Consider the following 144179-nt stretch of genomic DNA (forward strand, 5'->3'; position numbering starts at 1 on the left):
AGGCAGTCTTTGGCACATTGACGTTGGTGGCCTAGGAGAGGTCAATAGTTGGCTCTATCATTCCGTCAAGGTTTTGCATAGTTTCGATAGTTGTGACGCTAGACAGGAACCAAACACCAACACACGGGAAAACACAAGTCCAACCTGTCATGAGCAATCCTGACAGTAGCCCCCTCAATAAAATGAATACCAGACATTAAAACAGTCTCAAAACATAAAAGCAAAAGTCCAAACTCAAGGTAAACTGTTAGGAGAACTCGGCGGAGGGTCGCCAGACTGCACTTCTGCTGCTAAGGAGCAGAAAAATGGCAACTACAGTCCAGGCTGTGTCCCCGAAGCCAGCGGGGGATAGTTTGGTGGCGACGGCTACTGGAACACTGCCGCAGCTGGTGGCAACGAAGACGACAAACGCGGTACAACTGCTCCAGCAGCAGCGGAGGTCCACTATCAGGTTCTGAGCATTGCTGCTGTTGGCACGCAGAGCGACCATGAAATGGTCACAGCCCCGGCCGACAAGATGGAGGAAGACAAGCGCGAGATGGGCGCTTCTTTGGCTGGCGTGGTCGTAGAGCACAGGAGCTGGCATCTGGAGAGGACCCACCGAAGGCAAAGATGGAGGTGATGTCTGGTGAGGATGCACCCGAGCTGGAACCACACAAACCTGGCCTTCAATTATTCCAGGCAGTGTTTCGCACATTGCCGTTGGTGGCCTAGGAGAGGTCACTAGTTGGCTGGATCATTCTGTCAAGGTTTTGCATAGTTACGATTGTTGTGATGCTAGACAGGAACCAAACACCAACACACGGGAAAACACAAGTCCAACATGTCATTAGCAATCCTGATAGCATCATGTATAGATTTGGACTGTCAAAGTTAATGCGACAATACCGATTTAACTTTAATTTATCACCACTCTCCACTGTGACTATATATAGTATACTTTGTCTATAAAATGGTTTTAACTATAACTCTGCATAACAAAATATAACAAGTATATTTTTCTGAAGTCGCAGGTCACGTTTTTTGGGGCTTGTTTTTGATCGTGTGATTGCTTATTTGGCCTTGCTTATGTGTCCCCACAATTAAGCAAAACACTACTACGCCCGGTGGGCAATTTGTCCTTTTCTACTCAACTGTTTGCTTTCAGGAACAGCATGTTACGCGAAGCCCCTTTAATTATACCATAATTTTATCGCTCGGGTGAAAATCCCGACTTTTCCAGGATGTACCCTGCCTTCCGCCCAAATGGGTTAGCCCCCTTCCACTCACACACACCCCCAAAAACATTTAAGTCCCATCTTAAAACTCATTTGTATACTCTAGCCTTTAAATAGACCCCCTTTTTAGACCAGTTGATCTGCCGTTTCTTTTATTTTCTCCTCTGCCCCCCTCTCCCTTGTTGAGGGGGGGGCACAGGTCCGGTAGCCATGGATGACGTGCTAGCTGTCCAGAGCTCGCCTGTGCATCGGTTGGGGACATCTCTGCGGTGCTGACCCGTCTCCGCTCGGGATGGTCTCCTGCTGGCCCCACTATGGACTGGACTCTCACTATTATGTTAGATCCACTATGGACTGGACTTTCACAATATTATGCTAGACCCACTCGACGTCCATTGCATCCGGTCTCCCCTAGAGGTGGGTGGGTCACCCACATCTGCGGTCCTCTCCAAGGTTTCTCATAGTCATTCACATTGACATCCCACTGGGTTGTGAGTTTTTCTTGCCCTTTTGTGGGCTCTGAACCGAGGATGTCGTTGTGGCTTGTGCAGCCCTTTGAGACACTTGTGATTTAGGGCTATATAAATAAACATTGATTGAAAAGGGACAAGCGGTCGAAAATGTATAGATGGATGGGTGAAAATCCTTTGCAAAAAATGACTGCCGGAAGTTTGCATGCATATCTTCACATAGTTTGAGAGGCCCTGGAAATGGAAGTATTCTGCTTCACACAGCTGGAATTGCCAAACCTCTGAAATTACTGTGGTCGTCACTTTGATTGAACATAATAACATATTCTTTTATAAAGATAGGTTTCTCCTTGAATGCCATCAGTGTTTTGCTTTTTTGGGTGTCATATATGGCACTAACTGATACATTTAACAAATTACACATTTCCTTTATGCACTGTTGTCAAGTAAAGTAACACTTTGACTGTCACAAGGAATGTGAAAATAATCTTTGTTAATTTTTTTTTCCACATTGTATGAGTACCAAAACCTAATGGAATTTGGCAAACAACTTCTGTGCAGAAAAAAATTGCCCTCTCTTCATTTAACTGCTCAAAAAAGACTCCCAGCAGGAAAGGAGAATCATAGCTAGATTGTTGTATGGAAAAAACTTGCGGCGACACACGTTGCATTTGGCCTCAGGAAGTGACCCGAGCTCGTCTTTCAAAGAGAGCTTTGAACTTTGTTTATGATGTGGCCCTGTGTCCTCCTGTCTTACAAGCTCGGGACCAGTCTTGCAATTAATTGTGTAGGAGCTGGAGTGTGAGCGTGCTGAAGCCTCTGGAGCAAGTCAATAAAACATACAAACAACAGGACTGAGCTTTGATTATTGCTCTTCTGGCTTTAGCGACACACTGTACAGCATGCTGAACAAACACTTGGGTAAACATTGACCGCACAACTTTACACACTCTATTTACTTTAGGATTTGAGAAGATCAACAGCATGTATTGAACAGCTGCAATAGGTCTGGATTTTTTTCTATTGTGTGTTGTCATTTCCAAATCTTTAATAACATGGCATGCATGATTATTTCAACCAACTAGTGCTGCCATATTTTCAACTGGTTTGAAGAACAAATTGTGTGATTATTTGTTCTTCATATGTATATACATACACATATTAGGGCTGTGAATCGATTAAAATATTGAATCATGATTAATCGCATTTTGTTCAGCGTTAACTCCAAAATAATTGCGGTTAATCACATAACTAAATCATTTTTCCTCCATAAGTGCAACCCTAGTCAGGTCATATTTAGGTTTTTAATACCCTGACTGGACAAATAATTTGATTTAATGATATAATTTTAAACATTATGCTTTTTGAAACAGCTCAACACAAAAAAGGATATAAACATGCTTTTTAAAGACAATAAAAAAATACCTGCAGTGCATTGATGTCTTGACATAATTTGTATTCCTGCTTTAGGAGCACTTGCATTCAGATGAGAGGAGCAACACTTTCATATTTAAACAGCAGTTTCACGCATTAATAACACAAAATGTGGGTTGTTACGATCATGCTTTAATCGTCAAAGGTGTTAGGTGACTTTTTCCTTCCTGAATAAATGTTTCTGATATTCTGTACTTTGCATGTTGTACAAGTTAATGGCATTCATCGCTCTGCATGACAATAATTTAACATTCCCTACTTACTTATTAATAAAATGTAATAATCAACCGGTTAAACGTTCTGTAATTGCGGACTATCAATCAGAATACGTTTTAAATGAATAAACCATAGCGATGGTAAAATTGTATAGTGAACTGTAATTACTCATTGTGTGCTGCAGAGGGCAGTGGCAGGCATGCCTGCAGTATTAAACCTAGTCTCAGTGGTAGAGAAGAAGACGATAAGATTTTCCAAAGACTTTCTTCCTGCTTCATATCGTCGCTGCCATGACAATACATTTAATTTTAATCTGCCAGAAAACATTTAGTTAGGAAGAAATATTACATAATAACATGTTTGTATTTTAAGACAAGTTTTCGTTGTTTTGTTGATTAGACTGGAGTATTATGCTGAAGCCTCCAAACGGACGTGTGTGATTAGTATGAGAAAAGACTAGACATATTTTAACGAAAATCTCCGATAAAAGTGACTTAAGACTTCCTCTCTACCATCTATTTCTCTGCTGAGTTCGTATTCCATCTTCCTACAGGAGTTCGAGTAACAATCTAAATTTTATGTTAGTTATCATATTATTATCGGCGGTCACTCGAACGAGTGTGACGATCCTCCTGATAGGGGTGTATCCCTCTATGGAGGATGCCTGTGCCTGACTTTGTTTTACGTGGGGAGACTGGTGCACAGACAGTCATCACACGATCCTTGACATAACCGGGTCAGGGTCCAGTGGCATGGAGTCCAAGACGACTGGGAACCCTTTTCTGCTGCAGCCTTCATCCGCCATCGCAGCCATTGTGGTAGTTCTTAAATCTACCGTCTTCCGCCTGCCCCGCCGTTGAGGTCTTCACCGTATCCCTGGCTAGGGGGCAGTCAAGTACTAGGCCTTTGCCAAGGGCCACCTGGGGTAACAGTAGTAAAGGGGTTAAGCTCATACTGCCCCAAGACCCCATAGAGGAGCCTTCACTGCCGGATGCACTTTAACGTCATGCCCAGGACACTTTATGTTAGTAATGCACTCAACTCTATTCCAAACATGGACGTGAAGTTCCTCCTTTCTATAAGCAGCAATGCGCGCCAGCAGAATTCGCTCCAATGATGTCTTCCAACGGCGAATGATGGTATGATTGTCGTCTTGTCCGGAGACCGACTAGCCATGGCTTTGGACCTGACATTTTCAAAAAGTCCCCTTTTCTTTGTGCAGTTCTTCCAGCTATTTTCGAGCTTGTGGCTCAACAGTAACTAGACACCATTACACATTCCACAAGCTACGGTACGTGCCGAGGGTCAAAAAAGTTTATCGCGCATAAAAAATGATAAAAAATGATTGCCTTTAAAGGAAGTAATTTAACGTGTTATTGTCGTGTTAACTTTGCCAGCCCTAATAAATGTATATATATATATATATATATATATATATATATATATATATATATATATATATATATATATATATATATATATAATGGGTTATACTTGTATAGCGCTTTTCTACCTTCGAGGTACTCAAAGCGCTTTGACAGTATTTCCACATTCACCCATTCACACACACATTCACACACTGATAGCGGGAGCTGCTATGCAAGGCGTTAACCAGCACCCATCAAGAGCAAGGGTGAAGTGTCTTGCCGAAGGACACAACGGACGTGACTAGGATGGTAGAAGGTGGGGATTGAACCCCAGTAACCAGCAACCCTCCGATTGCTGGCACAGCCACTCTACCAACTTCGCCATATATATACACTACCGTTCAAAAGTTTGGGGTCACATTGAAATGTCCTTATTTTTGAAAGAAAAGCACTGTACTTTTCAATGAAGATAACTTTAAACTAGTCTTAACTTTAAAGAAATACACTCTATACATTGCTAATGTGGTAAATGACTATTCCAGCTGCAAATGTCTGGTTGTTGGTGCAATATCTACATAGGTGTATAGAGGCCCAATTCCAGCAACTATCACTCCAGTGTTCTAATGGTACAATGTGTTTGCTCATTGGCTCAGAAGGGTAATTGATGATTAGAAAACCCTTGTGCAATCATGTTCACACATCTAAAAACAGTTTAGCTTGTTACAGAAGCTACAAAACTGACTTTCCTTTGAGCACATTGAGTTTCTGGAGCATCGCATTTGAGGGGTCAATTAAATGCTCAAAATGGCCAGAAAAAGAGAACTTTAATCTGAAACTCGACAGTCTATTCTTGTTCTTAGAAATGAAGGCTATTCCACCAAATTGTTTGGGTGACCTGCCTCACCTGTATATATATATATATATATATATATATATATATATATATATATATATATATATACCGTAATTTCCGGACTATAAGCCGCACCTGACTATAAGCCGCACCAGCTAAATTTAGGGGAAAATACAGATTGCTCCATATATAAGCCGCACCCGACTATAAGCCGCAGGGTTTTGATGTGTAATTACCGTAGTATATAGGGGTTCCTGCTACCACGGAGGGGATTGTCGGGACAGAGATGACTGTTTGGGAACGCAAAGCGTCCCATTTATTAACAATAAATCTTTCAATCATTCAATCAAACTTTCACATCTTTGACATGGCGAACAGCATTCGTGCAGAGTACAAATAATACAACGGTGCAAAGTAATACAAAGTGCTCGCCTGTACGTTATCAAAATAACCAGCCTACCGGTATATGAAAAGTCAGTCTTTAATCATTGTGTCATCGTCTTCCTCCTGCGTACTAAAACCACCGAAATCCTCTTTGTCGGTGTCGGAGAAGAACAGGCCGTAAATAAGCCGCACCCTTGTATAAGCCGCAGGGACCAGAACGAGGGGAAAAAGTAGCGGCTTATAGTCCGGAAATTACGGTGTATATATATATATATATATACACTACCGTTTAAAAGTTTGGGGTCACCCAGTGTATATATATATAAATATATATATATATATATATATATATATATATATATATATATATATATATATATATATATATATATATATATATATATATATAAATATATATATATATATATAAATATATATATATATATATATATATATATATATATATATATATATATATATATATATATATATATATATATATATATATATATACACAAAGTCATTCAGGCTGCCATTTATTTACTTTGGAAAATGAAAGGGGAATGTACTTTTTCGGAATGTTGCCTATTGTCTACAATCATTATGAGAGACAAGAAGAGAACATTTTTAATTTTTGCATTCTAAGTTGTAATAGTTGGCTCGTTCTAAATGGCTGGCAATGGGATCAATACATTCTGCCTCTAAATCACTTTAAAAATGCATCCAAAAGCTTTGCAAGCTGGGTAACGTTTGCTGTGGTCTGGAACAACATGGCACACAAACAATTATCAGAAATGCAGCCAATATTACATACAGATAGTGTCATAAGACATGCAAATATAAATAAAATACACAGAGGACATAAGTAAAGGAAATTAAATGAGCTCAAATATACCTACAAATGAGGTAAAAATGATGCTAGCCTAAATAGCATTTTAGCATTGATCAGTTTGCAGTCATGGATTGACCAAATATGCCTGATTAGCACTCCAACAAATCAATGAAATCAACAAATTTCACCTTTGTGCATTCACGCACAGCATAAAACATTTGGTGGACAAAATGAGAAAAAGAGGGATTGGGATAAAACACGTATTTCTGTGGCAGCATTGGAGAAAGTTGTACATGTAAACAAACTATGATGAGTTCAGGGATCGCTGGAATTAGTAGGACAAAACGGTGCTTGCCAAATACTCTCATCAGTGAAGTATGTATAAAATAAACAGTGGGATTTCTAACCATTAGGAAGGTTTGTCTCATGTTTGTGCTCCTACTGAAAATATATTAAAACCAAAACTTTTTTTTTCCATAATCTTTTTCCATTTTCACACATCTCTGAAAGAGTTTCAGGGAGCCACTAGTGCGGCGCTGAAGAAGCCGCAGGTTGCTGAACCCCGGTATATACTGCAGTTGTAATAACAAGTGTTTTACATATCCATCAATCCATCCATTTTCTACCCCTTGTCCCTCTGGGGGTCACGGGGGCACTCGAGCCCATACCAGCTGCACTAGGGCGGAAGGTAAAGCACACAACGGACAAGTTGGCACCTCATCGCAGTGCCGTGTTTTAAATATCGAAAATAAAATCATGATATGATCCCTTTATGGAAAATGTGTTGGTATCCCAGACCTTTGTTTTGAAATTGCTGGCTGTTGCTTTGCAATATAACGGTCTGCATTTCTTTGGAAAACACACACTCCACACTCTTACTTGTTTTTTAAATCACACCACAATGAAAATGCACCGGCATTATCTCTGTTTAGCATACCTATGGTTTCCAAACTAAAGCTAAAACAAATGTGCTATTGATGTAAAAATACACTTTGAAGCTTAAACAATTTAGCACTCCTTGGAATGTTAAGCTCAGACAAGCTTTTTGAGATTTCAATAGGATGCACGGACTGTCTTCCCAGATATATCTCAAGGACCTATCGACAGTGCCAGAATCTAAAGCAGCTCATGAATATGGAACGGTCCAGTTCGAATTTCCGCCTAGTAAAACAGCTTGTCACTCACAACTTCTGCCCTCACAAGCCTTAAACACAAGAAATTCAGAGCCCCTGATAAATCTGGCAGGCCCGGTTCACTGACAACCATGTAGGGCTGCACAAGACTGACCTGCTAAGTGCGGAGTGTATGTTAAAGGAAGGGTTCTGATCCACTGCCTTGAAGACAGAAGACAGAGACACACTCAGACAAGGGAATTGGGAAGGTCTACATGTGAATTCAACAAACCAAGCATGCGTTCAAGTGCGTCCCGTGGGCTTTGCGGCGTTGTCAGTGGCCTCGTTTTCTACTTCTTTTGGACTCCAGTTTACTTTTGCAAAATGAGGGGAATGGAATGATGTCGAAAGTTCTCACAAACCTGCTGTTTCAAATCAAAGTTTAACAATTTGTTGTGGGAAATGACTGATTTGCAAATTCAAAACAACGCTGACTTTCGCTTGTCTGCTTCTAAAAGTCAAGAGCTGACATAGTATCGTAGAGCAACGCTGTACTGCTGTCATCTGATGCAGATTACTGTGTTTCTGGTTTAGACCGCCATATCTCATGTCAATGAGATTACATAATGCAGCTGATCCCACTTGATCCACAAATCCTAATCCGGATGACCAAGGTTTCTTACACCCTCAATCTCTTTAGAAGAATTTCATATTCAGGTTTTTAAAAAGGCCAGCGTCTTACTTGTGGGAAATCCACATGACCTCACTGCAAAACCCTGTCTCGCATTATGTATTCTGGACTGATTGGTACCCCAATAATTAGACATTATCCCCACCCCCCTGAATTTACTGTGACTTTTTATTTTTTTATTTGAAAGAGAATTGATGCAGTAAGTTTTTCTTGGGATGTATCCAATCCAATTGAGTGGATTGAAGTGACACGGGCATAAAAGCCCAGAGAGTCGTGCTGCAGATGCTGAACACATAATTAGTCTTGTCCCGGGAGAACGTGAGGCAGGTCTGCTTAGTGACGAACAAACATTAACAATGACATCCTTTGCAGAATAATGAAATAAAAAAAAAAATAAAAAAACTTAAAAATACAGAAAACTATCATAAATAACAACAATGATGGAATCACTTCTTGAAACCCTTCCTAAATAGCACATTTGGTTTGTTTGAGTAACATGATAAAACCTATTTGCCATAGATTTGCCCAACATTTTTGTCACACTCTAACTGTCAAACAAAGCGTAATCATTCCACGACATGGAAATACAACAAAGAGTGTGGATTATTACAAATATTGTAATTTACCTATTTATTTCTTTTTTTCTTCAATAAAACAATTTTCCAAATTAAAATGAAAACTTAGGAAACTAACCGTTTCTCATTGGACTAACTTTGAACTTAATAGAAATGCCATTTAATTTGAAGCATTTTTCCTCAATGTTTAAAAAGTAGCTTTAAAAACACATGATTAACCTGTCATGCTGTGATAAGGCACTTTTATTTTAGTTTACTTAAAGGGGATCAATGAGGATTTTCCTATTTTCTGACTTACAAATGCTGTTACAATGTTGGATACTCTAGTTCAGGGGTCGGCAACCCAAAACGTTGAAAGAGCCATGTTGGACCAAAAATACCAAAAACTAATCTGTTTGGAGCCCAGTGTTGGGTTAGTTACTGAAAACCAGTAACTAGTTACAATTACTAGTTACTTAATTTCAAAAGTAACTCAGTTACTAACTCAGTTACTTACATCAAAAAGTAATGCGTTACTGTGAAAAGTAACTATTTAGTTACGTCTTTTTTTCTTCTTTTTTTAAAGCTCCCATTAATGGCCTTTTAGCCTTCATTTCAGTACTGTTATTGCACTGGAGAATAATACAATTTGTTGATCAACTTGACATGCATTTTTATTTGCATTTTAACATAATTAATGAAAAACAGTGCAACATAAAAAGGCATTTCTCCTTTCTTTAAACTTGGACCAATGACCATTAATAAAAAACAACTGAAAGTGCAACATAAGAAGGCACATCATCTTCCTTGAAACATAGATAGTGAAATAAAGCCTGACATCTGGAGTGATGCTGCTGTCTTCCACACTTGGAGTCATGGATTGTAGAGTCCTTGTTTTCAGTGGCAGGATCATTGACACAGATGGTGAAGTTTCAGATGTAACACTTTTGAGGGGTTTAAGCACCTGGAGGACCTCCTCTGCCACTCTCACATCATCATCAGACAGGTTGATGATGTATTTGACATTTTTCTTCAGGGTCTTGTGGGTCGATGCAGAGTATATAGCTGCCTGCTGCTGCAACATATCATAAGTGGAGTTCCACTTCGTTGGGACATCATGTATGAGCTTTATGAGTAGGCAGCTTTAGCATTTCTTGCTTTGTCTTAAGCACATGAGCAGCTGTTGTGCTAGGAAACCTCCTTCCTGATCCATCCTATTGACTGAGATGTAATGCCAAATTCACTACATGTGCAAAGCACCTATGTGTGGTCCCAGTCCTGCCTCATTCACTGCAATTATTTGATTTTTGGCACTATCACGTGTGACTGGGAAATCTTTATCTTCCATTCCTCCACTGCTTGTGTCAGTACCTGTGCAAGGTGACTCTCGTAGAGGGGGCGTGTCTGCTCATCTGCCAGTCTGCTGTGATTAAGTGAGCGCTTATCGTCACATAGTTTCCCTGGACGTGCGCCAGTCTGTCGTGAGCGCAACTGGTGATGCTCGGGATAGTTTATCCACAACTTTTTTCTTCTCATGCTCATAAAGATCTGGCACAATCTTAGCGCTGAAGTGGGTGCGCGACAGGTTGTCGTAACGTGGCTCATGCACGTTCAGCATGTGTTTAAAACCCTCGTCTTGCACAACAGAGTCTGCTCCTATAAACACACCGATTGAATGGCGCGGGGCGTTCAGGCTCCTCCGTTACTCCGCTCGCCATGACCACGCTGTGTGTGGACTGAACGTGCATGCGAACAACCTTTTTGTTTTGTTTTATATATCAAACCGCGGATCACGTGTATGCCTCCCCTCCCCACACCCAGACACACGCCTCTTTTCTTCTCTCCGGCGTGTGACAGGGGAAGATTTAGAAGAAATACACCGCAGCGCATCTGTTTCTAGCCGATACTACATAAAAAAATAACGTAAAATAACGCAGTAACGCATCATGTAGTAACGGTAACTGAGTTACTGAATATAAAAAAATAACGCGTTAGATTACTAGTTACCGCCGAAACTAACGGCGTTACAGTAACGCATTACTTTGTAACGCGTTAGTCCCAACACTGATGGAGCCGCAAAAAATGAAGAGCTGTATATAAGTCTTATAATGAAGGCAACACATGACGTAAGTGTCTATATTAGCTATAATAGCCTACTATCAAAATGACTGTGTGTCGCAGGCTGAAGCAAATCTTCGTTGACAGAAATGTTGAAATGTAATATTTATTCTACACATTTTTACAACATTAGAAACCATTAGTAAATCAGAGGCTACTCAGAAGGTGAGATAACTCCTGGAAATTACTGGCTTTTAATGGCCAAAGGTATATACTGTATGTGTGTGTCCAAGTTAAAGGAAACAACAGGCTGTCTTCTTTTAATAGATTTGTTACAATCTTTGGCCAGCTAGGTAACGTTTGCTGTGGTCTGGAAGAACATTGCACAAAAAATAAAAAATGCAGCCAATATTACATACAGATAATGTATCATAAGACATGCAAAACTAAATTATATACAAAGAGGATACAAGTAAACGATATTAAATTAGCTCAAATATACCTACAAATGAGGCATAATGATGCAATATGTACATACAGCTAGCCTAAATAGCATGTTAGCATTGATTAGCTTGCAGTCATGCACTGACCAAATATGCCTAATTAGCGCTGCAACAAGTCAATACGATCAACAAAGCTCACCTTTGTGCATTCACGCCCAGCATAAAACTTTTGTGACGTCACAGACGTACATCTGTGGTCATTCTCGGACATGCTGAGAGACTGTTGCTGCCTACAGCTTTCGTGTCATTCCTTCTCAGTTTATGCCTTGCCTCCTCTGTTGTCTGTAAAATAATTATTTCCGTGTTTGTTTGTCCACAATATTTAACACTGTACTGTTTTGTCAAGATGGGCTTCTCTCAAATGAAATAGTTGCTAAACTCTGACAGGAAAGACAACGACATTACGACTTGGTTTGTGAAACACAAGCTAAAGTCGGATATGATATTATTTCTATCTCGCCCTCACAAAAGAACCGTTTGCAGACATAATCAGAAAACGGATTTTAAATGTGACTGTGGGGGAAAGATCCCGCATAATTTACACTAAAGCATTTACGATATACAAAACCCAAAACCAGTGAAGTAAATCGTAAATAAAAACAGAACACAATGATTTGCAAATCCTTTCCAACTTATATCCAATTGAATAGACTGCAAAGACAACATAGTTAACGTTCAAACTGAGAAAACTTCTTTTTTTTTTTTTGCAAATAATTATAACTTTGAATTTAATGGCAGCAACACGTTGCATCAAAGTCGGCACAGGGGCTTTTCCACTTTGCATCAGTCCATCTTAGATGAGCTCGAGCCCAGCCAGCATAGCCGGCGGCGTTACTGGGTGTTGTTGATACATTTATTTCGCTTTGCATAGTACAGTTTTAACTTGCACTTACAGATGTAGTGATGAACTATAGTTACAGACAGTGGTTTCTGAAGAGTTCCTAAGCCCATGTGGCGATGATGTCGCTTTTTGATGCAGTACCGCCTGAGGGATCAAAGGTCACGGCCTTGCCGCGTACATGCAGTGATTTCTCCAGATTCTCTGAACCTTTTGATGATATTACGGACCGTAGATTGTGAAATCCCTAAATTCCTTGCAATAGCCCGTTGAGAAATGTTGTTCTTGAACTGTTCGACAATTTGCTCAAGCATTTGTTCACAAAGTGGTGACCTTCGCCCCATCCTTGTTTGTGAATGACTGAGCATTTCATGGAAGCTGCTCTTATACCCAATCATGGCACCCACCTGTTCCCAATTAGCCTGTTCACCTGTGGGAAGTTTCAAACAAGTGTTTGATGAGCCTTACTCAACTTTCCCAGTCTTTTTGGCCACTTGTGCCAGCTTTTTTGAAACATGTTGCTGGCATTAAATTCCAAATGAGCTAATAATTGCAAAAAATAGCGTTTACCAGTTCAGACGCTAAGTAACATTAAGTCTTTGCCATACTTGCCAACCCTCCCGTTTTTAGCGGGAGAATCCCGATATTCAGCCCCTCTCCCGACAACCTCCCGACAGAGATTTTCTCCCGACAAACTCCCGGTATTCAGCCGGAGCTGGAGGCCACGCCCCCCCAAAAAAAAAGTCTGCCGCAGCTGCGATTGGACCTGACCAGCCTCCGGGTACAAGTACTGGAGTACCAATTGCTTGCCAGGGAAGATCTTCCCCAGGAAGCAAGGATTGACCGGTTTTGGGCCATGCTAGGGAGAGATGGAAGATTCCACACTCCCGTGCATTTGATGAAAGCACTTTTGTGCGTGCCACACAGCAATGCATCATCAGAGAGGGTGTTCAGCATGGTTAGAAAAATAGTGACAGAGAATAGAAAGAGGATGGACAATTCAACCCTTAACAAAGCATTGTACTTTCAAGTACAACAATGAGTAGATGAGTGTTGTGTGTGTGTGTGTATATATGTGTAAATAAATGAACACTAAAATTCAAGTATTTCTTTTATTTATATATATAATAAAATAAATAAATATATATATATATATATATATATATATATATATATATATATATATATATATATATATATATATATATATATATATATATATATATATATATATATATATATAGCTAGAATTCACGGAAAGTCAAGTATTTATATATATACTGTATATATATATATATATATATATATATATATATATATGAAATACATGAGTTGGTGAATTCTAGCTGTAAATATACTCTCCTCTTAACCCCCCCCCCCCACACACACACACACACCTCCCGATATTGGAGGTCTCAAGGTTGGCAAGTATGTTCTTTGCAGTCTATTCAATTGAATATAGGTTGAAAAGGATTTGCAAATCATTGTATTGTTTTTATTTACAATTTACACAATGTGCCAACTTCACTGGTTTTGGGTTTTGTTTACTATCTAGACCACAAGGAATTGTATTAAATGTTGATTAGAATCATCATAGGTCCCCCTTTAAGCAAATCAGGAATCAACTATTTTGGTTGGATATGCTCATGGTCTCCGACAAGGCCTTTACAACCGGAACTTATCGGCTTGAGTAACTAAGATTTCCATTGATCTACTGTCCCATCCCGTACAGTGAAAATTAGGAAAGACCATCGGTTGGTTAAATGTTTTTCTTTATATGTATGTGATAAATGTTCATTCTATTCAGCATATACACTCCATGGAATAGAGTGTAAGAATCCATAGTTTTCAGCTGAAATCAAAGCGCTCAGAATGTATGAACGATAGCTCGTGTTCATGCTTGTTTGGTTCAGTGCCATGGAGAGTTCCAGGCTTCCTGCCAATTCGCTGCAAGGAGAAATCCGTGTGAGTGAAAGCAAGAATATCAATGTGATCGGCAAGCTATGCCGCTGTACTTCACAATAAGCTCTTTCGCACTCTGAACAAGTAGTCTTTTAATAAAGCCATAATCCAACGTCAAATATTATTCAACTGTCAGTACACTGTACAGAAGAAGAATGTCTTACGGATCGAGTAGTACATGGTATTCCATTTGGTGTTTGTGGTCGTCGTGGTAAAAGGTATTGGAAAAACATACACATAACTATTTCATTAACGAGATTACTCAATTTTTAATAGATAGCAAGAACCTAACTGACTTTATTCAAAATAAGACCGTACGCCGGATATGTTTATGTATGGGTAGGGCTAAGCATTGTTTGGATTTAGACGATTCAGGTTCCGATTCCAGTTCCTGGCTTCAAATCCGGTTCCTGACAATTGTTGATTTTGATTATTTTAAGAGGCAGGGTGAAACATTTACACTATACTGCGTTTCTCATAGGACTGTTTTCAAAATGTATACAAATATCAATCCTTTGAACTTGAATGTAAATGTTATGAAGTATATTTCCATAGGAGTACACTTTCACAAACGTTTCACATTATTTTTGAAAACTTAATTAAAAAACATTACCGTGTTTTTCGGACCATAGGGCACACCGGATTATAAGGCACACTGTGGATGAGCGGGTCTATTCAGGTCTATTTTCATACAAGAGGCGCAATAAAGGGGTCACATTATGATTTATTTCTAAATTGAAAACATTTCCTTGTGGTCTACATAACATGTGATGGTGGTTCCTTGGTCAAAATGTTGCATAGATTATGTTTTACAGACTTATCTTCAAGTTGCTTTCTGACCGTCGCTTCAGGATGTGCCGTTTTGTGGGCGGTTTTACCTACGTGGCTCACCTTCGACAGCGTCTTCTCCCCGTCATCTTTGTTGTAGCGGTGTAGCGTGCAAGGATGGGAGTGGAAGAAGTGTCAAAAGATGGAACTAACTGTTTTAATGACATTCAGAGTTTACTTGAGTCAATAACGGAGCAGCATCTTTTCATCCGTGGCTCACTCATGCAACAACACCGTAATGTGTCCTGTGAAAAACCGTCCGACCGGAACTCTCTAACAACTAATGTTCCATGGGTGAATAATGTAAATTTACTAGACTGGTAGTTTTTAGTGCTTTCATAGTGAGTCTACTGACAGACATAAGATAGAAATGTACGCTACTTTATATTAGAAATGGAAACAGCGAAGGATGAATGTTCCATAACAAGAAGATAGTGAAAAAGAAGATGCTTGTCGACTATGGTGTTTCCACAGACTACAATGGCGGACGTGCGCAAATTGTTTATGATTTATACAGATCAGCAGGCACCAGAAAGTAAGAAAAGTTGTTTTTGCATAATATTACAAGACAAATCGCCAGGTAATATGTCTGCTAATGGGTGCCATTTTGCGGTCCTTATACACACACCATAATAATACTTGTATGTTGAAGGACAATTCGTCTGTCTACAGTAGCAGTTATGCTCCCACAATCCATCAAGCCGTGTTACTTCATAGCTTACCAAAGTCGTACTAAAACATTTTGACATATTGACATATTGAGCGCCGTGTGTAAGGTTTTATATTCTCAATGGAACATTTAAAATTTTGGTGTTGTTTACTGGTGTTATCTTGCAGTCTACACATATCTCTTATGTGTGACTGCCATCTACTGGTCACACTTATGATTACACCATGTACAAAATGAAATAGCTTTGAGGTTGGTATGCACAACGAGAATTATTCCGAACATCACATTAGTTTGTAAGGCGCACTGTCAATTTTTGAGAAAATGAAAGGATTGTAAGCAACGTTCCCTCTAAGGTGCACGCCTGTGCAATTGTGCACTGCTCAAGCGTCCTCTGCGCACAGCAAATATATGCCGCGCACCAAATCAAACCCATTTGAATTCTAAACAAAATAAACACATTTATTCTGTGTAATTATGCAATGCAATTCTGAGTGACAGTGACAACAAGCGGCCCCGACGATGTTTGTCAACACCGTTCAATTATTGTAACGTCTATCGAGATGCTTCGAGGACAGGAATTATATCGATCACTTTATTGAGCAAAACTGTTTATAATCGGCCATAACCACACCAAAAACATGAGTAAAAAACTTCTTTTTCGAAAAACTAGTCATTTTGTGCCGTACAAACCAGGCCAAAACCAACTTGTCATCTGTCACCAATATGCATACCACTAAGCCACTGGTGCGTTTATGGCCACACAAAAAGTCGGACAACTCAAACACCACACAAAGTTACACTATGACTCATTCTACTGTCATTTATTATTAATGTTAATGTATTTATATTAATCATGGAATGCTGTTACTAGAGAAAGTTACAGGAATGCACACTTCATCCTATGCTTACATTTCATTGTGCAACATGAGGATGTTTAAGGGGAACTAAATGTGATCTCTGAAGGGGGTACACATGATTTCCAAGGCAGGACCCCCACCCAGACATATTGTACAATACTAATCCATAGCTTATGAAAAACAATATTTTTTTCATTTTCATTACAAGTGGGCCAAATCACTAATAAAACAAAATAATCTCATGAAAATGACTTCTGTCATTTGAGTGTTATTATAAAAGATTGGTTTGAGACATGTGTGCTGCTGGTATTGCCACGTGTGATGTTGCTCACATGTGCTCCACTGAATGTTAAGGAAGTTTTTGTGTTTGCTCAGACACATGAACAATTAGAGGGAACATCTATTGTAAGTGTGCCTTATAGTCCGAAAAATACGGTACACATACTGTATTATGGTGTTTGTCTGTTTAAAAATAAGGATGTTTCGATCAGGGTTTTATGCTACTTATTCTGATACCGATTATCTCCGAGTGGAATTGGCTGTTACCAAATAAACTTGTTAACTGTAATTTTCTTAATGTGTTTACTGTCAGTGCTGTTAACAGTGTAACAATGTCAAAACCATATTTATTAGTTCCTTATTTTCTTTTATTACATACAACTGCTTGTCCTAGAGTCCTCCAGTGATGATAGTACATGAGTACTGCAGTTTATAAAGGATTATTGACTTAGGAGAGCTCCTCAAGGTGTACGGAGATGCATAACTGCTAGCCACTTCTGTGGCAGCTAATTCAGCATCAAAAATAGGAATCAACGTATAAAAATTCAGATGGTTCCAGAATAAGCAATAGCCGATTCACAATGCCCTCACCCTATGTGTTAGTTATCTGTGCATCAAGACATGTCGTCCCTGTCCAATCGTTTTACTAGAAAGCACTGACATGTTTTGAATATTCCTTTCTCCAGATTTGGAGACCATCATAAAAGACTGTCAATAGACAACTGTGTCCTTACGGAGTGTCTTACTTGTTAATCTTGGGACATTGTAGTAATGTTATTTTCAAAGCTGAGACATCCAAGGGCATAACGGTAAAATTATCCTCTGATTAACTGGGTTTTCACACAACGGGGAGCTACAGATGCAAGACCATGTACAGCCATACAAAGAAAATGCAACATCGGTGCATGAGCTCCATGCTTCCAAAGCCATTTTTAATGTACATCAATCCATGCAAACTCCAGAAAAGTCCGTCTCATTGAGCGAGAGGAGATGAATAAATGAGCGAGTCTGACGGAGCAGTCGTAGTGGAGATCAAAAGGAGAAGGAGATAATTAACAGCAGACTAATTGGTAACCACCTCAAGTTTTCATCAGATACAACAAAGACTGCAGCTTTGCAGGATATTAATTGGACCAGAATGTGCATGAAATATGTTCGGGTGAGGCATCACTGTAATAGATGGCGTGACACAATCACACTGCACTCTAAGTATCAGCAATAATGGATGAATACAAATTAAGGGGGGAAAAGTGCATGGAATGTACAATAGCTGTACTTAGCTGGTTCAAAAAGAAATACATGTGACATTTGATGTCCAGTTTTATTCATTGTATTAACTTGGGCTACGTGAATACCAAAATATCCTGCGGTATTCTTCAGGTGGTTCCTGACAGCGGAATATAATATGTTTGATGCGTATTGACTTTCACAATACCAATTTACACATAAAGTTAGCACTTCACAGCCATTGATCAATGTTTATAAACACTTTGGAATGTGCCTAAATTTGACTTCAGCCCACTGTATATATTGTTTTAATCATAAAACAGATTGTCTTTCAGGTCACTGCAGAGAGAACACTAGATGAATATACATTTGCATCCAGGTTTTATGAGGACACCAAATACATACAGTAAGTACCGTATTTTCCGGACTATAAGGCTCACTTATACACTCGACAGTGCGCCTTATAACCCGGTGTGCCTAATGTACGGAATAATTCTGGTTTTGCTTACCGACCTCAAAACTATTTTATTTGGTACATGGTGAAATGATAAGTGTGACCAGTAGATGTCAGTCAAACATGAGAGACATGTGTAGACTGCAATATAATGGCAGTCACACATAAGAGATACCTGTAGACTGCAATATGACTCAAGTAAACAACACCAACATTTTATATGTTCCATTGAAAATATATAGAATTATACACAGCGCTCAAAAATCTATCAAAATGTTTTAGTATGACTTTGGTAAGCTATGAAGCCGCACCACTTGATGGATTGTACTGTGCTTTAACATACAAGTATTATTATGGTGTGTGTATGAGGAAAGACATATTATCTGGCGTTTTGTTTTGCAATATTATGCAAAAACTACTTTTCTTACCTTCTGGTACCTGCTGATCTGTATTTGGGATCTGTATAAGTCCTGAAAAATTGTGCGTGTCCATAGTGGATAAACTTCTTATTTTTCCCTATCTTCTTGTTATGGGACATTCATCCTCAGCTGTTGCCATTTCTAGTACAAAGAAGTGTAAAGTTCTTACTTATATCTGTCAGTAAACTCACCATGAAAGCACTAAAACATACCGGTGTAGTGGGTTTACATTATTCACCCAAGGAACTTTAGTTATTAGAGTTCCGGTCGGACGGTTTTTCACGGGACACAATTCCGGTGTTGTTGTTTCCGGATGAGGAGATGCTGCTCCGTTATTGATTTAAGTAAAGTCTGAATGTCATTAAAACAGTTAGCTCCATCTTTTGACACTTCTTCCACCCCCGTCCTTGCACGCTACACCGCTACAAAAAAGATGACGGGGAGAAGACGCTGCCGAAGGTGAGCCACGTAAATAAGACCGCCCACAAAACGGTGCAGCAGGAAGCGACTGTCAGAAAGCGGCTTGAAGATGATCTGTAAAACATAATGTATGCAACATTTTGACCAAATAACCGCCATTACATGTTATGTAGACCACAAGGAAATGTTTTAAATTTAGAAAAAAATAATAATAATATGACTCTTTTAATGCGCCCTATAATGCGGTGCGCCTTACAGGTATATATGAAAAAAAGATCAAAAATAGACCATTCATCGGCAGTGAGCGTTATAATTTGGTGTGCCCTATCCTATAAGATTTTAATCTACAATTCAACTTCAAGGCTACAACCTATTCATGGTAACATCGAGTATTGCATGGTAAAATAGCAAAATGAGAAAAGGTTTTGTTATCAAAGACATACAATTCATGTTAGACTTGTCAGGGCATTGAATCGATCCCAACTTCATTGTTTGGATTGTCTTTGAAGTCTTTTTCATCATCAATTCATGCTCACAGACTTATATAGGACAGCTCCAGTCTGGGCTGCTAGTGCCAAATCCAAAGTATTTATCTTCCACAAGAGGAGACATGCCGCGACAATCCAGAACAACAACTAGTTGTGCTGCCAGAGGTGTCTATACTTTGTATCTTTACATCTGTGATTTTACACCAGATTTGAGCAAAACCATTCTTGTTGGGACATGGCCCCTCTTGTAAAGGATACATAATTTGGATCCGGCTCCAGGCTCTCACACTAGAGCTGTTTTATCGAAGTCTGTGAGCATGAACTGATAAAGCCTGCTCTAATGAGAGGCGAAGCGTCTTCTGAGAAAATCTAAACAGTCCAGTTGTGATGGATTCAATGCTGAGAGATTACAATGACCTGGCGGAACAAGAATATTTACAGGCCTGTTTAGACTTGGTTTACATTTCTGAATTGTGCAGAATACTGTTATTTCTGTATATGTACCATATTTTCCGGACCATAGGGTGTACCGGATTATAAGGCGCATTGCCGATGAATGGTCTATTTTCGATCTTGTTTCATATATAAGGCGCACCACATTAAAGGAGTCATATCATTATTATTTTTTCTAAATTTAAAACACTTCCTTGTGGTCTACATAACATGTGATGGTGGTTCTTTGGTCAAAATGTTGCATGGATTATGTTTTACAGATCATCTTCAAGTTGCTTTCTGACAGTTGCTTCCGGATGCGCCGTTTTGTGGGCGGTCTTATTTACGTGGCTCACCTTCGGCAGCGTCTTCTCCCCGTCATCTTTGTTGTAGCGGTGTAGCGTGCAAGGACGGGTGTAGAAGAAGTGTCAAAAGATGGAGCTAACTGTTTTAATGACATTTAGACTTTACTTAAATCAATAACGTAACAGCATCTCCTCATCCGGAAAAAACAACAACGCCGGAAATGTGTCCCGTGAAAAAATGTGTGACCGGAACTCTCGAATAACTATAGTTTCTTGGGTGAATAATGTAAACTCTGGTATGTTTTAATGCTTTCATGGCGAGTTTACTGACGGATAAAAGAAATAATTTTAAATGATAAATAATACATTTTATACTACTTTATATTAGAAATGGCAACAGCGTAGGGGGAATGTCCCATAACAAGAAGATAGAGAAAAAGAAGAAGCTTATCGACTACGGACTACAATGGCGGACGCATGTAATTTTTCAGGACTTATGCAGAACCCAAATACAGATCAGCAGGCACCAGAAGGTAAGAAAAGTTGCTTTTGCATAATATTGCGAAACAAAACGCCAGATAATATGTCTTACCTTATACACACACCATAATAATACTTGTATGTTGAATCACAGTGCAATCCATCAAGCGGTGCAGCTGCATAGCTTACCAAAGTCGTACTAAAACATTTTGCTAGATTTTTGAGCGCCGTCTGTAATGTTCTTTATTTTCAATTTAGCATATAAGATGTTGGTGTTCTTTACTTGAGTCATATTGCAGTCTACAGTATCTCCTATGTTTGACTCTTCACACTTATCATATCACCATGTACCAAATAAAATTTCTTCGAGGTCTGTAAACAAAACCGGAATTATTCCATACATTAGGCACATTAGGTTATACATTAGGTTATACATTAGGTTATAAGGCGCACTGTCGTGTTTTGAGAAAATAAAATGATTTTAAGTGCGCCTTATAGTCCGGAAAATACGGTACATTTTCATAGTCTGTTCGGTATTGTGGATTTTTACGATGGAAACACACTTTTGGATCTAAATGGCTAAGACGGTGCAACATATGAGTTGGGGCGGGGAGGGTATTTGTTGAAACAGCACATATAGGACAAATGCATCTTGCAAACAAATCATGGCGCTTTGTTCTCTGAACTGCCTTAATTTTCTCAGCATTTTGCGATGAGCCCCGCACTGTAACAAATCCTCGGGGAATTTCCCTTTGCCTAACTAGAGGGGTGGGAATGTTTTTTAGAAAATATATAAAATTAGATGTGAGGCTTCTGCTGTTAAAGTGTGTGTACTTGACAGTGAGTTATTTCGTTGCAGGTATACAGAAACAAAGTATAACCATGTTTACAACCCCCAATGGGAGCTGTGGGTCTAAATATAAAAGGCTTAGCAGCACATATCCAAATCTCGGAGGGGCGCAGATGTCTCAAGTCTTTGTTGAACTGCACTGAGCCTTGTTACATCTTCCTGTGTAATGGCACAAGTCGTAGTTTGTATATTAATGCTTATGGAACTGTGTGACTTGCCTGAGCTGTGGTTCCTGAAAGTCCCTGTGACATTGCGGAGATGAGGGCCTGAGGGACCTCATGAACCGATACAAGAAAAATTGCTTGTTTGTACGTTTTCATAAGCCAGCACACCTTTTCTCTATGTGTTCTTTAAGATTGTCCTAGAAGTTCACCATGAAAAGGAAGAGGGACTGTGCAGCGCAATAGAATATTATCTCATTTGGGCTTCTCATCTCCAATGCAATTACTGCATACCGTAGGTGGCAATTATTAAGAACACGTTCTTAACAAAGTCCCTCATCAAGGACTGTGTTAACTCACATGGCTTGAGAACCTTCCCTGACTGGAAAATGTCAATTTGCTATGATTCTAAATTGGTTACAAAGCCCATTGTTTGCAGGTTAATTGGGGCTGATTTGGGTTTCACTTTTTGACATAGATTTCCTGTCTCTAAAAAGGCCCTTGATCCTGTTTCGCTTTTTTGTTGTTCTTCAGTTATCCTTAGTATTGCACGAGCTGGCCCTGAATCATCCGATTGCTTTCCTCCTACAGGTCTAGACTACCCCATGATGCATAGACGTCCTCCTTCCTCTCCATCACCATCTGTTCACATACAGATCCTGTTAATGTGTGCTAATGGCCTGGCAGTTTCTGTAGGAGGTCTACACATATACCTCTGGAGTTGCAGTTGAGTCACTGCTATGGTCAATTATTCTTCTTCAAGCTGCATCCTGCCATGATCTGTTAACTAATACCAACACATGCACGCTGTTGAATTGATTCTCTTGACCCAACTGGTCAAGGCAGATGAGCCTTGTTCTGTTTCAAGGTTTCTTACCAGTGTGCTACAAATCCCTGAATCAGATTTGTAGTCCCAGATACACAGTGTAGGTGTTGTTGTGTATTTATAAAACTAGATACAGTATAACTGAAATAGACCTTCCGCGATTTCGCAAAGTTGCGATCGCACCGATTTACGCACACTTGTTATGTGCGTCCTCCCAAATTTGTTCAAATCCCTGCAGCGTCCTTGCTTATTTTTGTCAATCAATGTCCTTTTTGCCAATAAAATTTTAAGAAATGTTGTCTAATACATGAAGCTTAAAGGCCTACTGAAATGACTTTTTTTTATTTAAACGGGAATAGCAGATCCATTCTATGTGTCATACTTGATCATTTCGCGATATTGCCATATTTTTGCTGAAAGGATTTAGTAGAAAAAATCGACGATAAAGTTCGCAACTTTTGCTCGCTGATAAAAAAAAGCCTTGCCTGTACCGGAAGTAGCGTGACGTCACAGGAGCTAGTATTCCTCACAATTCCCCATTGTTTACAATGGAGCGAGAGAGATTTGGACCGAGAAAGTGATGATTACCCCATTAATTTGAGCGAGGATGAAAGATTCGTAGATGAGGAACGTTACAGTGAAGGACTTGAGAGGCAGTGATGGACGTATCTTTTTTCGCTCTGACCGTAACTTAGGTACAAGCTGGCTCATTGGATTCCACACTCTCCTTTTTTTATTGTGGATCACGGATTTGTATTTTAAACCACCTCAGATACTATATCCTGTTGAAAATGAGAGTCGAGAACGCGAAATGGACATTCAGTGCCTTTTATCTCCACGACAATACATCGGCGAAATGCTTTAGCTATGAGCTAACGTGATAGCATCGTGCTTTAACTGCATATAGAAACAAAAAAATAAACCCCTGACTGGAAGGATAGATAGAAAATCAACAATACTATTAAACCGTGGACATGTAAATACACGGTTAATGCTTTCCAGGCTGGCGAAGGTTAACAATGCTGTGCTAACGACGCCATTGAAGCTAACTTAGCAACTTAGCAACGGGACCTCACAGAGCTATGCTAAAAACATTAGCTCTCCACCTACGCCAGCCAGCCCTCATCTACTCATCAACACCCGTGCTCACCTGCGTTCCAGCGATCGGCAGAAGGACGAAAGACTTCACCCGATGCGTTTGGCGGCCCGGAGACGTAGGAAGTCAAGGTGAGGTCGGCGGCTAGCGCGGCTAGCGCGGCTAGCGCGGCTAGCGCGGCTAGCGCGGCTAGCGCGGCTAGCGCGGCTAGCGCTCCAACAAAGTCCTCCTGGTTGTGTTGCTGTAGTCCGCTGCTAATACACCGATCCCACCTACAACTGTCTTCTTTGCAGCCTTCATTGTTCATTAAACAAATTGCAAAAGATGTCCAGAATACTGTGGAATTATGAAATGAAAGCAGAGCTTTTTGTATAGGATTCTACGGGGTACCATAACTTCCGTTACTCTGACTTCGTCACGCGCATACGTCATCATACCGCGACGTTTCAGCCGGATATTTCCCGGGAAGTTTTAAATGTCACTTTATAAGTTAACCCGGCCGTATTGGCATGTGTTGCAATGTTAAGATTTCATCATTGATATATAAACTATCAGACTGCGTGGTCGGTAGTAGTGGGTTTCAGTAGGCCTTTAAGTGTATACTTTATAGCAGACCTAGGCAAATTAAGGCCCGTTAAGCTTTTCAATCTGGCCCGCCGGACATTCCCAAATAATTTTTTTATATCTTTAAGATGTAAACTGTAACCGCAATTATGATGTGCAGTGATGTTTTCATATGTCTTGAACTATACAAAGTAGAAATGCCGATAAATGCTGTAAAATGTAATATCGGAAATTATCCGTATCGGTATCAAAAAGTAAAATGTATGACTTTTTAAAACGCTGCTGTACGGAGTGGTACATGGACGTAGGGAGAAGTACAGAGCAGTTGCGTCTCCCAGTCATACTTGCCAACCCTCCCGATTTTCTCAGGAGACTCCCGAATTTCAGTGCCCCTCCCGAAAATCTCCCGGGGCAACCATTCTCCCGATTTCCACCCAGACAACAAAATTGCCTTAAAGGCACTGCCTTTGCGTGCTGGCCCAATCACATAATATCTTCGGCTTTTCACACAAGTGAATGCAACGCATACTTGGTCAACAGCCATACAGGTCACACTGAGGGTGGCCGTATAAACAACTTTAACACTGATAAAAATATGCGACACACTGTGAACCCACACCATACAAGAATGACAAACACATTTCGGGAGAACATCCGCACCGTAACACAACATAAACACAACAGAACAAATACCCAGAACCCCTTGCAGCACTTACTCTTCCGGGATGCAAACCTATACCCCCCACCTCAACCTCCTCATGCTCTCTCAGGGAGCGCATGTCCCAAATTCCAAGCTGCTGTTTTGAGGCATGTTAAAAAAAAGAATGCACTTTGTGATTTCAATAATAAATATGGCGGTGCCATGTTGGCATTTTTTTTCCATAACTTGAGTTGTATTTATTTTGGAAAACCTTGTTACATTGTTTAATACATCCAGCGGGTTATCACAACAAAATTAGGCATAATAATGTGTTAATTCCATGACTGTATATATCCGTATCGGTTGATATCGGAATCGGTAATTAAGAGTTGGACAATATCGGAATATCGGATACCGGCAAAAAATCCATTATCGGACATCTCTAATACAAAGTATTTCAAAGGTTGGAATCTGTGCTTTTGCATGATATACTAGTTACTATGGTAATCTAAGTCACAGCAGCTCAGACGAGGCACCAAGCAGTGTGGGTGGGGAGCGTTTCCAGAGCGGCCTGCCTGAATTGCGGGTGTCAGGGACAGACGCGGTAGGACATTTTTACAAAAAAATTCTAAAGCTTAGTGATGTATCAGATTGTACGTGTTTTTTTATGTATTTTTATTTCGCTGTGTTTGTTGCATTTTTGTTGTGTTTCGCTTGATTGTAAAATATGTCGATAGAGAGGAGAGGGTGTGTGACGTTCATATGTTGTCAATATTCAGTGTTTTATCGTTCATAGTTAATATTGTAAATCCCACATTCATCAAATACCATTCCGTTTTTTAAGGCGGTCTGTCATAACGTTTTTAGCATTTGATCAGACATTATTGTTAGGTTTTGTATTAGTGTTCCTAAAAATAGATATACCGGCCCCCAGGCACATTTGTATCTCTAAATTCAGCTCCCCTAGTCAAAATAATTTCCCAGGCCTACTTTATAGGTATGTAACTATATTGCAAATATCACTGTATTTCAGTTTCAAAATCCTAGCAAAAATGCTGTTGTATGTGATGTTTTCCAACAAGAACTTGGATTACTCACCTCAATCAATATCGCCCATGATCCCTTGCGCAATGCCGGCGAACCGCCTAAGAAAGTTTAAATCAAATGTATGTGTCATGATCCGTGGTCTGGATCATGTTTTGTGTTTTCGGTTTGTTTTGGACTCCCTCAGTTCCTGGTTGTGCATTTCGTTGTTTGAGTTTGTTACCATGGTTATGTATTATTTTCACCTGCCTCTGTTATTCGGGAAGCACACCTGTGCCTAATCAAGAGACACTATTTAAGCCTGCTTTTCTGTTCAATCGTCCTGGCTTCCTTGTTTGCGGTAAGCAACAGTCACGTTTCTGTATTCTTGTTCTTGACTCTGTGCCTAGTTGTCAGACTCTGTGCTAAAGTTGTTGTCTTAGCTTCCCGTGCGTTCGGCACGCATTTATTTTGCTTGTTTTCTGTTTGGCTATGATTTATGTTAAATAAACCATCTCTTACCTTCACGTTTTCGTCCGGAGTGTCCATTTGCATCTTGGGAGGACAAAATCTGCATCATCATGCGACCCAATCGTGACAGTATGGACACATTTTGGTTTTGCGGTGAACACAGAAACGATAGTCGGTCTAAGGCAGGGGTCAGCAATCCGTGGCTCTTTAGCACCGCCCTAGTGGCTCCCTGGACGTCTTACAGAGATATCTGAAAATTGTAAAATATGAAGAAAAATATATATTTTTTGTTTTAATACATTTTCTGTAGGAGAACAAACATGACACAAACCTTCCTATTGTTAGAAATCCCACTGTTTATGTTATACATGCTTCACTGATGAGAGTATTTGGCAAGCACTGTTTTGTCCTACTAATTTCATCGATCCATGAACTTTCTCCGATGCTGCCACAGAAAGACGTGTTTTATGCCACTCCTTCTTTGTCTAATTTTGTCCACCAAACATTTGCACAAATGAATGCACAAAAGTGAGCTTTGTTGATTCTATTCATTTGCTGGAGTGCTTATCAGCCATATTTGGTCAATTCATTACTGCAAGCTGATCGATGCTAACATGCTATTTAGGCTAGCTGTTTGTACATATTGCATCATTATACCTCTTTTGTAGGAATATTTGAGCTCATTTAATTTTCTTTACTTATGTCCTTTGTGTATTTAATATATATTTGCATGTCTCATGACACATTATCTGTATGTAATATTGGCTGCATTTTAGACGGTTGTTTGTGTGCCATGTTGTTCCAGACCACAGCAAACTTTACCCAGCTCGCAAAGATTGCAATAAATTCATTAGAAAGAAGACAGCCTGCCGTTTCCTTAAACTTGGACACACACATCTATACCTTTGGCCATTATGAGCTAGTAATTTCCAAGAGTTATCTCATCCTGGGAGAAGCCTCCATTTGACTAATGATTTCCAATGTTGCAAAAATGTGTAAAATTAAAATTAAAATAGAACATTTCTGTCAACAAAGTTTTGCGTCAGCCTTTGATAGTAGGCTAATATAGCTAATATAGACACGAGTTCAAATCCCAGCCGAGTCATACCAAAGACTATAAAAATGGGACCCATTACCTCCCTGCTTGGCACTCAGCATCAAGGGTTGGAGTTGGGGGTTAAATCACCAAAATGATTCCCGGGCGCGGCGCCGCTGCTGCCCACTGCTCCCCAAGGGGATGGGTCAAATGCAGAGGACAAATTTCACCACATCTAGTGTGTGTGTGACAATCATTGGTACTTTAATCTAATTAATCTAATCTTATATCATGTGTTGCCTTCATTTTAACACTAATATAAGGCTTTTAATTTTTTGCAGCTCCAGACAGATCTTTTTTTTTGTATTTTTGGTCCAACATTTGGGTTGCCGACCACTGGTCTAAGGAATTAGCAGACACACATTTTTTGTTTTCCTTTTGGCATAAATCCTCAAGTTAGAGCGTGGACGTGCAAAAAAAAAACACTGCACACCGCAAACTCTACAACGAGCAATACGAGTAATAGGCCACATGATCAACAGTTACCTGGAAAATGTCCTTGATATGAAACCAAGAAGCATGTGAGGCCAAACATCAAATTGTGAGTTATTTACATTTTTAAAAGTTAAATTGCCAGTCAACTTCCTGAGAATCATTATTCTCCAAACAATACAAAACAAATGTCCACTCCAGATACAATGTTTCTCAGGAAGTTAAAAGTTGAAAGAAACTGAACTTAAATTATTGTTTTACACTTGTTTTAATGAATGTTTACATTGTCAGTTTAGACAATCGATTATAGATACTTGAAACATTTTATGTCCCTGCACTATTTCCCATTTGTTTGTCTTCAATAACGTTAATCGTCTTTATCCCTGACATTCCTGCCACTTCATTTTACACCCTATGGTATTTTTTTTTACCAAGTCTTTGTTTTGTGTTGACAATACTATAATGATATCGAATAGTAGCCTTAACACTGTGGCAATATCTTACTGTGAGATTTTGATATTGTTACATACTTAATACTTTATAAATCAATAATACACAATATTGCAAATGACCTTGATAGTGTGCATGTGCCCCCTCCACTTTTATTAAAGGCAGTTTTTGTCCCCTGTACTTCTAAAACTTCCAAAATAATCTTAAACTATTTAATGGAGGCAAGTCAAACACTAGCGCCAGGGGGAAAACGGACACTCAGGATGAAGCTCGTCCCTTTAGCTCATTGTCTCTGTTTTTGTCTTTGTGTTTATCTCGTGTCTTGTTGTCAGTAGCTCTGTAGTGGCAACTCCTCCACAATTTTGTTGTAGCACCCCAGTATAATGAGAATAAAGGTGAATGTAAATCTGAATTCAGTGGGTTTTCTGGGAATGCCTTTTTGCCAACGTGATAAAGATTGACATCTTGCAGCAGCTGACCAATCAGATGTGAGATAAGAACAAGTAGGCCTCTACACAGCACTATGAATCATGAACAATTGTTCCACTCGAAAGGATATTATGTTGTTGACTAAGACCTGCGCCAAGGGAAAAGGAATGCACGTTTCAGCTGAAGTGTTTGTGATTCCTTGTAGCGCAATTGCTTGAATATCAGTAATTTGTTCCAGCGATCATGGTTCGATTCCCATAAAGCGATCTTCAAAAAGTAAAGTTATTTATTTCATCCTGTTTATTTTATTATGTCGTAATAAATATATATATTGTACAAAAAAAAATCATATTTATAATTCTAATACATGCATCCTGTCCACACTTCTAAAATCCAAATTCATAATGAAAAAGGCTGCAGTTTCAGAGCTCAAGGGCTCAGGGGCCAAATATCGAAATGTGGATGTTTCGTCAGAAAGTACCTCTGCAGGTTATATTCCTTTGAGACTGTGTTTACCTAATTGCAATGTAAACACGTCGGCTTTCACACTGCACTGTCAATAAATTAATCATTCTGCCCTCGCTACTTGTTTCCAGCGGATGCAGCTAGTTAACAGAATGAAGAAAAGGAGGCTCCAGTTTTTTTGGAGGATGGATGTTCCTTCTTATGAATTATTGTCATTCCTTAGTTTTATTTCTTGCCACTTCTTCCTTCATTTAGGTTTGCAAGGCTGAACATGTAAACATGAAATACACAAAACTAAAGTATTTGGTATTAGTAACGTTTAATGTGTATTTTACATAAATAATGTCCATGGTGTATTTAGTGTTAATATATTTAAAAAATAAACTACAAATGTTTACACATAAAGAAATTACACAACATTGCACACACTATGTGAATTATCACGATTAGCGTTGGTCAGATTTAGCGCTACATGTATCAAACGAGGTTGGATTGGCAGTTACCCTCAGACAAAAAACAGCAAGACCACAAATACAAAAAAAAAATCACAAAGTCAGCAATTTCAATACAAAACACACTAAATATCTTTATGTACAATATCTACTTTGATTGACCATGTTTCCTGATGAAGCTTACACGCTGGGATTTCTACCATTGTTGCTGCATGGTCGATGTGTTTGTCGGTTAAAAGGTCCACCAGAAAACAATGATTTCATCACTTCATCGGATAGAACATTCATACTTTTGTTGTCCAGTCGTTGTTAAAAGTCAGTGGTGTGCCGTCAGGGCCAGCAAAGCCTTCTCTGCTGGCCTAACATAACCAGAAATCATGATCACAATTAAAGATAAAAGTATTTTTTAATTTACTTTCCCTAAATATCTAAAAGTATTCATATTCTCTTGCCCTCCAGTGGGTCCTCCAGACCACCAAGCATCGACATGAGAGGCCGGGATTCAGGGTGCACTGCCGTTTTATTTTCCTTGTTTGCCATTCTGTTGCTTTTCAGCACCAAGTCTATGTCGCTCTCGCTCTCGCTCTCGCTCGCGCCCTCGCTCCAGCTCCACCAACCTCTACCCTCCCGGCTGCTGCTTATACAGAGCGACAGGTGATTAGATAACAAGGCCCCCCTGGGCCATCTACGCACCTGTCGCTGACTTCGAGGCCAGTCCTGGCACACCCCGTTCCTCTGCAAGCCCGCAGGCCACGCCCCCCTCCACAACAACACATATATTTGCAAAGCCATTTTCAAGAAGGATATTTAAAAAGAAACTACACCTTGTGAGACGATGTCGGCGATGAAATGGGGAAATGCCCGCCATTTCCACTTGAGTTGGTGGGCGGTTGAGGGTGGAGTCGGCTCGCTTGGTTGCTTTGTTGGGTCTGCTCCTGTCTCTGGCCATACTCCCCCCACCCCAACAGATGATGGCGTGGAACAACCACAGAGGCCAGCACAGTGTATATGTTTTTGTTGTTGTTGTTGTTGATGTTGTTTTACTTTTGTCGCTGTGTGTAGAAGTGGCTGGTTGCATCAGCTCTGCTCTTTTAATGTCTTGAATGTCCTTTGTGTTCTTTGATGTTTCCCTCTTACACACACGTTTATGTGTACTATGGCTATCAGTTTTTTCCCCCTTGGCCTCAGTCTGGACCCCCTCTCTAGAGGTCCAGGCTTAGACTGATTTTTTTTTTCTCACCCTCCCCAGCGTTTGCCTGTTTCTCACCTTTTTTGTAAGGGGCGCCGGAAGTTGGCAGACCCGTCAGCGATCCTGTTCTGTCTCCCTGTAATGTTTGTCTCCTCTTGAATAGCTGAAAATCTTAATTTCCCCTCGGGGATTATTAAAGTATTTCTGATTCTTATTCTGAATTAGGGGGTACCACTGGCTTATACGGCATCGAATGGGTGCTACAAATTGTGAGTTCAAATATTTTTTTTCTTTAGTTTTTCACGTTTGATATGTTTTTTTGCAATTTTAATTTTGACTGTACCACATAAGCTATGTTTTAATTGCTGATGCGGGTTTATTGACTTTTAAATGCGCCAGAAAATAACCCGTTTTGTACACTGTTGATGTGTTTCAATGGCCTGTAGTGCGTACATGTTTTTCTGTATCGTATTTCTCCAGCAATGGTCATGTGGTGACATCACTGATGGTATTTTGAGAGGTAATCATTGAAGTCATGGGTCCTTGCCCTGATGTGGGATCTGAGCCGAGGAGGTCGTTGTGGCTTGTGCAGCCCTTTGAGACACTCGTTATTTAGGGCTATGTAAATCAACTTTGATTGATTGGTGAGAAACGCACGGCCTGCCACTGTTAAAAGTCAGATTTTTGCAATTTATTTAGATTTTTTTCTAGGGTTAAATGTGTAGTCGTCTTCTACTCACCCCACTGGGACTACTGAGTACACGATCAACCCTCGTTTTAATGGTTTCATCAAGCCTATCTGGGTGATGTACGGCGGGCCAAGTGAAAACATTTGGAGGGCCGGATGTGGCATGCGGGCCTCTGGTTGACTAGACCCGCTGTAGAGCCTTTTATATTTTGTATATTTATCTTGAATCCAGCAAATACAAGAGGAAATTGCACTCGCAGCTGTAATAGAACGTACTGTATCTAAAATGCTTTATGATCTAAAGAAAGATAGTTTTAATGGGAACCATGCTTGCAGGTCCTCTCTGAAGCCAAGCGTGAAAGGGTTAAATGTTTGTACAGCGAGATTAAACGTGCCAGTGTCCACAGATAGAAGACAAACAGACCACCAAGGCATTGTTGTCAACAAAACGGCAGCAAACACTTTATCTTTCCCTACGCCGGTGCCAGGGTGAGGACGGGGGGCAAAATATGGAATTATAGCACAATAATACAGATTGGCTGGTAACAAGGTTAAAAGCTGATAGGATTTGAGGAGAACCTTGTGCCGCGTTCCTGCACAAGGGTGACAGGAGTATCAAGCCCTGGTTAAGAATAATGGTTTCCCTTCAGGAGGATGTGAAATTGGATTGCTCATACAAAGTGCTTGCTGGGGATAAACCTATGTTATCCAATTATCCACCTTAACGACATTAAAGAGGCGGAAGGTGTGGAGTCCTTGCAACATTAGATGCTTTCAACAGAAACTACACCAAATATGCACAGTTTATGCTTACGGCTCTCTTCTTCCCCGACCCAAACAGCAGAAATATTACCCTTCAGTGTTTGACAAAGGTTATTCGGAGTCTGTCTCGGCTGATAACCTCAGCAGCAAGACCAATGCAGAGAGCAGCAGTGCCCAACAGAGGGCAATAGTTTATTGCTGTTCCCTTTCTACACATTAGCACGGATACTGCATAATACACATTGTCTTTTTTATCATGTTCTTTTGGCTGCAGCTGTGACATTCACACATTGGGAGCCGTGCCTCTGCAGAGCAAACATAGTCCTCCAGTATTCTAACTTTTGAATTTCTCCTTGACAATCATGTCAATACATATGAAACTGCTCTCATGTGAAACGGGGGCACCGTCTATCGCTCTAATTATGCTTTGACTCCAAATAGGTTATTCCTGCAAAAGAGGCTTGTGTGTATTGGCGGTCGACCCCGATCAAAATTCTCAACCGACCTTCCGTAGTTACTACAGGGGTGTAATAGAACGCCTTAATCAGGGTTGGGTACGTATCTCGGTTTTAAGGTCGCAGAACGCTTAATATTCGGTACAGTCAGTGAAAAACTGCTTTAATGATTTCATAATGAAAGCAAAAAAAAAAAAAGGAAGCTGCTGACAGTTAGAGCCGGATATCTTTCAAAATTGAACCGATATGATACCAATTCCAGGTCCCTGGGAATCGATAACGGTACTCAACAGTTTATAATTTAACAGTGAGCTGGTAATGACTAATAATGATAACTGTGCTGTCCAGATGTTTTTTTACACTTTTGAGTCTCATTTGCCAGTATTATATCGCAAATTTGGCATGCAGTGGCAATTCCAAGACATTAGATGGCAGTAATGTATAAGCTATGGCATGTGCCCTGGTCAGGGAGTAGTCTTTGCCATTAAATTGAGTGTTTTTACTGTAAATATACTTATTACACAAAGCTGTTTGATTGTAACATGCATTTTAGTCGTGGTTTTAATCACTGTCACGTTTGGGTCGCATCTTTATGTCGTTCTCCCAGGAATGCAGACGGACCACTCCGGACATGGCGTGCAGGTAAAAACATGATTTAATTCTCAAAATACCAAAGTAGTACAAACAAAACGGAACACAAGGTGAAGGCACAACGTGCTGATCGCACTTGGAGCTAATGCTACTTCTTAGCATGGACTAGGGACAAGCAATACTCAGCTAACTGTGGCATGAAACAAACAAGACTTGCGTAGCATGGCATGAGGCAAACACTTAGCATAAACTAGAGACAAGGCAAAACTCACGTAACAGGTGCATGTAGCAAACAATGACGCCAGGCCGACTGACCGGCAAAGGCAGGCTTAAATAATGCCGAAGACTAATCAGAGACAGGTGAACACAATTAGCAACCATGGCAACCAAAACAAACTCAAAGGTGCAAAAACAGGAACTAAATGAGTCCAAAACTAACAGAAAATACAAAACATGATCCGGACCACAGATCATGACAATCACCAAATTGGAGGTGTTGAAATCACCATGTAAAATCGCAAATGCTAATCGCAAATGCAGACGGACCACTCCGGACATGGTGTGCAGGTAAAAACATGATTTAATTCTCAAAATACCTAAGTAGTACAAACAAAACGGAACTCTAGGCAAAGGCACAACGTGCTGATCGCACTTGGAGCTAATGCTACTTCTTAGCATGGACTAGGGACAAGCAATACTCAGCTAACTGTAGCATGAAACAAACAAGACTTGCGTAGCATGGCATGAAGCAAACACTTAGCATAAACTAGAGACAAGGCAAAACTCACGTAACAGGTGCATGTAGCAAACAATGACGCCAGGCCGACTGACCGGCAAAGGCAGGCTTAAATAATGCCGAACACTAATCAGAGACAGGTGAACACAATCAGCAACCATGGCAACCAAAACAAACTCAAAGGTGCAAAAACAGGAACTAAATGAGTCCAAAACTAACAGAAAATACAAAACATGATCCGGACCACAGATCATGACAATCACCAAATTGGAGGTGTTGAAATCACCATGTAAAATCGCAAATGCTAATCAGTCGTATGTATATTGCAAATCCAATGTAATATAGTATCAAGCTAGCTCATTTTGAAAAGTGTAGCCTTGTTGTACTTTTGAGCATTTTTTAATCTGCTATCTGCATACCTGTTTTGTTGACACGTGAAACAGAAACGTTAACTGGAGACCGTCCGGCCGAGTCCACAATGAGTGCTGCTTGAGTGCCGGGTTTTATGCAACCGGGGACAAAAACAGAGTTTGCAACTGGACGTGACGTCTCGTGCGACAAAGGTATCGGAACATTTGATTTCACGGTAGTGCTGACGGAATTTGCTTGCTCAAAAAGGTTCATTATGTCTTGCTAGTCATAAACTTTTTCTAATTTTTTGTTAATCAGACCATATTTTCGGTATATTAGATGGAGTCTTTACCTGGTGGTCGGGTGACCCTTCTGAAGAAGACTGCAGACGACAGTCGGAACATTTCAGGTAAAGATTCCGTCTAATATACCGAAAATATGGTTTCATTAGAAGAAAGTTTGAAAAAGGAATTAGGTTGGTGCCTATAAAAGTAACACATTCTGTACTGTATGATTGTCAAATAAAAATAGAAACTAAAATATATATCCATAGCACACAGAACATTTCATGGATGCCAGACTTTTGACAAGAACAATAAAGTTTGATCATATTATGCCTATACTGGCTCACCTGCACTGGCTTCCTGTGCACTTAAGATGTGACTTTAAGGTTTTACTACTTACGTATAAAATACTACACGGTCTAGCTCCATCCTATCTTGCTGATTGTATTTTACCATATGTCCCGGCAAGAAATCTGCGTTCAAAGAACTCCGGATTGTTAGTGATTCCCAGAGCCCAAAAAAAGTCTGAGGGCTATAGAGCGTTTTCTATTCGGGCTCCAGTACTGTGGAATGCCCTCCCGGTAACAGTTAGAGATGCTACCTCAGTAGAAGCATTTAAGTCCCATCTTAAAACTCATTTGTATACTTTAGCCTTTAAATAGACCCCCCTTTTAGACTAGTTGATCTGCCGTTTCTTTTCTTTTCTGCTCTGCCCCCCTCTCCCTCGTGGAGGGGGGGGGGGGTGGACAGGTCCGGTGGCCATGGATGAAGTGCTGGCTGTCCAGAGTCGGGACCCGGGGTGGACCGCTAGCCTGTGCATCGGTTGGGGACATCTCTCTGCTCGGGATGGTCTCCTGCTGGCCCCACTATGGACTGGACTCTCACTATTATGTTAGATCCACTATGGACTGGACTTTCACAATATAATGCTAGACCCACTTGACGTCCATTGCACCGGTCTCCCCTAGAGGGGGGGGGTCACTCACATCTGCGGTCCTCTCCAAGGTTTCTCATTGTCATCCCACTGGGTTGAGTTTTTCCTTGCCCTGATGTGGGATCTGAACCGAGGATGTCGTTGTGGCTTGTGCAGCCCTTTGAAACACTTGTGATTTAGGGTTATATAAATCAACATTGATTGATTGATTGATGCTGGGGCCCCTTTAATAATATGTGTGCATTAAGATATTAAAGCAATCTAGTGGAAGTCAATATTATGTATTGTGCAATAGTTGACAAAACTGATTATTTATCTTATATTCATAAAGTTCCTTATTGTTGTCCTTCAGTGCAGCATTAACTGTTTCAGCTTGCAGACACGTCCTTGAGCTCTACTGTACAATGCAAATTGACTGATTTTGACTCATCTTTTTTGTATATTTATATATTTCACAAAGAAGGTGAGTGTTCAAAAAAACATGAGACTCAAAGGAAGACAGAAGGTCTCCAGGCTTTGGCTTCTCCTTAGAATTATTGTTTGCCACGACTCCCGCTAGTCATCGGCTGGGCTGCACTGTTTCCGTCCGCCTACAGCCGCACTCCTCAGGCCAGTGGAGTGGTTCAGCACGCCTGGATTTCCGCTTCCGTGCCGAATGCCTCGCCCTGTTGTCCTCTTTTAGGCACACTCCCGGGGGCTTGTGGAGTTGCATTGAAAGGCCAAATTTGACACTTCCTGTCCCTCACTTTTAATGTGCACAGTGTGGTGAATCGGTACGCCTCTGGATGGAACCGGAAAATCAGATTACGAATACATCTACCCTTATACCCCTAATATTTTTCATTATTTTATTTCATGAATGAGCAAAATACTGTATTTTGCGGACCATAGGACGCGCCGGATTAAAAGGTGTACTGCCGATGAGCGGGTCTTTTCAGGTCTTTTTTTCATACAAAAGGCACACCGGATTATAAACCGCATTGAAGAGGTCATATTATGTTTTTCAATATTCAATTTAATAGACTGCAAAGACAATATACTTAACGTTTGAAATGGAAAACTTTGTTATTTTTTGCAAATATTAGCTCATTTGGAATTTGATGCCTGCAACATGTTTCAAAAAAGCTGGCACAAGGGGCAAAAAAGACTCATCTAAGATGGACAGAGGCAAAGTGGAAAAGTGTTCTGTGGTCCGACGAGTCCACATTTCAAATTGTTTGTGGAAACTGTGGACGTCGTGTCCTCCGGAACAAAGAGGAAAGAACCATCCACACTGTTCTAGGAGCAAAGTTCAAAAGCCAGCATCTGTGATGGTATGGGGGTGTATTAGTGCCCAAGGCATGGGTAACTTACACATCTGTGAAGGCACCATTAATGCTGAAAGGTACATACATAAGCAACATTATCATGGACGCCCCTGCTTATTTCAGCAAGACAATGCCAAGCCACGTGTTACAACAGCGTGGCTTCATAGTAAAAAAGTGTGGGTACTAGACTGGCCTGCCTGTAGTCCAGACCTGTCTCCCATTGAAAATGTGTGACGCATTACGAAGCCTAAAATACGACAACAACTTGAGCTGTACATCAAGCAAGAATGGGATAGAATTCCACCTGAAAAGCTTCAAAAATTAGTCTCCTCAGTTCCCAAATGTTTACTGAGTGTTGTTAAAAGGAAAGGCCATGTAACACAGTGGTAAGAATTCCCCTGTGCCAACATTTTTGCAATGTGTTGCTGCTTTTAAATTCTAAGTGAATGATTATTTGCAAAAAAAAAAAAAGTTTCTCAGTTTGAACATTAAATATTGCGTCTTTGCAGTCTATTCAATTGAATATAAATTCATTGTATTCTGTTTTTATTTACGAATTACTCAACGTGTAATTCAACAGCTCAATTTTTATTTCATCTGACATCACATGGACAAAGATAAGACCTTCTGGAGGAAAGTTCTGTAGTCAGATGAAACAAAAATTCAGCTGTTTAGCCACAATACCCAGCAATATGTTTGGAGGAGAAAAGGTGAGGCCTTTAATCCCAGGAACACCATGCCTACCATCAAGCATGGTGGTGGTAGTATTATGCTCTGGGCCTGTTTTGCTGCCAATGGAGCTGGTGCTTTACAGAGAGTAAATGGGACAATGAAAAAGGAGGATTACCTCCAAATTCTTCAGGACAACCTAAAATCATCAGCCCGGAGGTTGGGTCTTGGGCGCAGTTGGGTGTTCCAACAGGACAATGACCCAAAACACACATCAAAAGTGATAAAGTAATGGCTAAATCAGGCTACAATTAAGGTTTTAGAATGGCTTTCCCAAAGTCCTGACTTAAAAGTGTGGACAATGTTGAAGAAACAAGTCCATGTCAGAAAACCAACAAATTTGGCTGAACTGCACCAATTTTGTCAAGAAGAGTGGTCAAAAATTCAACCAGAAGCTTGTCAGTGTCATGATCCGTGGTCCGGATCATGTTTTGTTATGTTCTGTTAGTTTTGGACTCCCTTAGTTCCTGTTTGTGCACTCCTGGGTTTATGTTGGTCACCACTGGGATTAATTGGGTTCACCTGCCTCTGGTTAGTGGTCCCACGCTCAGCTGCTGTCAACCACTAATCAGAGAGCTATTTAGTCACCTTGCTCGCCACGCTCAGTCTGGCGTCATTGTTTGTTTCATGCTCCTGTTACTTTTCTGTTTGTGGTGCTGTTTTGACTTTTCAAGATTAAATCATGTTCCTACCTGCAAGTCCTGTCCGGAGTCGACCATTTGCATCACGGGAGAACGAACCTCGCAATAAGCTGGAACCCCGCCGTGACAGCCAGAAGCTTATGGATAGCTACCAAAAGCGTCTTATTGCAGTGAATCTTGCCAAGGGACATGTAACCAAATATTAACATTGCTGTATGTATACTTTTGACCCAGCACATTTGGTCACATTTTCAGTAGACCCAATAATAAATTCATAAAAGAACCAAACTTCGTGAATGTTTTTTTGTGACAAACAAGTAAGTGAGAGTTGTAGAAATGATTGGAAACTCAAGACAGCCATGACATTATGTTCTTTACAGTGTATGTAAACTTTTGACCACGACTGTATACAACTAAGACTCTTCTAAAACTGTTACTAGTCTGCAGCTTGGAAGTGGCGCAGTGGTGATGCAGTGGGTTACATGAAGAGTCCTGTATGTTACTTTCGCAAGCTCATTTCCATCCCTTAATGAGAATGATCCTCAATAGGCCTACAACGAGAAAAGAAAAGTTCGAAAAAAAAAAAAATTGTCAGCATACATTTGCATAACAGAAGCCTTTGATTGTGATAGATAAAGTATTGCCTTCAGGTCTCGAAAGCACTGGCCTGGAGTGTCTCTCCAGTTTGTTAGCCTACAGCCATGTTTGATATTCTACTCTCATATAAGACATTCTGTACGTCATGCTTTTTACAAGATGCCATAAGATGAATAAGTGGAATATTCAACTCATATATGTTTTTTTAGGGCTTAACTTTTTAATCAGATTAATCACACTTTTGAATTTGGATTAATCGTGATTAATCACAGTATATTACTTGCTTCAATTTGTCATATCAACCTTAAAAATGCCACATATGCAATTTGTCATACACAAACATTTTTAAAAGGTTTTCTTTGAATGCACATAATGTATTCGCTCAAAACCTGATTAAGGTTTTTATCAAAAGTCTCTGGCGAAATTTGGCTGTGTGTTACGGCTGGGTTTACACAGCTTGCTGCGAGGTTGGTTCCCCCGGGATGCAAAAGGATCGCTGCGGACAGGACTTGTAGGTAGGAACATTTTTAATCTTGTGAAAACAACGAAGCACCAAAAAACAGAAAACAACAGACGAGGGAAAAAAGTGCCTGTGGCGAGGCGGAGCCGGAGGGCCGACGGCGGGGCGTGCTGCACCGAAGCCCGCTCCAAGATGGAGGCGAAGAGGCGAGAACAGCGAGCAAGCGGCGAGGCAATCATGACCAGGTGCGGGGATTGCGCACCTGGTCACAATCAGCTGATGATCCCCTCGCGGTGTTTAAGAAGGCGGCGGCCGAGGACGACGGGGCGGAAGGAGGTGGAGAGCCCGGAGTGCTGGAGGAGCGAGAGAAACCGACAGCAAGACTCAGACGAAGACGCGGCCAGCTGAAAAGCTAAAAGCAGGCGGCGGAGCGAGGAGCAGGTGGAAGTGCTGAAAAGCACGAGACAGACTTTTATTATTGAAAAATAAAGAAGTCTAAACCTGCTCACGACGATGTCGTCCTTTGATGGTCCGGCGAACCCACCCGGAAGCGAGGGTCTTCCACATTTGGCGCCCAATCGGGAAGGACCATCGGAGGCGGGGGAGGACGAGCTACTGTGGGCTCTCGTGGGGGCGCTCACGGACCTGGCGGAAGGCAGCCGCCAGCGACTTGAAGAGTCCCGCCAACAACTGAAGCTCTTGCAGGTGCTAGCGGGCCAGGCGGGGGTCGGCGGCGAGTGGCCCCCCAAAGAAGTGGTAGCAGAAGAAGATGAAGTGGTAGAAGAAGAAGATGAAGTGGTGGAAGAAGGAGATGAAGAAGAGGAAAACCACCCAGGTGCTCAGCAAGAACAAGCTGATGACGAAGGTGGGGAGGAAATTGACAACGAAGATTGGGATGAAGATGATGGCGAAGATTGGGGGGAAGAAGAAGATGAAGTGGACAAAGACAAAGAAGGAAAAGGTAAAGACAAAGGCAAACAAGGTAAAGAAGAAGAAAAAGACACAAACGTTGAGAAGACCGGGGCCACAGGAGGACCGGGCCGTCCCCACTTCCCGCTCCCTCGAAATGGGGGGAGGGGAGTAGGCTTGGCCGGGCGGAAGCCCGGCTTGCATCCGGCGATGGAGGACTGTAGCGAGGCGGAGCCGGAGGGCCGACGGCGGGGCGTGCTGCACCGAAGTCCGCTCCAAGATGGAGGCGAGGAGGCGGGAACGGCGAGCAAGCGGCGAGGCAATCGTGACCAGGTGCGGGGATCGCGCACCTGGTCACAATCAGCTGATGATCCCCTCGCGGTGTTTAAGAAGGCGGCGGCCGAGGACGACGGGGCGAAAGGAGGTGGAGAGCCCGGAGTGCTGGAGGAGCGAGAGAAACCGACAGCAAGACGCAGACGAAGACGCGGCCGGCTGAAAAGCTAAAAGCAGGCGGCGGAGCGAGGAGCAGGTGGAAGTGCTGAAAAGCACGAGACAGACTTTTATTATTGAAAAATAAAGAAGTCTAAACCTGCTCACGACGATGTCGTCCTTTGATGGTCCGGCGAACCCACCCGGAAGCGAGGATCTTCCACATTTGGCGCCCAATCGGGAAGGACCATCGGAGGCGGGGGAGGACGAGCTACTGTGGGTTCTCGTGGGGGCGCTCACGGACCTGGCGGAAGGCAGCCGCCAGCGACTTGAAGAGTCCCGCCAACAACTGAAGCTCCTGCAGGTGCTAGCGGGCCAGGCGGGGGTCGGCGGCGAGTGGCCCCCCAAAGAAGTGGTAGCAGAAGAAGATGAAGTGGTAGAAGAAGAAGATGAAGTGGTGGAAGAAGAAGATGAAGAAGAGGAAAACCATCCAGGTGCTCAGCAAGAACAAGCTGATGACGAAGGTGGGGAGGAAATTGACAACGAAGATTGGGATGAAGATGATGGCGAAGATTGGGGGGAAGAAGAAGATGAAGTGGACAAAGACAAAGAAGGAAAAGGTAAAGACAAAGGCAAACAAGGTAAAGAAGAAGAAAAAGACACAAACGTTGAGAAGACCGGGGCCACAGGAGGACCGGGCCGTCCCCACTTCCCGCTCCCTCGAAATGGGGGGAGGGGAGTAGGCTTGGCCGGGCGGAAGCCCGGCTTGCATCCGGCGATGGAGGACTGTAGCGAGGCGGAGCCGGAGGGCCGACGGCGGGGCGTGCTGCACCGAAGTCCGCTCCAAGATGGAGGCGAGGAGGCGGGAACGGCGAGCAAGCGGCGAGGCAATCGTGACCAGGTGCGGGGATCGCGCACCTGGTCACAATCAGCTGATGATCCCCTCGCGGTGTTTAAGAAGGCGGCGGCCGAGGACGACGGGGCGGAAGGAGGTGGAGAGCCCGGAGTGCTGGAGGAGCGAGAGAAACCGACAGCAAGACGCAGATGAAGACGCGGCCGGCTGAAAAGCTAAAAGCAGGCGGCGGAGCGAGGAGCAGGTGGAAGTGCTGAAAAGCACGAGACAGACTTTTATTATTGAAAAATAAAGAAGTCTAAACCTGCTCACGACGATGTCGTCCTTTGATGGTCCGGCGAACCCACCCGGAAGCGAGGGTCTTCCACAGTGCCTATCGCACTGGATGCTAGTTTAGCACTTAGCAAGGATTAGGGACAGAACTACCCACGTATCAGTAGCGTGAAGCAAACAAAGAAGCCAGGACGAGTGATCAACAAAGGCAGGCTTAAAATTGTGTCTCTTGATTACAAACAGGTGAGTGTCCCGAACAACAGAGGCAGGTGAAAATCATAAGTAACCATGGTGACTAAACTCAGGAGGTGCACAAACAGGAACTAAAGGAGTCCAAAACAAACAGAATACGCAAAACATGATCCAGACCTCGGATCATGACACTGTGAGCACACCACCAATTTTTGCACTGGCGTTGGTACACATTGGCCTGATCTTGGACCGCAAAACAACCCAAGCCACCTTTCAGGTAAAGGAGCATGTGCGCTCAAAATAAAATGCGTGATTCATCGGCGTTGATACATGATTGCGATCATATTTGGAGATTAATCACATGAGTTATTGCATTAAATTTGACAGCCCTCATTTTTGTGCTGTCAAACGATTAAAATATTAATCAGATTAATCACAGCGTTGTTGTTGACTAATTTCAAATAATCAAACTCGTATTAATGTCTCAATTTATATTAATCGTGTTTTTTTGAGCAAAGAGACAAACTGAAACTGAATCCAAAATGCTTTGCGAGGGATGTTTGAAGGCTTTTGAGTCATGCTATGCTGCATATGGGTTCATTTTGTTCACATTTGTATTTTAATTTAATGACATAAGACATACAGTACAGGCCAAAAGTTTGGACACACCTTCACATTTCAATGTGTTTTCTTTATTTCCATGACTATTTACATTGTAGATTGTCACTGAAGGCATCAAAACTCTGACACCTGTGAAGTGAAAACCCTTTCAGGTGACTACCTCTTGAAGCTCATCGAGAGAATGCCAAGAGTGTGCAAAACGGTAATCAGAGCAAAGGGTGGCTATTTTGAAGAAACTATAATATAAAACACGTTTTCAGTTATTTCACCATGTTTTGTTAAGTACATAACTCCACATGTGTTCATTCTGTTTTGATGCCTTCAGTGACAATCTACAATGTAAATAGTCATGAAAATAAAGAAAACCCATTGAATGAGAAGGTGTGTCCAAAATGTTGGCCTATACTGTACCTGATAAACCACCATATTTGTTATTATCAATCTTTTTCTGCTTTATTTTTATCAGAGCAGTTTGCACTCCCAGTTGGTGGATTTTATTTTTTTTGTTTGTGCAACACCGCTTTTATTCCTCAATGTGGTTTTAATACCCTAAAAATGTGTCATTTAATAAATACAATTGTTTTGCTTTGTATTGTCTGATAACTTTTATTTTTATTTGTATTTATTTTATTTATTTTTTCAAGAAAAAGTTTTTAAGTTTTTATGTTTGTTACAGTTGCAGACCATTTCAAATGGGAAAGGCTGAAAACAATTATGTTTTACTGAAGTCCTGTATAAACTAATAAGACTAAGGGCACCATGGCTGAGCATGTAAAGTGGGCTCTAGAAAACATTGGGGAAAATAATTAATCAAATAAAATAGATGATATATAGTAGTGGTTTTAATGTAAAAGAAAGCATACTTATAGCATAAACTGTAATCAACGTTGAGCTGCTCAGGACTTAAGTAAGTATCGTCATAATGTTGACATTGACACAATACTCTAAATATCGAAATATTACAACAAACTCAACTATTCTCAGTTCCTAAGAAATGTGTACCAAATGTTTGTGAAAAATTAGCATCTAAGAGTTGGTAAGGGTAACCTGAATCTTTACTCAACATTTACAATGTATTCATATTTGTGTTACAATGTTGTCTTTTTGTTATGTTGCACCAGTTCTATCATACACTTTTGGTTCTCAGTGTTGTATCCTGAGTTCAAGGTTTTTTTTTGGATCTCACAACATCCGACACCCTGGCCCAGGCGACCAAGCCAGGGTGTTCAAGTCCCGGCTAATGTCTAAGTAGTTTTTGTTGTCCACGGTTCGCCCCACTTCATCCACAGTTTTTTGGACCGCATACGTTTTTTTCTGATGGCTTTTTTGTTGCGCAGTCCTTTCACTACCAACATCTTGAGTGCACTGATGAGAGACTGGCTAACGAATCCTCTGCACCCGGCCTCGATGGAGTTGCATCGGAAACTCCATTCCCTGCTTCGGCATTTGCCTGCCAGATCCTCTCAAAGACCTCCTCCATCCAGTCTTCCCAGAGAACAGTCAACTCCAATGAACTTGGGCAGCAGCTCTGGATGTTCTCCAGCGACCCAGCTCTCTGGCAGAGAGTATACAGTGACCAAGCCCTAGCGAAAGAGGTTGAATGGGCTTGGGGAGGACATTGTGCACCGACTGGTTAACGAACTGGATCCAGTGTGGCTCAGATCTCCATAGCGCTGTTCATGATATGTTTTGGTCAGCTGCCCCCTCCCATGGAGTCCACACCCTCTGCTGCCACTCCTACCGTACAATGCTGCTGAGGCTTCGCGGTAAGCCCAACAACTTCCGCAGGAAACAGCTGACCTTCCTCTCAAAGCACTTGACGTTGGTCATTGGCACATCATAAACCAGCAGTGGCCAGAGAAGTCATGGAAAAATGTTTTCAGGAAGAACTCCGTCATGCACCACAATAATAAATAATATACTGCCGTTGACACTGAAGAGTGATATGATCCTGAACTGCTCGTTGGTACTTGAGCTCTTCTCCTTTGGAATCCAGACACCCTCTGTGTGTCTCCACTGCTGTGCCACGTCCCCCTTCTGCAGATGACTTTGAAGATGGTCAACAGTCGGTTCAAGAATCTGGGGCATCTCTTGTAGACAACATATGGCACTCCGCTAGGGCCTGGTGCTGAGCTTTCAAAGTTTTCTCATCAGTTTTAAATGCCAAGGTGGGTTCTGGCAAAGTTATCAAGGTTCTCCATGGTACAAGATCTTCCTCTCTTGTGTTGTCATCGTAGGTGTTCATCTCTTCAGTACAGGCAAGTTGGCCACTTCTTTTCTGCTTCTTGGTGAAGCCAAAGGGGTTTGAGATGAAGGCTGCACATTTCCAGGCTCTCACCCTATCCCTCTTTCGATGCCGCTCAGCACGACAGAGCTCTGCCAGACCGGTCTTCTCTTCCTCCTCTGCCTGCTTAAACTGCTGCCCAAGCAGTCTAAGCTCCTGCCAAACCTAGCTGTTCTGCTTCCCTAGACCTCTGGTTGGCTGTTGGTTCTTTATGCCACACTTTTTTTTGCTGATGATAATTGCAGACATTGTCTGCAGCTTCTGGTCTGCATCTCCCCTTGCAGCAGCTTAAATGACTTGGTCCAGATCTTTGACAAACTGGAGCCACTCTCTTTCCTTGTTGGTAGCAGGTGACGTGACCCGGTGATGTTCAGGATGCCTGAAGCAGGGTGGGGCTTGTGGAGCATGGAAGGTCAGGGCACTGTGGCTTGACTCCGGGTCGGTCTCCTCCTTTGTCTCACCACGTACTAGACCTGTGCTTTGCACCACCTTTTTTTCACTTCAAACATTATGTTGGCCTGGTGGATCTTCAACCATGCTGGTTCTTGCAGACTTTGACATGACTGAACTCATCATTGTTTTTCTGTTAGCATGGGTCATTTCCTCTTATCCTCCCCCCTCTTTTGGTAATATATTTCAGTAGATATTTCCGTAGCTTGCTTGTGGGTGCACCTTCACTCTCCCTCCAGTAGTGACAAAATGATTCAGTGCTCATGACATTTCAAGTAAAAAGTATCTGTTTGGTATCAACTTTTAGCATTAAAACACAGGCACACAGATCTGATTACACAAACACACACACAACATTAAGATACACATTTGCAAATTGTTATGCTACAATAATACTTCCATAAAACATAAAGGTCAGAGACGTAAGGAGGAAGCTATGTTATGCTACAGGAAATTACAGAAGCCTGGCAGGGTATGAGGAGACAGTAAGGAGTAAAGTAAAATAAGAATAACAAAAATAAAGTACCGATGATTGTCACACACACACTAGGTGTGGTGAAATGTGTCCTCTGCATTTGACCCATACCCTTGATCACCCCCTGGTGGCCGCGCCCGGGAATATGTTTTGGTGATTTAACCCCCTATTCCAACCCTTGATGCTGAGTGCCAAGCAGGGAGGTAATGGGTCCCATTTGTAGAGTCTTTGGTATGACTTGGCCGGGGTTTGAATTCACAACCTACCGATCTCAGGGCGGACACTCTAACCACTAGGCCACTGAGTAGGTTGCGGTGGGAGATGGTTATGTTTGGCGAGACGTCCAGATTAAAAGACCGCAAGCGTCGTGCAGGTGAGCCGGTCCTTTTATTAGGAACAGTAGGCAAAAATAGCACCTCAGGTACACAATGCGTTGACTGCGGCATACAAGAAACAACAAACCGGTGACGATGGCACATAAACCCTCGTGATTAGCTCTCAGGGACCGGTGAGACTCCAAATTGTCAAACGGGAACAGGTGAGGAGACGAGCATTCAGAAGCAGGGGTAAAGTCACTGCTGAACAAACCGCAAAACAGGAAGTAGTACAAAAGTAAGAGCGCTGGACAGGAAGAAATTCACAAATGCCTCACAATACGAAAGTCCTGGGTTCGATCCTGGGCTCGGGATCTTTCTGTGTGGAGTTTGCATGTTCTCCCCGTGATTGCGTGGGTTTCCTCCGGGTAGTCCGGCTTCCTTCCACCTCCAAAGACATGCACCTGGGGGTAGGTTGATTGGCAACACTAAATCGGCCCTAGTGTGTGAAAGTGAGTGTGAATGGTGTCTGTCTATCTGTGTTGGCCCTGCGATGAGGTGGCGACTTGTCCAGGGTGTACCCCGCCTTCCGACCGTGTGCAGCTGGGATAGGCTCCAGGGACAAGCGGTAAAAAATGGATGGATGGATAGCAAAATGAACACATTTCAAAATGATAATAAATTGCATTTCCATCCCATTTTCGGGTTTTGACCTTTGGTTTTTGAAACATTTACCCTTCAAGAAACAAACATTTGAAGCATTTGCATTCTAAAGCTGGGGACAGATAAATTCTGAGGCTCCATGACAGTTTTATTGTTGAATGGCTATTAAAAAAAACCATTCAACTTAGGACTCAGCATCGAGATGACATAAAAGATTAAAAGTGAAACTTCCAAAGTGGGAAATAAGATGAAAACCACTCGCTTCTGAAAAAAAAAAGCGAGCGGACCAATGAATTAGTTATTAACCATTACTGACAAACCCGGCCGACTTCACGCTTCTTAAAATGCCAAAAAAGAGCAGAGAGGGTGAAGAGTAAGAGGGAGGGGGATGATGGAATGAAATAAAAAAAAAAATACTTTGTGAGACTTTTCTGTCATGCTCCTTGAAATACATAATTAGCTACAAATGGAAAGTAGATGGTGTCGTAATGCCTCAAGTGGCAAAAAAAAGAAAGAAGTGACGCTCCCACCTCTTCCTGGATTGCTCTTAAATACAATCATTAGCATGTCAGATGTAGCGTCGGCACACGTAGGAGGCCGAAGTCACCGGGGGTGTAATAGCGCGGCCGTAGAGACCTCTGCGCCCCCACCGCGAGCGAGCGAAGAAAAGAAGGAGGCGGCCTCTCCGAAGTGTCCATAATGACCTGTCCTCGCCGCAGTGGCGCTGAACCTTGCCATCGAGACGCTGCTCTGAGATTACCGCCGCTGAGCGCCGACAATAAGGGGAGGGGTCGAAAGCTCCAGGTTCCTCTTGTCACACTGGCGCTGTGGGATAGTACTGACAGGACATCAAGGGGGTAGGGAGTCCAATTCACCCCCGCCCGCCGACGACACCGGCCACCGAGCAGGCTTGCGATTCCCCCGCAGCGGAGGGGTGATTATCTGCATGACAGCGTCTGGTGCATTTGCAGCCAGTGACTGTGATAGTCCCTGGCAGCCAGCATTTTTACTTCACTGTCTCATGCTTCCGTTAATTTGATGACAGCGAGTTCGGCACAGCTGCGGAAAGGGGGGTGTTTTTTCATAAATAATATCTCTTATGTTTAAACATCCGCCAGGATGAATGTTGCACCGAGAAAACGAGAAAGAGGAAAACAATGTGTTGTCAAGCTTACACTATTGTTCATTTTTTAAATGTTTTTATAAATGGCTGTGATGATAATGTAAATGAAGGATTTCCAATCACTGCTATGTTGGAATTCTTATTAATATTGATACAGTTGTTGATATTATTCTCTATTTATGATGTTCCACATTTACAAACAACCATATCAATCAATCAATGTTTATTTGTATAGCCCTGTCTCAAAGGGATGCACAAGCCACAACGACATCCTCGGTCCAGATCCCACATAAGGGCAAGGAAAAACTCACAACACAGTGGGATGTCAATGAATGACTATGAGAAACCTTGGAGAGGATCGCAGATGTGGGTGAACCCTCCCCCCCCTAGGGGAGACCGGATGCAATGGACGTCGAGTGGGTCTAGCATAATATTGTGAAAGTCCAGTCCATAGTGGATCTAACATAATAGTGAGAGTCCAGTCCATAGTAGGGCCAGCAGGAGACCATCCCAAGCGGAGACGGGTCAGCAGTGCAGAGATGTCCCCAACCGATGCACAGGCGAGCGGTCCACCCCGGGTCCCGACTCTGGACAGCCAGCACTTCATCCATGGCCACCGGACCTGTGCCCCCCCTTCCACAAAAAGGGGGGCAGAAAATAAAATAAACTGCAGATCAACTGGTCTAAAAATAGGGTCTATTTAAAGGCTAAAGTATACAAATGAGTTTTAAGATGGGACTTGAATGCTTCTACTGAGGTAGCATCTCTAACTGGAGCCCGAATAGAACAATAACAATCAAGACAAGTACACAAACAGTACAATACAGCACCAGGGGGTTGTAAACTCAATAAAGCAACTACAGTAGAATGCAAAATATATATATAGTACAGGCCAAAAGTTTGGACACACCTTCTCATTCAATGCATTGTCTTTATTTTCATGACTATTTACATTGTAGATTGTCACTGAAGGCATAAAAACTATGAATGAAACACATGTGGAGTTATGTACTTAACAAAAAAAGGTGAAATAACTGAAAACATGTTTTATATTCTAGTTTCTTCAAAATAGCCACCCTTTGCTCTAAATACTTTTTCGCACACTCTTGGTATTCTCTCGATGAGCTTCGAGAGGTAGTCAGCTGAAATGGGTTTCACTTCACAGGTGGCATTGTTTTGATGCCTTCGGTGACAATCTACAATGTAAATAGTCATGAAAATAAAGAAAAACGCATTGAAATGATTAGGTGTGTCCAAACTTTTGGCCTGTGCTGTATATAGCAATGTGTAAAGCCATAAGCTCACACGAGTCCCGTAAACAGTCCAAATTTGGAGCACAGCATCAGAGTTTTCAAAGCTTTTTGGTTAATAGAGGTAGAAAGTGTTTTAAAGTAAAGTTCTAATTCTTTTTTAAAGGCACAAAAAACAGGCCGGGTATTGAGAAATGTACATTTATGAATATAAAACTTAGCCAATAGTATAATGAGGTTGGAAAAGTAAAATTAATTTTCAAATGTTTTCTCATACTGTGTATATCCAAATAGCACATCTTTATACCAGATATTATTCATTTTTGTTTGACTACTTTTGGATTGTATTGTGTCGTTTGTGCGTCCTCTCAATTGCTCTAAATATTGCTATTCTGAATTGGAATTGTATTATTATTGTATTATTGTGTATTATTTTGTTGGACTCATTACCATATTTTCTGGACTATAAGGCGCACTTAATTTTTTTTTTTCTTCTCAAAACTTGACAGTGCGCCTAATAACCCGGTGCGCCTAATGTACGGAATAATTCTGGGTTGGCTCACCGACCTCGAAGCAATTTTATTTGGCACATGGTGTAATGACAAGTGTGACCAGTAAATGGCAGTCAAACACAATATATATGTGTAGACTGCAATATGATGGCAATATGACTCAAGTAAACAACACCAACATTTTATATGTTCCATTGAAAATATAGAACATTACACACGGCGCTCAAAAATCTATCAAAATATTTTAGCACGACTTTGGTAAGGTATGAAGCCGCACCGCTAGATGGACTGTACTGTGCTTTAACATATGATTACTATTATGGTGTGCGTATAAGGTAAGACATATTATCTGGTGTTTTGTTTCGCAATGCTGATGTATATTTGGGATCTGTGTAAGTCCTGAAAAATTGTGCGCCTCTGCCTTTGTAATCCGTGCGGACTCCATAGTCGATAAGCTTCTTCTTTTTCTCTATATTCTTGTTATGGAACATTCATCCTCCGCTGTTACCATTTCTAATATTAAGTAGTGTAAATTTCTTACTTATATCGGTCAGTAAACTCGCCATGAAAGCGCTAAAACATACCGGTGTAGTGAGTTTACATAATTCACCCAAGGAACTTTAGTTATTAGAGTGTTTTCGAAGGACACATTTCCGGATGAGGAGATGCTGCTCCGTTATTGATTGAAGTAAAGTCTGAATGTCATTAAAACAGTTAGATCCATCTTTTGACACTTCTTCCACTCCCGTCCTTGCACGCTACATCGCTACAACAAAGATGACGGGGAGAAGACGCTGCCGAAGGTGAGCCACGTAAATAAGACCGCCCACAAAACGGCGCAACCTGAAGCCACTGTCAGAAAGTGGCTTGAAGATGATCTATAGAACATAATATATGCAACATTTTGACCTAAGAACCACAATTACATGTTATGTAGACCACAAGGAAGTGTTTTACATTTACAAAAAAAATAAAAATATGACTCCTTTAATGCGCCTTATAATCCGGTGCGCCCTATTGGCGGAAAAATGCGGTAATAAATAACATTAAAAAAAGGAAGAGGAGAAAAGACGAAACGTAGTTTTGTGATTTATATTTAATGCTCCTCTGTAGCTTTGTGCTGTCAGATAAAGGGGACGGCTGCTATTATATACGGAGGCTATCATGAATCAAGTCCATGCAAACATGATGTGAGCTCCCTGACAATGACATTATGGCAGGCGGAAATTACAACGTAATGACTCATTATCTTCCAGCGCTGTTGTGTAAGTATGATAAACTGTGACGGAAGCGAGTAGGAACGTTGCAATAGGTTGCTTTTTCTCTCTTTTTGTATCACACAAATAAAGAGGGAACAGCTATTTTAGCTGCGGTCATACTGTACGCATCTCACCGTCTTCATCTTCTATAGCCGGATAAGACGGAATTCTTAATAGAGACTCATGGAAAGTGTAATGTAGAAGAGGCGATGTTGCATGTTCTGCGTCGTTATTCAGTCAGAATAAATTATGGCAATTAAATAATAGATAGTTGAGTTATATGGAGGGTGTTCTGCGATGACAAAAAGGAGAATGTTCCTTTACACATAATGAGGACTGTTGTCACTTTGTCTGGGTGGAATGTTCTCGGCAGGTCATTGCTGTAAAATTCATTTTCCCGTGTCGCAATTAGGGCCGACAGTGATGTGACATGGCTTCATATACGCTCCGAGGCAGCCGATAAAGAAAGCCTCCATAGTGCTTTGTGGTATTGCCCCTAAGACAATCCACAGATCTTTCGAGCAGTTCTCAGGCGACGCAGATGTTCCAGCGCTCTCCGAGCCCGCGGTGATGGTCTGAAGAAAGACGAGCCAGCCGCCACCAGGGATGTCAGCGCAACTTCACTCTCTCGAGCGTTGCCGAGCATCTTCCAGCGCAGAAGGACTAATGTTTTCACACATAAGTGCTGATGGAAGTCCTTCATCCTTTAGACCTTCCCCAGAGCCCCATATTGTTGTATTTTACATGAGGATTCAATAATGCATCCGTGCGTTTTTCTGCGGTTGAACCATAGAACCCAGTACATAAATCAATTAATAATATGTACAGTATGGGATTTTGAAGTTATTGGGAAATTATCGGGATTCCTCTTCCTTGTAATTTGTAAACACAGCTTCTTATACCGGATCATATTAACTGCTTTATAACTTTTAAAATGTCATTCATTTAGAGGTTAAAATATGTTGGTCCTGGTATTGACCCCTGGGGAACGCCACAAGACATATTTAGAACTGTAGCCCTGTGTTCGCCTTGCTTCACTTATTGCTTCATACTGGTTAAGTAGCTTCTTAACAGTGGTGGGCCGTCAGGGCCAGCAAGGCCTTCTCTGCTGGCCTAACATAACCAGAAATCATGATCATAATTAAAGATAAAAGTATTTTTTTTATTTAGTTTCCCATCCATCCATCTATTCATCTTCTTCCGCTTATCAGAGGTTGGGTCACGGGGGCAGCAGCCTAAGCAGGGAAGCCCAGACTGCCCTCTGCCCAGCCACTTCGTCCAGCTTTTCCAGGGGGATCCCGAGGCTTCCCAGGCCAGCCGGGAGACATAGTCTTCCCAATGTGTCCTGGATCTTCCCCGTGGCCTCCTACCGGTCGGACGTGCCCTAAGACGTTCGGGTGGCATCCTGATCAGATGCCCGAACCACCTCATCTGGCTCCTAACGATGTGGAGGAGCAGCGGCTTTAGTTTGAGCTCCTCCCGGATGACAGAGCTTCTCACCCTATCTCTAAGGGAGAGCCCCGCCACCCGGCGGAGGAAGCTCATTTCGGCCGCTTGTACCCGTGATCGTGTCCTTTCGGTCATAACCCAAAGCTCATGACCATAGGTGAGGATGGGAACGTAGATCGACCGGTAAATTGAGAGCTTTGCTTTCTGACTCAGCTCCTTCTTCACCACAACGGATCGCATTACTGAAGACCCGCCTGTCGACCTCACGATCCACTCTTCCCTCACTCGTGAACAAGACTCTGAGGTACTTGAACTCCTCCGCTTGGGGCAAGATCTCCTCCCCAACCCGTAAATGGTACTCCACTCTGTTCCGGGCGAGAACCATGGACTCGGACTTGGAGGTGCTGATTCCCATCCCAGTCGCTTCACACTCGGCTGGGAACCGATCCAGTGAGAGCTGAAGATCATGGCCAGATGAAGCCACCAGGACCACATCATCTGCAAAAAGCAGAGACCTAATCCTGCAGCCACCAAACCAGATACCCTCAACGCCGTGACTGCGCCTAGAAATTCTGTCCATAAAATGTATAAACAGAATTGGTGACAAAGGGCAGCCTTGGCGGAGTCCAACCCTCACTGGAAACGGGTCCGACTTACTGCCGGCAATGCGGACCAAGCTCTGACACTGATCATACAGGGAGCTTTCCCTGTATGATCAGTGTTTTTTACTTTCCCTAAATATTTAAAATTATTCATATTCTTTTCATTTCATATTATGCTCCTTCCAGTGCTGTTGTTTTTAGTTTTAGTTTGTATCCAATCAGAGTTCCGCTAGCTTATGTTGCCATGCTGTACGAAATCTGCCCGGGGCCTTCAGAATCAACAATGCGGGCGTCTGTGCACTTTAAGTGAACAGACATATATAGTTGATAGACAGTTGCAATAGCCAATCAGATCACGAGTTGTTCTGAGTAAGGCCTTCTAGTTGGCCTCACGTTGAACGTGAATTTTACGCGTCCTGTGATTGGATACTCACCGGGACCGTTGGCGGATGAATTTGAGAACACATACAGTTAATAGACAGTTGCGATAGCCAATCAGATCACAAGTTGTTGACAGTAGCGTTATTGGATACTCACTTGTCATTCCTTAGCAGGACGCAGGAAGTGTTGACCCACAAAGAAAGAGAACAACACGTTGATTAGGTGGCAGATATATACTTGCAAGGCCATTTTCAAGAAGGATATTTAAAGAGAAACTACATCTTGTGCGACGATGTCGGCGATGAAATGGGGAAATGCCCGCCATTTCCACTCGAGCCGACGAGGGGTACCACTGGCTTATGCGACATCGAATGGGTTCTACAAATTGTGAGTTCAAATATTTAATTTCTTAGTTTTTTTCACGTTTAATATGTTTTTTGATACTTTAATTTTTACAATACCACATAAGATATGTTTTAATTGCTGATGCAGGTTTATTAATTTTTAAATACGCCAGAAATTAACCCGTTTTGTACACTGTTGAGGTTTTTCAATGCCCACTAGTACCTAAATGTGTTTCTGTATAGTATTTCTCCAGCAATGGTCACGTGGTGACATAAATTATGGTATTTTGAGAGGTAATCATTGAAGTCGGACATCACTGAAGGCCTAGGTGGAAAACGCACGGCCCGCCACTGCTTCTTAACCGGTTCAAAACCAACCCTGTGATGCCATACTGTTCTAGTTTGTTAACAAATGGGTTAGGAGTATTCCACAGAAGAATGGCCATGGTTGTATTTTTTTCGGACATTTTTAATAAGGGTTGCGTTAAAGAAAATCACATACAATTAAGCATGTCCAAAATGTAGTAGAAAAAAGCTGATTTTATACAATCCTACATAAGGGTGTTCCTTATTCCATTACGGTACTGATTTCAGAGCCTTGCATATCGGACAATACCGTTATTAATCCGATACTATATCAGCACAAATCATTGTACGTATATTATTTTGTAGTTTGGAATGTTAAAAAAAGGCTTTATTATATACAATTACACTAAAAACAGTGGTATTTATAAATAACACTTGTCATCAGCACTTATATCCCGAGATGTTAGATGCAAGCCAATATCAGTATTATTTTGCTGATATCAGACCAATATGCGATACCAATATCAGATTGAGACGCCCCTGATTCTCCCCCTTGTCTGTATATCAGCAGTTACCATGGATGGACTGGCTTTCGGGAAAAACAAGAGTTTTCCTGGTAAGCTGATGAGTAATGGACTGGTAAAAAGCCCAAGACCCAAAACCCCAAACACACGTCAAAAGTGGTAAAGGAATGTCTAAATCAGGCTAGAATTAAGGTTTTATAATGGCCTTCCCAAAGTCCTTTCTTAAATGTGTGGACAATGCTGAAGAAACAAGTCCATGTCAAAAAACCAACAAATTTAGTTGAACTGCACCACTTTTTGTCAGGAGAAGTGGTCAAAAATTCAACCAGTAGCTTTCCAGAAGCTTGTGGATGGCTACCAAAAGTGCCTTATTGCAGTGAAACTTGCCAAGGGACATGTAACCAAATATTAACATTGCTGTATGTATACTTTTGACCTAGCAGGTTTGGTCACATTTTCAGTAGACCCATAATAAATTCATAAAATAACCAAACTTCATGAATGTTTTTTGGTATGTGCTCCAATATATATATACATTTTTATTCTGGAATAAAAATATGGACTGGAATAAAGATTTGGCCCAGGAGAAATGATGATATATATATATATATATATATATATATATATATATATATATATATATATATATATATATATATATATATATATATATATATATATATATATATCGTATATATATATATATATATATATATATATATATATATATATATATATATATATATATCGTATATATATATATATATATATATATATATATATATATATATATATATATATATATATATATATATATATATATATATTTATATATATATATATATATATATATATATATATATATATATATATATATATATATATATATATATATATATATATATATATATATATATATCGTCATTTCTCCTGGGCCAAATCTTTATTCCAGTCCATATTTTTATTCCAGAAAAATATATATATATATATTGGAGCACATACCAAAAAACATTCATGAAGTTTGGTTATTTTATGAATTTATTATGGGTCTACTGAAAATGTGACCAAACCTGCTAGGTCAAAAGTATACATACAGCAATGTTAATATTTGGTTACATGTCCCTTGGCAAGTTTCACTGCAATATATATATATATATATATATATATATATATATATATATATATATATATATATCGTCATTTCTCCTGGGCCAAATCTTTATTCCAGTCCATATTTTTATTCCAGTCCAAATTTGGCAGTTATCGATAGGGTGGACAGGTTAATATAATGATCTTTTAAAGCTGGTATAAAATTTGCTGCAGATTTTTTTTCTCAACCCTGGTTGGACTTATATAAGTTTTTTCCAGAGTTTATTATTTATTTCTGTTTCAATGCTCCTTTCCTACTTTTATTGCTAGTTTTTGCCGGGAGCGCGCTGATTGAGTACACCTGTCTCTGATTAGGGATCAGGACACTCACTTGCCACCGATCACTAACCAGAAGGCTTTATAAGCCAGCCTCACGCCTTAGTTGAGGTTGCCATTCCTGTTTTGTGCTTTGTTAGCTAAGTTTCTGCTTTGTTTTACTTATTTTGTCCTGTTTCTACTGACTCTCTGTAGTTGGACTCTAACGCTACTCTTTGGAACCATACGAGTAATGTTTCTAATTGTGTTGGGTATGGTTGAAGAGAAAAGTGCACTTTTTTTTACTTTTGCCCATTATTCACAGTCCTTTTGTGAGACAAGAACACACGTGTCCTTGTCGTTTTTGTCCGTTCAAAGTCAGGAAAAACTGCTAGCAAGAGGCGGCCAACAATGCCGGTTATTGGAGTCATCTATTCTGCCAATTGCTATTGTATGAACTAACACAGAAGAACTACTTTTAGTAACACAGTGCCTTGTTGTCAGTTTTTCACTATGTAAGCGCAAAGAAACTATAAGACATGTTCTTGCCTCACACAGGGATTGTGAATAATAAGCAAAACTCCCCAAAAAGTACATCACACGTTTTTATGTATCACTTAAGCAGTGAGAGAAAATACAAAATGGAAGAAAGAAATATAAGTGAAAAAAAGATCCAAAACCCAAAACCAGTGAAGTTGGCACGTTGTGTAAATGGTAAATAAAAACAGAATACAATGATTTGCAAATCCTTTTCAACATACGGTCAATTGAATAGACTACAAAGACAAGATATTTAATTTACGAACTGTAAAAAAACCCTATTTTTTTTGCAACTAATCATTAACTTAGAATTTAATAACAGCAACACATTGCAAACAAGTTGGCACAGGGGCATTTTTACCACTGTGTTGCATGACCTTTCCCTTTAACAACACTTAATAAATGTTTGAAAACTGAGGAGACCAATTTTTTGGAGCTTTTCAGGTGGAATTAGTTCCCATTCTTGCTTGATGTACAGCTTAAGTTGTTCAACAGTCCGTGGTCTCTGTTGTCGTATTTTACGCTTCATAATGCGCCACCAATTTTCCATTGGAGACAGGGCTGAACTACCGGCAGGCCAATCTAGTGCCTGCACTCTTTTACTATGAAGCCACGCTGTTGTAACACGTTACTTGGCAATGTCTTGCTGAAATAAGCAGGGGTGTCCATGATAACGTTGCTTGGATGGCAACATATTTTGCTCCATAACCTGTATGTATCTTTCAGCATTAATGGTGCCTTCACAGATGTGTAAGTTACCCATGCCTTGGACACTAATACACCCCCATACCTTCACAGATGCTGGCTTTTGAACTTTGCTTCTATAACAATCCGGATGGTTCATTCCTCTTTGTTCCGGAGGACACGACGTCCACAGTTTCCAAAAACAATTTGAAATGTGGACTCGTCAGACCACAGAATACTTTACCACTTTGCATCAGTCCATCTTAGATGAACTTGAGCCCAGTGAAGCCGGCGGCGTTTCTGGGTGTTGTTGATAAATGGCTTTGGTTTGCATAGTACAGTTTTAACTTGCACTTACAGATGTAGTTAAAAACTGTAGTTACTGACAGTGGTTTTCTGAAGTGTTCCTTAGCCCATGTGGTGATATCCATTACACACTGATGTCGCTTTTTGATGCAGAACCGTCTGAAGGATCGAAGTTCTGTAATATCATCGCTTGCGTGCAGTGATTTCTCCAGATTCTCTGAACCTTTTGATGATATTACAGACCGTAGATGGTGAAATCCCTAAATTCCTTGCAATAGCTTGTTGAGAAATGTTGTTCTTGAAATGTTGGACAATTTGCTCACACGTGTTCACAAAGTGATGACCCTCGCCCCATCCTAGTTCGTGAATGACTGAGCATTTCATGGAAGCTGCTTTTATACCCAATCATGGCACCCACCTGTTCCCAATAAGCCTGTTCACCTGTGGGATGCTCCAAATAAGTGTTTGATGAGCATTCCTCAACTTTTTTTAGTGTTTTTTGCCACTTGTGCCAGCTTTTTTTAAACATGTTGCAGGCATCAAATTCAAAATGAGCAAATATTTGCAAAAAATAACAAAGTTTACCACTTCAAACGTTAAGTATCTTGTCTTTGCAGTCTATTCAATTGAATAAAGGTTAGAAAGGATTGGCAAAAATTGTATTCTGTTTTTATTTACGATTTACACAACATGCCAACTTCACTGGTTTTGGCTTTTGTATATTCCTGTAAAATTGCTGACTTGTTCTTAATGTATGTGACAGACAGGACATGACAAAGCACGCATGTAAGGTTGATTGTAGGCTACATTATCCATTGCTGTTACTGGGAGTGTGCATGGTTGTTTATCTATATGTGCTATATTGACTAGTGACCAGTCTATTAACCCAGTGTAATTATAGTTTAGTTATCATCATTTTCTGTTCTATTAAGACAGAAAACATAAGGTAGAGACCTAAAATGTGTCCTGTAGCAGAGATGAAAGGCCCGCTGTTTGCACACCTTGCACCTGCTATGCAATAACACATTATTCATTGTCTAGACATCTAAAGGAATTCAATTTAAAGATTTTATTATACGTATCTTTTCTATCTGCGCTCCCTCGGATTGTTATTCTGTTTCATTCATTTTTAATCTAACAAACAAATATACAGAAGGAAGCTGAAAATCTGATTTAGATGCGGCCCTCTCAGAGTTCAGGACTTAAATCATGAAGGCGTCGGATTAAACAAAGCCCAGAAGTAACGGGACTTTTGTTGTTGTTTGTCTTACATTGTGTGTGTGTCGATTACCATATTTTCCGGACCATAGGGCGCACCGGATTATAAGGCGCACTGCCGATGAATGGTCTATTTTCGATCTTTTTTCATATACAAACGTATAAAGCACACTGGATTATAGGGCGCATTAAAGGAGCCATTTTATTATTTATTTTTTTTCTAAATGTAAAACACTTCCTTGTGGTCTACATAACATGTAATGGTGGTTCACTGGTCAAAATGTTGCATAGATTATGTTTTACAGATCATCTCCAAGCCGCCTTTCTGACAGTCGCTTCCGGATGCGCCATTTTGTGCGCTGTCTTATTTACCTTCGGCAGCGTCTTTTCTCCGTCATCTTTGTTGTAGCGTGCAAGGACGGGGGTGGAAGAAGTGTCAAAAGATGGAGCCAACTGTTTTAATGACATTCAGACTTTACTTTAATCAATAACAGAGCAGCATATTCTCATCCGGAAACAACAACAAGGCCGGAAATGTGTCCCGTGAAAAACCGTCTGACCGGAACTCTCTAATAACTAAAGTTCCTTGGGTGAATAATGTAAACTCACCACACCGGTATGTTTCAGCGCTTTCATGGCGAGTTAACTGACAGATATATACTTAAGAACTTTACACTACTTTATATTAGAAATGGCAACAGCGGAGGATGAATGTCCCATAACAAGAAGATAGAGAAAAATAAAAAGCTTATCGACTACGGTGTCTGCACAGACTACTACCTGCTCAGTGGCCTAGTGGTTAGAGTGTCCGCCCTGAGATCAGTAGGTCATGAGTTCAAACCCGAGTCATACCAAAGACTTTAAAAATGGGACCCATTACCTCCCTGCTTGGCACTCAGCATCAAGGGTTGGCATTAGGGGTTAAATCACCAAAAATGGCATGGCCACCGCTGCTGCTCACTGCTCCCCTCACCTCCCAGGAGGTGATCAAGGGTGATGGGTCAAATGCAGAGAATAATTTTGCCACACCTAGTGTGTGTGTGACAATCATTGGTACTTTAACTGTAACTTTAAAGGCGGACGCGAGCAATTTTTCAGGATTTATGCAGATCCCAAATACAGATTAGCAGGTACCAGAATGTAAGAAAAGTTGCTTTTGCATAATATTGCGAAACAAAACGCCAGATATTTAGTCTTAGCGTATACACACACCATAATAATAATTGTATGTTTAAAGTCCTCGACAATCCATCAAGCGGCTTCATAGCTTACCAAAGTCGTACCAAAACATTTTGATTAGAGATGTCCGATAATGGCTTTTTTGCCGATATCCGATATTGTCCAACTCTTAATTACCGATTCCGATATCAACCGATACCGATATATACAGTCATGGAATTTACACATTATTATCCTTAATTTTGTTGCAATGCCCCGCTGGATGCGTTAAACAATGTAACAAGGTTTTCCAAAATAAATCAACTCAAGTTATGGAAAAAAAATGCCAACATGGCACTGCCATATTTATTATTGAAGTCACAAAGTGTTTTTTTTTTTTTTTAACATGCCTCAAAACAGCAGCTTGGAATTTGGGACATGCTCTCCCTGAGAGAGCATGAGTGTGTGAATTATATTTATATAGCGCTTTTCTCTAGTGACTCAAAGCACTTTTACATAGTGAAACCCAATATCTAAGTTAAATTTAAACCAGTGTGGGTGACACTGGGAGCATGTGGGTAAAGTGTCTTGCCCAAGGACACACCGTCAGTGACTAGGATGGCGGAAGCGGGGATCGAACCTGGAACCCTCAAGTTGCTGGCACGGCTGCTCTACCAACCGAGCTATACCGCCCCATGAGGAATTTGAGGTGGGTAGGGTTGGGGGTGGCAGAGTTTTTAGGGGCTAGTGGGGGTGTGTATTGTAGCGTCCTGGAAGAGTTAGTGCTGCAAGGGGTTCTGGGTATTTGTTCTGTTGTGTTTATGTTGTGTTACGGTGCGGATGTTCTCCCAAAATGTGTTTGTCATTCTTGTTTGGTGTGGGTTCACAGTGTGCCGCATATTTGTAGCAGTGTTCAAGTTGTTTATACGGACACCCTCAGTGTGACCTGAATGGCTGATGACTAAGTATGCCTTGCGTTCACTTGTGTGTGTGAAAAGCCGTAGATATTATGTGATTGGGCCGGCACGCAAAGGCAGTGCCTTTAAGGCCTATTGGCGCTCTGTACTTCTCCCTACGTCCGTGTACACAGCGGCGTTTTAAAAAGTCATACATTTTACTTTTTTGAAACCGATACCGATAATTTCCGATAATACATTTTAAAGCATTTATCGTCCGATAATATCGGCAGTCCGATATTATCGGACATCTCTAATTTTGATCGATTTTTGAGCACCGTCCATCTCTTATGTTTGACTGCCATCTACTGGTCCCACCATGCACCAAATACAATTGCTTCGAGGTCGGTAAGCAAAACCAGAATTATTCCGTACATTAGGTTATAAGGCGCACTGTCGAGTTTTGAGAGAAAAAAAAGGATTTTAATTTGTGCCTTATAGTCCGGAAAATATGGTATTAATAAACAAGCAGGGGTGGAACACAGCAACCGTCTGGCAGAGGCTAAAAGAGTGGTGGTTGTCTGAATGACAACGCGTTCGAGACGTCATAAATGTGCTTAATGTGCCCGACTAAAAGGGATACTGTAAAATTATATGCCAATGTAATTTCAAAGCAATTTCATCCTTTTAGCGCAAGATGATTCTAAATGTCACGAGGATATTGTCGGCCATCCGTGTTTGTTTGTGCCATCCACAATTACCTCGACGGTGATCGAGCATAATGACACTTTGCAGGACATAATGCGTGACATTTTCAGCGGCCGCGTATCGAAGACGGGCCATGTTCTGAGACTTCCTGCTTCAGATTCCCCATGCTTTTGATGAGCGGTTGCTAAATGTGTGCACCGCATTCTAATAGGTGTAAAGCACATTTTATCAAGACACATGTTCACGATCAAACCTTTTAACATGTGAAACCGGGTAGCATTTTTTTTTTTTTTTTTTTTTTATCACAACAATAACTGCCATCGCAGTTGATTTATTTATAACTGTATATCTTTATGGCTGCTGTCAAAATAAATAAATAAATAAATAAACAATCCAAAGGCTTACACAGATGGGGGACATGATAAAAATTAAACATGTGCTATAAATCTGTTTTTTTTTCTCTCGTGAGGACAGAAGCGAAGGACAGAAACAGAGTGCGGGGCAGCCGTTATAAATCCAGGACAGTTACTGCTCAATACCATCAGCAAAGGCAATGGGGGAATAAATGGTACCAATAAAGGGTTGAGTTAGAGGTTGCAATAGACACAGATGTGCCTATTGGCTGCACACAAAAACATGTCTCTAGTCATCGCCATTAATACTACTTTATTTCATAAGCCTATATTTGTCATTGGAAATAGAGTACAACATATCTCCAGTAACTCTTTTATTGTACAGGTACAGGTATATATATATATATATATATATATATATATATATATATATATATATATATATATATATATATACTTTTTTTTTGTTGATGTTATCAAATCAGGGGTGTCAAACTCAAATACAGAGTGGGCCAAAATTTAAAACTGAACAAAGCCACGGGCCAAGGTTGAACAAATTAACCTTTGACGTACTCTAGGAGCTATCGTCACGTCCGCTTTTCATCCATTCTAACATCGTTCAGACCCAGTCACAAAAAACGTGCGGCTTCTGTACGCACACACGAGCGAATGCAATGCATACTTCATCAACAGCGATACAGGTTACACAGAGGGTGCCAGTATAAAAAACTTTAACACTGTTAGAAATATACGCCACACTGTGAATCCACACCAAACAAGAATGACAAACACATTTCGGGAGAACATCCGCACCGTAACACAACATAAACACAACAGAACAAATACCCAGAATCCTTTGCAGCACTAACTCTTCCGGGACGCTACAAAATACACCCCCGCTACCACCAAACCTCCCCCCACCCACACCTTGTAGCGTCCCGGAAGAGTTAGTGCTGCAAAGGGTTCTGGTTTGGTGTGGATTCACAGTGTGGCGTATATTTCTAACAGTGTTAAAGTTTTTTATTCGGCTACCCTCAGTATAACCTGTATCGCTGTTGATGAAGTATGCGTTGCATTCTAATGTGTGTGCGTGCAGTGTTATGTGACTGGGCCAGCACTCGCTGGCTGGCTGGCTGGCTGGCTGGCCGGCTGGCTGGCCGGCCGGCTGGCTGGCTGGCGTTTGGAAGACTCCCGGGAGGATCGGCGGGCCAGCTTTAGTGTTAATTTGATATTACCTCAAGGGCCAAGTGAAATTACACGGAGGGCCACATTTGGCCCGCGGGCCAGAGTTTGACACCCATGGATTAAATTAATCGGTTGTTTCGACGCTAAATGAGCCACATTAAGAGAGTTGTTTTTATTTAAATGAGATGTATTTCTGTGCAATTGTAAATATATTTCTAGTCGCACGGAAAATATACTTTATTGCTGTGTTTCTAAGCCAACTCTTGGCTAAAAAGCTACCTTGAAGACCGAGACCAATATGTAGAAATAAAAAAGTACACATCAGGTAGACAGAAAGTAAAATGTGGAGTTGCCTAATGATCTGTTTTGGGTCCTAAACTCTTCATTTTATACATACATGACACACTATATTGCCAAACATATTTGGCCACCCATCCAAATGATCAAAATCAGGTGTCCTAAATTAGCCTTCCAATTAGCCCACGTACATTACGCAGAGAGCTTAATGGAATGGGTTTTGCATGGCCGAGCAGCTGTATTTAAGCCATACATCACCAAGTCCAATGCAAAGCGTCGGATGCAGTGGTAAAGCAGTGGAGACACGTTCTCTGGAGTGGTGAATCAGGCTTTTCCATCTGGCAATCTGATGGGCTAGTTTGGGTTTGGAGGTTGCCTGGAGAACGGTACATTTCGGACTGCATTGTGCCGAGTGTGAAATTTGGTGGAGGAGGAATTATGGTGCGGGTTGTTTTTCGGGAGTTGGGCATGGCCCCTCAGTTCCAGTGAAAGGAACATTGAATGCTCTAGGATACCAAAACATTTTGGACAAGTCCATGCTCCCAACCTTGTGGGAACAGTTTGGAGCGGGCCCCTTCCTCTTCCAACATGACTGTGCACCAGTGCACAAAGCAAGGTCCATAAAAACATGGATGACATAACTTGACTGGCATGCACAGAGTCCTGACCTGAACCCGATAGAACACCTTTAGGATGAATTAGAACGGAGACTGAGAGCCAGGCCTTCTCGACCAACATCAGTGTGTGACCTCACCAATGCGCTTTTGGAAGAATGGTGGAAAATTACTATAAACACACTCCGCAACCTTGTGGACAGCCTTCCCAGAAGAGTTGAAGCTGTAATAGCTGCAAAAGGTGGACCGACATCATATTGAACCCTATGGGTTAGGGATGAGATGGCACTTCAAGTTCATATGTGAGCAACATATCGGCAACATGTAATGTATCACACTTTCTACTACAGGGTGTTAAATGTACAGCTTTATCCGGCCCGCAGGATAAGTTTGCTAAGTATAAAAATGAGCAAACATTTTTGAATAAAATAAACCGCTGTTCTAAATGTGTCCACTAGATGTCACATTAGCTATTCTTTGTATCTTTGTAGATTATGCTACATGTATAAAAACAAAAAAATAAACCACATGATGTTAGTGCAACAGTCGAGGAAAATGAGCAAACTACGTAAATAACATCCTGTAATTTGATTTTGATATAATTTTTTCATCTTGATACATTGAAAATTAAAACCAATGAGTTGACTGATGAACATTATCACATAATGTATTCAGAAAGTATAAATAACGACAAATAAAGATAGAATACTATTAACCGCAACATGTAAGTGTAAAAAAAAAAAAAACAACATTATGATTTGTACATTTTCAGAATGTGCTTGTTCTATTTTAAAACACAGAAAACAATCTGAAGTTGTCTTTATCTATAAGTTATCGTACCGTGATTTCACCAGTCCGGCCCACTTGGGAGTAGATTTTTCTCCATGCGGTCCCCGATCTAAAATGAGTTTGACACCAATGTTCTACAATATGTTCTATTTGCGGATGACACACATTTATTTTGTCAAGGGAAACATCTACAGGAGTTTCTGAAGACAATGGAAAGAGAAGTGAACAAACTCAAGACGTGGTTCGATGTAAACAAATGATCCTCGAATCTAAGTCAGACAAAACGTATGATATTTGGCAACCGAAAAATTGACAATGAAGTCACATTAAGGATAAATAACCATAAATCACTATTGAAAGAGTGTATGAATTTTTAAATTCCTCTGAGTGCAAATTGATCATAAATTAAATTGGAAATCTCACATGAACCTTGCAAAAAGGAAAATGTCCAAAACCATTGCCATAATAAATGGATCTAAACGAAGTCTGAACTGAAGCGCATTACATTTACTATATAGTTCCCGCATAGTCCCATACATGTGTGGAGGTATGGGGAAACACTTGTAAAACTAATGTTAATCCAATTATTATCCTGCAGAAAAGAGTCATAAGAATAACGTATTTTCCGGACCATAGGGCGCACCGGATTAAAAGGCGCACTGCCGATGAGCGGGTTTAGTCTGTTTTTTTTTTTTCATACAAAAGGCGCACCGGATTATAGGGTGCATTAATGGGGTCTTATTATTATTTTTTTTTTCTCAATTTAAAACACTTCCTTGTGGTCTACATAACGTGTCATGGTGGTTCTTTGGTCAAAATGTTGCACATATTGTTTTACAGACCATCTTCAAGTCGCTTTCCGACTTTTCCAGTCTTATTTACATGGCTCACCTTCGGCAGCGTCTTCTCCCCGTCATCTTTGTTGTAGCGTGCAAGGACGGGTGTGGAAGAAGTTTCAAAAGATGGAGCTAACTGTTTTAATGACATTCAGACTTTACTTCAATCAACTACGGAGCAGCATCTTCACATCCGTGGCTCACTAATGCAAGAACGACGGAAATGTGTCCCGTTTGAAACCGTCCGACCGGAACTCTCTAATTACTAAAGTTATGTGGGTGAATGATCTAAACCCACTACACCGGTTATTTTTAGCACTTCCATAACAATATATAAGTTAGAACTAGAGATGTCCGATAATGGCTTTTTTGCCGATATCCGATATTCCGATATTGTCCAACACTTAATTACCGATTCCGATATCAACCGATACCGATATATACAGTCGTGGAATTAACACATTATCATGCCTAATTTTGTTGTGATGCCCCGCTGGATGCATTAAACAATGTAACAAGGTTTTCCAAAATAAATCAACTCAAGTTATGGAAAAAAATGCCAACATGGCACTGCCATATTTATTATTGAAGTCACAAAGTGCATTTTTTTTTTTTAACATGCCTCAAAACAGCAGCTTGGAATTTGGGACATGCTGTCCCTGAGAGAGCATGAGGAGGTTGAGGTGGGGGGGTTTAGGGCGTAGCGGGGGGTGTATATTGTAGCGTCCCGGAAGAGTTAGTGCTGCAAGGGGTTCTGGGTATTTGTTCTGTTGTGTTTATGTTGTGTTACGGTGCGGATGTTCTCCCGAAATGTGTTTGTCATTCTTGTTTGGTGTGGGTTCACAGTGTGGCTCATATTTGTAACAGTGTTAAAGTTGTTTATACGGTCACCCTCAGTGTGACCTGAATGGCTGTTGACTAAGTATGCTTGGGTTCACTTGTGTGTGTGAAAAGCCGTAGATATTATGTGACTGGGCCGGCACGTAAAGGCAGTGCCTTTAAGGTTTATTGGCACTCTGTACTTCTCCCTACGTCTGTGTACCACTTCGTACAGCGGCATTTTAAAAAGTCATTAATTTTACTTTTTGAAACCGATACCGATAATTTCCGATATTACATTTTAAAGCATTTATTGGCCGATAATATCGGCAGTCCGATATTATCGGCAGTCCGATATTATCGGACATCTTCATAACAAGCACATTTTCAGGACTTATGCAGATCCCAAATACACATCAGCAGGTACCAGAAGGTAAGAGAAGTTGGTTTTGCATAATATTGCGAAACAAAACGGCAGCTGATATGTCTGCTAATGGGTGCCAGTGTGCGGTTCTTATACACACACCATAATAACACTCGTATGTTGACAATCCATCAAGCGGTGCGGCTTCATAGCTTACCAAAGTCGTGCTAAAACATTTTGACAGATTTTTGAGCGCCATGTGTAATATCTTATATTTTCAATGGAACATTTAAAGTTGTGGTGTTGTTTATAAGCGTCATCCTGCAGTCTACATATATCTCTTATGTGTGACTGCCATCTACTAGTCACACTTCTCATTACACCATGTACCAAATAAAATAGCTTCGAGGTCGGTATCCACAACCAGAATTATTCCGTACATTAGGCGCACCGGGTTATAAGGGGCATTGTCGATTTTTGAGAAAATGAAAGGCTTTTAAGTGCTCCTTATAGTCCGGAGAATACGGTAATTATGACAGCATTTATTAATCTTTACACCCTAAATTTTTTTGATATAGTTGATCTTAAAACCCTACTGGTTTTGTTCCAAGCTCACAACAATCTACTTCCTCAGTGTCTTCAGAAGCTGTTTGTGACCAAAGACACGGTATGTGAACTCAGAAATGCAGATATGTTTCAAACAACATATATATTTATACATTACTTCTTTACTTTACTATATTATGGATCACCATGTGGGAAAAAAGGGATGGAAAGGAAAAAAAAAAAAGGAAAAAAGTTTATGCGCAATTGTGCATTTGAACAAACGTATGTGGTATGTGTAATTTTCCTGAGGGAACTCTCCTTAAGGAATCAATAAAGTACTATCTATCTAGATATGTGTATATGTATAAACATATGTATATATATGTATATATGCATGTATTTACATGCTTAACAATGCATGTGATCAAGTACTCTGATTTTGAGTCATTTCTTGTGTTTATTGTGTTTCCTTATCTCAAAATCGATTTTTTTTGTTTTTGTTTTTTTTGTTTTCTTCTCTTTATTTGACATGCACAAAGGGAATGTGGAAAGGGTAGGCATAATAAGCTTTTAGCTACAGCCTATACCTTTTTGGTCAGGGAATGTAAACCGAAACGTTCATTTATTCATCTGCTATGCACTTGAAGTGTACTGTTTACATGAACCAATGACCGAATAAAAATAAATAAATGTTTGCCAAATATATTTTTCTCTGCTGTGGTCTGGAAGAAGTCCGGCGTTAAAGTTTCTTCAGCGCAAAAAAAATATGACTAAAGTAGTGAAGCTGTATTTCATTTGCGCTTTAATTTTATTGGCAGTTTAGGTAGGAAACTTATTTTTTATTATTTATTTTGTTTATTTATTTTAGCAGTACATGATTAAATGGACATTTCAGTTATTTGAGTTCCTTCTAATGCAGTATACTTGATCGGTATTTTTGTTCTAATCAGCCTGACCTATTTATGTGTTAAATAATAATCTTTGTGATGATTCTGTTAAACTGAAAGTAGGTTAGATATAAATATGTTATACTAAATTAACCGGCTGTTTCGATGCTAAATGAGCTGCATTAAGAGTGTTGTTTTTATTTTAATGATATGTTTTTCTGTGCAATTGTAAATATATTTATAGTTGCACGGAAAATATACTTTAATGTAGTGTTTCTAAACCAAAGGTCCATCAAAAAATATATGTTTATCTGCTGTGGTCCGGAAGAAGTCTGGAGTCAAAGCCATAAAGTGGTTTCTTAAGCACCAAAAAATATGACTAAAGTAGTGAAGCTGTATTTAATTTGTGCTTTAATTGTATTGGCAGTTTAGTTAGCAAACGTCTTTTTTATTATTTAATTAGTTGATTTATTTTAGCAGTACATGATTAAATGGAAATTTCCGTTATTTGAGTCCCTTCTTATGCAATATACATGATAAGTATTTATTATTTCTAATCAGCCTGACCTAAATCAAACATAAGGTTTATGTGTTAAATAATAATCTTTATGATGATCCTGTTAAACTGAGAGTAGGTTAGATATAAATATTGAATACGAATAAAATCAAGAGTGAGATTAATAATTCGGTGTTAATATTTGAGTGGGCTTCTTTGTAGTGGAAACGTTGGACCCCGAGATCAAAAAGGTTAAGAACCGCTGCTTTATTGCACTGTTAATTTACTTTTGTGTATTTGTTAGTGTTAGTTGGCGGTGATACTGTGTGCAAACTACAAAATAGTGTGCAGTTTTACTGGGTGTATTGCATGTGATCTACTAAGACTGCGTGTAACTGGCAAGGACCACCTTATTTAAATGAGGTTTTTGCGTGTACGACAAGGCTGTGGCCACAAAAACACTCATTTACTGCACATTCATGTTATCATGCTCCTTTGTGTGGTGTTTTGCTTGTTTTGAAACATGCAGCAGACATTTTTACACTTTTTACAGGCATTTTCGAGGCTGTGCATCTCCAGTAAAACCCACTTTTTTACCCAGCTGAAGATGCGCTCATGTAAGATACTGGCACTAAATGCGAGCCTGCGCTAGAATGTTCCATATTGCATATTGCAAAATTATTATTTATTTCATATGGGAGATACTTTAATAAAAGATCTCCTATATGAAAAAACAAACGGCATTAAAGGGGGAAAAAACAATAGACACCAGAACGCATCAATTGGATTTGCTTTAATCAGCCTCTTAAGACATCCAGCAGCTATAAAATTATATTGCTGAATAGGCAATGACATGTATTTTTATACGTCTTTCCTTTAACCGGAATACTTTATTTTGACAAGCGTAACACATACTGTAGAAAAAAAAAGAAGCAGCGACTTCTGCTACAAACAAACATGGCTCTGTGCTTTTCTGCTTGTCCCACGTTGTCACGTTATTTATTTATCAATTGTTCTTTCTGTTCGCTACTTTTGTTTTACCTCTTTTTTTTCAAATGGAGCTGTTTTGTGCCCTCCATGTTGGTGACGTTAGTGAAGCATGTTTCCTCATCCTGCAGGGATGATACTTGTAAGACATGTACTTTATTCGTCACCATGGAGGCGAGGATTAGTGATTTAGAAGTAGCTAAAATACTGCCGACTTCGGATGGATGTTAGCTGCTAGCTAGCTAGCCATGTCTTAAATGACCTCTTCCTGAGGGTGTTTCAGTGTTATATCTTCACCTTTATCTTTAGTTTCTAAGCCAAAATGCGTCCGTTCTCCCTTTTCTGTCTACACACTGTGTCTGCTTGTAAGTACTCCGTGATTGTGCGCTGCCGAACATGCTCCTCTGCTCGTATAACCGGCAATGTCATGATGTTGTCTCATGCGCTCTTCGAGCACTGCTACGCTGCACCTTGATTCATTTTGCAAACATGCTTGTGCAAAGTGATAGGACAAAAGGGAGCACTAGGCAGTAAGCCATGTAGGAATGCTCAAACCTCAACAGTGCCTTTGGTGAAAGATACATCAAGCTGTTTGGCTATAGTGGCACCAAAAGAACAAAAGTGATGGCAGAATGTTCCACCGTCATTCTGAATGTCCCTCATGGAAGTAGTAAAGACTTTATGGCTGAGTGGTGAACATGGCCGCCACGCTGCAAAAGATTCAATTCCAGTTCGACTCTGATTTACCTTGTGGAAAAACCATTGAGAAAAGTGTAACTGAATGCACAACTATTAGGTATTGTTGGATATTGTTCACGTAAAATGTGATGATGGTTTTACAGTCGGTTGGAGGCCGCGAGTATGACCCCTAAGCAGAGACGCACAGAAACAATAATTTATTTAAAAAACCCAAAACCAATGAAGTTGGCACCTTGTGTAAATCGTAAATAAAAACAGAATACAATGATTTGCAAATTGTTTTCAACCTATATTCAGTTGAATAGACTGCAAAGACAAGATACTTAATGTTGGAACTGGAAACTTTGTTGTTTTTTGCAAATATTAGCTCATTTGGAATTTGATGCTCGCAACATGTTTAAAAATAGCTGGCACAATGGGCAAAAAAGACTTAGGAAGTTGAGGAATGCTCATCATACACTTATTTGGAACATCCCACAGGTGAACAGGCTAATTAAGAAAAGGTGGGTGCCATGATTGGGTATAAAACCAGCTTCCATGAAATGCTCAGTCATTTACAAACAAGAATGGGGCGAGGGTCACCAATTTGTGAACAAATGCGTGAGCAAATTGTCGAACAGTTTAAGAACAACATTTCTCAACGAGCTATTGCAAGGAATTTAGGGATTTCACCATCTAAGGTCCGTAACATCATCAAAAATTTCAGAGAATCTGGAGAAATCACTGCACAGACTATTACGGACCTTCAATTCCTCAGGCGGTTCTGCATCAAAAAAACAACATCAGTGTGTAAAGGATATCACCACATGGGCTCAGGGACACTTCAGTAAACTACTGTCAGTAACTATAGTTTGTACCTCCATCTGTAAGTGCAAGTGAAAACTCTACAATGCAGAGCGAAAGCCATTTATCAACAACACCCAGAAACGCTGCCGGCTTCGCTGGGCCCGAGCTCATCTAAGATGAACTGATGCAAAGTGTTCTGTGGTCAAACGAGTCCACATTTCAAACTGCTTTTGGAAACTGTGGACGACCTGTCCTCTGGACCAAAGAGGAAAAGAACCATCCGGATTGTTATAGGCGCAAAGTTCAAAATCCAGCTTCTGTGATGGTATGGGGGTGTATTAGTGCCCAAGGCATGGGTAACTTACACATCTGTGAAGGTACCATTAATGCTGAAAGGCACATACAGGTTGTGGAGCAACATATGTTGCCATCCAAGCAACGTTACCATGGACGCCCCTGCTTATTTCAGCGAGACAATGCCAAGCCATGTGTTACAACAGCATGGCTTCGTAGTAAAAGAGTGCGGGTACTCGACTGGCCTGCCTGTAGTCCAGACCTGTCTCCCATTGAAAATGTGTGGTGCATTATGAAGCCTAAAATACCACAACGGAGGCCCCGGACTGTTGAACAACTTAAGCTGTACATCAAGCAAGAATGGGAAATAATTCCACCTGAAAAGCTTTAAAAGTGGTCTCCTCAGTTCCCAAATGTTTACTGAGTGTTGTTAAAAGGAAAGGCAATGTAACACAGTGGTAAAAATGCCCCATGTACCAACTTTTTTGCAATGTGTTGTTGCCATTAAATTTTAAGTTATTGATTATTTGCAAATAAAAATTAAGTTTCTCAGTTTGAACATTAAAAATATTGTCTTTGCAGTCTATTCAATTGAATATAAGTTGAAAAGGATTTGAAAATCATTGTTTACCGTTTTTATTTACGATTTACACAACGTGCCAACTTAACTGGTTATATATATATATATATATATATATATATATATATATATATATATATATATATATATATATATATATATATATATATATATATATATATACACATCTCTCTCTCTCTCTCTCTCTCTCTCTCTCTCTCTCAGTTAAAGTTAAGTTAAAGTTAAAAGTTAAAGTACCACTGATAGTCACACACACACTCGAGGTGGTGAAATGTGTCCTCTGCATTTGACCCATCCCTTTGTTCACCCCCTGGGAGGTGAGGGTTGCAGTGAGCAGCAGCGGTGGCCGCGCTCGGGAATATTTTTTGGTGATTTAACCCCCAATTCCAACGTCGGCTGGGGTTTGAACTCACGACCTACCAATCTCAGGGCGGACACTCTATATATATATATGTGTATATATATATATATATATATATATATATATATATATATATATATATATATATATATATATATATATATATATATATATATATATATATATATATATACGTGTGTGTGCATATACAAATATTGTTACTTTACATGCAGTCGGCTTTCGGACCCTGGCCAAGCCCATTGTGGCCCCTGGGTCAAAAGGGTGTATATTAGAAGATTGTGACATTCATGAACGAACCAAATCTGTTAACTGGCTCATTAACATGAACAATATAATTGGGCTTAAGTCCCAGTTGTGAGATGTTTGGTCTTTTAATTGTAGTTTTTTCATCCCTGTGTGTTTCATCCCTCCTTTGTTATTCCACTGAGCACATTTTATTTTGGTTTGTACGTTTTTCTCAGGTGTTACAGGAACAACACAGGTCAAGGTATAATTATTTACACGCACACATTTTTCTTACAGTCTGAACACGGAGAGGTGGGGGTCTTTGCGCTGGCTGCAGCCGGGACTGCTGCGCGAGGCTACTGGGAAGTCGACCGCCTGTGAGTGCTTTGCGATGGTGGAGGGGCCGACTGTAGTTGAGGAGATGAGCTGCAGAGTGTTACTTGCTTTTATGTCTCCAAAACATCTTAAAAAGTCACTAAATTTGTCGCTAGTCGCATTTGAGAAGAAAAAAAAAATCGCCAAAAGCAGTTGGAAAGTTGCCAGATTAGGCGAGAAAAACTGGGCTTGGTTCTTTATGTGGTCTTTCATGTTTTCTGTTTTCCCTTCTTTTTTGAGCCTGAAGATGTTTGTTTTTTTATCTGTGTGTGTGTGTGTGTGTGTGTGTGTGTGTGTGTGTGTGTGTGTGTGTGTGCACGTGTGTGTGTGTGTGCGTGTGTGTGTGCCATGTGTTTGATTGCAGCAGGGGTGCTGCTGGCCTGCTTCTCCAACTTCCTTGATCATCCAGTCCACTCCACAGCATAGCTTATCCTCCTGCATCTCATTAAGTCTCCTGTATGTTTCTCACCTGCTACTGCATCCACTTCTCCCTTTTTTTTTTAGCAGCCAAGTCTGTTTCCCAATTCCAGTCTTTGGTCCTGTCACGGTTTGGTTGCGGCTTATTGCGCGGTTCATACTCCCGGGACTTGCAAACAATCATGTTCCTACCTACCTGTTTTTTGGTACTTACCAAAAAACAGAAAACAAGCAAAAGGAATAACGTGCTGATTGCACTCGAAACTAAGCTACCACTTAGCATGGACTAGAAGACAGGCAAACTTGCGTGACGAGAGTATGAAGCAAACACTTAGCATAAACTATGGCATGGAACACTCACAAAACTGTGGCATGAAACAAACAAGACTTACTAGTAGATTGTGTGAAGCAAACTATGACGGCAGGTCGACTGACTGGCAAAGGCAAGCTTAAATAATGCCTGTGATTAGTGCTCGGGCAGCAGGTGAGCGGGTGAACACTAATCAGAGACAGGTGTAAATAATACATAACCATGGTAACTAAAACAAACAAGGGTGCACAAAAACAGCAACTATTGAAGTCCAAAACTAACAGAACATAACAAAACATGATCCGGACCACAGATCATGACAGGTCCAGGACCGACCGACCCCAGTCTTGTCACCCAAACATAAAACTACCAACATAAACACAAGGTGAACCCAAGACGACTTACATTTGGTTCCAGTTTTAATCACATACTGTACATATAGGGATGGGTACCAAATTGGGTACTTTTGTGGCCGGGCTCCGATTCACATAAAACTTAACGGTGCCATGTTATGTCACGCCGGGTTGCCGACTCAGCCAGCTCTTCACATTTTGGCACTTGGCGACCACTCCAGCAGCACTGAGAGCGGACTCAGCCGGACAACATATAGGTAGTGTTGTGTGGCGAATTATACCGTGTACCCTGTTCTTATATGATTGGCTAGCATGTATTTGTAATTGGTCACAGAATCCTTTAGAGGATTATCCTATTCAGGAAATATGCCCTTAGATTGCTTTGGGTGCAGAAGTCCATCATAGCTTGTCCAGAGAGTGGGAGATTTTGCCCCTAGGACATTGAGGATCTTATAGGATAGCAGCAGTTGGATTTTAGGAGGAAGTGTAAACACAATAATAACATCTGGTAAGAGCCCTTACGGTAGGAGTAGAAATCAGGGGTTGGAGGTCACCCGACTCTATTGAGCGAAGTGACAGCGCCCAGGTCTTGTAAATGGTAAATGGGTTATACTTGTATAGCGCTTTTCTACCTTCAAGGTACTCAAAGCGCTTTGACACTATTTCCACATTCACACACTGATGGCGGGAGCTGCCATGCAAGGCCCTAACCATGACCCATCAGGAGCAAGGGTGACGTGTCTTGCTCAAGGACACGACGGACATGACGAAGTTGGTAGAAGGTGGGGATTAACCAGGAACCCTCAGGTTGCTGGCACGGCCACTCTCCCAATCAGACTGACCGGCCCCAAGCCTAGAACAACAAAGAGTAACTGTCTTCGTGTAAAAGGTATTTAAGGAAAGTTGTCCAAGAAGACAACAGAGAAGTGATCGGGGCCATACTCTTTCTCCTGGAAACTGCAGTTCCAGTCCGAGGCTCGCTGAAACAAATAAAGCTTTTTGTTCGACGATTCCTTGTTGGCGTCTTCTTGGCTCATCATTCATCACAAGACCATCAAATATACAAGAGTTGCAATTTCTTTTGCCAAATAAATTGACCCAGCTTGATGCTAATCTACATTGGCTTTTATAGCAATTTTACAATGCAATAGCAATAACAAGATCTGATAGCTCAGTTACAGCTCATGTCATTCTATTCTGTGTTATATGTGTTTTATGTTGCACGATTGCACCAAGTAAAATTCCTAGTTTGTGAACCCGTTCTCAAACAATGGCAATAAAAACTCTTCTTATTCTGATACTGATTGTGATTCTGAAATGCAATTTCAACACCTTCAAATGTGTCAATGAAAATTACAACTAAGATGCATGTTACAATCAAACAGCTGGTGCGTAATAAGTACAATACTTACATTAATAACTGTTTAGGGCGCAACAAAAGACTCAATTCAACAAAGACTGAAATGATGAACCAGCACACAATAAACCAGGCCCTGGCAATTATTTTGCCCCGGGGGACCAAATTTTGAGAAAAAAATGTGTCGGGGGGCCGGTGTATCTGATTGTTAGGAACACTAATACAATACCTCACAATAATGTCTGATTGAATGCTAAAAACGTTATTACAGACCGCCTGAAAAAACGGAATGCAATTTTATTGTTTTTTACTGAATGAGACACCCAAAATATACATGAAAATAAAAATTCTGGGATTTACAATATTAACTATAAATGATAAAACACTGAATATTGAAAACATGTCACGTCACACCCCCTCTCGACCTACATATTTGACAATAAAGCGAAACGCAATAAAAAATGCAACAAACATAGCAAAATAAGAATGCCAAGGGTAAAAAAAAACCCACCTACAATCTGATATATCACTAAGCTTTAGAACTTTGTTGTAAAAATCTCCTTCCACGTCTGTCCCTGACACCCACATTTCAGGCTGGGCTCTCTGGAAACACTCTCTTGTAACGCTCCCCACCCACACTGGTTGGTGCCTCGTCTGAGCTGCTGTGACTTAGACATAGTAACTAGTATATCATGCAAAAGCGCAGATTCCAACCATTTAAATACTTTTTATATAGTTCAAGACTTACGGTCATTTGAAAACATCACTGCACATCATAATGGCAGCTAAAGTTTCCATCTTAAAGATCTAAAGAAGATATTTGGGAATGTCCGACAGGCCAGATTGAAAAGCTTAACGGACTGCATGTGGCCCCTGGCCTTAATTTGCCCAGGTCTGCCATACCTATACTGCCATCGAACATGTCACTTGCAAGTATGACTTGTAGTCATACTTGCAAATGAGACTTAGAAATGTAAAAAATCAAGATATAACAACTGGGCAGCACATTTTTAAATATTGCAATAACAATGGAATTTTATTACCATAAACTATGTTTGATAACACACACACTGTTGAGTGCCGGTATCACTTCCAAGGTACTGGGAATTAGTATTGGTTCAAATGTGAACGGTAACCACCCCAAAATACATCGGAGGGGACTTTGACGACTGGTCTGCTCGCTTGCTCTCTCATCATCTACCTGGTGCTGCGAGAGGAAACAATTTATGTCAACCATGCCACACCACCAATATCCATTAAAGTTTGTGGCTGAAACGTTTCATGCAAGCAGTTCCACAGAACTACGGTCAATACTCACCTTGGTATTGTGGTAAATTATACCATGCACCGTTTTCTTATATGATTGTGAGCTAGCTTGTATTTGTATTTGGTCACAGAATCCTTTAGAGCAGGGGTGTCAAACTCATTTTAGATCGGGGGCCACATGGATAAAAATCTACTCCCAAGTGGGCCGGACTGGTAAAATCATGGCACAATAACTTAAAAATAAAGACATCTTCAGATTGTTTTCTTTGTTTAAAAATAGAACTAGCACAAATGTACAAATCATAATGTTGTTAGATTTTTTTTAAACTTAGATGTTGCGATTAATCATTTATTTGTCGTTATTTATATTTTCTGAATAAATTATGTGATAACATTCATCAGTCTTTGGTGTCTATAAAGATTAAAAAAAATATCAAACTCAAATTACAAGATGTTATTTATGTAATTTGATCATTTTCCTCGACTGATGTACTAACATCATGTGGTTTATTTTAGCATCATCTACAAAGATACAAATAATTGCTATTGCGACATCCATTGGATATTTTAGGAACAGCTATTTATTTCATTAAAAAAATTCAGGTTAATTTTTATACTTAGCAAACTCATCCTGTGGGCCGGATAGAACCTGTTCACAGGCCTGATTCGGCCCTTGGGCCGTACGTTTGATGCACCTGCTTTAGAGGATTATTCTACTAAGGAATTATGCCCTTAGATAGCTTCAAAAGTGCACATGTCCATCAGAGAGAGTGGTAGCTCTTGCCTCCAGGAAATTGGAATCCTACAGGAATGCAGGTTTGAATTTTAGTAAGAAGTGTAAAGACATTAGCAACATCTTGTAGGAAGCCCCCACAGGTAGGAGTAGAGGATAGGGGTCAGAGGTTACCTGACTCAAACCGATTAGGGGAAATAGATTGACTGATCAAGCAACAAATTAGGCTTTGTCCTGACTGGCCGGCTCCAAGGCTAGAGTTACAAACAGTGGGGGTCTTTGTGTAAAAGGTATTTAAGGACAGTTGTCCAAAAAGACAGAAAAGGAGTGGCCCATATTCTATCACCTGGAATCTGCAGTTCCAGTTTGAGGCTCGCTTGAACAAATAAAGCTTTTTGTTAGACGATTCCTCGTTGGCGTCTTCTTGGCTCATCACCCATCACACAGTCACTCTATCCTGGGAGAGCCATCAAATATACAACAGTATCAATACTATATTATTTGGATATTTGGATCAATATGCCCAGCACTAGTTTGGAAAAAAAAGATTGAGACAGGACAGCCACCTCAAAACCAGCTGCTCTGAACAGGACTGTTTAGAGGTTTTACATGCATTACGGGTATTTTGACCAAAGCATGTCATGTTACTATCACATCTACGGACTGTTTTTTAAGCCACATTATGTCTCCTTTACAGTCTTGACTACATTTACTTTGTGCGTACTGCGATTTGTGTGGTTTTATTTGCATCTTGATTATGGAACTGCCGCAGTACATCCACAGAGTGGATTTCATCAGCATGTCCTGCCGTAAATCCTTGGCTCAGCAGAGGCTACAGTTTATCACAAGCGCAAATCTGCTCCCCTTTCTTAGTTGATCCATTCACTGATAGGCGGAGGAATTCAATCAGGCCAAGCCTCTTGACATATAAAGGATTTCCTCGTCCCAGTCTAGTGCTGAACTGACTTTAAACGTGAACCTTCAAACGATGGGTCTTTTGTTGCACGACATTAAAGGTGACCCCGGCACTTTTATCCCAGTGCTGGTGTTCATCATAGCGCTGTACTGAAGGGCTGCTCTGTGATGTCCTGGGAAAAAAACCTATATGTGTCTCGCCGTCTTCACGGCACCAAGCGAAATAACTGCATCGAGGTTGGCGCCAAAGAGTTGCAAGGTGGTCAAGTTCCATTGTTGTCTGGTTTAGAGACCGTTCAGAAATGTTTGTCTTTAACAAACACCACCTCAGGAACTATAACATAAATATCTGTTTATGTCCACAGACTAGGGTTGTACGGTATACTGTTACTAGTAAAGTACCGCGATACTAATGAATCATAAACGGTACTACACCGTTTCGAAAAAGTACCCGTACCCCCCCATTTTTAAAAATGTTTTTTTAACGGGCATGACGGCGCGCTGTAGTAACACCGTGACATTGCTAGTTTTACGAGCAGAGGAGCATGTTCGGCAACGCACAATCACGGAATACCTGCAAGCAGACACAGTGTGTAGACAGAAAAGGTAAACGGACGCATTCTGGCTTAAAAACTAACAATAAAGGTGAAGCAGCTCTACAAGAGTTGTTTTAAACATGGCTAGCCAGCTAGCGGCTAACATCCATCCGCAGTCGGCAGTGTTTTAGCTACTTCTAACTCACTAATCCTGGCCTCCAAGGTGACAAATAAAGTAAGTTTCTTACAAGGAGCATTATCACTGCAGGACGAGGAATAGCTAAACATGCTTTATACACACCGTAGGAGGATACAATAGCTCACCGGTGTCAACGCTAACAAAAGATAGCACTCCTGAATGTAAACAAATGCCATGGGTGAATCTACACCTGACATCCACTGTAATGATACCAAGTATAATAGCGTATCTAGTGTATACTTCTATGATTACATCAATATTTTTTTTAATCACAAAATCTTTTTGTTTTTTTGAAATTCATGTTATGTTTATAAATTAAGGAAATACGTCCTTGGACACATGAGGACTTTATATATGACCAATTTGTGATCCTGTAACTACTTGGATCGATAACCTAGATTTGTGGTATCCCCAAAACTAATGTAAAGTATCCAAACAACAGAAGAATAAGTGCTTATTACATTTTAACAGAAGTGTAGATAGAAGATGTTAAAACAAAAAATAAGCAGATATTAACAGTAAATGAACAAGTAGATGAATTAAACATTTTTACAGCTTGTCCTTCATAATTTTGACACATGTATAGAATGATGAATGAGACAATATGTCATATGTCAGCAGACAAAATAGGAGCCTTTGTTTGCTTACTTACTACTAAAAGACAAGTTGTCTAGTGTGTTCACTATTTTATTTAAGGACATAATTGTTGTTTGATTGCAATAAGAAACATATGTTTAATGTACCTTAAGATTTTTTGTTAAAATAAAGCCAATAATGCCATTTTTTGTGGTTATTTTTAGTATCAAACTAATTTTTGGTATCGGTACCAAAATATTGGTATCCGGACATTCTACCGCAGACTTATACAATTTCACTATAGGAAATGTGTAAATCTCAAAATAAATTACATTTTCTGTTTTTTCTGTTTAGAATCACAGAATACTGGAACCTACAGTGCATCCAGAAAGTATTCACAGCCCTTCACTTTTTCCACATTCTTGTTATGTTACAGCCTTATTCCAAAATGGAATACATTAATTTTTGTCCTCAAAATTATACAGACAACACCCCATAATGAAAATGTGATAACGTTTTTTTTTTTTTTACAAATTTATTAGAAATAAAAAACTAAGAAATTACAAGTACATAAGTATTCACAGCCTTTGCTCAATACTTTGTTGATGCACCGTTGGCAGCAATTACAGCCTCAAGTATTTTTGAATATGATGCTACAAGCTTAAAACACTTATCTTTGGGCAGTTTCGCCCATTCCTCTTTGCAGCACCTCTCAAGCTCCATCAGGTTGGATGGGAAGTGTTGGTGTGCAGCCTTTTTTTTAGATTTCTCCAGAGGTGTTGAATTGGATTCAAGTCTGGGCTCTAGCTAGGCCACTCAAGGACATCTACAGAGTTGTCCTGAAGACATTCCTTTGATATCTTGGCTGTGTGCTTAGGGTCGTCGTCCTGCTGAAAGATGAAATCAATGTCACAACCTGACATTGACAAAAAGCATTTTGTTTCAACATTGTATTTGTGTTGCAGAATATTGGAAATGTTGGAAAATGACCAAAATTCAATGATCAAATCAACATCAGAACCCAACATTGATTAAATGTTGTCAAATAGCATGTTGTTTTAACATTAAGTTTGTGTTGCAGAATAATGGTTGGAAAATGACCAAATTTCGATGGTCAAATCAACGTCAGAACCTAACATTTAATAAACATTGTCAATAAGCGTGTTTCAGCGTTGTATTGGTGTTGTAGAATATTGGTTGGAAAATGACCAAAATTCAATGGTCAAATCAACATCAGAACCCAACATTGATTAGACGTTGTCAAAAAGTATGTTGTTTCAACGTTGTATTTGTTTTGTAGGATATTGGTTGAAAAATGACCAAACTTCAATGGTCAAGTCAACATCAGAACCCAACATTGAATAGACGTCGTCAAAAAGTAGGTTATTTCAACGTTGTATTTGTTTGGTAGGATATTGGTTGAAAAATGACCAAAATTCAATGGTCAAATCAAATGTCAGAAACGAACATTAAATAAACGTTGTCAAAATGCATGTTGTTTCAACGTTAAGTTTGAGTTGCTCAACGTCATGACCTAATTCAACACGCTCTCAACGTTGTTTTAAAGGCCTGCTGAAATGCATTTTTTTTATTTGAACGGGGATAGCAGATCCATTCTATGTGTCATACTTGATCATTTCGCGATATTGCCATATTTTTGCTGAAAGGATTTAGTAGAGAACATCGACGATAAAGTTTGCAACTTTTGGTCGTTGATAAAAAAAAAGCCTTGCCTGTACTGGAAGTAGCGTGACGTCACAGGTTGAAGGGCTCCTTACATTTCCCCATTGTTTACACCAGCAGCAAGAGGGATTCGGACCGAGAAAGCGACGATTACCCCATTAATTTGAGCGAGGATGAAAGATTTGTGGATGAGGAACGTGAGAGTGAAGGACTAGAGTGCAGTGCAGGACGTATCTTTTTTTGCTCTGACCGTAACTTAGGTAGAAGGGCTCATTGGATTCCACACTTTCTCCTTTTTCTATTGTAGATCACGGATTTTTTATTTTAAAAAACCTCGGATACTATATCCTCTTGAAAATGAGAGTCGAGAACGGGAAATGGACATTCACGATGACTTGTATCTCCACGACAATACATCGGTGAAGCACTTTAGCTACGGAGCTAATGTGATAGCATCGTGCTTAAATGCATATAGAAACAAAATAAATAAGTCCCTGACTGGAAGGATAGACAGAAGATCAACAATACTACTAGCAGGAGACACCGAACCAAACACTGGACCTGTAACCACACAGTTAATGCTGTGCCGCCTGTCGAAGCCTAGCAATGCTGTTGCTAACGACGCCATTGAAGCTAACTTAGCTACGGGACCTCGTCAGAGCTATGATAAAAACATTAGAGCTCCACCTACGCCAGCCCTCATCTGCTCATCAACACCCGTGCTCACCTGCGTTCCAGCGATCGACGGCGCGACAAAGGAATTCACCCGATCATCGATACGGTCGGCGGCTAGCGTCGGATAGCGCGTCTGCTATCCAACTCAAAGTCCTCCTGGTTGTGTTGCTGCAGCCAGCCGCTAATACACCGATCCCACCTACAGCTGTCTTCTTTGCAGTCTCCATTGTTCATTAAACAAATTGCAAAAGATTCACCAACACAGATGTCCAGAATACTGTGGAATTTTGCGATGAAAACAGAGCTGTTTGTATTGTGATACAATGTGTCCGAATACTTTTGCTTCAACCATCGATGTCACGCGCAAACGTCATCATACATAGACGTTTTCAACCGGAAGTTTCCCGGGAAATTTAAAATTGCACTTTATAAGTTAACCCGGCCGTATTGGCATGTGTTGCAATGTTAATATTTCATCATTGATAATTGAACTATCAGACTGTGTGGTCGGTAGTAGTGGGTTTCAGTAGGCCTTTAATGTCTGGTGACTGCTGGAGTTGTCCTGCTGAAAGATGAGCCGTCGCCTCAGTATGAGTTCAACAGCGCTCTGGAGAAGGTTCTTATTTAGAATGTCTCTGTACATTGCTGCATTCATCTTCCCCTGTATCCTGACTAGTCTCCTAGTTCCTGTGGCTGAAAAACAACCCCACAGCATGATGCTGCCACCCCCATCTTCACTGCGAGGCTCGTGTTCCGTCAAATTTGGCTGCTTCCTCAAAAAAAAAAAAAAAAAATACCAGTAGCTTTCTCACGCTGTAATTGTCTTCATTCTTGCTGGTCGGAAGATACAATGAAAGAAACATAATTTAAAATGTATTAATCATAAGACTACTGTTCCTTTCAGTTTTGTCAATTTTGACTTTTGTGTGTGAAGTTCCAAAGTTCAATTCAATTTAAGAATTAGATCATCAAGTTAAGGTAAATGTCGTGATGGTTACTCTGTGTTTCCCAGCTAGGCCTTCAGTGATGTCGTACTTAGTCCAACGTTAATAAATAAATCTCATACTGCCATCATTTACATCGCCATATGCCAACAGCTGGATAAATACTGTACAGAAACACATGTGTGCACTACTGGGCATTGACTCATCCCAACAGTTTACAAAACGGGCTATTTACGGCATATTTAAAAATTAATAAACCCGCATCAGCAATTAAAACATATCTTACATGGTGCAGTCATAATTAATATGCAGTGGGGCAAAAAACTCTTTAGTCAGCCAGCAATTGTGGAAGTTCTCCCACTTAAATAGATGAGAGAGGCCTGTAATTTTCATCATAGGTACACTTCAACTATAAGAGACAGAATGGGGGAAAATAATCCAGGTAATCACATGATAGGATTTTTTTTTATTAATTAATTGGTCTATTCCTCTGTAAAATAAGTATTTGATCACCTACAAACAAGCAAGATTTCAGGCTTTCACAGACCTGTAACTTCTTCTTTAAGAGGCTTCTCTGTCCTCCACTCGTTACCTGTATTAATGGCACCTGTTTGGCCTCGTTATCAGTATAAAAGACACCTGTCCACAACCTCAAACAGTCACACTCCAAACTCCACTATGGCAAAGACCAAAGAGTTGTCAAAGGACACCAGAAACAACATTATAGACCTGCACCAGACTGGGAAGACTGAATCTGCAATAGGTAGGCAGCTTGGTGTGAAGGAATCCACTGTGGAAGCAATTATTAGAAAACGGAAGACATACAAGACCACTGATGATCTCCTTTGATCTGGGGCTCCACGTGAGATGTCACCCCGTAGGGTCCAAATGATCACAAGAACGGTGAGCAAAAATCCCATAATCACACGGGGGGACCTAGTGAATGACCTGCCAAGAGCTGGGACCTAAGTAACGAAGGCTACCATCAGTAACCCACCACACCGCCAGGGACTCAAATCCTGCAGTGCCGCTTCAGTCAGTACATGTCCAGGCCCGTCTGAAGTTTGCTAGAGAGCATGTGGATGATCCAGAAGAGTATTGGGAGAATGCCATATGGTCATATGAAACCAAAATAGAACTTTCGGGTAATAACTCAACTTGTTGTGTTTGGAGGAGAAGGAATGCTGAGTTGCATCCAAAGAACACCACACCTACTGTGAAGCATGGGGGTGGAAACATCATGTTTTGGGGCTGTTTTTCTGCAAAGGGACCAGGACGACTGATCCGTGTAAAGGAACAAATGAATGGGGCCATGTATGGTGAGATTTTGAGCGAAAACCCCCTTCCATCAGCAAGGGCATTGAAGATAAAACGTGACTGGGTCTTTCAGCATGACAACGATCCCTAACACACCACCCGGGTAACGAATGAGTGGCTTCCTAAGAAGCAATTCAAGGTCTTGGAGTGGCCTAGCCAGTCTCCAGATCTCAACCCCATAGAAAATCTTTGGCGGGAGTTGAAAGTCTGTGTTGCCCAGCGACAGCCCCAAAACCTCGGTGCTCTAGAGGAGATCTGCATGGATTCTCAACTTATTCATGAAAAAAGCCAGGAACAAAACGTGGATTTGTATCGGGATGCCTTTGAAAGATGGAGACGATTGAAAGCGGAGAATATGTTTTCTTTGATAGGTAAGTCAGGCATTTACATTTTCTTATTACTTGTAATAAATGGAAATGGACATGTGGTATGTAAAGTCAATGATCTTGTCTAACAAAGCAAATATGTTCCTGCAACAAATGCTTAGTGTGATGGTGCCTAGCTCCTAGTGTAATACTTAGCATGCTAGCCCGGTCAATGACACATCAACATATAGGCTAAGGGGGGAAATATATGCCCGTGTCGATGTGTATTCCAACTGACAGGGAAAAATATATTTTTGACAAATAAGACCTATGTTCACATGTTGATACGGGTAGTGGTCAGTGCCTATTTCCTTCTCAATATGCTGCTACGCTGAGGAAATTGCGGTTTCTGGTGCTGTATGTGCATCAGGCACACATGGGTTGATATTTGCTTGGCACAATATAATGCATTACACGTAATGATTTTCTTCTTTGTGTATTGACATGGTAGTAGGCTATATGATTTATGCGTAACATGGTTTTTGCGTAACGTGGGTTGGCTCATAGAATCGCACTCTGCACTGAAAGATGGTGATGTGCGTACATGGAAGAGAATGCACTGCCTCAGGTTGGATGCAACATGGGGTTATGCCGAACGAAAGGTGGCAGTCATTTTACTGTTGGCCTTGGCTTGCCATCAAGGTAGGCCTATGCAATATATAATACATTATATATAATTATTTTGATGGTGGTCGGTGCGGTCAAACTAGACATTTTAGCAGGGTAATGCCAACAATCTGTCCCGACTCCCGACGAAAAATATTGCTGCGTAACTTTACAAATACATTTGGCTAATCGACATCAGTAAACATGTGGCATAATTACTTAGTAAACCATCTTGCAAGAAGCATAAACAAGACAAACCTACAGCGTAGGACTCGTCGATTGCCATTTGAAGTTCCTTGGAATAGGATTCGGCTGCGTATCTGGCAACCTCGGTCATGGAGAGTGGGAGGGCACTACATAATTTTGACCGTGATTGCAGTACCATTTCTGGCCACATTCCTACATATGGCAAAGGCTGAGAATACTTTAGTACACGTGATCTTAGTTTTTTTTTATTTCTAATACATTTGCAAAAATGTAATAAAGTATCACATTTTCCTATATGGCAGAGCTGGGCAAATATTTTGACTCAGGGGGGCACATGGAGAGAAAAAATGTGTCTTGGGGGCCAATGTGTATCCATCCATCCATCCATCCATCTTCTTCCGCTTATCCGAGGTCGGGTCGCGGGGGCAGCAGCCTAAGCAGGGAAGCCCAGACTTCCCTCTGCCCAGCCGCTTCGTCCAGCTTTTCCCGGGGGATCCCGAGGCTTCCCAGGCCAGCCGGGAGACATAGTCTTCACAACGTGTCCTGGGTCTTCCCCGTGGCCTCCTACCGGTCGGACGTGCCCTAAACACCTCCCTAGAGAGGCGTTCGGGTGGCATCCTGACCAGATGCCCGAACCACATCTGGCTCCTCTCGATGTGGAGGAGCAGCGGCTTTACTTTGAGCTCCCCCCGGATGGCAGAGCTTCTCACCCTATCTCTAAGGGAGAGCCCCGCCACCCGGCGGAGGAAGCTCATTTCGGCCGCTTGTACCCGTGATCTTGTTCTTTCGGTAATAACCCAAAGCTCATGACCATAGGTGAGGATGGGAACGTAGATCGACCGGTAAATTGAGAGCTTTGCCTTCCGGCTCAGCTCCTTCTTCACCACAACAGATCGATACAGCGTCCGCATTACTGAAGACGCCGCACCGATCCGCCTGTCGATCTTACGATCCACTCTTCCCTCACTCGTTAACAAGACTCTGAGGTACTTGAACTCCTCCACTTGGGGCAGGGTCTCCTCCGCAACCCGGAGATGGCACTCCACCCTTTTCCGGGCGAGAACCATGGACTCGGACTTAGAGGTGCTGATTCTCATCCCAGTCACTTCACACTCAGCTGCGAACTGATCCAGTGAGAGCTGAAGATCCTGGCCAGATGAAGCCATCAGGACCATAACATATGCAAAAAGCAGAGACCTAATCCTGCAGCCACCAAACCAGATCCCCTCAACACCTTGACTGCGCCTAGAAATTCCGTCCATAAAAGAGTTCTCTCCTCAAACTATGCCCCCCTTATGTTCACTAAACATGTTTTGAATGTTCAGTGGTAACAAATGGTTCCTAGCCCTGTACATTGTTATTGCTGTTTGATATGAGACGATGTCGGTGAATTTTAATAATTTAGACTGTAGAAATAGTGGATTGGTGTGTTCCAGATAGTCGACCTTGTGAATAATCCTTACTGCTCTTTTTTGTAAAATGATTAGTGACTGTAACAAACTTTTGTAATTGTTACCCCAGACTTCAGTGCAGTAGTTTAAGTATGGCAAGACTAAAGAACAGTAGAGAGTGTGGAGTGACTTATGATCCACAACCTGCTTTGCTTTGTTTATGACTGCTATACTTCTTGCTACGTTGTATTTTACATGTGTAATAAGTGGTTTCCAGCTGAGCTTGTCATCAATTGTTACACCAAGGCATTTGATTTTGTGCACTTGCTCAATAGCCACCCCATCAATTTATATCTTTAGCTGTGTGTTTAACCTGAACCTGCCAAAGAACATAAACTTGGTCTTGCTCACATTCAAAGATAATTTGTTCCAGTCAAACCATCATTTCAGTTTATACAACTCTTCATGTATGTTCTCTTGTAATGTATCTAGATAATCACCAGAGCAAAATACACTAGTGCCATCTGCGAAAAGTACCATAGACAGCAACTTGGATACTTGGCAAATATTATTTATGTACAGTATAAAAAGTTTTGGTCCCAATACTGACCGCTGGGGGACTCCATAAGCAATGTCCAAACAATTTGAGCTATGGTTTCCCAGCTTGACAAACTGTTTCCGTCTGTCCAAATAGCTTTTTATCCAGTCTATTGCCATACCACTTATTCCAATTTTCTCCAGTTGATTTATTAATATACTGTGATTGATAATGTCAAAAGCTTTTCTGAGGTCAATGAAGATGCCAGTTGCATATTGATGATTATCAATTGCGTCTGTGATTCTTTCAATGGATTCCATCAATGCCTGAGAAGTTGATCTTTTAGTTCTAAAACCATATTGACTCTCTGAGAGTACATTATATCTTTCCAGGAATGAATCTAATCTGCTACTAAATAGTTTCTCCAATATTTTAGAAAATTGAGGCAGTAGTGAGACAGGTATGTAGTTTGTGAAGAGGTGTTTGCTCCCATGTTTATACAGTGGAATGACCTTTGCTATTTTCATTTGATTTGGAAATGAACCGGTTTGAAATGATACATTGCATATGTGAGTAAGTGGCTTAGAAATCCCCTCAATGACCAGTTTGACCAATAACATGTCAATATCATTAAAATCTGTTGATTGTTTATTTTTTACAGTTTTTTACTATGTCCAATATGTCCTTCTCTTCGACTCTCTCAAGGAACATTGAGCATGGATTTCTCTTCACCAGAACCCCTATATGCTCCCCTTCCTCCCCTCGATCCATAATTTTACTCTCTAGATCAGGGCCTACTTTAACAAAAAAGTGATTGAAGTGATCTGCAACCTCCTCCATATTGTAATTTTCAATTTCATCTTCATTGAAATATTTAGGTAAGCTGTTTTGTTTGACACCATCTCTTATTATACTGTTTAATATGTTCCATATCCCTTTTACATTATCTTTATTACGCTCTAGTTTATTCTTATAGTAGTCTTCCTTACTTATCCTTATAATACTGATTAACTTATTTTTATATTTTTTATATTTATCCTCAGCTTCTTTGGTTGTCTGTCTAATAGAATTTCTGTATAATGCATTTTTCTTTTTACAAGCATTTTGCAAACCTTTCGTTAACCATGGACAGTTATCATATGCTCTTGTTTTGTTGTATTCTTTGATTGGACAGTGTTTATCATACTTTGACTTAAATATTTCCAAAAATATATTATAAGCACCGTCCACATCTTTTTCATTATAAATCATATCCCAGTTCAGTGATACTAGATCCTGTATTAACATATTAATTGATTTGTCTGTCTTTATTCGCCTAAATATTTTTTGTTTATCTGTCCTATTCCTATAAACATAATCAATTACCGTAAACACTGGCAGGTGGTCGGTAATATCGAAGACTAATAACCCACTTATTTTGTTATCAATTACATTGGTAAATATGATGTCTATGAGAGTGGCACTGTGAGATGTGATTCTACTGGGTCTAGTGATTGAAGGAAGTAGGCACATACTGTGTATTGTATTTATTACCTATTCCTGAGAACATGCCTCCCATCTAGTCCTTAAAAGTATCAATACTTGAATCGGGCGCCCTGTATACACAACTGATTAGCATATATTTTTTTTGTTTTCCATGCAGATCTCAATCTCAAAACAGGTAAATTTCCAAACAAAACGAAAATAGCTAAAGTTGCACCAATTTATAAGACTGGAGACAAACATCACTTTACAAATTATAGACCTGTTTCTTTACTTCAACAATTTTCTAAAATCATTGAAAAACTGTTCAATAACAGATTAGAGAGTTTCATAAATAAAAATAGAATACTCGAAGAGAACCAATATGGATACAGAGCTAATGTTTCAACTTCAATGGCTTTAATTGAAATTACAGAAGAAATTACCAATGCAATAGACAGTAAAAAAAAGTGCGGCAGCAGTGTTCATGGATCTAACTAAAGCATTTGACACAATTAATCACTATATTTTAATCAAAAAACTAGAACGATATGGCATCAGAGGGTTAGTCTTAAACTGGATAAGAAGTTATCTAACGAACAGGAAACAATACGTGAAGCTGGGCGAACACACGTCTACAACGTTAAATGTATCCTGTGGTGTACCTCAGGGATAAAAACTATTACCTAAATTATTCAATCTCTATATAAATGACATTTGTAAAGTTACAAAAGATTTAAAGTTAGTACTATTTGCGGATGATACAACATCGTTTTGTTCAGGAGAGAACACACAGGAGATAATACAAACAATAACAGAAGAAATTAACTAATTAAAAAGATGGTTTGATAAAAACAGACTATCGTTGAATCTCAGTAAAACTAAAATAATGCTATTTGGTAACAGTAGAAGAGAAAGTCAAACACAAATACAAATCGACGGAAAAGTAATTGAAAGAGTAAATGAAACCAAATTCTAGGTATAATGATTGATGATAAATTTAACTGGAAATCTCATGTAAAAAATATACAACATAAAGTAGCAAGAAACACGTCAATAATGAATAAAGCAAAACATGTTCTGGACCAAAAATCACTTCATATTCTCTACTGCTCACTAGTGTTACCATATCTGAGTTACTGTGTAGAAATATGGGGAAATAATTACAAAAGTACACTTCATTCATTAACTGTTACAAAAAAGATCAGTTAGAATAATACATAATGTTGGATATAGAGAAAATACAAATCCTTTATTTATTGAGTCAAATATACTGAAATTCCACGACATAGTGAATTTGCAAACAGCTAAAATTATGCACAAAGCAAACTATAACCGCTACCCAAGAATATACAACAATTCTTCTCAAAAAAAGAGGAGAAATATAATCTTAGAGAAAAATGTAATTTAAAACATTTGTACACACGTACAACACTTAAGACCTTCAGTATATCAGTATGTGGAATTCAATTATGGAATGGATTAAGCAAAGCAATCAAACAATGTACTAATATGATGCACTTCAAGAAACTCTTCAAACTTAAAGTGTTTCAAAGTACAAAGAAGAAGAACCATGATAAACATTCTGAATGTATTTAATTCATCCATTCTTTCACTCTCAAAATAATCTTACTTATCTCATCATATGAAATGTAACTTACTTCACCAATTATTATGTATCTATTTATTTTGATTGTGATTACTTATGGAGTACATTGTGAATAAATTGAGAACAGGAAGTGAACAAAAAAGTTTAGCAACTGTTATGTAAAAGAAAAGGGGTAGGATTAAATAAGCTCTGCTTCTTCCTACTCCTTTTCGAACATGTTGAAAAGAGAAACTGGCAATTGTGATGTATCATGTTGTATGCTTGCATGTTCGAAATAAACTCAAACTCAACTCAACTCAATTGTAATGCATTCGAGAAAGTTATCAACCACCTGTGACATAGCCTCTACAATCTTGAAATTGAAATTTGTATTCACGTCAATTGCTACTTCTCCTCCACCCTTGTTAATTCTGTTTTCATAAGTAAGTTCATAGCCATCCATCTCAAAGTCCATTCCCCTTTCCTTGTTGAACCAGGTTTCAGATATTGCTATGATATTGAATGGTTGTGAGAATGAGTACAAATAGTTTTTAATGGATTTAAAGTTTGTATATAGACTTCTACTGTTAATGTGAATAATAGATAACTTCCCATCTGCTTTGATGTTGTGATTATACTGTTCAGTAGTGTAGTATTTACAAGAGTTATTAATGTTGGAAAATACATTTATATCTGGGTCAATGTCCAGTGAGTTGTGCTCATAGTGATCCAATGTGTTAAATTCAGTAAATTGTTCATAGTCCATTATCCGCTGATTTAGATGATTGTCGTCACCCATTGTAGCGAAAGTCATATTGTTGTGTGTCATGGTGTGTTGTTACCTTAGTTCAGTTAGACCAGAATGCCAATAGTCCACCTATCCCTTTGGCTCTTCCCTACTGGTACTTGTCTAACTCCTCCATGCTTCTGATGAGTACCACTTTTGCATTCATTCCGTTCAACTTCACAAAGATCTTGCAACTTGTGGTCCAAGTATTCTGTATTTTCCCCTGCTTCCTGAGGTGGCGTGCCTTTTTTGCAATGTATGCATTGTGCTTCGTTAAGTGCTCGTTCAGAAACACGTTTGAGCCCTTTAACTTTCTCCCCTGGCTCAGTAGTGCGGTTTTGTGCTTTCGGTTTACAAACCTTAGGATAACAGCTGGTTTGTCATTGCTGTCGTTTCTCCTGGGCAGGGTATGGCAAGCCTCGATGGTGTTACAGTCCAGTGTGATTCCTTTGGACTGTAGAAAGGTAGCCACTTGTTGCTCCGTTGAGATATCCAGCTCACCGTCGGCGACACCGCCCGCCCCCGCGTTGTTACCGGCGTTCTGGATCCGCAGCGTCTTCACTTCCGCAACCAGCTCCATGATCGTTTTCTGCTGTTTACTCACAACAGACATTTCCTCCGTCAGAAAGTCAAGCGACTTTCTAATTTTGTTGATGTCCTCCTTGTTCTTCTTGGTTCCCATGTTGCTTACTACCACACTGTCTACCACTCGGACACTGGCTAGAGACGAGCCACCCGAGGGTAACACGTTAGCAGTGTTTGTAGCAAAAGTTTAGCAGCTGGGTCCAGACTGGTTGGGCAAACTCCCATGCACCCTCAAGGACCCGGCCGAGAGTATAGAGCTGGTCCACAGTTCCACGACCAGGACGGAAACCACACTGTTCCTCCTGAATCCGAGGTTCAACTATCCGGTGTAGCCTCCTCTCCAGTACACCTGAATAGACCTTAACGGGAAGGCTGAGGAGTGTGATCCCATGGTAGTTAGAACACACGCTACGGTTCCCCTTCTTAAAGAGAGGAACTACCACCCCGGTCTGCCAATCCAGAGGTACCGCCCCGATGTCCATGCGATGCTGCAGAGTCTTGTCAACCAAGACAGCCCCACAGCATCCAGAGCCTTAAGGAACTCCGGGCGGATCTCATCGACCCCCGGGCCTTGCCACAGAGGAGCTTTTTAACTACCTCAGCAACCTCAGCCCCAGAAATAGGAGAGCCCACCACAGATTCCCCAGGCACTGATTCCTCATAGGAAGATGTGTTGGTGGGATTGAGGAGGTCTTCGAAGTATTCCCTCCACCGATCCACAACATCCGCAGTCGAGGTCAGCAGAACAGCATCCTCACCATACACGGTGTTGATAGTGCACTGCTTCCCCTTCCTGATGCGGCGGAAGGTGGTCCAGAATCGCTTCAAAGCCGTCCGGAAGTCGTTTTCCATGGCTTCCCCGAACTCCTCCCATGTCCGAGTTTTTGCCTCCGCGACCGCTGAAGCCACACACCGCTTGGCCTGTCGGTACCTGTCCGCTGCCTCAGGAGTCCTATGAACCAAAAGAAGCCGATAGGCTCTTTCTTCAGCTTGACGGCATCCCTCACCACCGGTGTCCACCAACGGGTTCTAGGATTACCGCCACGACAGGCACCAACTACCTTGCGGCCACAGCTCCAATCATCCGCCTCGACAATAGAGGTGCGGAACATGGTTCATTCGGACTCAATGTCCAGCACCTCCCTCGTGACATGTTCAAAGTTCTTCCGGAGGTGGGAATTGAAATTCTCTCTGACAGGAGACTCTGCCAGACGTTCCCAGCAAACCCTCACAATGCGTTTGGGCCTGCCAGGTCTGTCCGGCATCCTCCCCCACCATCGCAGCCAACTCACCACCAGGTGGTGATCGGTAGAAAGCTCCGCCCCTCTCTTCACCCGAGTGTCCAAAACATGAGGCTGCAAATCCGATGACACAACTACAAAGTCGATCATGGAACTGCGGCCTAGGGTGTCCTGGTGCCAAGTGCACATATGGACACCCTTATGTTTGAACATGGTGTTCGTTATGGACAATTTGTGACGGGCACTAAAGTCCAATAACAAAACACCGCTCGGATTCAGATCCGGGCGGCCATTCTTCCCAATTACGCCTCTCCAGTTTCACTGTCGCTGCCAACATGAGCATTGAAGTCCCCCAGTAGAACGAGGGAATCACCCGGGGGACCACTCTCAAGTACTCCCTCGAGTGAATCCAAAAAGGGTGGGTACTCTGAGCTGCGGTTTGGCGCGTAAGCGCAAACCACAGTCAGGACCTGTTCCCCCACCCGAAGGCAGAGGGAAGCTACCCTCTCGTCCACCGGGTTGAACTCCAACGTGCAGGCTCTGAGCCGGGGGTCAACAAGAATTTCCACCCCAGCCCGTCGCCTCTCACTGACGGCAACGCCAGAGTGAAAGAGAGTCCAGCCCCTCTCGAGAGAACTGGTTCCAGAGCCCTTGCTGTGCGTCGAAGTGAGTCCGACTATGTCTAGCCGGAACTTCTCCACCTCGCGCACTAGCTCAGGCTCCTTCCCCCCCAGCGAGGTGACGTTCCACGTCCCAAGAGCTAGCTTCAATGTGCCAATGTGTATGTGTGTATAATCATACCAAAGACTATAAAAATGGGACCCATAACCTCCCTGCTTGGCACTCAGCAACAAAGGGTTGGAGTTGGGGGTTAAATCACCAAAAATGATTCCCTGGCGCGGCGCCGCTGCTGCTCACTGCTCCCCAAGGGGATGGGTCAAATGCAGAGGACACATTTCACCACATCTAGTGTGTGTGTGACAATCATTGGTACTTTAATCTTTAATCTTAAAATTATATATACACATTTAGCTGTAAAAACCTGATGTACAGTATGTGTGTTAGGGTCCCTTTTTTTTCCAGGAACACAAATACCAAAAGTCCCAATGTCCGATAGAATTCTAAAAAAGTTATGACAGACCACCTCAAAAAAATTTCATCTTACAGGTTTTTTTACTGAATGGGACACCCAAAATGTACATTAAAATAAAGAAAGTGAGATTTACAATATTAACCATGAACAATTAAACACTGAATATTAACAATACATGAACATTGTTCCTCTTTTACTTCTCAGACCAGCTCCTCGATAGTTGTGTATCTTTTAGAATCAAGCAAAACACAACAAAAATGTAACAAACAGCAAAATATGAATGCAAAGGGTAATAAACATCTACAATATGATACATTATCACTTTTATGCCGAAATTTGTTGTAAAAATGACAACAATGAGTGTGTTACATTTTGGAAAAAAGGCTGTAACATAACAAAATGTGAATGGGACACCCAAAATGTACATTAAAATAAAGAAAGTGAGACTTACAATATTAACTATGAACAGTAAAACGCTGAATATCAACAACATATGAACATCGCTCCTCTTTTACTTCTCAGACCAGCTCCTCTATAGTTGTGTATCTTTTACAATCAAGCAAAACACAACAACAATGTAATAAACAGCAAACTATGAATGCAAGGGGTAATACACACCTACAATATGATATATTATCACTTTTATGCAGACATTTGTTGTGAAAATGACAACAATTAATGTGTTACATTTTGGAAAAAAAGGCTGTAACATAACACAATGGGGTCAAGGTGAAGCGCTGTGAATACTTTCCGGATGCACTGCATCCCGGATGACTTGATGTTGGACTGATCCAGAACAGGAGAGACACAAAATAAACAGCCATATGCTAGAATCTTGTCAATTCAGCAGAAACCGGTGGGCATTTAACGCTGCTGAATTCTATCTTTCATATCAAAAAGGTGACACGTACATAACATTTTTCTTCACAAGCAAACTACTGGATTCTGCACCCACAGGCACAATTATACACCCACTACTAAATGAATGAAAATGCTGTAACGACAAAGGGCGTCTCTGTATAGTGTACACAGCACTTTTTTTTGGTCCTTTCCACATAAAAGCATACATCCCACAGAGTAAAGAGACAAAGACTTCTTAGTTATGTCTGCAGCTTTGATACAAACCATATTTTGATTGAACTGCCTACTTCAATATCATGTGTAGCATACCAAAGCAAACATGCAGTTAGATCATTTTTGTCTGTTAGTTTTTTACTGATTCTGATATTGTATGATGCAATACACCTGTTCTGGAATAGTAGTTACTACTATTTATTTATTTATTTGCAGACAGACATCATTTTGTATTACATAATTTTTTTCTTTTGTTAATATCGTCTGTTCTGCGAAAAGGTAATCCCTAGAAGCGTACATTTTATGGACAGGGACCCACAGTTAAAATGCACATCATCATATAATATACAAAATACAGTACAATAAAATTCCTTTCAAAATCACCCCACCAAATGTCCATATACAATTCCATACCAACAGGTTGACATTTATAAAGAAGGAATCTTTAAATCCACCAAATCAGTCTCGATATCTTATTATTACAATTTGATTAAAAAGTTGCATCTTGAAGATCTGCGATAATCTCATCATACATGTAGAGGTCAAGACCAAATTATGCGACCAATGTGAATTCCTCAGCCATAAGGGGTGTGCTAAATTTCAGTGGTGTGCCGTTAGCAAAAACATAAACATAAACTAACATAAATCATTATCATAGATTCATAAAAAGTTAATTGTAATCTACTTTCCATAAAGTATTCATCATATTCTCTTCATGTCTTATTAGGCTCCAGTGTTACTTGTTTTTACGTTAGAGCTTTTATCCAATCAGAATTCAGCTAGCTTGGATGAATGCTGCCGGATAGACAGTTGATAGACAGTTGCCATAGCCACTCAGATCACGAGTTGTTAACAAGCATCCCATTTAGGTAGCCTTACGCTAAATGTGACTGTGATTGGATTTTCACTTGTCACTCCCAAGTGAGAATCCAATCACAAGTTGTAATTTGCGAAAAGCGGTAAGGGTCACCCGAGCCATACCCGGCCAACGGAGAAATCATCTGTTCTCACTTTTTAACTCACAAAGAAAAAGTTCAAATATTTTATGTATTTATTTTTCCACATTTAATATTTTCTTAACAATATATATTGTTTTGACAGTACCATATAAGGCAGGGGTGGGCAATTAATTTTTACCGGGGCCGCATAAGCAACCCGAGCACTGCTGGAGGGCCACACCGACAATATATCAGTTACATTTTGCTCAATATTATTTTTGATATACCGTAAGATAAATAATAATAATAATAATAATAATAATAATAATAATAATAATAATTTCATTTAACCTAACTTAACTTTATACAAAAACAGATTGCTTTTGATGGTTTTATTTTTAACACTGTCTTATACAACACTTCCTGATGCATAATACAATGCAAAAATGTCCATTTCTGTACAGGGTTAATTTCTGTCACTTTATCCTGCATTATCCAACTTTTTCCCTGTCAGATTTGGACAACCATCTGTTGTAAAAATCGTTTTTAATCATATTTATTTTATATTGGTTTTTATATTGGTTTTATATGTAATTATTTTTTGTTTTTATTCAGTCATTGGTCGAGCTAAGGATAATATTTGAATATTATTTTTAATATTGTTGTGCAGCACTTTGGAAACATTTTGTTGTTTAAATGTGCTATGTAAATAAAGTGGATTGGATTGGATTGTCACACCTGCCAGCTTGACCCATTTCAGTCCAACCGAATTTACCTCTGTGAACATTACCTGTGGTTGTCTCTTTAATTGACTGCATGGCTGCCAGCTCCTTCGTGATTTGAAAGTCTATAGTTATCCCACGTAAGAAGATGAGCAGCTAAACGGTGTCACGTACATCGCAGCTCTCATCCAAACCCAGCGAAAAACAGTCAAAGTCTCCGAGCATTATCAGCGCAACAGAGTCCAATAAGCACTCCTTAATAAACTCTCCGTCAGAAAACGCCTTACTTTTTCTGGCGATTTTGTGAGAAATGACAAAACTTATCCTGACGGCTGCATCTCTGGGGGTGTGAAATTCGGCAAAAAGTCCTTGTTGGGTTTGCAGTTTTACCATCAACGCATCAGCCTCCCTTGCGTGCGCTTCATCAGACATAATCCGTTATTTTTCCTCGTGCTTCGTTGTGTAGTGGCGATTCAAATTATATTCTTTAAACACAGCAACTGTGTACCACAAATTAAGCACACGGCTTAACCTTTAATTTCTGTAAAGAAATACTTGGCAGTCCATGTCTTGTTGGAAACACGGCATTCGTCATCAACTTTTCTCTTTTCAGCGTCTCATCACTTGTCGCTGTGCACCTTCACTCACAGGTTACACCCGGACATACGCCATAAATAACACTTTTCAAAATAAAAGCAGCTCAGTTGTATTGCACGCACGACATAGATGTTTTTTAAACTTTATTTTGTAATTTGTGATTGCCGCTGTTCACAATCACACACGCGCATACGTACACATGGAAGTAATACAAATAACGCTTTTCAAAACAAAAGCAGCACCATTGTATTGCACACTCGACATAGATACTTTTTAAAATGTATTTTGTAATTTATGATTGGCCTCACGCGGGCCGGACAGGGACGCACAAAGGGCCGGATGTGGCCCGCGGGCCGCAGAATGCCCAGGTCTGATGTAAGGTATGTTTTAAATGCTGATGCGAGTTCATGGATTCTTAAATTTGCTGAAATATAGCCTGTTTTGTACACTGTTGAGGCAATTTAATGCCCAGCAGTGCACAAGTGTGTTCCAGCCGTGGTCATGTGGTGACATAAATTATGGTATTTTAAGGGGTATTTATTGCAGTCGGACTAAGTAGGACAGGCCTAGGTGGGAAACGCACAGCCCGCCACTGCTAAATATACTAAGCATAACGTAGCAATACATTTTGCTTAAAACGCTTGTGTGGTAAAAATGTCAGACAGGCTGTTTGATTTTGTTACGCTAATGTTATGTTTGTAAAGGCAACTTTTATTTTTCCAAAATGTAAACGATACATAAATAGGATTTTGCACACTGTCCAAGACCTTAACAGTGTTTTCTTGCCTGCGGCATGACTCGTATTTGTGAGGTTACACAACATCCTGTGAAAACCAGGCTGTCTTTTTAGCCAAAGGTGAAACAGCACCTTCAGATTCTCCATCCAGATTCTCCTTCTGCAATGAAAATGTTATAATAACATGTCACGACAAACTCATCCCTTATCAATTTTCTAAAAAATTATTTCATGCCGTGTGAATATGTAACACATTGCTGATAGCGAAGCTGGTGCTGAGTCTGAGCCTGGTCTGAGGTGGGTTAAGGGGGGTATTCCACACACACTACAGTCTCCCTGCAGTCACCGACATGATGGCTCGGCTTGTTAAGTGTCACAAACTATGTATTGAGAGTGCACGTGTCAGCACGGAGGGGAAGTAATGCTTCAGCTCGCCTGTGCATGTGGCATTTTGTGGCTCGCACGTCTACATTTATTACCAAAACACTTTGGGTTGTTCTTAACAGGTCATCTTTCTGCGGGTTGGATTTGTGAGGGCATGCTCCTCTGTGGGCATTTTAAAAAGTGGTTTTCTTGCCATTAGGAATATAGATGTTTAATATTAATGATCAAATACTGATTATTAATCTAAATTAATTTCAGGCGGGAGAACATGCAATTAGCGTCATTCATGGACATCATTTGGTTGACTTTGATTGCGTTCAGTCTATCGCAGCACCAAGCAAACGATCTGAAGATTCCCATCATATAAGTGCCTAGATATGGTCGAAATTATTTAAAGGCCTACTGAAATGAAATGTTTTTATTTAAACGGGGATAGCAGATCCATTCTATGTGTCATACTTGATCATTTTGCGATATTGCCATATTTTTGCTGAAAGGATTTAGTAGAGAACAACGACGATAAAGATCGCAACTTTTGGTATCTGATAAAAAAAAGCATTGCCCCTACTGGAAGTAGCGTGACGTAGTCAGTTGATAGCCTCCTCATATTTTCCTATTGTTTTCAATGCAGCTAGAGCGATTTGGACCGAGAAAGCAACGATTACCCCATTAATTTGAGCGAGGATGAAAGATTTGTGGATGAGGAACATTAGAGTTAAGGAATAGAATGCAGTGCAAGACATATCTTTTTTCGCTCTGACCGTAACGTAGGTACAAGCTGGCTCATTGGATTCCACACTCTCTCCTTTTTCTATTGTGGATCACGGATTTGTATTTTAAACCACCTCGGATACTATATCCTCTTGAAAATGAGAGTCGAGAACACGAAATGGACATTCACAGTGACTTTTATCTCCACGACAATACATCGACGAAACACTTTAGCTACGGAGCTAACGTGATAGCATCGTGCTTAACTGCATATAGAAACAAAATAAATAAATCCCTGACTGGAAGGATAGATAGAAGGTCAACAATACTATTAAACCAGGGACATGTAAATACACGGTTAATGCTTTCCAGCCTGGCGAAGCTTAAAAATGCTGTTGCTAAAGACGCCATTGAAGCTAACTTAGCTACGGAGCTAACGTGATAGCATCGTGCTTAACTGCATATAGAACCAAAATAAATAAATCCCTGACTGGAAGGATAGACAGAAGATCAACAATACTATTAAACCAGGGACATGTAAATACACGGTTAATACTTTCCAGCTTGGCGAAGCTTAAAAATGCTGTTGCTAACGACGCCATTGAAGCTAACTTAGTATAACGAGACCTCACAGAGCTATGATAAAAACATTAGCGCTCCACCTACGCCAGCCAGCCCTCATCTGCTCATCAACACTCGTGCTCACCTGCGTTCCAGCGATCAACGGAAGGACGAAGGACTTCACCACGATCATCCGAGCGGTCGGTGGTTAGCGTCGGCTAGCGCCTCTGCTATCCGAGTCAAAGTCTTCCTGGTTGTGTTGCTGTAGTCCGCCGCTAATACACCGATCCCACCTACAACTTTCTTCTTTGCAGTCTTCATTGTTCATTAAACAAATTGCAAAAGATTCACCATTACAGATGTCCAGAATACTGTGGAATTATGAGATGAAAACAGAGCTATTTTGTATTGTATTCAATGGGGTACTGATACTTCTGTTTCACTGGTTACGTCACGCGCATACGTCATCATCCAAATACGTTTTCAACCGGAAGTTTAGCGGGAAATTTAAAATTGCACTTTATAAGTTAACCCGGCCGTATTGGCATGTGTTGCAATGTTAAGATTTCATCATTGATATATAAACTATCAGACTGCGTGGTCGGTAGTAGTGGGTTTCAGTAGGCCTTTAAGGCGCACTACATAAAATAAACGTGACGTTATTATTATCACTACTACGGATAACATTAACAAACATTCCTCAAAACAGCCCACTACCTATAATATGGCCTTTTTAAACATAAGATCATTGTCTCCCAAGATGTTATTAGTTAATGACGTCATTAGAGACAACAATCTTAAAGTCACCTGGCTCAAACCAGATGATTTTTTTCCGCTTAACGAAGCATCTCCTCTAGAGATGTCCGATAATGGCTTTATTGCCGATATCCGATATTGTCCAACTCTTAATTACTGATTCCGATATCAACCGATACCGATATACACAGTCATGGAATTAACACATTATTGTGCCTCATTTTGTTGTGATGCCCCGCTGGATGCATTAAACAATGTAACAAGGTTTTCCAAAATGAATCAACTCAAGTTATGGAAAAAAATGCCAACATGGCACTGCCATATTTATTATTGAAGTCACAAAGTGCATTATTTTTTTTAACATGCCTCAAAACTGCAGCTTGGAATTTTGGGACATGCTCTCCCTGAGAGAGCATGAGGAGGTTGAGGGGTGGGGTGGAGGTTGGGGGTTGGGAATAGCGGGGGGCGTATATTGTAGCATACCGGAAGAGTTAGTGCTGCAAGGGGTTCTGGGTATTTGTTGTGTTGTGTTTATGTTGTGTTACGGTGCGGTCTCCCCAAATGTGTTTGTCATTCTTGTTTAGTGTGGGTTCACAGTGTGGCGCATATTTGTAACAGTGTTAAAGTTGTTCATACGGCCACCCACAGTGTGACCTGTATGGCTGTTGACTAAGTATGCATTGCATTCACTTGTGTGTGTGAAAAGCCGTAGATATTATGTGATTGGGCCGGCATGCAAAGGCAGTCCCTTTAAGGTTTATTGGCGCTCTGTACTTCTCCCTACGGCCGTGTACCACTCCGTACAGCTGCGTTTTAAACAGTCATACATTTTACTTTTTGAAACCGATACTGATCATTTTGAAACCGATACTAATCATTTCAGATATTACATTTTAAAGCATTTATCGGCCGACAATATCGGCAGTCCGATATTATCGGACATCCCTAATCTCCTCCTAACTATACAAATGCACATATTGCCCATATTGCCTAGTCGTTGTGGCTTGTGCAGCCCTTTGAGACACCTGTGATTAAGGGCTATATAAATAAAAGTTGATTGAGTGATTGATTGACTTAAAAAGTTCCCAACCATTTATTTATACACCTGTAATTGTCTGTGATTTATTTTCTTTTTTCAAATATGTTTTTTAATGTGTCTTTTGATTAAAATATGAGCATAGAGGTGGCCATTCAGACCCATCACCTATCTGTTAGGCCGAGGGTCAGCAACCCGCGGCTCTCTAATGCCTCCTTAGTGGCTCCTTGGAGCATTTTTAAAACGGGATTGAAAATGGAAAAAAGATGAGGGAAAAATTATTATTTTGTTTAAGTATGTTTTTTTGTTTGAGAACCAACATGACACAAACCTTCTCAATTATTAGAAAGCCCACTGTTTAATATGTTTGTGTGTATGCTTCACTGATGAGAGTATTTGGTGAACATCGTTTTTGTCTTACTAATTTCGGCGATTCTTGAACTCACCATAGTGTGGACTGTGACGCAACAGTTTGTTTATGTGTAAAATCTTCCACTCCTTCTTTGTCCCATTTTGTCCACCAAACGTTTAATGCTGTGCGTGAATGCACAAAGGTGAGCTTTGTTGATGTTATTGACTTGTGTGGAGTGCTAATCAGGCATATGTGGTCAGTGCATGCCTCCAAGCCAATCAATGCTAACATAAGTGCTAACATAAGTGCTAACATATTGCATCATTATGCCTCATTTGTAGGTATAGTTGAGCTCATATAATATCCTTTACTTTCATCCTATTTGTATATAATTTAGTTTTCCATGTCTCATGACACATTATCCGTATGTAATATTGGCTGCATTTCTGATAGTTGTTTGTGTGCCATGTTGTTCCAGACCACAGCAAACATTGCCTAGCTTGCCAAAGATTGTAATAAATCTATGAAAAGAAGACAGCCTGCCGTTTCCTTTAACTTGGACACACACATCTATACATTTAGCCATTAAAAGCCAGTAATTTCTTTGAGTTATCTCACCTTCTGAGTAGCCTTTGATTTACTAAAGGATTCTAATGTTGTAAAAATGTTTAGAATAAATATTAAATTTCAACATTGCTCCCAACGAAGATTTGCTTCAGCCTGTGACACCATAGTCATTTTGATAGTAGGCTTATATAGCTAATATAGACATTTATGTCATGTGTTGTCTTCATTATAACACTTATATAATACTTTTAAAGTCATTTTGATAGTGGGCTAATATAGCTAATATAGACACTTACATGATGTGTTGCCTTCATTATAACAATTACATACGGCTTTTAATTTTTTTGCGGCTCCAGACAGATTAGTTTTTTGTATTTTTGGTCCAATATGGCTCTTTCAACGTTTTGGGTTGCCGACCCCTGTGTTAGGCAAAAGTCAAATCACATTAAGCTAGCAGTATTTTTAACACATATTTTATGTTATATAATGACGTTTACGGGAAGACAAATACAATATAATGTAGAAGGTGGATAGTTTAACATTATTTTAGACCCACGGGTCTTCAACATTATGTCTCACACCTTTGCACTCTTTTAAAATAATAATGCTAAAATAATGCTGCCTGAGGCTGAGCCAATAAGTGGCCAGGATACTGAACAGTGTGCTCTGATTGGTTTAGTCTCCTCTAATGGCCAATACTATGGTAGTATCGATATTTGTTTTTGTTTATTTAGCCATTTTTATGCTTTAACAAATATTTTATTTAGGACCAAAACATTGTAGAATATGCTTCTAAAAAACAAAACATACAAATTGCAATATTTGCAATTTTGGAAGATTTTAGAACTGTAGTGATCAATAAAGAAGACTCAAGTATGACTAATTAAAATACATTTGGGTTAAAAAAAATGTAATAATAATTGAAAAACTGCTGTGGATGTTACGTTGGGGCGGGGGAAGAAGACGGCACAGAGACAAGGACGTCGTTTAGCTCTATTCATTAAATAAATAATGTGCGATGATGTGTGTATACTACTAGAGCGTGTGGTGCGGGACTATGTGAAGCATTTATCTCTTGAGTGTTACCGGGAGGCGTTGTAGGTGGGTATTGATCAAAACTCGGAAGTCCAAGAGGGAGAGGCTGGTCTGGGAAGTCTGTGCGACAGGCAAAAGATCCAGGGCAAGAGAGGCGCCAGAGTCCGTGTCCATGCGAGGGGATCGAGATCTGCGAAGGCAGGCGAGATCCAGAGGGAGTCCAAGGAAGCGAGACACACAGCTCAAATCCAAGGCGACGGAAGAAAACACTGCGGGATGTGCTCGCGCCATAACAGTACCCTCTTCCTTATGAACAGATTTCAGATGAAATAGAAACAACAACAAAAAACAGAGACCCAGATCAAGGGTCAAGGGAGGGCGGAGGGGGGAACTGGTGGTGGGTCGCCAGCCCAAGTTTCCCCGAACCCACCGGGGACGAGTCTGGTGAGTGCGGCGAGTAGAACGCCGCTGCAGCAGGCGACCATGGAACGGCCACTTCCTTGGCCGTTGGGAAGGCGGACGCGAGTGGCGCCAGTACCACAGCAGCCTACGAGTTCCACGCCTACGTCCAGGGTGTCGCTGCTGTTGGCGCAAAACGCGTCCATGCACTGGCCACAGAGGGCGGCGCGTGCGGACGTCTGATGGCCACCTGTGCGGCAGGCCAGCTCGAGGTTGCAGAGGCGACAATGCTGAAGACGAGGGCGGTACCATGGGACGGCCCACAGGAGACTAGGAGGATGGTGGCGCCATGGAAAGGCCCGTCAGAGACGAGGAGGACGATGTCGTCGGAGCCAGAGACGAAACAGCAGGCCGGGGAGCTGGCCATGGTGCTGAAGGAGGAGATAGCCGTGGTGCTGGCACTGGGACCATCCTGGGTGCTGGAACGGGGACCAGCCTGTGTGCTGGCACAGGGACCAGCCTGGGTGCTGGCTTGGGGACCAGTCTGGGTGCTGGTCTCCACCAGTCAGCTCAGCAGAACGCGCTGAGGACTGCGCAGCGGGATGCGCTCACGCCATAACAGTGGATTTAGTTTATCTTATTTTCAACATGCACATAGGTAACATTGGAGCATATCTCATGTTTAAAATTCCACATGTACGAAAAGGAGTAGGAAGAATCAGAGCTAATGTAACCCTACCCTTTATTCAGGTAAAAGCAATCACTAATAAACTGTGTTCATTTCCTGTGTTGGGGCGGCGTTGATCGGTTAGTAGAGCGGCCGTGCCAGGTTTCAGGTTTGATTCCAGCGCCAACCACACTGGTTTAAATGTAGCCTAAATATGTAGATAATGGCTTTCACTATATAAGGCGCTTTGAGTCTTTAGAGCAGTCCATCTTAGATGAGCTCGGGCCCGGCGAAGCCGGCGGCGTTTCAAAATGGTGACCCTCACCCCATCCTTGTTTGTGAATGACTGAGCATTTCATGGAAGCTGATTTTATACCCAATCATGGCACCCACCCACCTGTTCCCAATTAGCCTGTTCACCTGTGGGATGTTCCAAATAAGTGTTCAATGAGCATTCCTCAATTTTCTCAGTCTTTTTTGCCACCTGTGCCAGCTTTTTTGAAACATGTTGCAGGCATCAAATTCCAAATGAGCTAATATTTGTAAAAAATAACAACATTTTCCAGTTCGAACGTTAAGTATATTGTCTTTGCAGTCTATTCAATTGAATATAGGATTTGCAAATCATTGTATTCTGTTTTTATTTACGATTTACACAACGTGCCAACTTCACTGGTTTTGGGTTTTGTAAATAAATGCGAGCAAAAGTAAAAAAAACAAAAACACATCAACACACTTCCATCAATGTTTTATATACACACTGTAGGTGTATAGGTAACGTAGTAACAGGTACAATCATAACATGTATTATTTACGTATTTTGCTCATTTTAAGCATACGTGGCACATTAATTTAAAAAATGCATCACGTTTGCTTTTTCTTTTAACTACAACATTGATAAGTACTCATTACAGACCTAATGAGAGCCAACAAACATGACAAAACATCACTTACTGTACAATATCTGCTCTCACTGGGATGCCGACTGATAAGATGTTCATATATTCCCATTTAAAATTACTCATAATTCTAACGAAGGGTTAGAACATAAGGTGGGTGCAACTGACCGTCTTTCATGTGCCTCTCTCGCCATCTTTGGGTCTAAATTGGCTGTCAAAGTGTACTAACTTCTCAGTTTTTGTGTACATCATTTTACCATCCATCCACTGTTTTTAGGTTTTTGTAAATCACTTCACTGTGTTCAATACAAACTACTCCAAAAAGCCAAGGATGTAAAAGTAAAACCCCCCAAATTCCCGGAATTATGCATGGACAAAAAGTTGGTTGTCAGATCATTAGTTAGCAGGGTTGCACAAAAACTGCAACGGTCTTGTAGAAGTGTGTTGGAACTGTCCCATCTGGGTTCCTATGTCTAGACAGAAGATTAATTATGCTCTATGTTGCAGACAAAGCCACTCCACAACACAAAGTCGCACACATCCTAATAAACACAAAGAAAATAACACTCGTATGAGGACCGGGGAGGAAAGGAGAAAAGCGAGCCTGAATATTTGGCGGGGTAGTCGGTTAAAGATTTTATTTCTTATGCTGTGCTACAAAAAAAAATATGCAGAAGCTTTATACGCTTGTTTTTGGTACAATCTGCTCACTGAGTGGCGACAACGCCTCAAGTGATCTTAAAGCGGTCCAACAGATTGCAGCTAGGAGAGGAGCCAGCCAGGCAACCTTCTTTTGGAGGCTTTTGCCAAGAAAGCGGCTTTAAACCACACTCACGTCAACGCTGCGAATCTGAAACAGGGAATGTTTTTATTCAGTGTTTTTTTATCACACCGACTGCGGCGCAGCATCCAAAAAACACAGATGGGTAGAATGAACCGTGTAGAGGTTTTCTTTTACTTCAATGATACCTTTTGCTACTGGGTTTCTCTTGTAAACATTAAGTGCTTGTGGTGCAACGCTGTGGCTTCTTATGTGTGTGTGTGTTCTTGTATTTCTACCCTTCTTGAGACATCAACAAGGAAAAGTACCTTCCAAGTTAGGACATGAATCATGGTCCCAATACGGAAAACCATTGCATCTACAAGACATTGTCACCCCGTGTGGGGAAATCTATCAGAATTAGGGTGGTTCCAAAAAGGAGGGATTTTTCAAATTGACTGTGTGTCAGTATTAAAAGTGCTCCCACTCTGGTCAACATATGAAATAACAAGTGTGTGTAAGAAATTGAAATGTGCCCGTATGGCCAAAAAAATATGTATATAGAGACATACTGTAATAACTTGAAGTAAATAATGAAGATTATAAAACAATTACAAACAAACAAAACAAAACTAAAAAATAACTAAAAGCAGTCTTTTTCTCACAATGCGTCGACATTTTTGTTATAAAATTGGGAAACATTTATATATTCTTTCTGTTTCTGTAATATTGCAATATTTTCTCGTAAAATTGTTACTTTTTTATGTAAAATTATTACTTTTTAATGCAAAATGGTGACATTTGTCATGTAAAATTCTGACTTGTATCACAATATTGCCAATATTTTGGTTGTTCTTGTAAAATAGTGAATTTTTTTTAGTAAAATTATGACCTTTGTCATTATTTTAGCAGAGTAAAATTCAGATTATTACAATATTGCCAACATTTTAAAGTGTTCTTATAAAATTCTGATTATTGTAATATTGTCAAAAGTTTTCTTATAAAATTGTGACTTTTGTCGAGTAAAATTACGATTCTTTGCATTAAATTGCCAACATTTTAAGCTTTTCTTGTAAAATTGTGACTGTTGTTGAGTAAAATTCCAACTTTTATGATAATATTGCACAAATGTTCAGTTTTTCCTGTAAAATTTTGACTTGTGTTGAGTAAAATGACGACTTTTATTATAATACTGCCAAAATGTCAAAGTTTTTCTTGTGAAATGGTAACCTTTTTTTGTGACATTGTGACTTTTTGCATAACATATATGTATATATTATCAATGCTGTAAATAAAAATTGTTATATATGTAGAAAGGGCGGTCCTAAAGAGGTGGGCCTTTTTTCAGAGGTCTCAAGAAGGTAAGAAATACAAGAATATGTGTGTGTGTGTGTTCTTGTATTTCTACCATTCTTGAGACATCACAATACGGAAAACCATTGCATCTAATAGAGAGCCAAATACTAGAGTAGGTGAACATTGCTCCAAAGTCAAGATTTTTTGTTGATTTAATGTGCATAAAAAAGTAAACATTGACAGGTGCAAATGCAGCAATATATGATAAAACAAGACAGCAGCTAAAGAAGAACTTCCCTATTCATCCCTGAAAAAACCCACCAGGTGAACAGCTGACTTTTGTCATAATTTTACCAAGTAAAATTAAGACTCTTTTCATAAAATTGCCAAAATGTTAAGCTTTTCTTGTAAAATTGCGACTCTCGTTGAGTAAAATTCGAACTTTTATCATAATATCGCACAAATGTTCAGTTTTTCCTGTAAAATTTTGACTAGCGTTGAGTAAAATGATGACTTTTATTGTAATACTGCCAACATGTCAAAGTTTTTCTTGTGAAATGGTGACCTTTTTTTGTGACATTGTGACCTTTTTGCATAGCATATATGTATATATTATTAATGTTGTAAATACAAATCTTTATATATCTGTGTGTTCTTGTATTTCTACCCTTCTTGAGACATCAACAAGGAAAAGTACCTTCCATATGAGGACCAGTGAACTAGTTAGGACCGAAATCATGGTCCTAATACGGAAAACCATTGCTTCTAAGAGAGAGCCAAATACTAGAGTCTGTGAACATTGCTCCAAAGTCAGGATTTTTGTTGATTTAATGTGCATGAGGAAGTAAACATTGGCAGATGCAAAGGCAGCAATATATGATAAAACAAGATGGCAGCTAAAGAAGAACTTCAATCAATCAATCAATGTTTATTTATATAGCCCTAAATCACAAGTGTCTCAAAGGGCTGTACAAGCCACAACGACATCCTCGGTACAGAGCCCACATACGAGCAAGGAAAAACTCACCCCAGTGGGACGTCGGTGAATGACTATGACTACACGGTATAGCTCCAGCCTATCTCGCCGATTGTATTGTACCATATGTCCCGGCAAGAAATCTGCGTTCAAAGAACTCCGGCTTATTAGTGATTCCCAGAGCCCAAAAAAAGTCTGCGGGCTATAGAGCGTTTTCTATTCGGGCTCCAATACTATGGAATGCCCTCCCGGTAAAAGTTAGAGATGCTACCTCAGTAGAAGCATTTAAGTCTCATCTTAAAACTCATTTGTATACTCTAGCCTTTAAATAGACTCCCTTTTTAGACCAGTTGATCTGCCGTTTCTTTTCTTTTCTTTTCTACTCTGCTCCGGGGTGGACCGCTAGCCTGTCCATCAGATGGGGACATCTCTACGCTGCTGACCCGTCTCCACTCGGGATGGTTCCCGCTGGCCCCACCATGGACTGGACTTTCGCTGATGTGTTGGACTTTCACAATATTATGTCAGACCCACTCGACACCGAGGATGTCGTTGTGGCTTGTACAGCCCTTTGAGACACTAGTGATTTAGGGCTATATAAATAAACATTGATTGATTGATTGATTAATGTGTGACTCAAACGAGAGAGTTGGGTCGAAGATAATACCCAGATTCTTTACCGAGTCGCCTTGTGTAATTGTTTGGTTGTCAAATGTTAAGGTGGTATTATTAAATAGATGTTGGTGTCTAGCAGGACCGATAATCAGCATTTCCGTTTTCTTAGCGTTGAGTTGCAAAAAGGTAGCGGACATCCATTGTTTAATTTCATTAAGACACGCCTCTAGCTGACTACAATCCGGCGTGTTGGTCAGCTTTAGGGGCATGTAGAGTTGAGTGTCATCAGCATAACAGTGAAAGCTAACACCGTACTTGCGTATGATGTCACCCTGCGGCAGCATGTAAATACTAAAGAGTGCAGGGCCAAGAACCGAACCCTGGGGAACTCCGCACGTTACCTTGACATAGTCCGAGGTCACATTGTTATGGGAGACGCACCGCATCCTGTCAGTAAGATAAGAGTTAAACCAAGACAAGGCTAAGTCTGACATACCAATACGTGTTTTGATACGCTCTAATACAATATTATGATCGACGGTATCGAAAGCGGCGCTAAGATCAAGAAGCAGCAACATAGATGAAGCATCAGAATCCATCGTTAGCAATAGATCATTAGTCATTTTTGCGAGGGCTGTCTCCGTAGAGTGATTTGCCCTGAAACCGGATTGAAAATGTTCACAGAGATTGTTAGTCACTAAGTGTTCATTTAGCTGCTGTGCAAAATTTTTTTAGAGAATTTTGGAAATAAACGGAAGGTGGGAGACCGGTCGGTAGTTTACCATGAGGTCAGGATCGAGGTTAGGTCTTTTGAGCAGAGGATGAATAACCGTTTTTTTGAATGCTAGGGGAACAGTGCCGGAGGAAAGTAATACGTTTATAATATTTAACACTGATGGACCTAATAATACAAACAGTTCCTTGATAAGTTTCCCAGGAAGTGGGTCAAGTAAACATGTTGTTTGTTTTATCCCGCTTACATGCTGTAATAATTCCTTTAATGTTATTTCATCAAAAATAGAGAGACTATTTTGGAGGGCAGTGTCCATCGTATATACAGTCGTATTTGTGTTAATAGAACCCAGTTGTAGCTGGGATGCGTTGTCTTTAATCTCCTTTCTAATGAGTTCAATTTTCTTATTAAAGAAATGCATAAAATCATCTGCTGAGTGGGTGGAGCTACTGGGAGGAGTCCCTTGTTGGGTTAGCGATGCTACTGTACTAAACAGAAATTTAGGATCGTTTTTTTGAGGCGGATGAGATTTGAGTAGTATTTAGCTTTAGCTAAGGTAAGCATGCGTTTATAAGTTATTAAACTATCACTCCATGCTTGATGGAAAACCTTAAGTTAAGTCGCGCGCCATTTGCGTTCCAGTTTTCTACATGATAATTTATGAGCTCTAATTTCTTCTGTAAACCATGGGGTGCGCCTTTTAGGGGCCCTTTTTTGCTTTAGCGGTGCTATACTATCAATAATTTCGCGCAAGGCATCGTCAAAGTTGTTAGTGAGGTTATCAATAGAGCCGACATAATTTGGGAATGGTGCCATTACCGAAGGCAGTAGGTCAGCAAGAGTCATCGTTGTGGCAGTAATAATGTTGCGGCCGCTTAGGCAGTTATTATTATTATTAGCTTGTTGACAATGAGTCAAAACTTCAAATTTTATAAGGTAATGATCGGACATTACTTTAGTATATGGAAGTATCATAACTTTGGAGGTGGTGACACCCCTGACAAGCACTAGATCTATTGTATTACCGTTGCGATGCGTGGGTTCATGTATTATTTGTGTAAGACCACAGCTATCAATTATGGTTTGGAGCGCCACGCACTGAGGGTCCGATGGGGTATTCATATGGATATTAAAGTCCCCCATTATGATTATATTGTCGGCGTGCGTCACTAGATCAGCAACAAACTCTGAGAATTCACTGATAAAGTCCGAATAGGGCCCAGGGGGGCGGTAGATAACAGCCAGGTCGAGAGGTAGCGGTGTGACAGACCTCATAGTAAGCACCTCAAACGATTTATATTTATTATTTAGGTTAGGGGTAAGGTTGAAATTTTCATTGTATATTAGTGCGACACCCCCTCCCCTTTTAAGAGGACGGGCAACATGCACATTCGTATAGTTAGGAGGAGATGCCTCATTGAGCGCAAAAAAATTGTCTGGTTTGAGCCAGGTTTCGCTAAGACCAATGACGTTAAGATTGTTGTCTCTAATGACCTCATTAACTAATAACGCCTTGGGAGACAATGATCTTATGTTTAAAAAGCCCATATTATAGGTATTGGGCTGTTTTGACGAGTTTTTGTTAAGATTATCCGTAGTGGCAATAGTAACAATGTTGCGTGTATTATGCATAGTGCACTTTAAATAGTTTCGACCATATCTAGGAATTGATATGACGGGAATTTTCTGATTGTTTGCTTGGTGCTGCAATAGACTGGACATATCATAAATTGCCACCTCAGTAGAATGCATGTCCACCTCTGACACAGACACAACAGAAAAAACATTATGTGAATTGTGTATTATTCTAAGAGAATTGCTATGCGTACATGGATTATCCAGCCTGGCGCTGGCTAGTTCTAGCTTAACTGACTCCTCACCCAGACTAACAGACATTGTAATTGCCTGTGACCGGGCTTGCTCTAGTGTAGTCAGTCAAGTGAGACTTAAATAGTAGTCTATGTTTCTAGACAGGATGATGGCGCCTTCCTGGTTAGGGTGAAGGCCGTCTCTCATCAGCAAGCCTGGTTTGCCCCAGAAAGAGGGCCAGTTATCAATAAACGTTAGTCCCTGTTGCCTACAGAACCTAGCCAGCCACTTGTTAAGCGAGACTAATCTGCTATATCTCTCATCATTGCCTCTCGCAGGCAGGGGGCCAGAGACAATTACTCGATGCCTGGACATCTTTCTGGCGAGATCTGGCTATGTTTCTCTTTGTAATCTCTGACTGTCTCATTCTAGTGTCATTGGAGCTAACGTGTACAACTATATTCGCATAATTAGTGGTGCGATTAGCCTGTCGTACGTGTTTACTAGGCCTGTTGCAAGTTAGCTCCCTAAGATTAGCTTCAATGTCAGGTGCTCTGGCCCCGGGGATACACATTACTGTGGCTGGTTTGCTAAGCTTTATGTTTCGGGTGATGGAGTCCCCTATGACTAAGGTGTAGTGCCCGGTAGACTGGGGTGTAGGACTAGCTAAAGAGCTAAATCTATTATGCGTCTCAACCGGTACACCGTAGCTTGTAGGCCGCTTAGGACTGCTACAAGCTGGGCTAGTTAGCTCGCGACAGCTAACGCTAGCAGATGTCTCCGCAACATCTAAAGTTACGACATTACTCTGCTCTAACTGGCGGACACGGCCCTCTAGCAGAGCCAACCTCTCCGTGAGTATGGTGCAAGACGCGCAGGAAGCCATTACTCACAGTGTTTTCTGTCACCGAGTGAAGTTCCTGCTGTCCTCAGGGAAGTGGTCGCGGTCTGCGGGAGTAGCTTCCTACTTACCTTCTGACCGGCGCTGCCTTTCTCCGCGCTAGCTTAGCAGCTAGCTAGCTGAGGAAAGGGTGGTGGGACAGAGATCGGGTTATTTGCAGGTTAAATAGTACCACTAAATATGTTTGAGAAGTGATAAAGAAAGCTGTAGAACAATTAAAAGCACACAGATAGAGCGATACTTAGCCTTTTTCGCAACAGCGAACAGACGGCGAGCAGTCACGCATGGTGAACTTCCCTATTCATTCCCGAAAAAACCCGCCAGGTGAACAGCTGACTTTTGTCATAATTTTGCCAAGTAAAATTAGGACTATTTTCATAAAATTGCCAAAATTTTAAGCCCTTCTTGTAAAATTGCGACTGTTGTTGAGTAAAATTCCAACTTGTATCATAATATTGAACAAATGTTCAGTTTTTCCTGTAAAATGTTGACTAGTGTTGAGTAAAATGACGACTTTTATTATAATACTGCCAAAATGTCAAAGTTTTCCTTGTGAAATGGTGACCTTTTTTTGTGACATTGTGGCCTTTTTGCATAGTATATATGTATATATTATCAATGTTGCAAATACAAATCTTTATATATCTAGAAAGGGCGGTCCTAAAGAGGTAGGTCTTTTTTTCGGAGGTCTCAAGAAGGTAAGAAATACAAGAATGTGTATGAGTGTGTGTGTGTGTGTGTATGTTTGTGTGTGTGTATGTTTGTATGTGTGCTCTTCTTTTTTTACCCTTCTTGAGACATCAACAAGGAAAAGTACCTTCCATATGTGAACAAGTTAGGATAGAACTCATGGTCCCAATACGGAAAACCATTGCATTCAATAGAGAGCCAAATATTAGAGTCTGTGAACATTGCTCCAAAGTCAGGATTTTTTGTTCATTTAATCTCTACATAAAATATTTATATATCTAGAAAGGGTGGTCCTAAAGAGGTAGGCCTTTTTTTTGGAGGTCTCAAAAAGGTAAGAAATACAAGAATGTGTGTGTGGGTGCATGTGCGTGTGTGTTTGTGTGTGTGTGTGTGTGTGTGTGTGTGTGTGTGTGTGTGTCGCAGGGGAACCGGAACAGAGAACACCAAAGTTCTAATCCCACAGACAAATTTGACATAAAACTATGTGAAGTTGCCTCTCATTCATTAAAAGTAAAAGTCTTTTGGGAGGGATCAGGATTGACTGTCAAATCAGTGCAGCCGAGAGCCGTGAAAAGTAGCTAGTGCAGCTCCCCGAGGCGGAAACAAACGCTCATTTTTTTTTTTCTTCCTTCCTCCCCTGTTGATTTCTCCCTTGGTTGACATGTCCTGTTTTCCTCTCCGACTCGTTCAAAGGCTAACAGGCTCATTTGAGTCGTCTCTCCGGGGAGACTTGGCTGGAGTCATTTGAATAGAGTTGCTTGGACTAGACTCACGCCGGTGGCACGGCTTCCTGCGCATTCAGGCCAAGTTGTGATTGCCGCGCTGGGAGCCATTATAGACTTCTCATCTCGGTCTCATCCAGGACAAATCATCCATTCAGTGAGTGCACACTTTGGAACTTCGTCTACTTTTTTACAAAAGAATGGCTACGGGAGGGACGTGCCGGGTCATGGAGGGGGACGGTTCACTGAGTCACTTTGCACTTTTTCTTTTTCGATGTTTGCATAAGAAAAGTGTGCAACGTGCTTTAAACATAAAGGGGCTAGGGTCGTACGGTATACCGGTACTAGTATAGTATCGCGGTGCTAATGAATTAAAAACAGTACTATACTCAGTTTGAAAAGTATTGGTTCCTAATTTTTATTTATTTTTTTTGGACATTGCTGGTTTTACGAGCTGAGGAGCATGTTCGGCAGTGCACACACACAGAGTACTTACAAGTAGACACGGTGTGTAGACAGAAAAGGCAGGATGGACACATTTTGGTGTAAAAACTAAAGATAAAGGTGAAGTTATAACACTGAAACACCCTCAGGAAGAGGTGCTTTAAGACATGGCTAGCTAGTTAGCGGCTAAAATCCAACCGCAGTCGGCAGTAATCACTAATCCTGGCCTTCATGGCGACAGATGAAGTACGTTTCTTACAAGTATCATCATCACTGCCGGACGATGCTTCAATACACACCGTAGGAGGATACAATAGCTCACCGGCGTCACCGCTAACAAAAGCTAGCAGTCCTGAATGTAAACAAATGCCATGGGTGGATCTACACCTAACATTGGTAGGTTGTGAGTTCAAACCCCGGCCGAGTCATAACAAAGACTATAAAAATGGGACCCATTACCTCCCCGCTTGGCACTCAGCATCAAGGGTTGGAATTGGGGGTTGAATCACCAAAGATGATTCCCGGGCGCGGCCACCGCTGCTTCCCACTGCTCCCCACTGCTCCCCTCACCTCCTAGGGGGTGAACATGGGGATGGGTCGAATGCAGAGGACAAATGTCACCGCACTTAGTGTGTGTGTGTGACAATCATTGGTACTTTAACTTTAACTTTTAAATGATTACATCGATATTTTTTATCGTCACTAAATCTTTTATCCTTTTTAAAAAAAGTTCATATTATGTTTATAAAGTCAGGAAATACGTCCCTGGACACATGAGAAATTACTACTTGGTATCGGATCGATACCTAAATTTGTGGTATCATCCAAACTAATGTAAAGTATCAAACAACAGAAGAATAAGTGATTATTACATTTTAACAGAAGTGTAGATAGAACATGTTAAAACGGAAAATAAGCAGATATTAACAGTAAATGAACGAGTAGATTAATAATACATTTTTACAGCTTGTCCCTCATAATTTTGACTAAATAAAAGAATGATAAATGACACAATATGTTACTGCATACGTCAGCAGACTAATTAGGAGCCTTTGTTTGTTTACTTACTACTAAAGGACAAGTTGTCTAGTATGTTCACTATTTTATTTAAGGACAAAATTGAAATAAGAAATATATGTTTAAAGTACCGTACAATTTTTTGGTTCAAATAAAGCCAATAATGACATTTTTTGTGGTCCCCTTTATTAGGAAAAGTATCGAAATACATTTTGGTACCGGTACCAAAATATTGGTATCAGGACAACCCTGGTAGGGGCTAGTTTTAAGATCTCTTAAAGTACCAGTATAATGGATAAAACAAGACCTTATATTCTTAATTGTGTTTCATTGTATCCAACACACCAGAGGTACCCATTACGTCTGTAAGAGCCTAAATGCTGTTTGAGTTAATTTACATATTTTATGGAAGGTGCTTTATGTTTATTCAGCCAAAATGGGACTATTTACTTGATTTGCATGCTTAGAATAATTATTACATTTGTCTAAATAATTTGATGATGTAACTGTTTAAATTGCATATATGGCGGAAGGATCTGTGTGGTAGGTTTTTTTTTTTGGACACAGTGCATTATGGGTAATGACAGTAAGGGGCGGGGGAATTGAGCCACACAGTTTTTTGACCTCACTCTTACTTTTTCTAACTCTTTTTTACTGTAACAAACTCGCTTCATTTTGCATTCCATTTGTTCCCACATCGTTATTGTTTTACGTTTTTGAATTATTAAATTCACAAGTAAACTATACAAAACGAAGAGGAGCGTCTGGAGTTGTGTTTGTTGTCGCCGCAGCAAGCAGAGCAGGAGAAAGTAGAGGAGCGTCAAGCTAAAGGCCTCATTAGGAATCTACATTTTAGTCAAAAAACTAGCTCTTTGTGGATTAAGAGGAACGTGGAATCGCCTGACTGGAAAGGAACAGAGGAACAAGCCTGCAAGAGGACGCGCAGGTACGTGAGTGCACGCTGCTTGAAAGTGAACGAAAGAGAGAGAGAGAGAAGCTCGTCCGGGTGCGACGCTGCAGCACATCGGCATTTTTTTTTTACTCGTTGTAGAAATATTGGCTTGTTATGGATGCACAAGACAGTGGAAAAGGGACAGTAAAAATGACAAAGAAGGCTGTAGAAGAGCACAATGTGAGAAAGGTGCAGGCACGCAGGAGCGCACTGGCTCAATTGACTCGCTTGATGACAAAGATTGAGCACTTAATGGAGGAGGATGCTAATGTGGACGCTGTAAAAAATCAGCTTCGTGTGGACTTTAGTGGCTTGCAGCAAGAATTTTTGAATCTTAATTGTGATGTTCAGAAATTCATGTCTGAGGAGGAGTTTGTGGAAGATCAAAACAACTGGTTTGATCCAAAAAATAAAATGATGGAGGACTTTTTCTGGAAATGTGAGGAGTGGATGAAAGATGTTTTTAAGCGTGTTGAGCAAGCGGAAGAGTGCAATGGACAAGTGTCACCTGCAGATAGTCCCTCTACATCAACAAAGCGGACCGCTAGAAGTCAAAGTAAAGCTGCATCACAAAGCGGAAGTTCATGTTCTTCATATTCTTCCATCTTCAACCGCTTATCCGGAATCGGGTCGCGGGGACAACAGCTCCAGCAAAGACCCCCAGACTTCCCTCTCCAGAGCAACATTTGCGACTTCCTCCTGGGGAATCCCGAAGCATTCCCAGGCCAGAGAGGAGATGTAATCCCCCCATCTGGTCCTTGGCCTGCCGCGGGGCCTCCTCCCAGTGGGACGTGCAACGAGGACCTCCCTAGGGAGACGCTCGTGAGGCATCCGCACGAGATGCCCGAACCACCTAAGCTGGCTCCTTTCCAAGCGAAGGAGCAGCGGCTCTACTCCGAGTCTCTCTCGGGTGACTGCACTTCTCACCCTATCTCTAAGGGAGATGCCAGCCACCCTTCTGAGGAAACTCATTTCGGCCGCTTGTATCCGCAATCTTATTCTTTCGGTCATTACCCACACTTCATGACCATAGGTGAGAGTAGGAATGTAGATAGCTCGGTAGACCGAGAGCTTTGCCTTCTGGCTCAGCTCCCGTTTCGTCACAACAGTGCGGCAGAGAGACTGCAATACTGCCCCAGCTGCTCCGATTCTCCGGCTGATTTCCTTCTCCATCTTTCCCTCACTCGTGAACAAGACCCCGAGATACTTAAACTCCTCCACCTGGGACAGAGCCCTACCCGGACTGTACAAACCATCGGTTTCCTGCTGAGAACCATGGCCTCAGATTTGGAGATGCTGATCCTCATTCCAGCCGCTGAACACTCGGCTGCGAACCGATCCAGTGACAGCTGAAGGTCACGAACCGAAGGTGCCATCAGGACCACATCATCTGCAAACAGCAGTGACGCAACCTTTAGCCCCCCGAGACGTATACCCTCTCCGCCATGGCCACGACTCCGCCTAGAAATCCTGTCCATGAAAATCACAAACAGGATAGGTGACAGAGCGCAGCCCTGGCGGAGACCAACCCCCACTGGAAACGGATCCGACTTACATCCAAGCACCCGGACACAACTCTCGCTTTGGTTGTACAGAGATTGGATGGCCCTCAGCAGGGTTCCCCTCACTCCGTACTCCCTCAGCACCTCCCACAAGATCTCCCGAGGGACGCGGTCATACGCCTTCTCCAAATCCATATTCTTCTGTCAGATTAAAAGCGGAAATGGAGCGTGCATCATTGAAAGCAAAGGCAGCAGCTTTACAAGAAAAGCTGGCCATAGAACAGGAAGAAGCTGCAATAAAAGCTCGAAAGGAAATGCATGCAATGCAAACCGCACTTGCTGAATGTGACGCTAAAATGAAGGTTTTACAAAACTACGAAAACACACAAGAAGAAGACGGTATCAATACAGCTGATGAGAAGGATGTTAGAAAACGTAATATTCCTAACACACAAGTACCACCACCCACCTTACCAACACACAGCATTAAATATAATGCTCCCGCCACAGCTATTCAAATGAGTACATTTGCACCAAAGACTGAAATTATAGAACAGGCACTAACACTTGATGGGCTTTGCAAAGCAATTTCTCAGCAAGCCAACATAACAGAGTATCTCGTGAAGAGTCACAAGGCATCTGTACTTCCAGATATTTCCATTCCAACATTAAAGGGTGACCCACTGGAATACAAATCCTTTATTGGGGCCATAGAACATGGAATTGAAAGCCGCACTAGTGACAACCGGGATCGTCTTCAATTTTTGCTACAGTATACAAGTGGACAACCACATGAGTTGGTTAAGAGCTGCATCCATATGGAATCTTCAACAGGCTACACTAAAGCAAAACAAATGTTAAAGGAGTTTTTTGGTGATGACTTTAAGATAGCCGAAGCCTACATAACAGAAGCCATGGAGTGGCCAACAATCAAGCCAGAAGACGGTGTTGCCCTTCAGTCCTTCGCATTATTCCTCACAGGCTGCTCTAACACAATGAAAGACATTAACTACATGGAGGACTTGGACAACACAGCTAATATAAAGGCACTGACAAACAAACTTCCATATAAACTCAGGGAACCTTGGCGACTTGCAAGAAAGAACAAAGACAAGAGTTAAGTTTAAGAATTTTGTGGACTTTGTAAACCGGCAAGTCAAGTATCTTTTGAATCCGCTTTATGGGAACATAAAAGAAACCACCATGAACACGAAAGATTCTGTGAGACAGAAAATAAAACCACAATATGTAGAAACCCTCAAACCAAAAAAGGTGTTTACAACGGTCGTTGTGCCCCCCAAGACAGAAAATGATAACCACATCATAACAAAAACACGAACAGTTTCAGTGGACTTTAGTGGAAAACCATGTGTTTATTGTAAAGGAGAGCAACACAGCCTTACAGTTTGCAAGAAATTCAAGAGCAAGCTACACAAAGACAAGATTGACTTCTTGAGAAGCAAAGGTGTATGTTTTGCATGTTTAAAGCATGGACATATGAGTAGTAGCTGCAAACAAAAACTTCAATGTCAAGAATGCTCTAGACAGCATCCCACATTATTACACAATGGTCATAAAGACTCCAGAGAAGAAACCGCAAATTTGAACAGCAATCAATATCAAGTGCCATTGTACAAACAACATAAACCTGTGGTGTCACTGGGGCCGGTAGAGAAGATTGTGTTCTTTCGATTCTTCCCGTGTACATCAAGGTACAAAAAGGAACCAAGACAGTGATCACGTATGCCTTTCTGGACCCAGGTAGTTCAGCTACTTTTGCCACAGAGTCACTGATAAACCAACTGAATGTGAGTGGACGCAATGTAAGCATCTCGTTGCGAACAATGGGAAATGACACAGTCGTGAACACAAGCATCGTGACTGGCTTGGAAATCAGCAGCTTGGACGGAAAATAGTTTGTGGAACTAAAGGAAGTTTATTCACAGAAAGACATTCCTGTCTCTAAGGACAATATTCCCCGACAAGAGGATATTGATAGGTGGCCACACCTAAAGGAGGTGAGAATACCTAACATTCAAGCCAAGATTTGATTACTCATCGGAGTAAACGTTCCCAAAGCGATGGAGCCACTGCAATTGGTTAAAAGTGTGGATAATGGACCATACGCTGTGAGAACGATGCTAGGCTGGACAGTAAATGGACCACTCGGAGGTGGAAGTGACAGAACTGCAATTGAAAAATTGACAGGAATTACTGCAAACAGAATTTCAGTGGTGAAGCTTGAGGAGCTTTGGCAGCTGGAGTTCAAGCACGACTTTCCTGATGCTGGACAAAATGAAAACATTGAGATGTCAAAGGACTACCATCAGTTTATCAGTATGGTGTCTCAAAGTGCAGTACTTAAAGATGGCCACTACAACGTTTGCCTTCCAGTGAGGAAGAATACTTTGTCTATGCCAAATAACAGGGCAATTGCAGAGCAACGTGCACTGAACCTACGGAAGAGATTTTCAAGAGACGTCAAGTTTTACCAAGAGTACGTGGCGTTCATGGATGACCTTATAAGAAAAGGTTACACAGTAAAGCTTGAAGGTGAAGAGCGCAAACCTGCTGAGGGGCGAACATGGTATCTGCCTCACCATGGAGTAAGACATCCAACCAAACAGAAGTTGCGTGTCGTCTTCGACTGCGGCACAAGCTTTCAAGGTACTTCACTAAACCAACAGCTTCTGCAGGGACCTGACCTCACCAGCTCACTAATAGGGGTCCTTATAAGATTTCGCCAGGAGTCTGTGGCGGTTATGGCGGACGTGGAAGCCATGTTCCATCAGGTTGGAGTAAGCGATGAAGACACTGATCTCCTGAGGTTTCTCTGGTGGCCTGAGGGAAACCACGAGCTGGATCTCGTTGAACACAAGATGTTGGTTCACATTTTCGGCGCAACATCATCACCAAGTGTTGCAACCTTTGCACTTCAAAAATGTGCAACAGACTTTGTGGACGAGTTTGGACAGGAAACATCAAGGTCTGTAAACAATAATTTTTACGTGGATGACTGTCTTAAGTCAGTTGCTGATGAAGATACAGCCATCACCCTGTGTGCTGAGTTGAGGAAAATGTTTACAAAAGGAGGATTTTGGCTGACAAAATGGTCAAGCAACAGCAGGAAGTTGCTTAACTCGATCCCAGAAAAGGAAAAAGCACAGGGTTTTCAAGATCTGGACTTGGATGAGGATTTGCCAGTGGAGAGAACATTAGGCATCCAGTGGTGTGCCGAATCAGACCAATTCAAATTCAAGATCAACCTCAAAGATAGACCATACACTAGGAGAGGATTGCTTTCCATAGTAAGTTCAATTTTTGATCCTTTGGGCTTTCTGGCTCCAGTAATATTGCCTGCTAAAAGAATTCTGCAAGATCTATGTCGGCAGAAATATAGTTGGGATCAAGCCCTGCCCGACACAGTGATTGAGAGATGGAAAAAGTGGATCTCAAGTCTGTCACAGCTTGAAAATTTTGGAGTTGACAGATGCATCAAGTTAAAGCAGTTTGGTGTGCCAGCCTTTGCGCAGCTTCATCACTTTGCTGACGCAAGTGAAGATGCCTACGGAACCACAAGCTACTTGCTGACACGCTTTTCAACAGGTGAAGCGCAATCCACCTTGATCATGGCAAAGACAAGGGTGGCGCCCCTAAAGTCTCCGACTATTCCTCGAATGGAATTGACTGCAGCCACAGTTGCTATAAAGATGGATAAGCTTCTGAGAAAAGAGCTTGAACTGGAGATCCAGGAGTCTATCTTTTGGACAGATAGCACGGCGGTGCTCAAGTACTTGAACAGTGAGTGTACCCGATTCAAGATGTTTGTTGCAAACAGGGTCGCTGCAATCCTGGAGCATTCTCAGACATCTCAGTGGAGATATGTTAACACCACTCTGAATCCCGCTGATCACGTCTCAAGGGGACAGACCGTGGAAGCATTTTTTTAAAATGAGAGCTGGCTCTCAGGACCAAGTTTCTTGCTCAGCTCACAAGACCAGTGGCCTAAAAATCCAGATCCTGGAATGCTGGATACGGACGACCTAGAGGTCAAAAGAGTGACTCATGTATACGTCATTCAGACACAAGAAGCCAAGGATTTTGTGGATCAGTGGATGAACCATTATTCTTCTTGGACAGCATTGAAGCGTGCTGTAGCCTGGTTTCTAAAACTCAAAGATCTGCTGAAAGAGCTAAAGGAAAAAAGAAAATAAAAAAGAACATCAGGAGAAGAAAGTAAGATGCTTGAATTCAAGAAAGATGTCGAAGGAAAGTGTCTGACTTGTCATGACATGACTAGAGCAGAAACAGCGTGGCAAAGTTAGTAGAGTGGCTGTGCCAGCAATCGGAGTGTTGCTGGTTACTGGAGTTCAATCCCCACCTTCTACCTTCCTAGTCACGTCCGTTGTGTCCTTGGGCAAGACACTTCACCCTTTGCCTCTGATGGCTGCTGGTTAGCGCCTTGCATGGCAGCTCCCGCCATCAGTGTGTGAATGTGTGTGTGAATGGGTAAATGTGGAAATACTGTCAAAGCGCTTTGAGTACCTTGAAGGTAGAAAAGCGCTATACAAGTATAACCCATTTATCATTTATTTATGAAGTTCTGTCAAAGACAAAGTTTCAAAGAAGATTGGGCGATGCTGGAGAAAAATCAAAGAGTAAAGAAAAGTAGTTCACTTTTCAAGTTAAATCCAATTCTTCAAGATGGAGTTATGAGAGTTGGCGGAAGGTTGAGCCGTGCAGCAATGTCTAACTACTCCAAGCAGCAAGCCATATTGCCTAAGGATTCACACATCACAAGGCTTGTGTTGAGACATATTCATGACCTAACAGCTCACGCCGGAAGGAATCACATGATGGCCAATCTACGTCATAAATTGTGGATACCTGGAGCCATTGGAGCCATCAGAAGGTTTCTGTCCAGGTGTGTCATCTGTAAAAGACTCCACGGAGCCGCTGGAAAGCAACTCATGGCAGATCTACCAACATGCAGGGTCCTACCCGACGATCCACCTTTCACGAGAGTCGGTGTGGATTACTTTGGTCCGTTCCAAGTGAAGAGGGGAAGAGGACATGCAAAGAGGTATGGCGTCATCTTCACGTGTCTTGCTTTAAGAGCCGTACATCTGGAAGTTGCATCCTCACTCGACACCGATGCATGTCTTAACGCAATCAGAAGATTTATCGCCAGAAGAGGACAAGTCAAAGAGATGTATTCCGATAACGGAACCAACTTTCGGTCAGCTGACAGCGAAATGAGGAAAGCAATCAAAGAATGGAACACCAAGAAGATTAACGAACACTTGCTACAAAGAGGTGTCCAGTGGCATTTCAATCCACCAGCAGGATCTCACCATGGAGGAAGCTGGGAGCGGCTAATTCGTTCTGTGACAAAAATACTGAGTGTCACCGTAAAGGAACAAGTTTTTGATGAAGCAAAGACCTCAAGTTGAATGGGGCAAAGGACTACAAGCTTCTTTGAGAAGTGTTGAGGCTATTTAGGCACCTTGAATTTGAATTAACACGTTTAAGTAATTGTTTCAAGGACATTGATAACAATTAGGGGCCGGTAATGTAGGAGCCTAAATGCTGTTTGAGTTAATTTACATATTTTATGGAAGGTGCTTTATGTTTATTCAGCCAAAATGGGACTATTTACTTGATTTGCATGCTTAGAATAATTATTACATTTGTCTAAATAATTTGATGATGTAACTGTTTAAATTGCATATATGGCGGAAGGATCTGTGTGGTAGGGTTTTTTTTTTGGACACAGTGCATTATGGGTAATGACAGTCAGGGGCGGGGGAATTGAGCCACACAGTTTTTTGACCTCACTCTTACTTTTTCTAACTCTTTTTTACTGTAACAAACTCGCTTCATTTTGCCATTCATTTGTTCCCACATCGTTATTGTTTTACGTTTTTGAATTATTAAATTCACAAGTAAACTATACAAAACGAAGAGGAGCGTCTGGAGTTGCGTTTGTTGTCGCCGCAGCAAGCAGAGCAGGAGAAAGTAGAGGAGCGTCAAGCTAAAGGCTTCATTAGGAACGTCGATTGCCAGCCAAAGATAAAAAAAATAAACTCAAAAACCAGCAATCATCGATCTTCACTACGACGTCACTTTCGCCACTTGATTGACATTTGCGGCACCCGAGGATCTTGTGAGATGACGCTGGCAGCAACGAACTAAGTATTAAGAAAAAAAACGACCGACGGGAAGGCGAGAATCAGATTCTCGCGCCGCACTTGCTGTCAAAACCCTAAAGCCCGAGTGCACAGTTCCTGTCTTCACAATAAAAGTGCTGCTCTATCTCGCCTGCACTAACAAAATAAAAGTCTCGAAAAGCTAGCGCACATAAGCAAGCGAGCTACGGAGTTTCCGTCAATGTATTTCTTGTTAAACAAAAAGTTAAAGTACCAATGATTGTCACACTAGTTGTGGCTAAATTATTCTCTGCATTTGACCCATCACCCTTGATCAACTAAGGGTACAAGAATGGAAGCTGGACAAATAAGATGCCAAAACACAACCTCTTTCATGTGGTATTGGACAGAAAGGAGGATTTTTTTTCTTCTTCTCCACAATGTCAATTAGAAAATGTGGAAGTTATCAGCATTATTGTGAATCCTGTCTGATTCCAGTCAAAGCAAGTCATCAAAATCAGGTAATACACCAACTTATATTCTTGCCGTCATGAAAGAAAGGACTCTCTAGGTGTTGAACATTCTTGTATTTTTAATAAACACCTTTAACATGTTAATATAAATGTCTGTTTCATAAATAAATACATTTAATGATTAATATATAGACACAATATTGCCAAAAGTATTTGGCCACCCGCCTTGACTCACATATGAACTTGAAGTGCCATCCCATTCCTAACCCATAGGGTTCAATATGATGTCGGTCCACCTTTTGCAGCTATTACAGCTTCACCTCTTCTGGGAAGGCTGTCCACAAGGTTGCAGAGTGTGTTTATAGGAATTTTCCACCATTCTTCCAAAAGCGCATTGGTGAGGTCACACACTGATGTTGATCGAGAAGGCCTGGTTCTCAGTCTCAGTTCTAATTCATCCCAAAGGTGTTCTATCGGGTTCAGGTCAGGACTTTGTGCAGGCCAGTCAAGTTCATCCACACCAGACTCTGTCATTCATGTCTTTATGGTCCTGTCATGTTGGAAGAGGAAGGGGCCCGCTCCCAACTTTTCCCACAAGGTTGGGAGCATGGAATTGTCCAAAATGTTTTGGTATCCTGTAGCATTCAAAGTTCCTTTCACTGGAACTAAGGGGCTGAGCCCAACTCCTGAAAAACAACCCCACAACATAATTCCTCCTACACCAAATTGCACCCTCCTACCACTTTGTGGCTGAGTTGCTGTTGTTCCCAAACTCTTCCATTTTCCTATAATAAAGCCGACTATTTAGGAGCGAAGAAATTTCACGCCTGGATTTGTTGCACAGGTGGCATCCTATGACAGTTCCACGCTGGAAAACACTGAGCTCCTGAGAGTGGTCCATGCTGTCACAAATGTTTGTAGAAACAGTCTCCATGCCTAAGTGCTTGATTTTATACACCTTTGGCCGGGGCAAGTGACACCTGATTCTGATCATTTGGATGGGTGGCCAGATACTTTTGGCAATATAGTGTATGAAGGTGATCATTTGAAAAGTAGCTTGCCTGCTGAAAATGTGTGGGCAACCCTGCAATACACCATGTATCCAATTGTATTTACAATCTGCGAAAAGACTGTCCAAACATCACAAAATCACATTTTGAATATTCCGCTACGAAGATCTTCAGCGATTTCCGTGTATTCGGGGCCGGCTGACGTCACTGGAGGAACACTTTTGCACTCTGGCCATATCAATACACACTGAAAATAAGCAAAAATTAGAAAGCGATGTTGGACAAGAACACAAATGCTCATGGTAAATCATAAATACATAGCTAAAAGATCGAGCGTTCTCTATTGCGGCCATGAAACCCTCAACAAAACATCCAGAAAAATGGTGGTTCTTTGGTCAAAATGTTGCATAGATTATGTTTTACAGATCATCTTCAAGCCGCTTTCTGACAGTCGCTTCAGGGAGCGTCATTTTGTGGGCGGTCTTACTTATGTGGCTCACCTTCGGCAGCGGCTTCTCCCCGTCATCTTTGTTGTAGCGGTGTAGCGTGCAAGGACGGGAGTGGAAGAAGTGTCAAAAGATGGAGCTAACTTTTTATTATTATAGAGGTTTATTTGAAATAGGGACAGATACAAAAACATGGACATCTGAAACAGTTATCCAATGTATGCATCATAGTGTTTGTAGCCAAAGCTAATTTACAACACTTGTCACCAGCAACAATAACAACAACACAGATTCAACATCATTAAAATAGGAAAATAAAAAATAGAATGAGTCGATAGTAACTATTTTAATGCCATTCAGACTTTACTTAAATCAATAACGAAGCAGCATCTCCTCATCCGGAAACAATTAACACCGGAAATATCCATCCATCCATCCATCTTGTTCCGCTTATCCGAGGTCGAGTCGTGGGGGCAGCAGCCTAAGCAGGGAAACCCAGACTTCCCTCTCCCCAGCCACTTCGTCCAGCTCTTCCCGGGGGATCCCGAGGCGTTCCCAGGCCAGCCGGGAGACATAGTCTTCCTAACGTGTCCTGGGTCTTCCCCGTGGCCTCCTACCGGTCGGACGTGCCCTAAACACCTCCCTAGGGAGGCGTTCGGGTGGCATCCTGACCAGATGCCCGAACCACCTCATCTGGCTCCTCTCGATGTGGAGGAGCTGCGGCTTTACTTTGAGCTCCCCCCGGATGGCAGAGCTTCTCACTCTATCTCTAAGGGAGAGCCCCGCCACCCGGCGGTGGAAACTCATTTCGGCCGCTTGTACCCGTGATCTTGTCCTTTCGGTCATAACCCAAAGCTCATGACCATAGGTGAGGATGGGAACGTAGATCGACCGGTAAATTGAGAGCTTTGCCTTCCGGCTCAGCTCCTTCTTCACCACAACGGATCGATACAGCGTCCGTATTACTGAAGACGCCGCACCGATCCGCCTGTCGATCTCACTATCCACTCTTCCCTCTCTCATGAACAAGACTCTGAGGTACTTGAACTCCTCCACTTGGGGCAGGGTCTCCTCCGCAACCCGGAGAAGGCACTCCACCCTTTTCCGGGCGAGAACCATGGACTCGGACTTGGAGGTGCTGATTCTCATCCCAGTCGCTTCACACTCAGCTGCGAACCGATCCAGTGAGAGCTGAAGATCCTGGCCAGATGAAGCCATCAGGACCAGATCATCTGCAAAAAGCAGAGACCTAATCCTGCAGCCACCAAACCAGATCCCCTCAACGCCTTGACTGCGCCTAGAAATTATCTCCATAAAAGTTATGAACCGAATCGGTGACAAAGGGCAGCCTTGGCAGAGTCCAACCCTCACTGGAAACGTGTCACGTGAAAAAATATACTGAAAATATGTCCCGTGAAAAAGCGTCCAACCGGAACTCTCTAATAACTAAAGTTCATTGGGTGAATAATATAAACTCACTACACCGGTATGTTTAAGCGCTTTCATGGTGAGTTTATTGACAGATATAAGTAAGAACTTTACACTACTTTATATTAGAAATGGCAACAGCGGAGGATGAATGTCCCATAACAAGAAGATAGAGAAAAATAAGAAGCTTATCGACTACGGTGTTGGCACGGACTACAAAGGCAGAAAAGCGCAATTCTTCAGGATTTATGTAGATCCCAAATACAGATCAGCAGGTACCAGAAGGTAAGAAAAGTTGCTTTTGCATAATATTGCGAAACAAAACGGCATATAACGTCTTATCTTATACACACACCATAATAACACGTGTATGTTTAATGCGCCGACAATCTTTTAAAAGTGGTGCGGCTTCATAGCTTACCAAAGCCGTACTAAAGCATTTTGAAAAATGTTGGAGCGCTGTGTGTAATGTTCTATATTTTCAATGGAACATATACAATGTTGGTGTTGTTTACTTGAGTCATATTGCCATCATATTGCAGTCCACACATATCTCTTATGTTTGACTGTCATCTACTGGTCACACTTATAGTTTCACTATGTACAAAAAAAAATTGCTTCGAGGTCGGTAAGCAAAATCAGACTTATTCTGTGCATTAGGCACACCAGGTTATAAGGCGCACTGTCGAGTTTTGAGAAAAAAATAAAAAATTTAAGTGCGCCTTATAGTCCAGAAAATACGGTACTCAAATGCAATTCGGGTAACATTTGCATAATTGATGACATATAACCTGGTTTTCTGTTTTAATTCAGCTATCAGTTTCATTGGATGAGTTATTGAAGATGACACCCAGTGAGTGGACCGATTCGGTAAAAATCTTGCGGGATTTTTACGACTCGTTCATTAATTTGTCCATCACTAAGATGAACCACAACAAGACGGCTCTGAAGCAACGTGTTGCCGAACCCTGTGCTAGACATCACTGTTGCGGTGGTAACATCAGATTAATTCCAAATATCCCAAACAAAAGGGATCACTTTTAAACGCCTTATTTGTTTCTTTTTCCATAGTAGCATTTACAAATGGCATCACATTAATGCCGCCTTGTCTTACAAGGTCAAAGCTTTTCACTACTTTTGTGCTCATGTAGTCACATGCCATGTAATTCATCAATGTAATGATTCCTTTGAGATAACGAGCCTATGCATTGATAAATTATTTATTATTAGTGATAAAATGGAAGTGAAGCAGGGGAGGGTATGAGGGACTGGGGTAAGCCAACCCTGCTGTGCATTTGCTTGAAGGACATAAAATAAGAAAGCTGTTTGGTACCTTGCTGTTTGCCTCGGGCGATGTTGTAATGAAAGTCCTGGCACTCTAAATTTATAATGAGGAAGGAGTGTGCTGAAAATGTTTTGTGGTGTTTCAATGAACTCATCTCAAGGTTTCTGGCTTTTAAATGAGATATGCAACCGTTATCAAAGTCCTTACTGAATCTCAAGGACTCAAAGTGGACATGAAAACATTTTGTATGTTTCTTTCAACTCACGCCAGAATTTGAGGCGACATTTGTTGAAGCAATTTGTTGCATCAATCCAGAGAGTTGGAGAGCCTTCTAGAAGTTGAGCTACATCCATTAAGATCCCTACCATCAACCCAACGTTGACATCGGGCGGCGTGCCCAGGAATGTCGAACAGCCGGCCAGAAACTTGAGGGTCCCTGACTGCATTTGTGTCCTTAGGCAAAACAATTCAACCACCTTGCTCCCAGTGCCACCCACACTGGTGTAAATAAATGTAGTTTCAATGTAGATAACGGGTTTCTCAACGCTTTGAGTCAAGAGAGAAAAAGCGCTAAATAAAGGTAAATATACCGTATTTTTCGGACTACAAGCGGCACTTAAAATCTTTTCATTTTGTAAAAAATCGACAGTGCGCCTCATAACCCTGTGCACCTAATGTACGGCATAATTATGGTTGTGCTTACTGACCTCGAAGCAATTTTATTTGCTACATGATGTAATGATAAGTGTGACCAAGAGATGGCAGTCACGTATAAGAGATACGTGTAGACTGCAATATGATGGCAGTAAACAACACCAAAATGTTAAATGTTCCATTGAGAATATAGAACGTTACACACGGCGCTCAAAAATCTGTCAAAATGTTTTTAGCACAACTTCGGTAAGCTATGAAGTCCCACCGCTTGATGGATTGTCGGCGCATTAAACATACAAGTATTATTATGGTACATGTATAAGGACCGCAAAATGGCAACTATTAGCAGACGTATTCCCTGCCGTTTTGTTTCGCAATATTACGCAAAACCAACTTTTCTTACCTTCTGGTACCTGCTGATGTGTATTTGGGATCTGCATAAGTCCTGAAAATTGTAGTCCGTGCCGACGCCATAATCATAAGCTTCTTCTTTTTCTCTATCTTCTTATGGGACATTCATCTTCCGCTGTTGCCATTTCTAATATAAAGTAACGTAAAGTTCTTACTTATATCTGTCAGTAGACTAGCTATCAAAGCACTAAAAACTGTAGTGGGTTTATAAAATTCACCCATGGAACTTTAGTTATTAGAGTGTTCCGGTCGGACGGTTTTTCACGGGACACATTTCCGGCGTTGATGTTGCATTATTGAGCCACGGATGAGGAGATGTTGCTCCGTTATTGATTGAAGTAACGTCTGAATGTCATTAAAACAGTTAGCTCCATCTTTTGACACTTCTTCCACTCCCGTTCTTGCACGCTACACCGCTACAACAAAGATGATGGGGAGAAGACGCTGTCGAAGGTGAGCCACGTAAATAAGACCGCCCACAAAACGGGGCATCCTGAAGCGACTGTCAGAAAGCTACTTGAAGATGGCATTTTAGAAAGTAAAGAAATAGACTTTGAACATGGTATCGCACAAAATAAATGTTGTCTTTTTAATCAATATTTCTTTCTGTGTTTGTTCTTGTTTCCTTTGCGAGAAAAGAAAAATACGCTGAGAAGTGGCTATCGAGTAATGGACTGCGTCACCAGCATGTGACATAGGGGGCTCCGCCCCTCTAAAATGGCTGCGCCCTTAGGCTTCTAGTGGCACACAAAATGAATGAATGAAACGTTCGCACACCAACACATGGTTGGCACACACGGGCGTATTTGGCTCGATCTAAAAGTTTGTACGTTGAAAATGTTTGCAAATTGAAGGGTTCATAAATCGAGGTTCCACTTTGTTCATTTGGCAGAGGTAAACACATCACTTGCAGTTATCTACCAAAACACTAGGGGCAGTGTTTTCCGGAGATTGAATAACCACAAATCTAGTTGACTGGCGGTTTAGCTCCGTGTGCATTACTACTGCAGTGATCATTGGCAAATGAAACAACCAGGAAATTGGGACTGAAAGCAGAATTTAATTTAGAGCCCTCCCCTAAAAAATTTAACAAAAACACTTTTTTTATTAAAGTGAAACATTACATGTGGGTGAAACAGCTGGGAAAGCCAGACATGTGTGATGCAGAGGAACAGATCTTGAGATAGTGAATGACTTCACCTATCTCGGAAGTGTCATCAGCAATGATGGAAGGGCAAACAAGGATGTGGATGTGGAAGGCCAAGGCTGCGTTTGCCCTGTTAAAATCAGAGTGGAGGTCCGGGAACATCTCCACCAAAACCAAATTACTGATCCTTGAATCTAACATGGGCAGCACGGTGACACAGGGGTTAGTGCATGTGCCTCACAATACAAAGGCCCTGAGTAGTCCTGGGTTCTATCCCAGGCTCGGGATCTTTCTGTGGGGAGTTTGCATGTTCTCCCCGTGACTGCGTGGGTTCCCTCAGGGTACTCCGGCTTCCTCCCACCTCCAAAAACATGCACCTGGGGATAGGTTGATTGGCAACACTAAAGTGGCCCTAGTGTGTGAATGTGAGTGTGAATGTTGTCTGTCTATCTGTGTTGGCCCTGCGATGAGGTGGCGACTTGTCCAGGGTGTAGCCCGCCTTCCACCCGAATGCAGCTGAGATAGGCTCCAGCACCCCCCGCAACCCTAAAAGGGACAAGCGGTAGAAAATGGATGGATGGATGAATCTAACATGAAGTCCATCCGACTATACGGCTGCGAAACGTGGGGCCTGACACAACTCAACCTCAAGAATTTCCAGACCTTCATTAATTCAAAACTACGCTACATTTTGTGAATGTGGAGGCCTAAGAAAATCAGTATCCGGGAACTGCCAGTAAAAAACAGTCAGGAGCCAGTCGATGTTACAATCGGAAGAAGGAAGTGGAGATGGATTGGCCACACTCTTCGGAAACCTCCAACATCCATCACCAGGGCTGCCGTTGAACGGAAAGGCCACGGCTCTCCTGGAGGATCGAGGCAGAGCCAACACCCCGTGGCATGAGGTGAAGAGAACCGCAGGGGACTGAAATAGGTGGAGACAACTTGCTGAGACTCTATGCTCTAGAAAGGGCAAAGAGTATTTATTGTTTTGATTGATTTAATTCAGATGTGTCAAAGTCAAGGCCTGCGGGCCGGATCTGGCGGATCCGTTGGAATGAATTATCTATGACTCCCGGGATGATATTTGATTAGTATTAGAACCGGCCCGCAGGCCACAACCGCCTGCTGCTGTTTTGCACGCACCAATACTCCATTCCCCACAATGCAATGGTAGCCCACAAACTCAAGTGGGCCTCGGCTTCATTATTCATCAGCATTCAGGGTAGATGTCAACTTTCAGCAACCCCCCTCCCCAAAAATGGCTAAACGGAAGGTGGACGGTGAGAACAGGGGGTTTTCAGGCCCGCAAACCGGTTTAATCCGGCCAGCAAGACGAGTTTGCTAAGTATAAAAATTAGCTGCAATGTTTTAATGCTGTTCTAAATGTTTTCACTGGATTTCGCAATAGCAAATCAAGTGTAACCCACGTCACACATGACAGTGTTTAAAGATGATGTGTCAGCTGACTTTAAGCGCCCTCAGGATTGGCTGCCTCGACTCCAATCAGCGCAGGTGCAAGCAATCAGCTGCTTCTTTAATTCTAAATCATCCACTCAAAAAATAACATAACGAAATGGTAAGATGCAAAGATTTAAGTCAACTTGACCGTCACCTTTGTAGTTAGAGTTCCGGCACCCTGAACTCCATTGTAAAAACGTGTGTTTCTACATTGGTTGTTTGTTCTATTTTATCATATGCTTAAATCTACCATGTTGACATTAGTTAAGTTTGTAGTATGTGGGCTCTGTACCGAGGATGTCGTTGTGGCTTGTGCAGCCCTTTGAGACACTTGTGATTTAGGGCTGTATAAATAAACATTGATTGATGATTGATTGATAGTTATGTTACCTTTAATTCGGCTATTATGGTGTCATTTCTTTAGACAATTGTTTTGATTATATTGTAATTGTAATATTTAAATGATGATAAATAAATGTGTTGTGGCAGTTGTGGATGTCACCAATGCGGCGGTTTGAGGAAACGCTCGATTGCTTTTCCAAAAATGTATTTGATAGTGAACTACGAATATGTGAATGCTGAACAGGAAGTGCCTAAAGTTTAATGGCTTTTTTAAAACACTGAGACAAAGTATAAGTTATTTGTGTTCTTCATGGTGTTTTTTTGAAACTCCAACAATTTTTTTCCTCAGAACTTTCAAATAACTTGAAGTGATTTGCCAAGAGGATTAGTTGTAATATGTACATTTTAAGACTGTGCTTGTTAAATTTCTTGCCCAAGTAAAACAAAACAATATATATTTTGAAGTTGTCTTAAATTCCTAATTATTATGCCACAATTTTATTAGTCCGGCCCGCGTGGGAATATATGTTCCTCCATGTGGCTCCTAAGGTAAAATTAGTTTGACAGCAATTGAAACATTTTCTCTACTTTTTACTCACTTAAATTTAATTTAATGCATGAATTCATGGAACAAGTGTTCAATACTTTGTCTTTAGTACAAACTAAAAAATATAACATGATTAAAACATACATTTGCAGACCTTCCTCCAACTTGGGTTCCAACCTGGTACAACATCCTTACAAGACCAGAACTAACAGTGCACCACGGGGGGCAGTGGGAATGTTAGGGGGAAATTTGGCATTATAGTCTTATCAGAGCAGAAATGGGCTGCAGTGGGAAAATGTTTGTGGTAAAATTTCAAATGAAAGCAAAGCACGTAATATGCGTGTGGATAACAGTCAGCATTCAAGAATGTTTAATATGCAAATTAAAATAAAAGAGAGTGGCAGTCCTAGAAACATCTAGATTGTTGATGGAGCTGGAATTAACTCAATGTCACTTTTCCGGTCAACCAGGGAAAAAAACATTGGATTTAAAAATGGTACTTTCACAGAAAAACATGATAGGCCACATACCGGAAATCATGTATTAAAACAATTACTAATCACAGTTCTGCTGTCCATGTCGTCATTGACGGAAAGATAAAAAGTGTTTCGAGCTCTGCCATGGGATTAGTAGGGAGACGAGGGAGCACTGTGAAGCCTTACCTTGTTTTAAAAGGCCCCTCATATGCCGAAAACATTGCACTTACTGTATTTTTCGGACTATAAGGCGCACTAAAAATCCTTTGGTTTTCTCAAATCGACAGTGCGTTTTATAGTCCGAAAAATACAGTGCGCCTAATAAATCTTGTTTAATAACAGACCTCGAAGCAATTTTATTTGGTACATGGTGTAATTATAAGTGTGACCAGTAGATGGCAGTCATACATTAGATATACGTGTAGACTGCAATATGATGGCAGTAAACAACACCAAAACTTTAAATGTTCCATTGAGAATACAGAACATTACACACAGCGCTCCAAAATCTGTCAAAATGTTTTAAGTATGACTTTGGTAAACTATGAAGCCGCACCGCTTGATGGATTGTCGGCGCATTAAACATACACGTTTTATTATGGCACCTATTAGCAGACATATAACCTAACGTTTTGTTTCGCAAAATTATACAAAACCATATTTTCTTACCTTCCGGTACCTGCTGATGTGTATTTGGGATCTGCATAAGTCCTAAAAATTTGCGCGTGTCTGCAATTGTAGTCCGTGCCGACGCCGTAGTCATGAGCTTCTTCTTTTTCTCTACCTTCTTATGTGGCATTCATCCTCCCCTGTTGCCACTTCTAATACAAACCCCGTTTCCATATGAGTTGGGAAATTGTGTTAGATGTAAATATAAACGGAACACAATGAATTGCAAATCATTTTCAACCCATATTCAGTTGAATATGCTACAAAGACCACATATTTGATGTTCAAACTGATGAACATTTTTTTTTTTTTGCAAATAATCATTAACTTTAGAATTTAGAGCCAGCAACACGTGACATAGAAGTTGGGAAAGGTGGCAATAAATACTGATAAAGTTAAGGAATGCTCATCAAACACTTATTTGGAACATCCCACAGGTGAACAGGCAAATTGGGAACAGGTGGGTGCCATGATTGGGTATAAAAGTAGATTCCATGAAATGCTCAGTCATTCACAAACAAGGCTGGGGCGAGGGTCACCACTTTGTCAACAAATGCGTGAGCAAATTGTTGAAAAGTTTAAGAAAAACCTTTCTCAACCAGCTATTGCAAGGAATTTAGGGATTTCACCAACTACGGTCCGTAATATCATCAAAGGGTTCAGAGAATCTGGAGAAATCACTGCACGTTAGCAGCTAAGCCCGTGACCTTCGATCCCTCAAGCTGTACTGCATCAACAAGCGACATCAGTGTGTAAACGATATCACCACATGGGCTCAGGAACACTTCAGAAACCCACTGTCAGTAACTACAGTTGGTCGCTACATCTGTAAGTGCAAGTTGAAACTCTCCTATGCAAGGCGAAAACCGTTTATCAACAACACCCAGAAACGCCGTTGGCTTCGCTGTGCCTGAGCTCATCTAAGATGGACTGATGCAAAGTGGAAAAGTGTTCTGTGGTCTGACGAGTCCACATTTCAAATTGTTTTTGGAAACTGTGGACGTCGTGTCCTCCGGACCAAAGAGGAAAAGAACCATCCAGATTGTAATAGGCGCAAAGTTAAAAAGTCAGCATCTGTGATGGTATGGGGGTGTATTAGTGCCCAAGACATGGATAACTTACACATCTGTGAAGGCGCCATTAATGCTGAAAGGTACATACAGGTTTTGGAGCAACATATGTTGCCATTCAAGCAACGTTACCATGGACGCCCCTGCTTATTTCAGCAAGACAATGCCAAGCCACGTGTTACATCAACGTGGCTTCGTAGTAAAAGAGTGCGGGTACTAGACTGGCCTGCCTGTAGTCCAGACCTGTCTCCCATTGAAAATGTGTGGCGCATTATGAAGCCTAAAATACCACAACGGAGACCCCCGGACTGTTGAACAACTTAAGCTGTACATCAAGCAAGAATGGGAAATAATTCCACCTGAGAAGCTTAAAAAATGTGTCTCCTCAGTTCCCAAACGTTTACTGAGTGTTGTTAAAAGGAAAGGCCATGTAACACAGTGGTGAACATGCCCTTTCCCAACTACTTTGGCACGTGTTGAAGCCATGAAATTCTAAGTTAATTATTATTTGCAAAAAAAAAAAAAAAAAAGTTTATGAGTTTGAACATCAAATATCATGTCTTTGTAGTGCATTCAATTGAATATGGGTTGAAAATGATTTGCAATACATTGAATTCCGTTTATATTTACATCTAACACAATTTCCCAACTCATATGGAAACGGGGTTTGTATAAAGTAGCGTAAATATCTTCCTTTATCTGTCAATAGACTAGCTATCAAAGTGCTAAAAACTGTAGTGGGTTTACATAATTCACCGTTGGAACTTTAGTTATTAAAGGGTTCCAGTCGGGACGTTTTTCACGGGACACGTTTCCGGCATTGATGTTACATTATTGAGCCACGGATGAGAAGATGCTTCCCCGTTATTGATTTAAGTAAAGTTTGAGTGTCATTAAAACAGTTAGCTCCATCTTTTGACACTTCTTCCACTCCTGTGACCTGATGACGTAGGTAAGACCGCCCACAAAACGGCGCATCCTGAACAGACGCTCAGACAACTACTTGAAAATGATCTGTAAAACATAATCTATGCAACACTTTCACCAAAGAACCACCAGCACATGTTATGTGGACCACAAGATAGTGTTTTAAATTTAGAAAAAAAATCATAATATGACCCCTTTAATGCGCCTCATAATCCAGTGTGCCTTTTATATGAAAAAAATACCCTCATGGGCAGTGCACCTTTTAATCCACGCCCTATGGTCCGAAAAATACAGTATTTTATAGTTGAAAATGATTTTTACAAATAAAATGTTCCCCCAAAATAGATACAGTAGTGATTTTAGGCTTGTTTTTTAACAGGTTTCAGCACATTTAGGAATGCTGACTTTTAGCTTCAAAATGTGGGCGGGACCTGCATCACCTTTCCGACGTCACCTGTAGAAGATTAGGTGCAATTTCACATTGCATTGTTAGTGTTCTGGAAGCATCTTCCTCCCGAATCACAAACTTTTCATGCGGTATTCGAAGGAATATGCCTTACAGATGCCATGTTGCAGGTTTTAGTGATGTGTATTTCTGGTCTTCTCGTCCTCGTCCGGACAGAAGGATGTCACGGCAGTGAGGTTGGATCAAAAGAGACGTCGGAGACGCTTTACTGGACCAAAACTTGCTTTATTACAAGCGAGCATCATTATACAGGACTGCAGTTCCTGGGCGAATATCAAGTCAAATATGAAGGACTCCTAAACTGGAGGAGCCAAACCACCAGTCTTAAATTCCTACCTCCTGTCTGTGTGTGTGCGCTGGGTCAGGAGAGCACATCCTGACCATAAAAGGAAATGTTTGTGTGTAGTGACTGGAAAACAACTGCTTTAAGTCATAACTCAAATGTTGGCGTTGAGCTAGACCGGTAGTCTCTTCTCAAGGATAGGGCTATCACTTTTGCATTCCGAAGTCCCAATTTGGGCCTCTTTCCTACGAGAAGTGATCCAATCCACCTGTGAATATCAAACTAAGGGGTTTTATCTTATGATGTGCTCAAACTGAAATACCACTGTTTACTTAAACTTGGAAGTTTGCTTTCTTCATGATGAATATAAACATTCACCATATGGAAAACATAATATGAGTTAATTAATTCACTTCAGTAGCAATACAACTAAAGAAGGGGTCAGCCTGCGTACATTTCCAAATGATGGGATTATGAATAAAGTGAGGATTTCTCCAGTCAAATTGACTTGCACAAATTATTCTGATTCTGACTTCAAAAGACGAAGGGTTTGGACGAATTTTAGTTTTTTGTGATTTTGAATATCAGGAACACTCTCGAGGGGAAGAATATTAATCAGAACCTGCAACAAAAAAAAAATAGAACAAATTGCAGACTGGGCACTCAAAAGCGAGAGAAAAATAAGGTACGCCGATAGTATTCTCATTTTTTGCGTCCTTTTCTACTGATGTTTTTTGCAAGATGCTTGAGGAAATGCTGAAAAAAGCATGGGGAATTACAGGCTATGGTGTCTATTAAAGAGGATCAGGAATAGCATGGAAGTCCGGTGAATGGTGTGTATTTTTTTCTAACAATCAATCAATGTTTACTTATATAACCCTAAATCACAAGTGTCTCAAAGGGCTGCACAAGCCACAACAACATCCTCGGCCCAGATCCCACATCAGGGCAAGAAAAAACTCAACCCAATGGGATGACAATGAGAAACCTTGGAGGGGACCGTAGATGTGGGGACCCTCCCGGGCGACCGGTGCAATGGACGTCGAGTGGATCTAGCATAATATTGTGAGAGTCTAGTCCATAGTGGATCTAACATAATAGTGAGAGTCCAGTCCATAGTGGGGCCAGCAGGAGACCATCCCGAGCGGAGACAGGTCAGCAGCGCAGAGACGTCCCCAACCGATGCACAGGCGAGTGGTCCACCCTGGGTACTGACCCTGGACAGCCAGCGCTTCATCCGTGGCCACCGGACCTGTGCCCCTCCTCCACAAAGGAGAGGGGGGCAGAGGAGAAAAGAAAATAAACGGCAGATGAACTGGTCTAAAAAGGGGGTCTATTTAAAGGCTAGAGTATACAAATTCGTTTTAAGATGGGACTTAAATGCATCTACTGAGGCAGCATCTCTAACTGTTACCGGGAGGGCAATTTTCCAACTCATATGGAAACGGGGTTTGTATGACTGCCATCCACTGGTCACACGTATCATTAAACCATGTACCAAATAAAATTGCTTCGCAGTTGGTAAGCGCAAGCTTTATTTCGTACATTAGGCGCACCAGGTTATAAGGCGCACTGTCGATTTTTGAGAAAATGAAAGGATTTTAAGTGCGCCTTACAGTCTGAAAAATATGTTTTCGAGATGCATATCGAATCGTCCATCACAAAAAGTAAAAAAGTAAAACCCTAGTTAACAATGTCACTTTTTAAGTAATCCTCGACCAATGTGACAAAAACATGCAATTAATTGATCAAAATAATAGTTTTACATGCCTTTACCCACACTGTCTATGTGGGGAAATAGGCACCAGTTCGGTTGAAGATGTCACACCAGAGGGAGAGGCATATCGAGTCTGGCATTCCAAATATAGTTAATTATCTACTGATTATTCAAAATTGAATTGATATCATGGGAAATGACTGCCAAATTCATGACCAGGTTAAATAAATACGTAATCAGAACTTGTTAGTGAAATTCCTGTCATCTGGACGCTATGGGTCTGTTAAGCTTGTCCGAAACAAACGCAATTTCCAGAACCATTACTCTGGTTTAAGTGTTGCAGCAATGGAAAGTCCGGGAAAAACAGAACATGCGTACACGCTTGTCACATCTCCTCCATCAAACCTCTCCACTTCAAATTACAATGTCACTCTGACCTGTGACTCCAAAAGAGGACGTATGAGTCATCCCTTTCTAAATAATCTATCATTAACTCCAAAGTACTCTCTACATTTTTTTTATTTTTTTTATTTTTGTAATTTTTTAAAGGAATAACATGAGAATAAATATGGCATCTAATGTCACGTTGGAAAATACTGTAGGTCAGGGGTCCCCGACCTTTTTTCCACCAGGGACGGGTTTAATGTATGCATTATTTTCATGGACCAGCTTTCCACGTGTGGCAGATAAAAACAGCCAAACAAATGAGCATGAAAAATCAACTCACCATAACGCTGAAGTAGTGGGAGCCCTGGGTGTGTTTCTCTGCGAAGAGATGGTTTATACTATATACCAGTGTTTCTAGAGCACCCCTTAGTAATAAAGTACTATCTATCTATCTATCTAGAATGTAATATATCTGTTTTTTTCAGCTGTGGTTCGCATAGGCCGCAGCGGTACTTAGTTGTAATACACTTCTCCACCACTTGTGGCAGTAATGACAATATAAAACAAACAGAAAATGTCTGGAGCTAATGTCATAGACACATTTTTTCAGCACAAAAATTATCACTAAAATGGTGAAGCTGTATTTTCCATTGCACTTTAATTGTATTGACAGTTTAGTTAAGAAAATTAATTTAGTTTATTTTAGCACAGAATAATACATATTGTCGGTAAATGTAATGTTTATTTGGTTAGTTACGTCTTTTTTTAAATCAGCCTGACCTAAGCCAAAGGTTTATTTGTTAAATTAGCCCAGTGTTTATTTGTTAAATTAGCCCTAGAATGTAATATATCTGTTTTTTCACTTTAATTTTATTGACAGTTTAGTTAAGAACAATATTTATTATTCATTTAGTTTATTTTAGCACAAATTTAAAAAAAAATTGTGTGTAAATGTATTGTTTATTTGGTTAGTTACTTCTTTTTCTAATCAGCCTGACCTAAGTCTAAGGTTTATTTGTTAAATTAATAATCTTTGTGATTAACACATGCTTGTATATCATTTTACAAGGTAGTAAACTGTAAGTAGGTTATATATTGTATCTTATTAAATATGATCAAAATCAAGAGTAATTCAGTATTAATATTATAGAAATGCCCCTGTGCCAACTTTTTTGCAATGTGTTGCTGCCATTAAAGGCCTACTGAAATGATTTGTTTTTATTTAAACGGGAATAGCAGATCCATTCTATGTGTCATACTTGATCATTTCGCGATATTGCCATATTTTTGCTGAAAGGATTTAATAGAGAAAATCGACGATAAAGTTCGCAACTTTTGGTTGCTGATAAAAAAAGCCTTGCCTGTACCGGAAGTAGCGTGACGTCACAGGAGCTAGTATTCCTCACAATTCCCCATTGTTTACAATGGAGCGAGAGAGATTCGGACCGAGAAAGTGATGATTACCCCATTAATTTGAGCGAGGATGAAAGATTCGTAGATGAGGAACGTTACAGTGAAGGACTTGAGAAACAGTGATGGACGTATCTTTTTTCGCTCTGACCGTAACTTAGGTACAAGCTGGCTCATTGGATTCCACACTCTCTCCTTTTTTTATTGTGGATCACGGATTTGTATTTTAAACCACCTCGGATACTATATCCTCTTGAAAATGAGAGTCGAGAACGCGAAATGGACATTCAGTGCCTTTTATCTCCACGACAATACATCGGCAAAATGCTTTAGCTACGAGCTAACGTGATAGCATCGTGCTTTAACTGCATATAGAAACAAAAAAATAAACCCCTGACTGGAATGATAGATAGAAAATCAACAATACTATTAAACCGTGGACATGTAAATACACGGTTAATGCTTTCCAGGCTGGCGAAGGTTAACAATGCTGTGCTAACGACGCCATTGAAGCTAACTTAGCAACTTAGCAACGGGACCTCACAGTAGCTATGCTAAAAACATTAGCTCTCCACCTACGCCAGCCAGCCCTCATCTACTCATCAACACCCGTGCTCACCTGCGTTCCAGCGATCGGCAGAAGGACGAAGGACTTCACCCGATGCGTTTGGCGGCCCGGAGACGTAGGAAGTCAAGGTGAGGTCGGCGGCTAGCGCGGCTAGCGCGGCTAGCGCGGCTAGCGCAGCTAGCGCTCCAACAAAGTCCTCCTGGTTGTGTTGCTGTAGTCCGCTGCTAATACACCGATCCCACCTACAACTGTCTACTTTGCAGCCTTCATTGTTCATTAAACAAATTGCAAAAGATGTCCAAAATACTGTGGAATTATGAAATGAAAATAGAGCTTTTTGTATAGGATTCTACGGGGTACCATAACTTCCGTTACTCTGACTTCGTCACGCGCATACGTCATCATACCGCGACGTTTCAGCCGGATATTTCCCGGGAAGTTTTAAAAGTCACTTTATAAGTTAACCCGGCTGTATTGGCATGTGTTGCAATGTTAAGATTTCATCATTGATATATAAACTATCAGACTGTGTGGTCGGTAGTAGTAGGTTTCAGTAGGCCTTTAAAGGCCTACTGAAATGATTGTTTTTAATTTAAACGGGGATAGCAGATCCATTCTATGTGTCATACTTGATCATTTTGCGATATTGCCATATTTTTTGCTGAAAGGATTTAGTAGAGAACAATGACGATAAAGTTCGCAACTTTTGGTCGCTGATAAAAAAAAGCCTTGCCTATACCGGAAGTAGCGTGACGTCACAGGAGGAAGGGCTGCTCACATTTTCCTATTGTTTACAATGCAGCGAGAGAGATTCGGACCGAGAAAGCGACGATTACCCCATTAATTTGAGCGAGGATTAAAGATTTGTGGATGAGGAACGTGAGAGTGAAGGACTAGCGTGCAGTGCAGGATGTATCTTTCTTTGCTCTGACCGTAATTTAGGCAAAAGGGCTCATTGGAGTCCACACTTTCTCCTTTTTCTATTGTGGATCACGGATTTGTATTTTAAACCACCTCGGATATTATTGTTATGCCTTGGCGAGAATGAGGACTCAGGTGCAGAAGGGGGACAATTGACACAGGCTTTATTTAAACAGGTTTCTTTGAAATCTCTTTGAACAGAGTGATTAAAACAAAGCGGCTACAAAATCTAGCTTTGATACATTAGTAACAAAAGACATATAGGCATAAGGCCATAAACGGAAAATCACTCCATAGGGAGGAAAAAGGCAACAGCAAAATAACACACGAATCTAATAACAAAAAAAACAACAACCTATGATTAGCTACAAAAAGGTAACTTACTCATGCAGAGGAGACAAGAAACTATAAACAGAAAGTAAGCTATAAAGAGCTGAGATAACTACAAACTAAAGCGGAGGAAAAAAGGAAGGCAAGGCACTATGAAATAACACACAGAAAGAACTTGACCAAAAACTTTAGCAAACGAAAATCACTCTTTCTCAGAGGAAACAAAGAAATCAATAAATAAGGCAAGGCAATACTTAACAACTTGGTTCGAGACTGAGGACGAATGCTGGAGGTACGTGACGAGACGATATACTCTGGCAACAAGACAGGGGAAGACGAAGACTATATACACATGAGGGAGGGTGACACAGGTGGGAACAATCAGGCAATCAGGAGAGACATCAGACCAGTGACACAGGAGGAAGGGCAAGTGGCCTGAAACGAGAGGAAGATTAGAGTTTTCAAAATAAAACAGCAAATGTGCCAGACAACCCCAAAACAGGACTTCCCTCACCACGGTGTGACAACTATATCCTCTTGAAAATGAGAGTCGAGAACGCGAAATGGACATTCACAGTGACTTTTATCTCCACGACAATACATCGGCGAAACACTTTGGCTACAGAGCTAACATGATAGCATCGGGGTCAAATGCAGATAGAAACAAAATAAATAAACCCCTGACTGGAAGGATAGACAGAAGATCAACAATACTATTAAACCATGGACATGTAAATACACGGTAAATGCTTTCCAGCCTGTCAATGCTTAACAATGCTGTTGCTAACGACGCCATTGAAGCTAACTTAGCAACGGGACCTCACAGAGCTATGCTAAAAACATTAGCTCTCCACCTACGCCAGCCAGCCCTCATCTGCTCATCAACACCCGTGCTCACGGAGCGACAAAGGACTTCA

Source organism: Entelurus aequoreus, linkage group LG04 (assembly GCF_033978785.1).
Source record: "Entelurus aequoreus isolate RoL-2023_Sb linkage group LG04, RoL_Eaeq_v1.1, whole genome shotgun sequence".
NCBI classification, from domain to species: domain Eukaryota; kingdom Metazoa; phylum Chordata; class Actinopteri; order Syngnathiformes; family Syngnathidae; genus Entelurus; species Entelurus aequoreus.